The sequence below is a fragment of the Salmo trutta genome, chromosome 13 (genome assembly GCF_901001165.1).
Source record: "Salmo trutta chromosome 13, fSalTru1.1, whole genome shotgun sequence".
Lineage (NCBI taxonomy): Eukaryota > Metazoa > Chordata > Actinopteri > Salmoniformes > Salmonidae > Salmo > Salmo trutta.
The window spans coordinates 53,684,255-53,828,433 of record NC_042969.1 but is presented as its reverse complement, the minus strand read 5'-3'; the positions used below and the strand labels follow the sequence as shown (position 1 = coordinate 53,828,433).

The 144,179-nt window shown below is 43.6% G+C and overlaps 6 protein-coding genes and 1 long non-coding RNA gene across 13 annotated transcripts in view; 2 read left to right on the top strand and 5 right to left on the bottom strand.

Moving 5' to 3' along the window:
- LOC115206034 (ubiquitin carboxyl-terminal hydrolase 2) overlaps positions 1-19,389 on the bottom strand; it is a 34,719-nt gene extending 15,330 nt beyond the window's left edge. For 2 of the 3 annotated variants that reach the window (XM_029772569.1, XM_029772571.1), the window contains exons 1-3: positions 13,179-13,287; positions 12,138-12,255; positions 5,764-6,560 (exon numbers count right to left, since the gene is read on the bottom strand). In XM_029772569.1, coding sequence (XP_029628429.1) covers positions 5,764-6,516 — 753 coding nt within the window. In that variant the 5' untranslated portion in view covers positions 6,517-6,560; positions 12,138-12,255; positions 13,179-13,287. Of the gene's footprint in view, positions 1-5,763; positions 6,561-12,137; positions 12,256-13,178; positions 13,288-19,144 lie in introns of those variants that run through there. The other variant, XM_029772570.1, reaches the window with a different exon arrangement.
- A 3,402-nt stretch (positions 19,390-22,791) lies between these two features.
- LOC115206033 (tubulin-specific chaperone cofactor E-like protein) lies at positions 22,792-31,862 on the bottom strand. 2 transcript variants are annotated; one of them, XM_029772567.1, is made up of 10 exons: positions 31,773-31,862; positions 30,247-30,365; positions 29,723-29,787; positions 27,385-27,558; positions 27,052-27,191; positions 26,670-26,851; positions 26,138-26,394; positions 25,686-25,812; positions 24,807-24,923; positions 22,792-24,555 (listed from the first exon to the last, which is right to left on the bottom strand). In XM_029772567.1, exons 2-10 carry the CDS (start codon positions 30,249-30,251, stop codon positions 24,171-24,173), a joined length of 1,452 nt encoding a protein of 483 aa, XP_029628427.1. In that variant the 5' UTR covers positions 30,252-30,365; positions 31,773-31,862; the 3' UTR covers positions 22,792-24,170. The 2 variants fall into 2 exon arrangements, with proteins under 2 accessions (XP_029628427.1, XP_029628428.1); XM_029772568.1 differs by lacking the exons at positions 30,247-30,365; positions 31,773-31,862 and having other exon boundaries at positions 27,385-27,622; positions 29,723-29,774.
- Positions 31,863-41,961: 10,099 nt separating this feature from the next.
- Positions 41,962-75,070, bottom strand: exoc3l2b (exocyst complex component 3-like 2b). 3 transcript variants are annotated; one of them, XM_029772565.1, is made up of 13 exons: positions 74,937-75,070; positions 63,909-64,389; positions 63,532-63,758; positions 53,597-54,272; positions 53,104-53,218; positions 52,340-52,450; positions 51,638-51,738; positions 50,866-50,979; positions 48,741-48,876; positions 47,486-47,608; positions 47,099-47,254; positions 45,978-46,099; positions 41,962-43,276 (listed from the first exon to the last, which is right to left on the bottom strand). In XM_029772565.1, the coding sequence occupies exons 2-13, from the start codon at positions 64,367-64,369 to the stop codon at positions 42,994-42,996; spliced, it is 2,625 nt and encodes an 874-aa protein (XP_029628425.1). In that variant the 5' UTR covers positions 64,370-64,389; positions 74,937-75,070; the 3' UTR covers positions 41,962-42,993. The 3 variants fall into 3 exon arrangements, with proteins under 3 accessions (XP_029628425.1, XP_029628426.1, XP_029628424.1); XM_029772566.1 differs by lacking the exon at positions 74,937-75,070 and adding an exon at positions 68,748-69,028; XM_029772564.1 differs by lacking the exon at positions 74,937-75,070 and adding an exon at positions 68,669-69,027.
- Positions 75,071-82,611: 7,541 nt separating this feature from the next.
- Positions 82,612-95,399, bottom strand: LOC115206030 (protein phosphatase 1 regulatory subunit 14A-like). Its single transcript, XM_029772562.1, has 4 exons — positions 94,604-95,399; positions 84,366-84,446; positions 84,133-84,162; positions 82,612-83,116 (listed from the first exon to the last, which is right to left on the bottom strand). The coding sequence occupies exons 1-4, from the start codon at positions 94,799-94,801 to the stop codon at positions 82,982-82,984; spliced, it is 444 nt and encodes a 147-aa protein (XP_029628422.1). The 5' UTR covers positions 94,802-95,399; the 3' UTR covers positions 82,612-82,981.
- A 246-nt stretch (positions 95,400-95,645) lies between these two features.
- Positions 95,646-96,629, bottom strand: LOC115206031 (uncharacterized). The gene is made up of 2 exons (XR_003880728.1): positions 96,480-96,629; positions 95,646-96,153 (listed from the first exon to the last, which is right to left on the bottom strand). It is a non-coding gene; the product is annotated as an uncharacterized LOC115206031 (long non-coding RNA).
- A 394-nt stretch (positions 96,630-97,023) lies between these two features.
- spint2 (serine peptidase inhibitor, Kunitz type, 2) lies at positions 97,024-121,177 on the top strand. The gene is made up of 7 exons (XM_029772561.1): positions 97,024-97,719; positions 99,460-99,630; positions 107,548-107,613; positions 111,233-111,298; positions 116,419-116,589; positions 117,746-117,787; positions 120,113-121,177. The coding sequence occupies exons 1-7, from the start codon at positions 97,293-97,295 to the stop codon at positions 120,307-120,309; spliced, it is 1,140 nt and encodes a 379-aa protein (XP_029628421.1). The 5' UTR covers positions 97,024-97,292; the 3' UTR covers positions 120,310-121,177.
- Positions 121,178-140,333: 19,156 nt separating this feature from the next.
- The window catches only part of LOC115206027 (uncharacterized), a 58,974-nt gene continuing 55,128 nt past the window's right edge, over positions 140,334-144,179 (top strand). For both annotated transcript variants that reach the window (XM_029772557.1, XM_029772556.1), the window contains exon 1: positions 140,334-140,887. The gene's annotated coding sequence lies outside the window, so the exon portion shown is untranslated. The remainder of the gene's footprint in view (positions 140,888-144,179) is intronic.

Here is a 144,179-nt window from a genome sequence, read left to right as displayed (position 1 = left end):
TTGCCTGGCTGGATGACCTAAAATGGCATGACGTGAGATCAGGATGGCGTCACAAGAGCCTTCGTTTTAACTAACTGGGCATTTCCTTCACAATGTTTTCCCATGGTTCGTCGCTCAGTCAGCTTTGTGAGGCTGAACACAAATCCCATGCATTAGGCCTATGTGGATCGATTCCCAAGGACGCGCAGAATAATAGGCACTGAGGCCTATTTTACAATGCAGCTTGCTACAGTCACAGGCAGTGACACCCAATCACGTCATCCTACCCAGCTCTGATGAGCTTAATTAGGAACGGTTTCTATTGACGGAACTATCACAGTCGAACACATTAAGTTTACCTTTGAATCAGTATCTGTGAAGAACCTCGTTGTTACTCTCTGTGTCTGGACCCCGATCTCTCTTTTGACGAACGTATGAAAAATATTTCAAGACCAGCTTTTTTCCCCATCTTCGTAACATTGCAAAAATCAGAAACTTTATCCAAAAATGATGCAGAAAACCTAATCCATGCCTTTGCCACGTCAAGAATAGACTAACGCAATGCTCTACTATCCGGCTACCTAGATAAGGCACTAAATAAACTTCAGCTAGTGCAAAACACGGCTGTTAGAAACATACAATATTATTCCAGTGCTAGCCTCTCTACTGTCTTCCTGTTAAGGCTAGGGCTAATTTCAAGGTTTGACTGTTAACCTACAAAGCATTGCATGGACTTGCTTGTACTTATCTCTATGATTTGGTCGTGCCGTACATACCTACACGTATGCTACGGTCAATAAGATTCCTTATTGTTCCTAGAATTTCTAAGCAAACAGCTGGTGGCAGGGCTTTCTCCTTTAGAGCTCCTCTTTTATGGAATGGTCTGCCAATCCATGTGAGAGACGCAGTCTCAGTCTTTACTGAAGACTCATCTCATCAGTAGGTCTTATGATTGAGTATAGTCTGGCCCAGGGGAGCGAAGGTGAATGGCAAGGCATTGGAGTGACGAACCACCCTACTCTCCACTGGGATTCTCTGCCTCTGACCTTCTTATGGGGGCTGAGTCACTAGCTTGCTCTCCCATGCCATCCCTAGCAGAGCGCATCTCTTCATGATATCGCTCGTGCGGTGGGGGATATCTTTGTGGGCTATACTCAGTCTTGTCTCAGGGTAGTAAGTAAATGGTCTGTTGATATCCCTTAAAGGGAGACTGCACTTGGTGATTTTGCCTCCCATTTAGATGTGGTTCATTAGGAAATGCTGGTGGCTCTAACTGAATTCAAACGTGAATTTGTTTCGGGGTGTGGTTTGATGTGTGTGTTCGCAGGTGGGAAGAATTAGCCAAATTATTTAGCCAATTAGCTTCAGCTGGCTAGTGTGCGACCGTGGCAAAGTTGGTTTGATTTTGGATAGTCTATCTCCGGGCTAGTTAGGGACCACCAATAAATTACACAACGTAAATGAGACAATATTTTCAAGTTGCACACCTTTTATTTTTTTCATTAAATGCTTTTAATATTTCTATATGAATTTGTACAATGTAAAGTTGGTTTGAGGTTTTTAGGTAATTGAAATTTGGAACTATTGGAATTGTAACATATTGTCCCATGTATATTGTGTAATTTACCAATGGTCCTAATTAGCCCCATAGGCAGCTGCAGTCCGAATTGATGATTACTTGTGTGCTGCCAGCTGTGGGCAGATGGGCAGGATTGAAACAAACACAACCTTAATTTACGTTGTGATGCAGTCACGACCACAATCCTCACAAAACGATCAAAATTATCCTATTTTCACTTTGTAGTCAATTTTGACAGTAGAATAAATGTTTCTGACTCACATCGATGCCACATAGGCTGTTTTCTAAATGAGAAGTTGCTTTTTAGGGGCAGTTGCTCTTTAAGTGGTGTGGGGGCTGTGCTTTGGCAAAGTGGGTGGGGTTATATCTGCATGTTTTGCCCCATCCAGGGGTAACTTTGGACGGGGCCACAGTGTCCTCCGACCATTAGCACCCCTGTTTTCAATACTCTAGCACCCTCTTCCTTGCAAGGATAACGACACTGAGCCTTTTTCTAAAATGTTTTATGAGAATGAAAGAACACATTGGGAAGGATCTTAGACCATTCCTCCATACAGAATCTTTCCTGATCCTTGATATCCTTCGTCAGAGCTTATGGACTGCCCTCTTCAATTCAAACCACAGGTTTTCAATGGAGTTCAAGTCCGGAGACTGAGACGGCCATTGCAAAATGTCGATTTTGTGGTCTATACATTTTTGTTGTTGTGGATTTTGATGTGTGCTTGGGGTTATTGTCTTGCTGGAAGGTCCACTTGCGACCAAGTTTCAGCCTCCTGGAAGAGGCAACCAGGTTTTTGGCTAAAATGTCCTGGTACTGGGTAAAGTTCATGATGTTGTTGACCTTAACAAGGGAAAAGGACTTTAAAAAATACATTTGATTGATTGATTGGTATAATAGGCTTGGTTTCCATCTACTTGGCGACAGATTTTCATGTGAATATAAAACATTTTCCCACAAGAGACGTTTCCATCCAACTGTGCGTGATGACGTAGTGCACATGAAAATAACTTTTGCAGTTAAGCTCTCATGTACTAAATAAAAAATGCATTGCATTTTCAACTCTACCGATGGTGTGGGTAGGCTAGCCTACATGATGATGAGATTATCATGGATAAGAGCGAGATCATTTGTATTTGTCAAACAGCAGCCAAGCATCAATCATCATGTCACCAGAATAAAACTCTCGATATTTACTGGAAAGAAGCATCAGGCTCATCACCATTCACTTTCACCACCCTGTGAAGTTCATCAAAAAAGTTCATCTGTAGCCTAATAAACGGCATGATTTCCCAAATCGTAGTCGGAGGACCACACAACATGCCATCGCGTAACTCCAGGTTTACTTTGACATGGTGCTTATGTAACAGTATAGCTTCCGTCCCTCTCCTCGCCCCTACCTGGGCTCGAACCAGGGACCCTCTGCACACATCGACAACAGCCACCCTCGAAGCATCGTTACCCATCGCTCCACAAAAGCCACGGCTCTTGCAGAGCAAGGGGAACAACTACTTCAGCTCTCAGAGCGAGTGACGTCACCCGATTGAAATGCTATTAGCGCGCACCACCACTAACTAGCCATTTCACATCGGTTACACTTATTATATCAATATTTGCGCATAAAGGTGTGTCCACCTTCATTTCTCGCATAATTCATTTTACCAGACAAAAAGATCCCACCATGTCAGGAGAACAAATCGTTTATCGACAATTATGAAACTGTAGCGAAATGTCCTGTTTCCATCAGCACTGTCGTGACTTTTTCCATGCGTCAGGTAATTCATGGATGGAAACCTGGTTAAAGTAAGCAGCTACGCCAGTTGTCTTCTGGAGCTTGTGTCAAACACAACAGCTTGTTTATCAATGAGAGAGAGAGGTGAATAATCAGATGTCTTCGAGAGAAAAATCAGTCTTCCTAGAACAATCAAAACCGCAGTGTGCTTGACCTACACAAGCTCCCTTCTCCCATCCTGACCTCCCATCACTCAGCCTGGGAGAGAGCTGCTCTGATGAGAAGCTGCTGGTCCGACTGGTTTCTCCGAGGCATGACCCAACACGTTCCTCAAAACATGACTCCATAAAAACTCCTCTGGATCCATACCTGAGAACAAAGGCTTTCCTTGCACCCCGTGGAGTGGATGAGCTGACAAACCGTTGTGACTCAGCTCACAGGGATGCCTGACAGTCGGGACAAAGATTCAACACAGATATTTATTTATGCTAACCTTTATTTAACCAGGAAAGACCCTTGCGGTTAGAAACCTCTTTTGCAAGAGTAAGATTGAGTTGAGCCCCTATCTCCTAAATCAACCCCCCCCCCCCCCCCCCCCCCCCCCCCATACAGCGCAATCACAGTTCTCAGACAAAGTTGGCATACATGCACCCCTAGCCCTTACTTCACCTGCTCTGGACACCTGCCTACTCTCCTGTCATGGTAAGGGGATTTACTGTCTAAACTCCCTGCTCTAAACCGGTCCGGGTGGAACATTATAGGAATTAGGAAGGATCATTAAAATGACTTGATGAGAACATTTGAGCCCAGGGCTCAGGAAATTCTCTCGTGACATTAAGAGAAAAATCTCAACCTCTTGGCCCCAATAGGCAACCCAGTTCCACTGTTCCACGTACAGGAGAGTCATTCCCTCATTGATTGGTGACTGTTAATTACAGAGAACATTCCATACCACTTGCGAGTGGCTTCGGTAATTCAGAGATGGTGGCAAACAACGGTTAGCCTCGATGCATCCTTCACTGAAGAGTTTCATTACAGCGCATCAACAGCCTCTTTGCCTGCCTGACGCTAATTGTGATAGATGTTGCGAAAGCAGCTCCACACCAACAACAAAACAGCCTTGTCAAAGAGATCGGCTTGGCTGGTTGTGAAACAAATGTCCTCCTACTTCTCCTTCCCACAGTGGTCAGTAATCAGGGCTAATCCCGTAAGTGGGTTCATTCACACTCTGCTCTCTAAGGAGAGGGAGAGGAGGATAGCCAGGCCAGCTACTCCCCCAGATGTCATTACTCTCCATGCGTCACAGAGGGAACACAAGGAGTCTAGTCAATGGTACACCTGCCTCTCTGACAGTCAGTAAGCAGGTTTCCATTGACCCAGGTTTATTCGACAAAAGCAATGTCGGATTTGTTTTTTATTGCGACATGTTTAATGGAAACAGCAGATATAGGAGACATTTTCTAAATATCCACAACATTTTTATCCGTTCCACAGGAGTGTATTTTTCTTTTGTCTAACTTTCTTTATTTTCGACCCATTTTTCAGAATAAATGATGATTCCTGAATACTTTTGAAGGTACGCAGGGCATGTGATGTAATCACATTTCATTTTACATGCCTACTGTTTTCAAAATCGATTCTTTCAACAACAAAAATATGTTTCTTTGCAGGACAATGTTTGTCCTGACTTTCAAGGCCTGAATTGCTTTGCCTTGTTTTTCTGGTTGCCTGGCAAGTTTCAGATATACAGAAGCGCAAGTTTCACTATGGCACGGACCATGGCGATACATTGGCACATGAGAATTATTAGAATATGGCAAATATTTGTAAATTACTGCATTCTATCCACGCTGGCTTTCGCAGTCTACCTGAGACATGATAGGTGGGATGGCATACTGGCTGTCGCCAATTTATTAATGCGCAATTTGCATAAATGGGTAATTTGTGGTTGTTGGTGTGACATCATTACACAAGATAGTTAAATGGACACGCACCCTAGCAGGCAATTGTTGCATCTATTTTCTATGCCAACTTTCTAAATGTCGACAAAAAAAATATCCCTAGACAAGTTCATGGAAACATAGCTAGGGGCATGGAGATTTCTTTAAGCATGTTCTTGTTTCTGTAAGATGAATTTCCTTTTTTATGGAAAATAGACCTAATATAGATAGCTGACATGGCTGCATTTTATACATCAATACTGTATGAATGAATGAATACTGAAACAATTGTTTAAGACCTACTTTATACTATGTAGTGAGTGAGTGTTCCCATCATATGTGCCTATTGTTGCCCTAAGCCAGTGAGTGACTGTGTTCCTCAACACAGGACCTTAGTACTGTACAGTAACAGTGCAGAGCAGCTGTACTGACCATGAGCCCCACCACATGGTGGCAGCCTGTAATGTCAGTGGCCTGAGATCTAAATCTGAGAACACAGCAAAAAGTTAAGCAAACAGAAGAACATTGGTCTTACCGGGGAGTCCCTGGTGGGGGAGCTGGGTCGTCCGTTGCTGCTGCTGTCGCTCCTCTCATAGGAGGAGGTGAAGCGGCTACCACCACCGCTCTTCAGGCTGCTGCTGCTCAAGGCCTCCTGTGTGGCGCTGTGGGACAGGCCATAGCTGGAGCTCTGCAGGCTGCTGTTGTAGGAGTCGGCCACATCGCTGGCCCTGCTCCGGTAACCCCTCAGGGCGCTGGAGGAGGAGGAGGAAGGGGAGGTGGGCTCGTTGAGGCCCAGGGACGACAGGTCCCGCGTCAGGTCACTCTGACTCGACGACCTTCGGCGGCTGAGGGAGATGCTGGAGGCTCCAGGCGACGAGGAGAGGTAGCTGGAGCGGCTGGGCGTGGTGGAAGAGGAGTAGCTGCTGTAGCCAGCGTAACCGGAGCCGCCGCTCAGGCCCGACGAGCCATAGGTCTTCACCGGGGTGCGGCTCAGGCTCTCGCTGCGCCGGCTGCTGCTGCTCAGGAGGTCAGTGCGGGGGATGGGCCGGCCCCGGTCGAGCTCCAAGGAGGTGCTGTAGTTGCGGGCGCGGCTGGCGGCGCTGCTCAGGTAGCTGGAGGAGGAGTAGCCCGAGGAGGAGGCAGCGTTGCTCCTGTAGGAGGGCAGCCTGTCCCGGTCGGAGGTGTAGGAGCTGAGGGAGGAGGGCGTCAGGGAGGAGCCATAGGAGCTATAGGTACCGGTATAGGAGGAGCCGGTGTAGCGCTTGGCGGTGGTGGAGACGCGAGACATGCTGGATTCTCAGCCACGGGTGATGCGGTGAAAGACCGCATCGACTGCAAGACAAGAGAGAGAGCAGAAATCAGTGTTTTTCTATTTTCAGACTGTGAGTGGGAACAACTTGATTTCCAAAAATGAAAACTTATTTAGCAACATTTGAATCTTTATAACCACAAAATTAAATTCTATATTTTATATCAGATTGGCTCCATCTTAGTTTTATGGGTTAGTCTCATCTGATCACAAGAGAGGTAGGATGCCAAAGGTCACATATAGGAGCACTATTTATCAACAGGCTGAATATAGAATGGCTCATTGCTCGAGACTGAGGTTTTACTCGTGTACAGGATGCAGATATTTGACAAGCAACGTCATGTGACCCTCCTCGGAACACATTACACAATATCAGCTGTGTCATCAGTATTCAAACTGAAGTAGAACGCTGAAACACTGCTCACGCAACCAACTGGAAAGTCATGCTTGGTAATGTGATGTACTCTCGTAGCGATGGGTTGCACAGCACAACGTTGTGGCCGGCTGAACGCACCCCTGGGCATCCTGTAATGGGAGAGTCCCCGTCAACGAAGCACCGAATGTTTCTGGTGGCACAGTCTGTTCCCGAGGAGAGACAGGGCTCTTGTTCACAAGGCAGTGCAGCATCTGAATAAATAAAAGTATCTGGTGTTGTCGATCCGTGTTGGGTTCAGTGGGGGAGGCTCCTGTTTCTTTAATCTCTATCCCTCTCTCTCTCTCTCTCTCTCTCGCTCTCCTCTCTCTCATTCCAGGCCACAGGGGCATCAATAATTCAGCATATGGATCTGGAGTAGGCAGAGCACTGAAGCCAGGCAAAGACATATAGCTCTGTGCAGCTAGCTAGACCCAGCCGGGCTGCTCAGGCTCTGGAGCACTACTGCTAGGTTAGCTTAGCTAGGCCATGCCCAACCTAGCCTTGCTTAGGCTCTCACCAAAACCCCACAGTGGATATGTGGGTATAACTGGCCTACCATTTCGCCATGTATCCTGCGCAAAGATGGCTGGACTGTAAAAGGTACACAGCTGTAAACATGGGCCAGTACCTCAAGTCTGCATCACTATTGTTTTGTTCACCTCTTTTCATCCTCCTCCCCATCTCTAAATAAAACAGCAGTACTAGAACAAAGCCTAGGTCCTAGAGTAGGTTGACATACTGTACCTTGTTTGTGGTTCTCTGTTTTAAAGTCAACCTCTCTTAGTGTGTTGTTGAAATAGGCAACCCTGATCTAACGGATGTCCACGTGAGCAGACCTGGCATGTGGCAACAGGCCACCTACAGTCGGGTCAGAATCAACTTTGGCCACATAGAAATGTCTTCAAATACAAAGAGAACGGGTGACAACAAACATAGAGCACTACCTCCACCACACTACCAAATAACAGTGGCAGTGCCAATTTGCACTGCAAGGCAAATCTGGACATGTCTATTTGAATAATAACCAGAGAGAGTGATTGTACTTGAATCCCCTGACTGCTACTTCCACACATTCCTAATTGCCCTCCCTATAAACACACACAACATCATTTAGGCTACTGCAGGTGTCTCGTCCAATAAATGAGGGCCCCGACTGAGACAAGTTTAGGCGAGCCTGGCGGCCACTTAAAAAAAGAAACGCAAACAACATCAATCCATGGGGAGTACAGCCTAAATGGACATGGGATTTGTAAGATGACGGCAGCACAGCACTATTACGTTATTCACTTCTGAAACCAAAAAAACACACAAATCTGCTGGTTGCCCTGCATCTCAGCCTCCCCAAAGGCTCTACTAAACAGTGGTTTCCATGACTACATGGCAACAAGCATAATTTGACCGCCACACAATCTGTGTCAAAGCAGGTGTTGCACTGATCCCATTGACTTCCTGATTCCCTTGCCCTGCAGAAATATAAGGTCCATCTAGCTATAGCCTAGGGCCCAGTAGATGGGACTCTACTTGAGCATACAGAAAGGGCAGATAGTCTTTTTAATCTATAGGCCTAATCCAAGTTTATTGCCCAAAGACGATATATTCCTGTTACCATCTTTACCTGGAAAATCCAGTGATTCCCAAGCAGGTGTAGGCTATATAATTGAATAGGGCCTAAACTCTGAAACCTCACACTGAGCCACTCTTTCCCACATTCTGTCCATCCCCACTTCTCCCACTTATGACAGTGTAACTGTGTTATTCTGATCTCTCACCCTAACGGGGGTTATAGAATGTGTGATGATGCAGGAACGCTCTGTTACACCCAGCGTGACATTGCATGTTAGAATGTCGGATCAGCGTGGACTCTCTGTGGAGTGCTGGGAGGGGAGGCAGGTGACAAGTGTTGTGCTAACAAATTGTGGGTTCTGTGGACAGGGCAGTACCTAGCACTGCCTACCGCAGATCTGCAGAGGGTTTCAAAATGCTCATGCTCTCATAGCGAAGTAGATCGCCTGACACTTTCAAAACAGTCACAAGGCCTGCGCCTCAACTGAAACAAGTGAAAAAGTCCAGTAGCTGAGTCTGACAGAGAGGGATCAAGACAGGCCACCATAACAGGACAGTGTGGCACAGTAACTCAAACAAGCTAGCTAGCTAGCAATATAATGCTCCTCACCTACTAGCCTATATTATTATCTACCTTAGCTATGGCACGTCACCGATTTAGATACTGAAAGTCTACAGTGTGTTTTTTTACCTCCCAAAATGCACAATCCCTGTGTATCTGTGCCATAACAACATATAATCATATATAAACTCAGCAAAAAAAGAAACGTCCTCCCACTGTCAACTGTGTTTGTTTTTGGCAAACTTAACATGTGTAAATATTTGTATGAACATAACAAGATTCAACAACTGAGACATAAACTGAACGAGTTCCACAGACATGTGACTAACAGAAATGGAATAATGTGTCCCTGAACAAAAGGGGGGGGGGGTCAAAATCAAAAGTAACAGTCAGTATCTGGTGTGGCCACCAGCTGCATTAAGTACTGCAGTGCATCTCCTCCTCATGGACTGCACCAGATTTGCCAGTTCTTGCTGTGAGATGTTACCCCACTCTTCCACCAAGGCACCTGCAAGTTCCCGGACATTTCTGGGGGGAATGGCCCTAGCCCTCACCCTCCGATCCAACAGGTCCAATAATTGCTCAATGGGATTGAGATCCGGGCTCTTCGTTGTCCATGGCAGAACACTGACATTCCTGTCTTGCAGGAAATCACGCACAGAATGAGCAGTACGGCCCCATTTCTTCAGGGACACATTATTTTATTTCTGTTAGTCACATGTCTGTGGAACTTGTTCAGTTTATGTCTCAGTTGTTGAATCTTGTATGGTTAATACAAATATTTACACATGTTAAATTTGCTGAAAATAAACGCAGTTGACAGTGAGAAGACGTTTCTTTTTTTGCTGAGTTCATATAAGGTCATCTCCTTACAGATCCAAATTCTCATAGGAATACTGTTAGAAATCAGAGCACGTAATGTACCTTGTTGGTTGGATCTTAGGGGGAGCTATATTTACCCTGAAATGTGAGCAGATAAAGAGACTCGTGTCTGTGAGGACTGCACTGACGCCAAAGCCCTAACTCGGCCCAACGGCAATCGCACCAAACTGTCCATGCCAGCCTAGTCTACATCAGAACGCAACGCACAAAAAAAACTACATTGATTCAACGTACAATTGCAAGGCAACCAGTTGCAATAGGATTGTGAGTTTGCTCAACATTTGGGCATACAGCTGAACCAACATACATTCTGAATTTGAATTGTATGTACATTTTAGCTTGAGCAAACATACAATTCAACATAATATCCAACAATTGGAGCTTTTAATCACCTGCATTTAGAATGACTGCCAGGGTAGGGAAGACTGATTATTTAGACTACCTAAGTCAAATTACTGACAGATTCGATTAGTTTATAAAAATGTATGTTATTTATGTTTGTGTTGCATAAGATTATTCAACCAATCAATGTACATGCAAAAATACAGGTATTGAAATAAACAATTCTGAAAAGCAACCTGCAATAGAGCATGATGGGAAATATGATAATGATGGGCATGGCTTTGAGTGATTTTGAGAAAACATACATTTGTAATTTACTCAACAAGCTTGTTCAAATTCAGCTCACTTCAAGCTGAGTTTGTTGATTCGAAGTACAATTGCAAGGCAACCAGTTGCAATAGCATTGTGAGTTTGCTCAACATTTGGGCATATAGCTGAACCAACATACATTCCAAAGATGAATTTGGAATTTCACTCAACAAGTTTTTATACATTGAGCTCACTGTGAGCAAACTTTCACACATTAGCTCAATTTCCTGTCCTTCGGAAGTCTACCCAACTCACAGAATCATGCTGATTGAGCAAATTGGTTAAGTTGGCTTTTTTACAGTGTACCATACGCTTGTAAAGATTACTTAGTTTTATCACAATTAACAACAACCCTTTTCTTCTGTTTGTAACTCAGATGAGAGCCTCAGCTAAAAGTGACCCATCAAAAGGGCAGTATGTGTGCGTGATTGATGCTCCAATCTCTGCTGTAAGTGATTTCATTCCTTATTCATTTATTCATTGGCCTAAAGATTAGCTCAATTAGACATCATTACTATTTTAAACACCATCAATCTGTGCTCGGTGCCACTGTGTAAAATGTTGTTCTGTACTGAATACTTGTAGGAAAAGAGTCAACTTAAACGTTGTGTCTCCTTTAAAGCGGCAATCAGCAGTAGAAACAATAACTAAGTGTCTTCCCCACCCGTTTTGACAAAAAGCTGAGAAGTGGGGTTGGTTTATAGACAGAGCTATGGATGCAAGGTGCGACCACCGATAATATCAAAATTATAGTTTTAACCATGTTTTGAGGCTATATACTGTTTGTTTACATTTAATTTGTTTACAAACAAGCTTATATTTGGGGTCCTGATGAGGTACGACAGTTGAACTAAGCTCATGAGGCATTTAAATTATATTCTTCAGCTTCCCGAGTGGCGCAGCGGTTTAAAGCACTGCCTCGCAGTGCTTGAGACGTCACTACAGACCCAGGTTCGATCCCAGGCTGTGTCACAGCCAGCTGTGACCGGGAGACCCATGAGCCGGCACACAATTGGCCTGCGTTTTCCGGGTTATGGGAGAGTTTGGCTGGCTGAGATTTCCTTGTCCCATCGTGCTCTAGCGACTCCTTGTTGCGGGCCGGGCAGCTGCAAGCTGACTACGGTCGGCAGCTGGAGGTGTTTCCTCAGACAACTTGGTGTGTTTGGCTTCCGGGTTAAGCGAGCAGTGTGTCAAGAAGCAGTGTGGCTTGGCAGGCTCGTGTTTCGGAGGTCGAGAGCCATGCGTCCTTCGCCTCTCCTGAGTCCGTAAGGGAGTTGCCGCGATGGGACAATATAATAACAATCATTGGGTACATATCATTCATTTATAAGTCCAAAAATGGATGTAGCAACTGCTGATTGCCCCTTTAAGCCTTGTGTCTGTGTGAGTGTCGGAGCCACTGCATCCTTTGAACATGTTTTCAGTACCAATGTACCATCTAGTCCTTGAGAAAGTATTGCCTTTCATCGCATTTGTGAGATGCATGCTGATTGCTGACAGCGCGTGTATTTGTTCATTTATGATTACCTGCTGTGTATAGAGCGGTGTCTCTCAGTCCCCGCAGGCAGCGATAGAGTGGGGCCCACTCATCCTAATGTACCTCACAGACACATTCACAGTCACAGGGACTTCTCACTGATCAGACCTGTGGGGAGACAGAGACACAATCCAATGAGAGACACACATCACATAGCCATGCGGACATTACCATGGGCGAAAATGACTAAGGTAATGGATTTGCAGTCTAGCTAATGTGGACTTTGTTGGATACCACTGCAATGAGGCTAGCAGGTCGATATTGAGCCATTAGAACATGAATTTTACAACATTACTGATTTGATCATGTCCAATTATCTTCTTCAATTTACACAGAATTCAATGAATTGCATTAAAACAACACTGCTCTATGACTGCTTTATGGGAGGAGCAAACATCCCATAACAAAACAATCTACCGGTAGCCTAAAGTAGCCTAGGCTACACCTCCTCATCAACTGCATCACTTGACAGGCACAGAAATAGGTCCAAGTGATCATTCACCACAGGTCTCCAGTCAACAAGTTCTCAGTATTTTAGGTTCAGCTATAATACAAAAAAATGCATAATGACTGCAGACTATTCTTCAGTGCTTGTTGTCAGATCCACAAAAATGATCTTCCTTGAAAATATGGTTTCAGGAAAAAAGATTTTGCCTTCCTATTTAAAGTCCTGTTTCAGAAATTCTGTACTTGTTGAGTAGTTTAATAATCCAGCACTTGCATCCCAATATGGTCCAAACACACCATACCAAGAGACCCGTGTCCCCACAACACTGGCACAGCCAGAGTTCAATGAATAGGTCTAGCACAGCCAACAGAAAATTGCCAATGAATAAATAGGTCTCAAGAAGATTTTCGGAAAAACAATATCCCTTGTCTCTTCAACAAAACAAAAGATGGATAAGCAAAATGAACAAACAGTAGGCCTAGGCTACCAACAGCCAATACCACACAGAATGATTCTCAGGGAAAATAACAGAAAGGTACCCTTGTAAAAGGGAAACAAAGTGTAAATTGGTGAAGGGGCTCACCGGTGGCGTATCAAGCGGACAGGCAGGGTAGGGTGCTGCATAGGAGGCTGTGGCCCCAGAGTGAGAGGAGCCAGCGAGGGATTGTATGAGCACAGCGATCCAGAATGCCAGAGATCAAGTTACAGAGACGGTAAATATAGCAGTTGCCTATGACCTCCACAGGTCACTCAACACTCATTGGCATTCCAATTTGCTCTTAAAGGATTAGCATTAAGGTTTTTTTATAGGCCATGAATAGGCCACGCTGCGTAGGCCAGCAGAAACCACTGGGATGTGCTCTCTCTGTTATCTAAAGGTGTTTTCATTGTAAACCTACAAGGAATGGAAGTCAGTGAAATGTCCAGTTTCATCCAAAAGTGGAAAAATACTCATTTACATATTGATTATCAACAACTAACCATGGCTAGTTTATATTAAAAATATAAATTATATTTATATTATAACGGGTGTATGACACCATTTGGATACAAACAGGCAGCTATTGTCATAACTTGTGTTAGGACTGTTTAAAGAATGGGGGTAGTTCTTCCGCAATATTACACTGTCTGGTTTGAAATGCATATCACATAATGGATAGTTGAGTGATGAAAACTGAAACCCTGGGCTGATAGCTACTTTGAGTGCAGGGAAGTGTTACGGAGTCTAGTTGATAGGTAATCGACTAGCCGGACTGTTCCCCGGACTCCTCGTGTAGGGATTTGTACCATGCATGAACAAGGCTGTTGAACTTGACATTGGTGTCTGTCTTTATTACTTTATCCAACATATCATACTGAAACATGGTATCAGAAGTGGCTCGAAAACCACGTTTGTTATTTTTGTAGCTAAGTACAGTATAGGCGCAGTTACGTTCCATATGCGAACACTCGCCGTTTCCTACTCCTTGTCACAACACTGATCAACTCGTTGTTAGCTGGCTAGCTAGCATCACTACCTACCTCGATGACTGAAGGCAAAGAAATCTCCTATTTCATCGCTATGGCAGCGAACATTCCGCCACCAAATCCCATGGTTCTCACATGGGACTGGAATACTAATTGGGACAATTTCAGGGATGAATTCGAGGACTATGCGCTGGCGACTGGTCTACATGAGAAACCCAACGAGGTACAAGCGGCACCTCTGAGGAGTTGAATGGGCAGCGAATGCAGGCATATCTACCGGCACAATCTCACCCTCACAGCACGACAACAGTGTGATGCAAAGGCTATATTGGATGCATTGGAGAATTACTTCAAACTTCCGTTTGAGAGAAAAATCCGCCACTTGTGAATACGGGGGATTGAAAGATGAATTGATTCGTGACAAAATAATACTGGGAATTGCAAATGAGGATACGCGCCGGCGTCTACTGAGAAAGAGAGGCTTAACATTAGTAACTGCCATCGAAATGTGCCGCACTGCTGAAGTCACTGACATGAGAATGAGAGCAATGGAAATCGAAACCCCACGCTCCGACGTTGATACTGTTCACACTGTTGCTAGGCAGACATTCAGACAAAACCAATCAAGGCAGAGTAATTCACCACGAACGGTGAACACAGAGAGCCCCGTAGCATGGAAATACTGTGGGAATACACACACACACGTGGCAAAGAGCACTGCCCTGCCTATGGAAAACCATGCAGAGCTTGTGGAACTAATAATCACTTTGCAAAAGTGTGTCTCAAAAGCAAGAGAAGGGTGAGTGAGGGCAAGACTCACTGTGTTGATGATGTCACTCAATGCTCAGAGCTGAACAGTGAAAGTGACATTTACATGCATGAATCCATTGGGGCTGTACACTCAAGAGGGAAGAATGGTTTGTGACAACACGATTACACAACAAGCAACAACAATGTCAACTGGATTCCGGTGCTACATGCAACGTAATGAGCTACAAAGACAAAATCAATCTAGCACTTGACACACATCTATTGCCCAGCGATACTAGACTAAAGCTGTACTCAGGAGAGCTAATGAGCTCTATGGGCACCTTTGAGACCGAATGTGTTATTCGGGGACGCAAACACAAGCTGGAGTTTGAGATTGTGAAAACCAGTCAACATCCTCTCCTCTCAGGCTCTACATGCGAACGCCTGGGACTGATGCAGTTCACTGTACCAAATGACCTGCACATTGTGGATCATGTCCAGCATGGACCCCTGTCCAATGAACAACTACTCAGCAGATATGACAATGTATTCAACATGCCCGTTGAATCAGTGCCTGGGGAGGTACACTTTGAAGTGGATGAGAGCATCACTCCAGTCCAGTGTGCTCCTCGCAATGTGCCCATTGCAATGAAAGTGGCTGTGAAGGCCCAGCTGGACAAGTATGAGGCCGATGGCCACATGACATCTGTGACTAAACCAACTGACTGGATCAGCAATATGGTCATAGTGAAAAAAACAGAGAAGCTGAGGGTCTGCATCGACCCAAAGCATCTGAACCAAGCACTGAAACGATCCCACTACATCAAGCTGACACTAGAGGATGTCCTCTACAAGCTTACCAAGGCCAGGATTTTCACCTTGGTAGATGCCCGAGATGTATTTCTTCAATGCAAGCTGGACGAAGAAAGCAGCTTCATGACTACCTTCTGGACCCCCTGGGGTTGGAAACGCTGGCTCAAGCTCCCGTTTGGTGTCTCAGTGGCGCCTGAGGTATACCAATGCAAGCAGCACGAGTTACTGGCTGGGCTCAAGGGCATTGAACCCATCGCCGATGATGTCCTGATCGTAGGCTGTGGTGACACAGACGAAGAAGCAGAACGCGACCACGATGTGAAGCTCCTGGCACTGATGGAGCGCTGTCGATCAGTTAAGCTTCATCTTGGCCTGAAGAAGCTGCAGTTCAAGGTGAAAGACGTGCACTTCCATGGCCACATTCTCTCGGCAAAAGGCCTGAATCCGGGACCCAGACAAGGTCCGAGCGATCCTCGACATGCCAAACTCGTCTGATGCAAAAGGAGTACAGCGTCTCATCGGTTTTGCAGACTATCTTGTAAAGTTCATGCCACACCTATCAGCAGTCTGTGAGCCTCTGCACCGGTTGCTGGACAAAGACACACCATGGCACTGGCTACCCAAGCACGAGGCCGCGGTGCAGGAGATGAAATCTCTGGCTTCATCCATGCCAGTGTTGCGCTACTACGACGTCACGAAGCCTATCACAATCCAGAGCGACTCCAGCCAAAGGGGACTTGGATGCTGCCTTATGCAGGAAGGCCAGCCCGTTGCGTTTTCCTCGAGAGCACTCACCCCCACCGAACAAAACTATGCACAAATTGAGAAAGAGTGCCTCAGCATCGTCTTCTCCTGCCAGCGATTCCATCACTACTTATATGGTCGAGAGCTGGTCACCGCTGAAACTGACCACAAACCACTCATTGCCATATTCAGTAAACCTCTCCTCAACGCGCCCAAGAGGTTTCAAAGCATTGCCTGTCAGCGGCAGGCCATCTGTTCGCTACAGCAGGAACAACAAGATGTTCAACAGATCAATCAGGCAGACTACTTAAACATCACAGATCACCGCCTAGCCCAGATCAGGCAACACACTGACAAGGACGAACACATACAGTCACTGAAGTCCATGGCTCTCGCAGGTTGGCCATACCTGAAAGAGGAGACACCTTTCACAATGAGAGAATACTGGACCTTTCGAGATGAGATCAGCGTGCAAAATGGCGTCTTGTTCAGAGGTCAGAAGGTCATTATTCCCAAATCACTACGTCCAGAGATGCTTACCCACATACACTCCAGTCACGTTGGAGGTGACGCATGCTACCGCCAGGCTCGTGAAACATTATACTGGCCAAACATGCAAGCAGAAATGAAAGACTTTGTCAGCAACTGTACCACATGCAACGAGTACGCTCATGAACAGCAAAGGAAACCATGATGTCACACGAACTGCCCACAAGGGCCTGGCAAATTGTCAGCATGGACTTATTCAGCCACAGACAAAAGGACTATCTTCTCATTGTACTCTGACTTTTGGGAAATTGAACTGCTCCCTGACTTGTGTGCAAAGATGGTCATAAAGCGCTGCAAGGCGCAGTTTGCAAGGCAAGGTCAGCCTCACAAGGTAATCACGGACAATGGCCCACAATTCACTGCACAGTTCAAGCGTTTCGCCTCAGAATGGGAGTTTGACCACGTGACCTCCTCTCCAAGACACCCAAAAGCAAATGGCAAGGCAGAGTCAGCTGTCAAGATTGCAAAAAAAACTGTTAAGCAGGGCCTTGCGCGACAGCAACAACCCATGGAAAGCGATCTTTACAGTGGAGGAACACACCCACCGAAAACATGGACAGCAGCCCAGCACAACGCCTCCTGTCCAGACGTCTGAAGTCTACCATCCCCGTAGCTAACAAGCTACTTGAGCCCTGCGTCATGGTTGGCGTCACGGACAACTGCGTCACAGAAAGCAGCTCACTAAGTGCTTCTACGACCGGACTGCTCGAGACCTACCAGAGCTGGAGGTGGGTGAAACGATAAGGATGAAACCGCTGCCGGGAGACCACATAGGACTTTGGAGGCTGGACACGTGCCTACAGAGAGTTGCACCACGTTCTTACCTGGTGGATGTTGGTGGCTCCCTCTATCGTCGCAATCGGGTGGATCTGCGCGTAGCAGAGCAGACAAACCAGAACACGCCATACAGATGAGCTGGATCACAGTCCAGGCCTAAGGGTAAGGGGCGCAGAATTGAGACATGAACCAACTGAAGGTGAGGCTTCTACCCCACCAGGCTCTCCAGCTCGTGGTTCTAATCCTACCCCTGTCAGAGCCAATACTTATGTAACAGTGTAGGTTCCGTCCCTCTCTTCGCCCCAACCTTGGCTCGAACCAGGGACCCTTGCACACATCAACAACTGACACCCACGAAGCATCGTTACCCATCATGCCACAAAAGCCACGGCCCTTGCAACGCAAGGGGAACAACCACTTCAGGTCTCAGAGCGAGTGACGTCACTGATTGAAACGCTATTAGCGCGCACCACCGCTAACTAACTAGCCATTTCACATCGGTTACACTTACTCACCAGTGGGTCGGCTGTGCAAGCCACCGGACAGGCTTACTCTGTAAGCAAGAGACTGTGTTAACTTGTCCTCTGTTTATTTACATTTATATTTTACATTTAAGTCATTTATTTAAAAAAAAGGAAAAAAATGGAAGATGACAACTGAAGTAAAAAGAAAATGTCATGCTTTTTCAATTGTTATGACTTGACTGTTAAGAACTTAATGTTATGCAGTTATGTTTGCACTTTCTATTGAAAATGATGATGTTACGGAGTCTAGTTGATAGGTAATCGACTAGCCGGACTGTTCCCCGGACTCAGTCGTGTAGGGATTTGTACAATGCATGAACAAGGCTGTTGAACTTGACATTGGTGTCCGTCTTTATTCCTTATCCAACATATCATACTGAAACAGGAAGGGCGTGGGTGTACTGTACGGGGGCGAGGAATCAGTAACGTTACAGCTAACGTCAGCGCCAGATTCAATGATAGTTAGCCTCTATGATATCGACCTAAAAAGTCAGCCAGAAGTTTTTTAGGCTGATATCGCAATTGATAAATGATCTCGATTCACGGGTAATGAATTTGCACAGTTTATGGACTAACCGCAAATACACTAGGGGTTAGCAGCTCCCCGAGTTTCTATACGGCAGCAGTTGGCTAGAACCACATATCACTACCAGTCCCAGGGCAAGCAAGTTGGCTAGCTAACTTGTTAGCAGAGTGTGCGCGCGAACGAGTCAGAGCGCGGGCGTGTATTTTTTATATTTTTTATAAGGGACGGGTTTCTTTTTAGCTAAGCATCTGATTGTGACTCAAGACCACCAGTTTTAGCTTAGCTGCATTCACACTAAGAGATTGAAGCATACACATTTTAGATAAACTATCAGAGTGGCAAGAAATCAACTGTTCCAAGGTTTGCTTGCGGCCACTGGCCACTGCATTCTTCACTCACCCCCAGTCTGAGATCATCCCGTCTGTTGTCAGTCGGACTGGCAGAGCGTCCCCAAAGTGGCTTCTAGATGGCCTATCGGCGTCGTAGACCGCAGTTTTGAATATCGGTATGCTGAACCGATAACATTTTACATAAAATAGATAGACATAAAATATCACTGCCTTTGCATTTCAATAGTTTTTAGCTGACCAAGTAACAGACCTTTCTCTTTAACTGTGACGTTAGTTCAGCAAATAGCTGTCGTGGATTGGTTTAGTCCTGTCCACGAAGGTAATACCAGAGGACCGCCTCCCTCACGATCACCTTGGCGACGGATGTAAACAGCGCACAGAGGAAAAAGACCCCCACACTGACTCAGGTCCGCACACTCACGTTCACATCTAATCTGACATTGCCCACACAACTGCTTGCAAACAATTTTCTCTTTATCATAAATCCCCTTGCGTCCGTGGGGTTGTAGATCCCACTCTGACTCCCATTGCTTGCCTTTCCTTGATTGCTGTTTGTGGCCAAGACCACACACGGCTCGGGTAAAATAATCAAGATAAAACTCGACAATCCAGAAGAGGGCAGCGTTGTGTCATAATGAGCGCCTGTTACGTCACAACAAAGATGTTCTGCTGTCTCTCTGGTCACACAACCACAGAAATGTTCATAGATGTCATGGTTAACGATAAGCATAGTGGTTATGACATTTCAAAATGTTCTGTTTGGAATTCAGTAATACCACATAATATACACACACAACACCATTAAATATTGAATAAATGTTTAATGCAATGTTCAATGAGATAAATTGGGCTTGGGCACTGCATCTCAGTGCTAGAGGCATCACTACAGACACCCTGGTTCAAATCCAGGCTGTATCACAACCGGCTGTGACTAGGAATCCCATAGGGCGTCATTGCAAATAATAATTTGTTCTTAACTGACTTGCCTAGTTAAATAAAAGTAACATTTTTTTATACTTTTTTAAATTAAAAGGTGGTTATAAATCCTCAAGTTTGTTTCACAGCTACCAAAGCTGATAAGAATAATGTAGTTATTTGCAGTCTAGTTACTCACACTGCAGCGACCGATTGTCTTTTTTGGAATTTAGGAGGGGGACACAGATAACTGACATAATACAAATCATTAATATAAAATGATGTGTCATTGAACGCTTTATCACCTGCCCTGCCTCTTATGAAAAAAAAGGTTTAGAAGCCAACATAATCTTTAACATTATCATAGCAGCACCTCTATAAGTCCTATGCCCTAAAATTGCCACATTTATTTGGATTTACATTGTTGTAATGTATTTGAGTTGAATTTCTTTTGTAACTTCCATCAAGGCAATAGAAGGTAAGACAACTGGGACTGGCAACAATACCACAGACAACTTCATAATAAGCCAGCTGTACAAAAAAATAGACTGATAACAAATACTGCATAGGTCTTCAACATCTCACAGTCAAAGTAATAGTAGAATAATTGAATGCTACACTGTAGAAAGAAGACTACTATTTATTCTTGTATGCATCTTTTTCTACACAGGTGACTAATATGGAGTTCAGAGGAATTACATCAGTCTGCTCATCTGCCATTTAAATTGCATTCAATCATACAAACTCATACAGCCATCATTGAATGATACATGTTCCATACTTATATTTATGCCACACGTATATACCTTTCCTAAACATTTGCATGTACTGTGGTAAACACATTTGGACAGCATTGTTACATCCAGGAGGCAGACAATCAGAAAACAGTCTCTATACTGGTTGAACTCATGGAACACACACATATATCAGGTGTTTAGAATCATGCTAATTTCGATGTAGCTAGCTGCCCCGTTTACCTAGCCTGTAATGGCTGAAATTCTCTGATTCTTTTGCCACATTTAAACCGTTCCCTTCAAAACAACAGTAAGTGGTACATTACTTTAGTATCCCTTTCTTCTTCCCACATTTTACACAATGATGAGAATATACAAGGTTAGGTTGAATAAGCAGAAGGATTCATACCTACAACAGAACAGCAGGAGATATATGTACTGTACCTGATTATTGTGGAGCTGCATAATGGCTTTATAAATAATTTGCGGTTCAGGATAGGCACTAACCCACAACAGCGATAAATATTTGTACTACTCCGGAACAAATTACACATGAATTAACTATAAAGCACTGGCTATTAAACCCAGACTAGAGTAAGGTTGTGACCTGGAATAGATGCCAAACAGATCCTTTACACGAAAACATACTAATCTTGAAAATAACTAGTGCATCAATTCAGTGTGTGCTGACACTACTAGGGAAAGCATCACACAAAAATAAATATTATAAATTAAAATGATCAATAAAAAATAATTACACATTTCTGCACTTCAAACATGTCAAATTCTAGCAGATATAAGTTGATTCAGAATCCTTAAATGTGCTATGTTTATGATGATGAAACGGAAATAAATGGCATCACTACAGTATGAACTGGATGTACAAAGAGCAAAATCGTTACAGGCTCAGATGACGGACGCATACCATTAGCATATAGCGGATTCAATTTTCCTTTAATTACTGTACTGTGCCACTCTCAATTCTCACACATTGTTAGCAGTAGTGTCTACTGCCTACAATAAAACATTATTTCAGAAATCACGGGAAGCCATTACATCTAGGCCTATAACATTATTTAATGTACATGGAGCCATGGCTCCAGAATCAGATGAATGTTTTATTCCTTTATATTTGATTAAATCTTTATCCCTTTAGACAGTGCCACTCTCAATATTCACATTAATGCATTAGTGTGCCTGCCAGTGGGTGGGGTTATATCCTGCCTGGTTGGCTCTGTCCGGGGGTATAGTCGGACAGGGCCACAGTGTCTCCCGACCCCTCCTGTCTCAGCCTTCAGTAATTATGCTGCAATACTTTATGTGTCTGGGGGCTAGGGTCAGTCTGTTATATCTGGAGTATTTCTCCTGTCTTATCCGGTGCCCTGTGTGAATTTAAGTATGCTCACTCTAATTCTCTCTATTTTTCTCTCTCGGAGGACCTGAGCCTTAGGACCATGCCTCAGGACCATGCCTCCAGTCCACCTGGTTGTGCTGCTGCTACAGTTTCAACTGTTCTGCCTGCGGCTATAGAACCCTGACCTGTTCACCGGACGTGCTACCTTGTCCCGGACCTGCTGTTTTCGACCCCCTCTCTCTACCGCACCTGCTGTCTCTAACTCTGAATGATCGGCTATGAAAAGCCAACTGACATTTACTACTGAGGTGCTGACCTGTTGCACCCTCTACAACCACTGTGATTATTATTATTTGACCCTGCTGGTCATTTATGAATGAGGACTGGCCACCCCTCAGAACCTGGTCCCTCTCTAGGTTTCTTCCTAGGTCCATGCCTTTCTAGGGACCTAGCCACCGTGCTTCTACATCTGCATTGCTTGCTGTTTGGGGTTTTAGGCTGGGTTTCTGTATAGCACTTTGTGACATCGGCTGATGTAAAAAGGGCTTTATAAATACATTTGATTGATTGATTGATTGATTGCCAGTGCATACTGACTACATGAAAATATGGGTTCACTAACCAAGAGAATCTGTCTAGAGTAGACCAAGTAGCCATCTAAGCGACATAGAAAAAAATAACGGACCCTTACTGCTTATTACAATGTTGTAATGACTAAATAAATACAACAAGCGGTATGAAATATGTTGCTATTGTCTAATTTCCAATCTTTAGAGAGATCTAGCTATGCTTAAGTGCATCTTCCAATACTTTACTGTCTTCCAAATCAGACAATGACATAATACAACAAATTATGTAAATTAAGATACAACAGGGAAACTTACAGCCTGTAAATTGGGATTTAAAGTGGCGTTGTCCCTTAGCTGTGAAGTACCAAGCAATGCCTTAGTTCTACTGTCCCATACAACTGCACCTGACATAGTGACCTTTTCCCTCGCAATGACAAAAATAACACCAAGCATGAGCCTCTTTACACACAAGGAAAATGCATCAACAATGTAATGAACAGTACACAGAGTTCATACAAATCTTTGGTGAACACACAAAGCCTCTGTCTGCAATAGACCTGAAATACTTTGGCTCTGGCATAGAAGCAAACGTGTCAATAGGTGTTCAAACGTAATTTAGGCATAACATGTACGGACGGTCCCAGACAGTGGAAGGATCCACACAAACTACATAAAAACACACTTAGGAAAGAACAGTCTCATGCAGCACTCTGTGGTACATCAATGATTTCAGTCAGAGGCATCAATATCCTATGAACACTACGATACAACTGGCCAAAGAAAGACAATTTGAAAACTCAACACGATTTGAGTTTGAATATCAAGTATCCTCCAAAAATACTAATCTTACTGAACTAAACGTAGAAGAACTGAACCTAACTTAGAATAACCCATCAAAAACTATGGCTCCGTCTTGTGAGGAAGTGGAATAACACAGCGCGATGAAGACCTCCGTTAGCTACAGTACAATCAACCTAGTACACTCAAAACATAGTCTGTGGCACAGCAGTATACCATATCCTTTCATCAACATCCTCTGCATACCACAGGGTATGCAATGGGAGATTGTCTTAAAGATAAAAGATATAGTGGTTGTACTCCACAATATCTCCTGTGCTCCTCCCCCGAAAGATAGGCTTTTTAGGAGTCAAGGGCAGAGGCGTCACACCAAGACGAAGAGGGGACTCATTCACACAGAATATGCACACCTTTAGAGGGCAGCATACGAGACACATTTGTTCTGATTAATTGGTGTGTGTGCATGTGTGGTGCTGTGAGGTGAAACACAAGCCAGTCAGAATCAGAGTCAGAGTCGCTGTTATTCCTGATAGTGTGTCCCACACTGAATGTAAAACATAGGATGGGCGTAAGGAGGGGTGCAGGGAGTTCTTCAGACAAGATTAGGATGGGGAAGGGTATGAGCATAGAAATATAATTACTAGAACTGCATCCCCATTCAAGTCAATGTGCCATGATAGGTGGACCGTTCTAGTAATTCTATTTTTATGGCGGGGGAGTTAAGGTTTTGGAGTTAAGGTTTGATAGTGGTTTGGCAGTGGTGGTAGTCCCTCGGCCAGCCTTAGGCACCACCAGGAGTTCGTCCCCGTCCTGGATACTGTAGGAATGGAGGGCTCTGGTGTGGTACTTCATCTCCTCCGGCCCAAAGACACTCTCCTTGTCGATGTAGTAAAGACGCATCTGATTGGCCGACAGCTGCACCACTGTCCTCAGCTGTTTCTTCAGCTCGGCCACGGTCTGGTCCAGGCGGATACTCACCTCCTCCACTTTGTCCTCACAGTGCACCTCCACCTTGGCGTGGCAGCGGGGTCGAAGGTCGATCTCAGCCAAGGGTTCCAGCTTCCCGTATTTGGTCACCAGGCAGTGATACCTAGGACAGCAGGTATAGACGGGTTTAGCAACACACAAACACACTACATAGACCACAGTCATCTAGGCTAAGTTGTTTTACATTACGGTTAGGTGAGGTTATAGTAATTATTTTAATGAATGTGAAGATTAGATTTTTAATGTACACATTTTAATAGGCACCTGATACTACAATTAAGTATGTGCCAAATCCTTTTGAATGGATATGCAGTCTCACTGGATCAGTGAAAGGAGAAGCATAGTGTTGTATACCTGTAAGGTAGCTCCTCCTCTGGGTAGTCGACATGGTAACGGATGAAGAACCTCTCTGAGTCCTCTCTCTCCCCGTCCGTCACCACACTGCCATTGAGCGATGATACAGAGGGCAGGCTGCGAGGATGAAGGGTGAGCTTTTGACTATCTAGAGATATATATGGCACTGTTGAAATACTGTGTGTGTGTGTGTGTGTGTGTGTGTGTCTGTGTTAATGCAATGTCACAGTGAGTATGTTTACAGGCACAGTAATAATTTGATATTAAACTGATTATGGCAGTAGGAAGATTATGTAATAGTTGTGTAAACACCTCACTCTGCGTATCATAATCGGCGTACAGGCAAAATCGAAGTAAGCATACGCCGATTAAAACACCTGGTTTTCTGAATAATCTTTCAAATGATTAGGACATGTAAACACCTTAATGGGCGTTCCAGCGGTGTATTTGATCTGCGTATGTGCCAGCGCCAGCCCAGTGAGTCTCCCTCTTTAGCGCGAGGGAAGAAGTGAGTTCGGAACAACTGAATGTATCCGTCTTAGAAGTCGTTTTCACGGACAAACTTTATAATGTCCGAACTCAGAAAGAAAACTGCTTCCCAAAAATAACAAGGTCGCTGTGGTAGAATGTTAATTTTGATTGGCAAAACCAAAAAATCGCCATCAGGTAACCTGATTTCAGATGTGTCCTTGTAAACAGGGCTATTAGGGAAATTCTTCTTCTTGCAAAGCATGTAAACGTTTTAATCAAACTACTATATTAAATCGCATTATTGTGTGCATGCAAACCGCACTCAGTGAAAAATTAGATCTTTCAACTAATTTGTGTGCTGAGGTCTGTGTGGTTGCCTCACACACACTAGCTCCCAGAGAAACTTACTGTGCTACCATGAGGCTACGACGCTCTGTGTTGGTGTAGGTCTGCAGTAAGGGAATCCCCTGCAGCCTCACATCTTCCAGTTTAGGAAAATGGTTCAGCTTCTCTATGTCCTCCCATCGGTTAAGACCTGGCACACACAGAGACCCATAGCAGACCGCACACCCACACGCACACCTTATTAGTCAATGAGATTAAAACTCGTAACTTCTAAAAGAAGGATCTTTACATTTGTGCCCTGGCTCTGACACAAACGGTCGAGATAACTGATGGTCAAAGACGATAGTGGGAATGAGAGAAGAGGGGGATGGATGGATGGATAGATGGATAGATGGAGAAACCACAGATCAAGTAGAGGGGAGTGTTAGCGATAAGGATGTTGGGTGCACTTAAAATACCCAAGGACAGTTTCCAGTGAAGGACACAACCCCAATAGACTCTGCTCTGGTTGATACCTGAGTTGTGCAGATTGATGCTGCGTAGGTTGGGGAAGAGGCGCCGCAGCATGTCTTCTGAGTCCTGAATGGAGCTCAGGTTGCAGTTGGCCATGACCAGAGTTTCCAGGCCGGGGAACATGGGCCCAATCTTGCGCACCTCGGCCCAGTCCTGCAGGTTGTTGTCGGTGATGTGCAGCAGGCGCAGTGTGGGGCAGGGCACAGTAGAGGCTGACACAGTGGTGTACTCATTAAGGCACAGGAACAGCTCTTCCAGCCTGGAGGGCAGGGCAGGGAGCAACACAAGGCTCAGTATATAGACCATTAACTTTTCTTAATGCTTCTACTGTAAGGTACTGTTGACTGCCTGCAACCTGGACCTCATGACAGATAACCACTCACTACTCTCTCCAGTCCACAATACTCGAGAAATACACAAAATCCCTCTCACTGACTTAGGAAAACAACATTTTCCGTCTTCAGAAGTGAACAATCAGAGTTGCCTTTGATAAAAAGGTGTTTAAAAGCAGTGTAGCATTAAGGTTTGTCTTACTCAGGCATCTCCCGTGTTAGTACGAGCACCGTGTTCCAGGACACTTGAGTGTTGTTGAGAACCAGGCGTCGGACTCGGGCAAAGGCCTTAGCACCGCTAGGCTCCAAGACAACCTCACTTAGCGGGTTGGAGCTCAGGTTGAGGAAGTCCAGGTTGGGGATGTTTGACACAATCTTACTGATCTGAAAGGAGTGGCTTCAAACTTAGTGTGATGTCCTCAATATAATTATTCATACATGTAACTAGCTACAAGAATATGGGTGAGATTGCATACTGGTAGAGGAATTCATGTACAAAGTTACTATAAAATGCACCCAATTCTTATACTTAATGTACTTAATGTTTCCCATCTTGACAGAGTACCCTAGTTGAGCCCACCCACCTCATGCCAGTCCTGGAGCTTGTTGTGGGACAGGTCGAGCTCCATCACGTGGGCACAGAAGGCTGCGATCTCTCTCTGCTCTCCCGCATGGCTGATTCCACAGCCAGCCAGGACGAGCACACTGGGAAGGTTCAAACGATCTGGAGTGAGAGAGAGAGCAGAATGACTTGAGTAAACCCGGGCCTATCTCTACCACCGCCTAGACATCATAATCCTCATCTTCATCTTAACTGAGCTGCTGAAGAGGAAGGAACCTACTCAGGGATGCCAATGGCGTTTTTAAAACAGGGTTCAATGGGTAAAACTGTGGATGGATCATATTGAAGTCCTCACCTTTCATGGGCGAGCCCTGTGGGAGAGTTGGCACTACCACCACGCCCATGCCGGGCCATCGGCGGTACGGAAAGTTCTCCGGGCTGTACTTCTCGCTGAGAACCTGCATGAAGGTGCGGCCCTCCTCCTCAGGTTGATCCACGGCCCCACTGTCCCACATCCCCTCTGGGTCGGCTGGGACGCCGAAGTGGTAAAAGAGCCAAACACTCATAGAGGTTAGCCTGGCAGGGTCAGCTGGCTGAGACAATAGTGGAAGTCATTCACCTTCACACTCACGTCCAATCACTTGGAGGGGCTCGCCCATCACGGACACTAGCCTAACCTGTTTCACCTTCTATACAGCTGTGGTCATACAATACATACCAGTCTTCACTGAAAAGTATGCTATTCACATACGAGACATTCTATTTTCATCTACAGTATTTCAATCGGGCATGTTAACAGTTACTCTTTTACATGGTCATTCAGTTGATGCTGCTCGATATAAATACCTTGGAGACAAAACAGCCAGAGCATAATAATAGATTCAGTCGTCTGTCCTGAAGTCCTTATCAGTAAAACACAGTGAGACTTTCCCATTGAAACCTTAAAGCCGTCTGAACGCCTGATAAAAGAGCAGGTCTATATTGGTGATTCTAAAACTGTTTTTCTGGATTATGTTGTCGAAATATAGATTTATATTTATATTTTTATATTTTAGTCATTTAGCAGACGCTCTTATCCAGAGCGACTTACAGTAGAGAAAGCATACATTTCATACATTTTTTCCCCCCGTACTGGTCCCCCGTGGGAATCGAACCCACAACCCTGGCATTGCAAACACCATGCTCTACCAACTGAGCCACACGGGACCATCAAAAACAAATGAATTGAAAAAGTGGATAGACTTCTGCTCTTTGGACATAATATTTCATGTTTAACCAACTGAGGAAAAATGAAGAAACCTGCACACTGCTCTTGATAGTATCACTGATCTTCCTCAAATAAATGACATTATTACGTGCTCCACCACCTTTGTTATCTACAAGATTAAATGTCCATATGGGCTGTGCTATGTAGGTAAAACCTCTCATTCTGTCAAACAGAGAATCTGTGAACATAAAAGTTCAATCAGGAGAAACGACAGGGATTATCCAGTCGCAGTACATTTTGTGGCATAGAGAAAGTTAAGATATCAGACAGGGGAGGTGATATAAATAATACTCTGAGTAAAAGAGAATGATTTTGGATTTTCACCCTCCAGACATTTTTTCCTAAAGGACTTAATGATGAAATGCCTATGTATGTTATGTTGTAAATGTGAACATGAATTATGCCCCTATATCAGATTACTCTGACGTTTTTCTTGCGCTGTACCCAATGATTTATGAAAACTTGCTTGGTAGGTTGATGTCCCCCATTGTGGTTTTACAGACGTTTTATGTACACACTTTATTCTAATATTTATGAAATGCATATTCTTATATTTGGTAGCACTTATTTGTTTTCCCTCGACTTCAACCCCATTCGATGCGTGGAACGGATATGGGTGGGGCTAGGTCTACATAAGGGTGCTATTTTTTTTTTCAACGGACAAAAGCTCTGACGAAGGCCATGAGGCCGATACGTAAAGCTTGTTAAAGAGCAGTGATACTACCAAGTGCAGTTTGTGGGTTTCTTCTTTTTTCTCATTTCATTCAACTGTTACCATGCACCTGCAACAAAAGATAGTTCAGATGAGCGAGTGCCTTTTGAATGTTTAACCACCTGAACAGGCAAAGTTTGACACAATCCGGAAACACTGATGACATTATCTGGTGTGCATCATGTGATTTTAAACAACTATGAGCAGGCAAGCGTTAGTAGTGTTTGACAACAAAGCATAGAAACCCGTCATTTTCAAATATGTTGATATTGGGGTGGTGCTGGAGATGATGAATGATGTTGTTAAGTGGTGAAATTTCTCTTTCAATATTCCACTGTGAAAAAAACAAAACACATTTTTGAACGCCTCGCAGGTTGCCCTAGATAAACCACCATCTGCTGCTGGCTATATAAATAATGTAGAGGTTTTACTGAAATGAAAGTAATACTATCATATTAAAGTACTTCACCAGAACGTGTAGGTCACAGTAAACAGGGGAATTGGCCTATATTTGTTATATTACAACAACAATAAAAGGAAATGATACATTACAGTATCCATAATATCCTTATACTTATCATTGTACAAAACTGACACGTTACTATTAGGTTATTGACTAATATGAGCAAAATTATTTCATTAACATATATGAGTGTGAGGAAAATAATAGGTAATATAAAGTACAATGATACTACAGTAACAAGAGTGTCTTACCTCCAGCAATGTTCCTCTCCACCAGTCCACTATCACAGCTCATTGTGGGTTTCTGCAGAGAAGGTCTGTCAGAGGAACACAGTTTTTGGAATTGAGGGACATTCATGTGCTGGTGGGACGGATTTGCAAGTAACACCAGTATAAAAGGAAGTACAAATCTCTTCTTTGAACAGTGTGCAATAACTCAATTTGCCCTTGCACTCTTTGCAAACAATGCAATTTTTTTAATCTACAAAACTTAGTGCACTCTGTTCGCAGTAGATTGTAGTTTTGGGAACAGAAAACTGTATTGAGATCGGGCTTTTCATCGATGAGAAAAATCTGCAGAATGTCGGCCCAGTTCCATCTCACTCCATATTCTCCCACTGCCGGCCACTGGCCTTCCTCTCCTCACCATACTTGATTTATACATATGATGAAACATCTGGCTTCTTGTTCTATCTGTGATGGCACTGTCTGTGCGCTCACAGATGCCATAATGGGATATTTATAAAGATGATATCTCTATAATTCTCAATGCTTACTCCATAGTGGCTGGCTGAGCAGGAGCAGAGAGACTGAGCCCTCCTCCTTCAGACTTCTCTCCAGTGAGGGGCTGTTAGGTGAACAGGAGGGACACGCAGACACCACGTGTGAGTAGACCCTGGAATCAAAACAAACCATACGCAGTTATGCATGATATTCAAATTACATTAAAGAAATCTACATAAATATATGTGTATTGTTGACTTGTTAAAGCATAACTTTGAGGGGAGGGGAAAAGGCCTAGGCCTATTAGTTTGACTAGGTTATAGCCTAGTCCAGGGATCATCAACTAGATTCAGCCGTGGGCTGATTTTTTCTTGAGCGGAAGGTCAGCGGACTGTAACATCATTACAAATCATTTGTAGACTGCAAATTGACCGCAAGAACCCAAACAGATATAATATTTGACTAAAACATAATCATTTCAAACCTTGCTTACATTTTTTATGATCACTTATACTATATCTCTCTATTATGTGTGATAATACTTACTAATTAAAATCACTTGGCACTGATAATCTGGTGTTTTCAGTCTTTTATGTCCAACATTTAAAACATTTTTGGACATTTTTGCTCAGAAAACTTGGGGGGCCAAATAAAATCACCCGCAGCCCCAAATTGGGGAACCCTGGCTAAGTTATGTCCCTGACGTTGTATTATATTTTGTGAATAGCTTGGCTCTGATGAACATCCAGTGGCACATACACTGACCATAATATGGTGCTGTAACTTCAGAATTTAAGGAATAAAAGGACCAAATTACATGTTTTTTTCCCCCAGAGGTTCAAATATGGTCATGAGATTGTGAGAATAATTAGCCTTGTTCATATCTGTTTGTGCTATTGCCAATTAAATTTATGTCATTGTCAAGCCAAACATTGTTTGTGCAATCCATGCCAAATCCTTGTCACAGCTATCTAGCTAATTTACAGCTCAGTTATTGCTCAAATTAAGTATTTGATATACTAGTTTGTGCCACAGTACAGAAAATGTACATAATGAGTAATTTACTGCAGAGAACTAACGTTAGCTAAAAATATGGCAATCATATCAGGGACAATTACGTGCAGATCAAATCGAGCATGAAAAAGAACACAAAACAATAAAAACAGCGTACGGACAACACTAGATTAGAAAAACAAATATGTCAAGCATGAAACGTATTTTATAGGATAAAGGTCGAGGCTGATTACAACGTGATTTCATAAACATTACACGTAAACATTCTGTACAATTTGACTGTAGCGTTCAGCTGCTAGTTATCTGCATGATCAGTGATTTGCTAGCTTGCAATGTATTACGATTACACTAGTACGATTAGCTAGATAGCGTTACTGTATATTGCATATGCTCTTCTACGAATGGTCAGAGACTGGTCCAGACTCCAGTCAGCATCATTGAACGACCCATGCAAAGACAATGCATCAACATGACGCAACTACTATTGTCATAATACGATTGCATTAGTTAGATATAATCTAAAGTAATATACATACAATTCATATTTTCGCATTTCCAAACTCACCTTTATTGATCTGTTCTGTGTAAATGTCTTGTTGTTGATCAAGCTGTCATTGCGCCTCTATCATCCCGGAAATGACGTAGATTTATGAAACGTCTGCATATTTTCCCGATATCCTGCATGCGCAGCTTTGTATAGATATAATACAATAATTTGTAATAATAACCAATTTACAATCATATGTAATGCTACTATAGCTGACATGACTCGTAATAATGCGAACGGTTTGAAAATCAGTTTGCTGACTAAATATGTTGCACATCGATATCTCTGCTAAAACGTTTTCAGGGATATACTTCCTGCCCCTCTTGCTGTTGCATACAAATACAAATTATGAATTCAGTTTGATGACATTGACTGAAGGAGTGGTGGGAAAAACCGAGTACATCCACTTGTACATGACAAGTGTCACTGAAATTCCCATGACTGTACGTCACTTTATTACCATGTCCTGCAGCGTCCTCTCCTGGTAGAGAAGCTTGTTGTTTTGGTTCAATTTGAAGAGGTGCTGTCCCCGCTGGGAAACTACTGTCACTGTGCTGGCGCCCTCTACTGAACATCCCAGCCTGGTCTCATACTAAATCAAATCAAATTGTATTGGTCACATACACATGTTTAGCAGATGTTATTGCGGGTTTAGCGAAATTATTTTGTTTCTAGTTCTGACAGTGCAGTAAAATCTAACAAATAATATCTAACAAGTTCAAAACAATACACAAAAGTAAAGGAATGGAATTAAGAATATATAAATATTTGGACGAGCAATGTCGGAGTGGCATTGATTTAAATACAGTAGAATAGAATAGAATACAGTATGACATGAGATGAGATGAGTAATGCAAAATATGTAAACATTATTAAAGTGACTAGTGATCCCTTATTAAAGTGGCCAGTGATGTCAAGTCGATTTATATAGGGCAGCAGCCTCTAAGGTGCTAGTGATGGCTATTTAAGTCTGATGGCCTAGAGATAGAAGCTGTTTTTCAGTTTCTCGGTCCCAGCTTTGATGCGACTGCACTGATCTCGCCTTCTGGATGATAATGGGGTGAACAGGCAGTGGCTTGGGTGGTTGTTGTCCTTGATCATCTTTTTGGCCTTCCTGTGACATCAGGTGCTGTAGGTGTCAAGGAGGGCATGTCGTTTGCCCCCGGTGCGTTGGGCAGACCTCACTACCCTCTGGAGAGCCCTGCGGTTGTGGGTGGTGCAGTTTCCGTACCAAGCAGTGATACAGCCCGACAGGATGCTCTCAATTGTGATTTGTAAAAGTTTGTCAGGGTTTCAGGTGGCAAGCCACATTTCTTTAGCCTCCTGAAGCTGAAAAAGCGCTGTTGAGCCTTCTTCACCACACTGCCTGTGTGGGTTGACCATTTCAGTTTGTCAGTGATGTGTACGCAGAGGAACTTGAAGCTTTCCACCTTCTCCCCTGCGGTCCCGTCGATATGGATAGGGACGTAACATAGTAAACGTAAATCCGAGACACTCAAATTAGTATGTTACTTTTCATATAGTATGTTTCTTTTGGTATGGTTACATAAGACAAAAGTTTACTTAAGGCAGAAATGAAAGGAGGGTGGATGGTCAGGGTGTCAGGTAGCCTAGTGGTTAGAGCGTTGGACCTGTAACCGAAAGGGTTCTAGATCGAATCCCCGAGCTAACAAGGCAAAAATCTGTCGTTCTGCCCCTGAACAACACTGTTCCTAGGCTGTCATTGTAAATAAGAATGGGTTCTTAACTGACTTGCCTAGTTAAATAAAGGTTAAAATATATATATATATAATTTGAATGCCTAGCAACCCAAAGGTTGCATGTTCAAATCTCATCACAGACAATTTTAGCTAATTAGCAACTTTCAAATACTTACTACTTTTTAGTTACTTTGCAACTACTTAGTATGTTAGCCAACCCTTCCACTAACTCTAACCACAGATAGAATAATGAGATATACAGTTGAAGTCGGAAGTTTACATACACTTAGGTTGGAGTCATTAAAACGCATTCATCAACCACTCCACAAATGTCTTGTTAATAATCTATAGTTTTGCCAACTCGGTTAGGACATCTACTTTGTGCATAACAAGTAATTTTTCCAACAGTTGTTTACAGACAGATTAATTCATTTATAATTCACTGTATCACAATTCCAGTGGGTCAGAAGTTTACACACACTAAGTTGACTGTGCCTTTAAATAGCTTGGAAAACTCCAGAAAATGATGTCATGGCTTTAGAAGCTTCTGATAGGTTAATTGACATAATTTGAGTCAATTGGAGGTTTACATGTGGATGTATTTCAAGGCCTACCTTCAAACTCAGTGCCTCTTTGCTTGACATCATGGGAAAATCAAAAGAAATCAGCGAAGACCTCAGAAAATAAACTGTCGACCTCCATAAGTCTGGTTCATCCTTGGGAGCAATTTCCAAATGCCTGAAGGTACCACATTCATCTGTACAAACAATAGTACGCAAGTATAAACACCATGGGATCACGCAGCCGTCATACCGCTCAGGAAGGAGATGCGTTCTGTCTCCTAGAGATGAACGTACTTTGGTGCGAAAAGTGCAAATCAATCCCAGAACAACAGCAAAGGACCTTGTGAAGATGCTGGAGGAAACGGGTACAAAAGTATTGTAACGTATCCACAGTAAAACGAGTCCTATATCGACATAACTTGAAAGGCCACTCAGCAAGGAAGAAGCCACTGCTCCAAAACCGCCATAAAAAAAGGTTTGCTAAGGTTTGCAACTGCACATGGGGACAAAGATCGTACTTTTTGGAGAAATGTCCTTAGGTCTGATGAAACAAAAATATAACTGTTTGGCCATAATCATCATTATCTTTACATTTACATTTACGTCATTTAGCAGACGCTCTTATCCAGAGCGACTTACAAACTGGTGCATTCACCTTATGATATCCAGTGGAACAACCACTTTACCATAGTACATCTATATCTTTTTTGGGGGGGAGGGTAGGGGGGAGGGTAGAAGGATTACTTAATCCTATCCCAGGTATTCCTTAAAGAGGTGGGGTTTCAGGTGTCTCCGGAAGGTGGTGATTGACTCCGCTGTCCTGGCGTCGTGAGGGAGCTTGTTCCACCATTGGTGTGCCAGAGCAGCGAACAGTTTTGACTGGGCTGAGCGGGAACTGTGCTTCCTCAGAAGTAGGGAGGCGAGCAGGCCTGAGGTGGATGAACGCAGTGCCCTTCTTTGGGTGTAGGGACTGATCAGCGCCTGAAGGTACAGAGGTGCCGTTCCCCTCACATCTCCGTAGGCAAGCACCATGGTCTTGTAGCAGATGCGAGCTTCAACTGGAAGCCAGTGGAGTGTGCGGAGGAGCGGGGTGACGTGAGAGAACTATTACATTTATATTTACATCTTTTCTTCGCATATCTTTTTATATTTTTTTTCTCTAAAAACTCAACTTCAAAGCGCTCTCCTGCAACCTGCCTCACCAATTATTTTTTTATTTATTATTTACCTCAAATCTGAAATCCACAACAGAAGCTAGCCAGAAGTTAGCCAGAAGTTAGCCAGTTCACTAGCTAACGTTAGAATTCAGCTAACCACGGTTGACGGTCATCAGCTACCGTTTAGCTTGAAAAGCTATTGCCAGTTTTGTACAACACAACTCAGACCAGAGCATACCGGACCTATTTTCTCTTCATATCCCCGGATTTCTACCGCAGGCTCTGGACATTTACACCTGGATCTTGCAGCTAGCTGGCTGCTATCCGAGTGACTATTGGCTAACGTCGGTCCCGGAGCTACCATCAATTATTCCGGAGCTAGCCAGCTGAAGAGTTCCATCAGCCACTCCTTGGCTACAATCACCTATCCGGACCCGTTTTACTGCCGATGCGGAGCCCCATCAGGCCTTCATGACTGGACTACCGACGTTATCTGCCCGAGGGAGTTATCCAACTGGCCCCTCCGTCGCAACGTAACCTGAACGCCCATCTGTGGCCAGCTAATCGTTAGCTGTCTTATCGGCTGCTATCTGAATAGGTCTATCGGCCAATTTTCTTGGGCCACTATAACTATAACTATTTTTGCCAATTGGATTGGTCCCCTCTACCACATGGAACCCCACTAATCTACCGATGGAAACGCACGAGGTGGCTAAAAACAGATCATCTTCTACCAACTTGCTACCCATGGCTCGGCTAGCTGTCTGAATCGCCGTGACCGCAACCGACCTCACAACTCACTGGACCCTTTTGATCACTTGGCTAAGCATGCCACTCCTTAATGTCAATATGCCTTGTCCATTGCTGTTCTGGTTAGTGTTTATTGGCTTATTTCACTGTAGAGCCTCTTGCCCTGCTCATTATACCTTATCCAACCTCTCAGTTCCACCACCCACACATGCGATGACATCACCTGGTTTCAATTATGTTTCTAGAGACAATATCTCTCTCATCACTCAATGCCTAGGTTTAACTCCACTGTATTCACATCCTACCATACCTTTGTCTATACATTATACCTTGAAGCTATTTTATCGCCCCCAGAAACCTGCTCCTTTTACTCTCTGTTCCGGATGTCCTAGATGACCAATTCTCATAGCTTTTAGCCGTACCCTTATCCTACTCCTCCTCTGTTCCTCTGGCAATGTAGAGGTGAATCCAGGCCTTGCAGTGCCTAGCTCCACTCCTATTCCCCAGGTGCTCTCTTTTGATGACTTCTGTAACCGTAATAGCCTTGGTTTCATGCATGTTAACATTAGAAGCCTCCTCCCTAAGTTTGTTTTATTCACTGCTTTAGCACACTCTGCCAACCCGGATGTCCTAGCCGTGTCTGAATCCTGGCTTAGGAAGACCACAAAAAACTCTGAAATCTCCATCCCTAACTACAACATTTTCAGACAAGGTAGAACGGCCAAAGGGGGTGGTGTTGCAATCTACTGCAGAGATAGCCTGCAGAGTTCTGTCCTACTATCCAGGTCTGGACCCAAACAATTTGAACTTCTACTTTTAAAAATCCACCTCTCTAAAAACAAGTCTCTCACCGTTGCCGCCTGCTATAGACCACCCTCTGCCCCCAGCTGTGCTCTGGACACCATATGTGAACTGATTGCCCCACATCTATCTTCAGAGCTCGTGCTGCTAGGTGACCTAAACTGGGACATGCTAAACACCCCAACCATCCTACAATCTAAGCTTGATGCCCTCAATCTCACACAAATCATCAATGAACCTACCAGGTACCACCCCAAAGCCGTAAAAACACGGGCACCCTCATAGATATCATCCTAACCAACTTGCCTTCTAAATACACCTCTGCTGTTTTCAACCAAGATCTCAGCGATCACTGCCTCATTGCCTGCATCCGTAATGGGTCAGCGGTCAAACGACCTCCACTCATCACTGTCAAACGCTCCCTGAAACACTTCAGCGAGCAGGCCTTTCTAATCGACCTGGCCCGGGTATCCTGGAAGGATATTGACCTCATCCCTTCAGTAGAGGATGCCTGTTTTTTTTAAATGCCTTCCTCACCATCTTAAATAAGCATGCCCCATTCAAGAAATTTAGAACCAGCAACAGATATAGCCCTTGATTCACTCCAGACCTGACTGCCCTTAACCAACACAAAAACATCCTGTGGCGTTCTGCATTAGCATTGAACAGCCCCCGTGATATGCAACTTTTCAGGGAAGTTAGAAACCAATATACACAGGCAGTTAGAAAAGCCAAGGCTAGCTTTCTCAAGCAGAAATGTACTTCCTGCAACACAAACTCAAAAAAGTTCTGGGACACTGTAAAGTCCTTGGAGAATAAGAGCACCTCCTCCCAGCTGCCCATTGCACTGAGGATAGGAAACTCTGTCCCCACCGACAAATCCACTATAATTAAGAATTTCAATAAGCATTTTTCTAAGGCTGGCCATGCTTTCCACCTGGCTACCACTACCCCGGTCAACAGCACTGCACCCCCCACAGCAACTCACCCAAGCCTTCCCCATTTCTCCTTCTCCCAAATCCAGTCAGCTGATGTTCTGAAAGATCTGCAAAATCTGGACCCCTACAAATCAGCCGGGCTAGACAATCTGGACCCTTTCTTTCTACAATTATCTGCCGAAATTATTGCAACCCCTATTACTAGCCTGTTCAACCTTTCTTTTGTGTCATCTGAGATTCCCAAAGATTGGAAAGCAGCTGCGGTCATCCCCCTCTTCAAAGGGGGGGACACTCTTGACCCAAACTGCTACAAACCTATATCTATCCTACCCTGCCTTTCTAAAGTCTTCGAAAGCCAAGTCAACAAACAGATTACCGACCATTTCGAATCCCACCGCACCTTCTCCGCTATGCAGTCTGGTTTCAGAGCTGGTGCACCTCAGCCACGCTCAAGGTCCAAAACGATATCTTAACCGCCATCGATAGGAAACAATATTGTGCAGCCGTATTCATTGACCTGGCCAAGGCTTTCGACTCTGTCAATCACCACATCCTCATCGGCAGACTCAATAGCCTTGGTTTCTCAAATGATTGCCTCGCCTGGTTCACCAACTACTTCTCTGATAGAGTTCAGTGTGTCAAATCGGATGGCCTGTTGTCCGGGCCTCCAACTGCTCTTAAATACAAGTAAAACTAAATGCATGCTCTTTAACCGATCGCTGCCTGCACCTGCCCGCCCGTCCAGCATCATTACTCTGGACGGTTCTGACTTAGAATATGTGGACAACTACAAATACCTAGGTGTCTGGTTAGACTGTAAACTCTCCTTCCAGACTCACATCAAACATCTCCAATCCAAAGTTAAATCTAGAATCGGCTTCCAAATTCGCAACAAAGCATCTTTCACTCATGCTGCCAAACATACCCTCGTAAAACTGACCATCCTACCGATCCTCGACTTCGGCGATGTAATTTACAAAATAGCCTCCAATACCCTACGCAATAAATTGGATGCAGTCTATCACAGTGCCATCCATTTTGTCTCCAAAGCTCCATATACTACCCACCACTGCGACCTGTATGCTCTCGTTGGCTGGCTCTGGCTTCATACTCGTCGCCAAACCCACTGGCTCCAGGTCATCGACAAGACCCTGCTAGGTAAAGTTCCCTTATCTCAGCTCGCTGGTCAACATAGCAGCACCCACCTGTCGCACACGCTCCAGCAGGTATATCTCTCTGGTCACCCCCAAAGCCAACTCCTCCTTCGGCCGCCTCTCCTTCCAGTTCTCTGCTGCCAATGACTGGAACGATCTACAAAAATCTCTAAAACTGGAAACACTTATCTCTCTCACAAGCTTTAAGCACCAGCTGTCAGAGCAGCTCAGAGATTACTGCACCTGTACATAGCCCATCTATAATTTAGCCAAAACAACTACCTCTTCCCCTACTGTATTTATTTATTTATTTATTTTGCTCCTTTGCACCCCATTATTTCTATTTCTACTTTGTACTTTCTTCCACTGCAAATCTACTTTTCCAGTGTTTTACTTGCTATATTGTATTTACTTCGCCAACATGGCCTTTTTTGCCTTTACCTCCCTTATCTCACCTCATTTGCTCACTTTGTATATAGACTTATTTTTCTACCATATTATTGACTGTATGTTTGTTTTACTCCATGTGTAACTCTGTGTTGTTGTATGTGTCAAACTGCTTTGCTTTATGTTGGCTAGGGTGCAATTGTAAATGAAAATTTGTTCTCAACTTGCCTACCTGATTAAATAAAGGTGAAATAAAAATTATGTTTGGAGGAAAAAGGGGGAGGCTTGCAAGCCGAAGAGCACCATCCCAACCGTGAAGCACGGGGGTAGCAGCATCATGCTGTGGGGGTGCTTTGCTGCAGGAGGGACTGGTGCACTTCACAAAATAGATGGCATCATGAGGCAGGAAAATTAATTGGATATATTGAAGCAACATCTCAAGACATCAGTCAGGAAATTAAAGCTTGGTCGCAAATGGGTCTTCCAAATAGACAATGACCCCAAGCATACTTCCAAAGTTTTGTCAAAATGGCTTAAGGACAACAAAGTCAAGGTATTGGAGTGGCCATCACAAAGCCCTGACCTCAATCCTATAGAAAATTTGTGGGCAGAAATGAAAAAGCGTGTGCGAGCAAGGAGGCCTACAAACCTGACTCAGTTACTCCAGCTCTGTCAGGAGGAATGGACCAAAATTAACCCAACTTATTGTGGGAAGCTTGTGGGTGGCTACCTGAAACATTTGACCCAAGTTAAACAATTTAAAGGCAATGCTACCAAATACTAATTGAGTGTATGTAAACTTCTGACCCACTGGGAATGTTGATGAAAGAAATCAAGCTGAAATAAATCATTCTCTCAACTATTATTCTGACATTTCAGATTCTTAAAATAAAGTGGTGATCCTAACTGACCTAAAACAGGGGATTTTTACTAGAATTATATGTCAGGAATTGTGAAAAACTGAGTTTAAATGTATTTGGCTAAGGTTTATGTAAACTTCCGACTTCAACTGTATACTCTACCATTCAAAAGTTTGGGGTGACTTAGAATCGTCCTTGTTTTTGAAAGAAAAGCACATTTTTTGTCCATTTAAAATAACATAAAATTGATCAGTAATACAGTGTAGACATTGTTAATGTTGTAAATTAATATTGTAGCTGATTTTTAATGGAATATCTACATAGGTGTACAGAGGCCCATTATCAGCAACCATCACCCCTGTCTTCCAATGGCACGTTGTGTTAGCTAATCCAAGTTTATAATTTTAAAAGGCTAATTGATCATTAGAAAACCCTTTTGCAATTGTGTTAGCACAGCTGAAAACTGTTGTTATAATTAAAGAAGCAATTAAACTGTCCTCCTTTAGACTAGTTGAGTATCTGAGCATCAGCATTTGTGGGTATGATTACAGGCTCAAAATGGCCAGAAACAAAGAACTTTCTTCTGAAACCTGTCAGTCTATTCTTGTTCTGAGAAATGAAGGCTATTCCATGCGAGAAATTGTCAAGAAACTGAAGATAGAAGGCCAGCATCCCGGAGTCGCCTCTTCACTGTTGACATTGAGGCGGGTGCTTTGTGGGTACTACTTAATGAAGCTGCCAGTTGAGGACTTGTGAGGCGTCTGCTTCTCAAACTAGACACTCTAATGTACTTGTCTTCTTGCTCAGTTGTGCACTGGGGCCTCCCACTCCTCTTCCCATTCTGGTTAGAGACAGTTTGCGCTGTTCTGTGAAGGCAGTAGTACACAGCATTGTACGAGATCTTCAATTTCTTGGCAATTTCTCACATGGAATAGCCTTCATTTCTCAGACACTGCGGACTCTTATGGTTGTTTTTGTTGTTGTGGTAAATTACTGTTGTTACATGAAAGTGTAAAAGAAAAGATTATTGGGAAAAAACGACTACAGGAAGTTTCTTCCCACTGAGTGGTGTAAATTTGTCTCAACTTAACATTAGTTATCAACCTAGTTGGACAACAGCAAAACTCTGTTTGTGGGAAAAATAAGCTTCTCTGTAAGCATCATTAGAAGTCCTATATAACTGACCAACCACTTTTTCCACATTGCCCAAATACACAACCTACCCCCATGCACCCGCCCTGCTGTTTTCCTTCAGAAACCAAGCTTGAGTCTCGTCTCTCTAACATCCCTGTGTAATGAGAGAGGGACTCTTTGCCAAGACGCATTGGGTGGATGGGTGGAAAACAAAACAGAAAGAAATAGCATTGTAAAACACAAATAGATGTAGACCTACACACAACAGTTGTGCTGTAGCGTTGTGACCCTGTAGTTAGGGGCCAGAAAACAGCCATGCCAGATTACTCCATCCAGACAGCGATCTGTTTGCAAACCTTGTTTTCCATTCAGGTTGGTTACCCTGGAGTTGTCAGCTCAGCTCTGTCAAGGAAAACGTTACATGATTGGTTTAACCCTCTCTCATCAATTAATTAAAGGAAAGTTAACAACAGGCCCTTCAAAACACAGAGATGATTTGGGAGCGAGGTCCCATCAATATCCCATCGTTAATGGTCATTTTAAACAAAGCCAAAATATTGGATCTCTGTTGTCGTTAATTCTCATTTAATTAGATGATTTATGTACGATTTCAAAGCAGATAGATTATTACATCCAGCTGTTCAATTATGGAACATCAGGTGAACAGATGAAACGTTTTAAATCAGTGTGTGACCAAAGAACAGTTGGAGAAGTCTCAGTCCAAAATGTCTGCTTGTTGATTTAAAAAAAAAAAAAATTAGGCTGATTTTTTTATTTTTTATTAAAAGGTGCAAGTATCAGCCTAATTATCTGAGGATTAGAATATCTATGTTGTCAACAATCATGAAGAATAGTAATTATTCATTGTTTAATTTACATAGGTAAAAGTACACAGCTGAAAATAATCTTTATCTTAATCTTCAATGATGGCTGTCGGATTATTTTAGTCAGGGTCTCAGCATTTGAGAAAACCCGGAGAAAAAACAAGCTTGGAAAGATCATACATTAATTTGACATTTACAGTTTGACATTGATTACAAGACACTCAAACCACACTACAATAAATAAGTTCATTGGTTGGTACATAAATAGGCAGTTATGATTTCATCCATTCACACAGGCTTCAATCATCTCTTGAGTTGCTCAACATACATTACCCCATATACTGTATATCACAAAATGAAAATAAACTATGAATCATTATTTTAAATACAATGAAAATCACCACAGAGATGACAGATAATAAAAATGGTGTAGTACCTTAAGATTGAGCTTTTATCATGTGCAACTACAAAACAGACTCCAACCTTACCCATATCAATGTCAGCACGTTATGGGATTGTATGTGACATTTTGATTTATTCCAAAGAGTGCTCTTGATCAGTGGAACTGATTTAAACCATAGTTCCTATCTAACCCTCATAGTCACCTAGGTGCAGTATTAAGAATCTTCTCCAATAGGTTGCTTGTGCCTCTTTCCATTGCCATTTGTCAAAAGGAATCAATGCCAACAACCCACAGGGATTCAAGTCCCTTTCCCAGTCTTGCAAGGGTGCCTGACTGGCATATCGCTCACAATGGAAACAGTCATTACACTTTCTTTATCAAGGTGGCTGTGAAAGATGAAAGGTCACAACGTGGCTATTCTTTCCATGTGTTGTTCCACTTCCTCAATGTGTTGTGCTGTCCGCCCCTGGTATCGCCACCATGTGCAGAACTTGACAACAAGCTCCATTGTGACTTGCTGTTGAACTGCTGTCTGTCTGCTTGAGTCATCAGAATGTTTCCAGAGCAGTTAGAGCATGTCGTCGTATGCCTCTCTGACCGGGCCTCGCTTGGTACGCCGCCGTCTCAGGCTGGAGAAGCAGGAGGTGGCGGTGAGGGCGATACGGCTCAGGCCCAAGTTCAGGCAGTGCACCTCGGATGTGACGGGCACCTCGGAGAAGAGGGCGCGGTCGCGGGACAGCCGCGTCAGGGTGTCACTGTTCTCAATGTCCTTCACGATGTTCAGGATCTCCTGGCGCTCCGTCTGCCGAGTCATCCCGCGGATGTTCAAGATGGCCGACACATGTTTCTTCCTGCAAACAGAGGAGGAGAGAGAGGGCTCAGTCTAGTTCATACTAATAAAAATTGACATGCAACAAAGATGTCATATAGGCCACATCTAGCCAATAAAGCCTTGATTGAGTTTATTTTGAAAAGAGTGTATCTTGCGTCACTGCAGTGACAGAGTCAACCATCACAAGGACATGATATGGGTAGGAATAAAGAGAATCCTCAAAATATTGTGAAGGCAGTCAGCCCTGAGGCAAGTCACTAAGGAACATGGAAAGTTGGACAAAATAGTTAGCAAAATACAGTTAGTTAGAGAACATTCCCAAATGGTTCTGTCACACACTTATATACAAACACACACACAAAATGGGTAAAACATCTGTCCCTGTTTGAGGGTGCCTGACTGGCCTTCGATTCGACACCTTGGCCTCTGGAAATCTCCCTGCGGGCAAGTAGGAGCGGCTCTGAAGCCACTTCCTCTCTGTGGCGACATGGGCTGAGCAGCAGCACGAGGCTGAATGACAACCAGCCATAAACACTAACAGCAGCCCTAGCCCTAGGATAGTAGTAACTCCACCTTACCTGACACCCTAGACCCACACCAATTTACATACCGCCCCAACAGATCCATGGATGACGCAGTTGCCATTGTATTAAACACTGACCTATCCTATCTGGACAAGAGGAATACCTATGTAAGAATGCTGTTCATTAACTACAGCTCAGCCTTCAACACCATAGCATCTAAGCTCAACACTAAGCTTGGGGCCCTGGGTCTGAACCCCGCCCTGTGCAACTGGATCCTGGACTTCCTGACGGGCCAACCCCAGGTGGTGAAGGTAGGCAACAACACCTCCGCTACGCCGATCCTCAACACGGGGGCCCCACAAGGGTGAATGCTCAGCCCTTCCTGTACTCCCTGTTCACCCATGACTGCGTGGCCATGCACATCTCCAAGTCAACCATCAAGTTTGCAGACGACACAAAAGTGGTGAGCCTGATTGCCAACAACGACGAGACAGCCTACAGGGAGGAGGTGAGGGTCCTGGCGGTGTGATGCCAGGAAAATAACCCTTCCCTCAACATCAACAAAACAAAGAAGCTAATTGTGGACACCGTCCGCAACCACAGGGTTCTCCAGAGGGTGGCACGGTCAGCCCAACTCATCACTGGGGGCACACTGCCTGCCTTCCAGGACATCTACAACACCAGGTGTCACAGGAAGGCCAAGAAGATCAACAAGGACCTCAGCCACCCGAGTTACGGCCTGTTCACCCCCATCTAGAAAGCGGAGACAGTACAGGTGCTTCAAAGCTGGGACCGAGAGACAGAAAAACAGCTTCTATCTCCAGGCCATCAGACTGTTAAATAGTCACCACTAGCCAGCCTCTGTCCAGTACCCTGCCCTGAACTTTAGTCACAGTTACTAGCCGGCTACCACCCGGTACTCAACCCTGCACCTTAGAGACTGCTGCCCTATGGACACAGTCTTTGAACGCTGGTCACTTTAATAATGTTTACATACTGTTTTACCCACTTCATATGTATATACTGTTTCTAGTCAAGGCTCATCCTATATAACTACTGCTGTACACACCTTTTCTATTCATATACTGTCCATAATGTCTACAAACACTATCATATACATATATATTTATATTCCGGACTCCGACACTGCTCGTTCTAATATTTATGAATTCCTTTCTTTAAAAAAAAGTGATTTGCGTGTTTTGTTTTTAATTGTTAGGTATTACTGCACTGCTGAAGCTGGGAACATAAGCATTTCTCTACACCCGCGAGAGCATCTGCAAAATATGTGTATGTGACCAATAACATTGAATTGATTTTGATGATGGAGCCCAAACTCACTTCCCACCACAACCAGCGATTACCACCAAAAATAATACATAAAGTGGTGGGCAGCTTGGCTTCCGAGAAACTTGACTTGTTTTGAATTTGAACCTTATTTTTCTGTTAGCTACTCCCAGAGGATTAACTAGCAGTTACATGCAACCAGTTGATTGCAATTGGTATTTGGAGCAAATTATGTCATAAAACCAATGAGGGTATTATTCTACATTGTGTATAGGATAGTACGAGGCTCTGAAGGGTCAATGCCTGGCACAGTTGCAAGCATCAGGTGTGTACTTCACAGAGGGATTTGTCATACTTGATGCAATTAGGATTGTACGGTATAGTTTCTGTCAACGGTTAGCATTCTCCAGATCCAAGTCAAGATTCCAAACAATACATGTGAGTCTGTTATGAGTTAAGGATGGAGACAAATCTTAATTTAGAGAAAAGATTCCATTGAGGACTGCCTCCTCACGCATGTGTGTTCCTATGGGACACGTAACCTGCCCACGCCAGGTTATGCTGCACAGCCACCATGTCCCGCCTGAGCAGGAAGTCCGTGTTTTTGCTTTGTTTTTGCCCAGGACCCCGAGACGGACAAACGGACAACCCCCCCCCCCCCCTTAATGTGTGCCAGCGACGGCCAAAAAGCTCCCCATAAAAATAAGGAAGCGACTCAGCTCTTGTTTGCTTTTAACAAGTCCCCCATTTGCCATCCACAATCAATGCAGAGCAGTAGCCATGTTTGCTTTTGGGGTGTTTCAGTCCACCTAAGCTTTTGGAAATGTTGACGCTCATGTGGCTCGATGGAAGTTCTGAAAATATGGCTATCATTCTGCATAGATGATCGCTGCCTCTCGTGCTCCTTACCGAATGTCTGGGAACTCCCTCACCAGGACCCCCACCTCCATTTGGATGGAGGGGATGTCTTCCAGGAGGATGATCTCAGAGAGGTGTGGGATAGCACTGTCCAGCCAGGAGGAGGGAGATTCCTAAAGGGGAGAGAGAGAAAGAGAGAGAAAGAGAGAGAGAGAGAGAGAGAGAGAGAGAGAGAGAGAGAGAGAGAGCGAGAGAGGTGTGATCAGAACAGATCCTCTAAACAGCACAAATGAGGATACAACAGTCTAAACAGGGTTATTCATGTTCAAATAGTTCTGCTGCTCATGACAGGTCAACAGGCTATTTTCCGACTCAATGCCTTTGAGTCTACTACCTTGGCAATGGCTCAAACCCAGAACTAGATTAAGTGATTTCAAGCCTTAACGGTTACAACTAGATTGATGATGTTCACGCATTTGTTTGACCGGAGGGAACCATCAGATAACATAGACCCAAAACACCAAGGTTAGAAGTACAGCGACAGTATTGAGCATGCAAACTCAATTACCTGAGCATCAAAGTGACCCTGTTATTCTGAGAGGACTAAACCGTGTGGTCGACCAGAGGTTCATTCTGGTCCTCCACTCGACCCCAAAGGCTTGTCAGGGCTTCTAAAGCCCAGGGCAGGATGCCAGACCACTCGTCTGTAAACAACGCTATCCTGTTGTCCAGAGAGGTGACAAATGGATGTTTTATCTGGAGAAAGGGGCGGACGCCACAGAGGGAAGGATAGGGAGTGGGCTGGGGTGAAGGGTGAGGTGATTGCCCCCTTGTGCAAACGGCCTGCATGGTCATACATCTCTACCTAGGCTACAGTAGCCATTCTTTCTTCTCTTTTTTTAAACCCTCTCCCGAGGACAAATACCTTTTTTTTTCTCTTTTTTTTTACGTCTCCTTTGTTTGAACTCATCCAGAGTTGTTTCAGTAACTCTCACAGACAGGCCACATACCAGTCAAACTTGATTAATGAGCACACACTCATGAGTGCAAACAAACACACACACATGCACACATGCACACGCCACACACCGTTCGTTGCGTCATGTCACATGCAGCACTGTTGATCCGACTACGGTTCTCTAGTATACCATAGTTGTTCTAGAATGACTCACCAGATCTTTGAAGAGCACTTTGACCTGCTTGCCCTCGTCGCGCAGTCGTCCAGCCATCCTCTTCCTCATTCTGAGGGACGTGCAGATGATCCTCCCCCTCATGAGGGAGCGCAGGTATTCCATCAAAACCCGTCTATGCACCTCTCCCACCAGGACCTGGGAGAACAAGGGAAAGACAGAATCAATCAATCAACCAGCCGATCATCCATTCAGTCCATCAATAAAAAAACAGTTTTCTCCTGAACATTCACTGCTTTTTTCATTGCTTAGAATTAAAACCAGTCAAATATCTTTGAGTTATTAGTGCACATTGTGACATTGTGCCTGAGGACCTTAGCGCCTCCCCATGTTTACATGGCTCATACTTGCTTTGTCTCTGCCATGTACCTGATAGGGTGGGCTGTCCACCCTGCGGAACTTCTTGAAGTGTTCCTTAATGTGGGACTCGATTTGCTCATAGGTCTCTGTGTTGTTCAGCCACTTCCTCTTCACCAGCTTCTCAAAGAAGGGCTAAATATGGCCAGGAGAGGGAAAATGTGAGTGAGCGAGAGAGAGAGACAGGAAAATGGTGAGAGAATGAAGAAGACAAGGAAGGGAGGGAGACAGAGAGATGTGGGTGTGGAGACGTCCATGTCACCTGAGTCAGATCCGTGTTTTATCGCTAACTGAATCACCCGACTGAGTTTATGTCTTCCTATGAGGATGTGTGGGCCGTTTAGACCAATAATTTCACAGATTGTGACTTCCTACCCAACGACAACAGCATAAAAAGCCCCAGCTCGGTCAAGAGGATGCGACATGCGGCTCTGTGCCCCTGGACGACTGGCAATGCCCGTCTCTATGGCGGCTACTGAAGAGGAGCGGAACTGCACAGCCTGCCAGTAACTATGTGGCATGCCGCCAATCTAATCTTATTTAACCATGTTTGTCACATTGGAGCGGCTATTTTAGGGCCTCAGTTCTTCAGCACATCCCTGAGAACTTTGAGGGCAAGCCATGTGGAGACCAGTGATAAGATGTACTTTATATTCTGGGACACATGGCAGACAGAGGGACGCTTGAGGGCGCGTGTGTGTGTGTGTGTGTGTGTGTGTGTGTGTGTGTGTGTGTGTGTGCGCGCGCGTGCGTGCGTGTGTGTGTATAAACGTTTTACTATACTTGTGAGTACCAGAAGTGATCATCAGAATAGTAAACCAACTAAAATTCAGAGAAGTGAGTACAGTCCTCACCTGTAAAAAAGGCTATTTTAGGTTTAGGGGTTAGGTTTAGGGGTTAGGGTAAGAATTAGGGTTAGGGTAAGAATTGGGGTTAGGGGTTAGGTTTAGGGGTTAGGTTTAGGGTTAGGGTAAGAATTAGGGTTAGGGTAAGAATTGGGGTTAGGGGTTAGGTTTAGGGTATAGGGTTAGGGGTTAAAGTTAGGGTTAGGGTAAGGGTTAGGTTTATGGGGTTAGGGAAAATAAGATTTTGAATGGGAATCAATTGTTGGTCCCCAAAAAGTACTCACAAGTATAATAAGACATAGCAGTGTGTGTGTGTGTGTGAGGTTGTTTACATGTTGTGTTAGAAAGCTGAGACCATGGGTGTGTTTAGGAATCCTATGTGTGTGAGTTTACATGGGTGTGTGTGTGTTAAGAACACTCACCCTTATGTGCTCATACAGTCTGTCACTCAGCACCTTCACTCCCTGGTTGACTATTCTGTCCAGGGAAGTGTTTGCTCGCCTGGCTGAGTCCTCATTGATGGCAGGGTCGCACTGCACACAGCGCTGGACAAAACCCCTGCACACACACAGTCACAGCAGACTAATGAATACATTGTACACTTTCAGTGAGGGAAAAAATGATTTGATCCCCTGCTGATTTTGTACGTTTGCCCACTTCCAAAGAAATTATCAGTCTATAATTTTAATGGTAGTTTTATTTGAACAGTGAGAGACAGAATAACAACAAAAAAATGTGTCAAAAATGTTATAAATTGATTTGCATTTTAATGAGGGAAATAAGTATTTGACCCCTCTGCAAAACATGACTTAGTACTTGGTGGCAAAACCCTTGTTGGCAATCACAGAGGTCAGACGTTTCTTGTAGTTGGCCACCAGGTTTGCACACATCTCAGGAGGGATTTTATCCCACTCCTCTTTGCAGATCTTCACCAAGTCATTAATGTTTTGAGGCTGACGTTTGGCAACTCGAACCTTCAGCTCCCTCCACAGATTGTCTATGGGATTAAGGTCTGGAGACTGGCTAGGCCACTCCAGGACCTTAATGTGCTTTTTCTTGAGCCACTCCTTTGTTGCCTTGGCCGTGTGTTTTGGATCATTGTCATGCTGGAATACCCATCCACGACCCATTTTCAATGCCCTGGCTGAGGGAAGGAGGTTCTCACCCAAGATTTGACGGTACATGGCCCCGTCCATCGTCCCTTTGATGCGGGGAAGTTGTCCTGTTCCCTTAGCAGAAAAACACCCCCAAAGCATAATGTTTCCACCTCCATGTTTGACGGTAGGGATGGTGTTTTTGGGGTCATAGGCAGCATTCCTCCTCCTCCAAACACGGCGAGTTGAGTTGATGCAAAGAGTTCCATTTTGGTCTCATCTGACCACAACACTTTCACCCAGTTGTCCTCTGAATCATTCAGATGTTCATTGGCAAACTTCAGACGGGCATGTATATGTGCTTTCTTGAGCAGGGGGACCTTGCGGGCGCTGCAGGATTTCAGTCCTTCACGGCGTAGTGTGTTACCAATTGTTTTCTTGGTGACTATGGTCCCAGCTGCCTTGAGATCATTGACAAGATCCTCCCGTGTAGTTCTGGGCTGATTCCTCACCATTCTCATGATCATTGCAACTCCACGAGGTGAGATCTTGCATGGAGCCCCAGGCCGAGGGAGATTGACAGTTCTTTTGTTTCTTCCATTTGCGAATAATCGCACCAACTGTTGTCACCTTCTCACCAAGCTGCTTGGCGATGGTCTTGTAGCCCATTCCAGCCTTGTGTAGGTCTACAATCTTGTCCCTGACATCCTTGGAGAGCTTGGCCATGGTGGAGAGTTTGGAATCTGATTAATTGATTGCGTCTGTGGACAGGTGTCTTTTTTACAGGTAACAAGCTGCGGTTAGGAGCACTCCCTTTAAGAGTGTGCTCCTAATCTCAGCTCGTTACCTGTATAAAAGACACTTGGGAGCCAGAAATCTTTCTGATTGAGAGGGGGTCAAATACTTATTTCCCTCATTAAAATGCAAATAAATTTATAACATTTTTGACATGCGTTTTTCTGGATTTTTTTGTTGTTATTCTGTCCCTCACTGTTCAAAAAAACCTAACATTTAAATTATAGACTGATCATTTCTTTGTCAGTGGGCAAACATACAATATCAGCAGGGGATCAAATACTTTTTTTCCTCACTGTACATGATTTATGCATGTTTTAAGGAATATTATGAAAACACATCAAGGCAGTTTTTGCTCTGTACTTGAAAACTTGAATGCTGACATGTACCATTTTGGGGAATTGTTTTTGAGTATAGTATTTAAAGGAAAACTCGACCCAAAAACAATATTTTGGTATTAATTTCATTAGTCCATTGTTGTCCTAAAATGTTTTGAATGTCAGCAATCATGTCTTGAAGATATATAACTTTAAAAATACAGAAAAACAAATACCAAAATATATTTTTGGGGGTGGAATTTCCATTTAAGGCATTATTGGGGAAATGGACCGACTGTAACACAATGCAGGCTAGCCTACTCCTGCTACAACAGTCCTACCTGAAAGGAGGACAGCAGTTGACCAGGGCAATGGTCTTGGAGACATATCCATCCTCGTTATCCCCAACCATGTTGACCAGACCCTCGTGGAACATCTCCACTTTCCTTTGGAAGCTGAAAGTTTAGCAATATTAACAGTATTAGAATGTCTTATAGAGATGTGCCTTTCAATATTCCAGTTAAACTGGTTGATTCCAGTTGATATATTCATTATTGCATTATTATTATAGCATTATTGCAAAATAAAATGTAGCGGGCAGTGAGAAAACTATAGGTTTGGCATAGTGTAATAATCTTTTCATTCTAACAATGATGACAGTGACTTTGTTCTAGGCCTTATTATGTAATAAATAATGAGACAGTGTGTTCTAGGCCTTATTTTGTAATTTGTAATGAGACAGTGTGTTCCAGGCCTTATTTTGTAATATGTAATGAGACAGTGTGTTCTAGGCCTTATTATGTAATATGTAATGAGACAGTGTGTTCCAGGCCTTATTTTGTAATATGTAATGAGACAGTGTGTTCTAGGCCTTATTATGTAATATGTAATGATACAGTGTGTTTTTGGCCTTATTATGTAATATGTAATGAGACAGTGTGTTCTAGGCCTTATTATGTAATATGTAATGAGACAGTGTGTTCTAGGCCTTATTATGTAATATGTAATGAGACAGTGTGTTCCAGGCCTTATTATGTAATATGTAATGAGACAGTGTGTTCTAGGACTACTACAGTGTGTAACATATCATTCTGCAGTGTGTGGTCCTCTCACCTGTACAGGAAGTTGGCCAGACCATTCAGACTGCACTGAGCCACAAGGGAACCCAGGTTTCTGTTGATGGCAGCTGACTGCTCAAGATCTACCTGCAGCCTCTACACACACACACATACACACACACACACACACACACACACACACACACACACACACACACACACACACACACACACACACACACACACACACACACACACACACACACACACACACACACACACACACACACACACGCGCACACACACACACACACACACACACACACACACACACACACACACACACATAATGTTGGCAAATGTGTATTATGTGTGAAGTGCTAACAGACGCTTTCTTTCTTTCTTTTACGGCATCTGTGTAGAAAGTGCTGGTACCAATCAAGGCCACTAGAGGCCAGTGAAGTGACTCTAAAACAGTGAGCTGTGATGGAATTCTAAGGGAAGTGTCTGTATTGACTTTGGCTGCTGCTTGAGGAATGTTTTCTCTGCTCCACCAGATGGATGAGCTTATCCTCAAAGTACGAAGTGACCACATTTAGCATGCAATACAAAACCATCATGACCAGCCTCATCAAAATCAGGAGAAGAAATCAATTACTTCCGTAAGCTCCTGATATCTATCCCTGTGTGTGTGTGTGTGTGTGTGTGTGTGTGTGTGTGTGTGTGTGTGTGTGTGTGTGTGTGTGTGTGTGTGTACCTGGATGACGGTGCGAGCCAGCGTGATCTGATACTCCTCAATGTGCAGCGTCTCCATCCAACGCTTCTCCTCCTCGTCCAGCACCCGAGACAGCTCTGTGGTCACCATCTCCTGGAACGCAACCAGACCTCGCGGTCAGACACAACTCAACCATGCACTGAACCACTGGGAGCTCTGCAGCCACAAAGCATTAAAATATTCCCAGCTGATGCTGTCAAGACATCAAGATGGAAAAAGACGTAGAATCACAGATAATACTGTAAATCTGGCTTCATTTGTTCTGATCTATAGCCCCTTTGTAAACATCCCCTTATATTTCAAGTTTCCTCCCATTGGTGGGTGACCCCGCAGGGGCATGATTGATTGCCAGCCCACAGGCCATGCTGCCAATAGCCCCAGTGCTCTTTTTCCTCTGCAGGATTTACTTGTGGACTACTATTATGTCTACATACATGGACCCTGGGCCCTGGATCTCCAACAGTGAACAGAGTACCACGCACACAACAGTGCTCTAGCCTACCTGGACTTGACTCGCAAGTGAGTTGCGTAATGACCTGAGCTAAATGGCCTGTTGTCTGGCTTCCATTGTGTGGTGTCCGTCGTAGACAGGAAAACCCCCGAGCTGACCCTGAGACGGTGCACACTGATTGGCTACGCTGGTCGGAGTGATATCCCTCCCTTTAGGTGGACAGGAAGGACCATAGGAGCACCCTTTCGGGGCGCACCAAATGAGGAGGGGTGAGGGGTGGATGGTCGGCCCTTACCCTGACAGAGTTGAGACAGTCCATCTCCAGTTTGTCCACAGTCTCCGAGGGCAACAAAGGTCCCAGCTGGGACCTGTTGAAGGGCGTCGTCATGCTGACTGTTCCAAGGACGTCCCTGGAGCGATTACAGTAGGAGGACAGAGTCAGTGGCATACTCATACAATAACACTTAACTAATAAACTATTGTTTATGTACAGTATAATCAACAGTATTTATGCACAGTATTATGTACAATAACATCACACCACCTTCTAACATGCTTTACCGTGAAAGCATAAAGTGAAAATGAAATGAAACATTTCTGAGAAGTTTGTGGTTTATGCAAGTTTGTTACAACCTGACATTTAGCTATATACTTTTGCTCATTCCTTTTTTTATGCAGTTCTGCTACTTCCAAAATCTGATATGTGTAAAATCACAAGCTGCAATACACAATTATTGAATGAACTTTTCAATAGTCTACACTCAGTGGCCTTTAAGATGGACACCCACTTGTTATAGATGTTGTAGAGCCAGTCCAGCAGAGAGTAGATATCTGTGACCAGCAGCTGGTCGTCAGTGATGCTCTGCAGTCTGCGGGCCACAGCCTGGTGGTAGCTCTGTAGGTACACCTGGAAGGGTTCATACTCCTCTGGGTACACTGGCACCACGTTCCTCTTGGCCGCCCCCAGGTCCTCCACCACCCGGGTCCGCACCCTGTCCAGGTAGTCCGCCAGCTCCCCGCCCTGGGCCTCGTTCCTCTGGGGCAGGCTCCCGTTTGCTGCCTCCGCCACCGCCTCCTTCCACCGCTGCTTCAGCTGCCTGGGTCTGGGGCCTCCGGGCAGCGCCCCCTCACCCTGCGCCCAGTCCCGGTCCGCCTGCTCCTCCTGCTGCAGCACCTGCACCACCAGCCCCAGGTTGGGCCCCGCCGTGGGGGAGCGCAGTGACTCACGCACCACCGCCCACAGCTCCTTTTGCAGGGCTTCGTACAGCAGCTCCACGTCTTTGGCTTTGCGCCTGCCGCCGTCTTTGCTGCCGGGGCTGGTGAGGTCCTCTGGGACAGCACCACCTGCTGGTGATGAGGGCAGGGTCGCTGCAGCCGCCTCGTTACACTCCTGCTCCAGCTCCAGGATGTGTGTGTCAGCCAGGAACAGGTCTCTCTTAGTCACCAGCTGCAGAATTTCTAGAACTAAAGTAGAGAGGAGGAAAATGCATGATACAACTCCACATAACACATGATAAATCATCTATAGGCAATACAGCAGTATTAAGTCAGAAGGCAGAATGGAGACACTATCCTAATGGCAAGATCTGTGCTCTTGCACCCTCACCTGTCTATCTGTTATGCCACACAACACATGACCTGGTCAATTGGATCAAGTCCTATGTAAATCCAAGACCGACTCAAGTAAACATGACTATTCTTTGCTTTGAACGTGTTTACTAGCTATGTTTGTTTTCGCGTCAAGCTAAAGGCTAAGCCAGGTTGTCACCTACACAGGTTCCCACATCAGGTCCTATCCATATCAGAGGCTCCAGGCCTGAGACACAGATGTTGTTTGTCCCCTTTGGCTTGTTGTTTTTGGGCAGATTGGACACGGTTAGACCGATCTCTCTGGAGGTGGGTTAGTTTCATCTCTACTTCAGTTGCACACTTCAAAAGATCCCATTAGGGACATGTGGGTGCCAAACATAAAGCATCCTAGATTCCCACAGAATGTCCACTCACTGTCCTCTCCTTAGACACTTCTCTATCAGGTTGAGGTCTTTTATTCGGCTAGTATAGCTATGGAATAGTATATAATAAAAGTTCATATTGCTTTGCATTAAAGTGGAGATATTGTATTTCCGGTGGAACTTCACTTTGGCTTCAGAAAGTTCCCATAAGTGCATATAGACTTTTAGAGCCCAGCCTCACCCATTGAGGTGATCTCATCATCTCTTACTCTGATGTGGTCTGAGAGAAAGTTTTTAAATTAGTACTAAAACCAGTGATGAAGTCGGCCATTTCCTATTGAAGTCACCAGACACTCCTCTCTGACATCACCCCTCACCCTCTGGGAGGAGCAACACAGCCCGTCAAAATCAATGAAGTCTGTTTGTCAACTACAGGATAAGACCAAGTAAAGGCATGTCCGCCCTCAGATTTGTCAATTTTTTTCATTTTTCAGACATTAAATTAATGACTAAACTTCATTTTGAAGCCCACATTTGATAAAAAAATTATTATCATAAAGATCTGTCAGCAGTATTTTGCCGGAGGGGGGGGCGCACTGACTGACCAGGCAAAGAGTCTCCCCCCACACCGCCTATTCTCCCTAGTAAGTGGTTCCTTAAAAGGTGCACCACAGAGCAATGATTGATTCCTACTTCATGAATAAATAAAATGCTAATGTTTTGACGTTTCTCGGTAATACTAGCCACCAAGCAATTTTATGAAGTTCACATTGGACTCCTGAGTGGGGCAGCGGTCTAAGGCACTGCATCTCAGTGCTTGAGGCGTCACTACAGACCCTGGTTTGATTCCAGGCTGTATCACAACCGGCTGTGATTGGGAGTCCCATAGGGCGGCGCACAATTGGCCCAGCGTCGTCCGGGTTAGCGTTTGGCTGGGGTAAGCCTTCATTGTAGAGCAATTTACAGTCAGTGCATTCATCTTAAGATAGCTTGGTGAGACCACATATAACAGTGGTAGTAAGTACATTTTTCTCTATTGCAGGGTGATTTTCAGAATTGCTTGTTTTAGTATCTGTGTTTTTGCATATACATTGATTGGTTGGATCATTTTATGCTACACAAAGATAAACAGGCTAAACTAATCCAAACGGTTAGTAGTTGGGCTTATTGCACCCGTTACTGAGATGGTTGTTCCAGTTTAGATGATTGAGGTAGTCTCAGTATTCAATCTTCCCTACCCTGGCAGTCATTCTGAATGCAGGTTGCGGATGGTTAAAAGTTAACATTGTTGGATATTCTAACTCTGGCTGGATTCCGATAGGAATTACACATCACTTTGCAAGCCAGCTTAATTTGCAGGCATGATGTGGCCTGTAAACCAGGAGTGTCCTGACACAGCTGTGTTAGGTTATAACTAGGCCATCAAAGAAAGGCCTTATGATATATGCAAAGGGTTCTACCTAGCACCAAAATGGGTTCCCCTATCGGGACAAACCCAAGAACCCTTTATGGTTCTACTTAGCATGTTTTTTGTAGTGAGAGTACGTGGTGGAGACACAGATCCTCTCCACGCCACCTGGTAGGAGCAGCCTGCCAGGTAGGATGCAATCCAAGAGTTTGCAGAGCCTGAGACGCCCAGCCCTGAGAGGGTGGAGAGGAGGATCTGATGGTTCACGTTGTGGAAGGCAGCGGATAGATCTAGGAGGATGAGAACAGAGGAGAGAGAGTCAGCAGTGTGGAGAGCCTCTGTGACACAGAGGGAAGCGGTCTCAGTTGGGTGACCAGTCTTGAAGCCTGACTGGTTAGGGGTCAAGAAGATAGTTCGGTGAGTGATAGTGAGAGAGTTGGTCAGAGACAGCAGGCGCATGTGTTTTGGAAAGAAGAAAAAAGAAAGGGAAAGGCGGATATCTAGTCAGTTGCGCAACTGAATACATTCAACCCGAAATGTGTGTTCCGCATTTAACCCAACCCCTCTGAATCAGAGAGGTGCGGGGGTATAATGGTCTGTAGTTTTCGACGTCAGAGGGGTCGAGCGTTGGTTTCTTGAGGACTCTGAAAAATGCTAAATTCTCCACCCCTCCATCCTCACGTACTTCGTGACACCTCTAAAATAATGGGTGCACGACGCCCCTGAGACCAAGCCCTACTTCATGTCTTTGACTCAGTCCCTGGTTTTGCTGCCCTAATGTAATTGGCTAACATACTGTAAGGCTCCTTGAGTCCTTCTCACATGACCTCACTGAAAGCAAATGCGAAATGGAACAGACTCATTTGCATAGCTCATTCCAATGAACAGTCTTATGTGCTAAACAAAACCATCATTTTACAGGAATACACCCCTTCAGGTGTTGATGGTTTTTCTAGAGCAGAGAGCTTTGAAATGCTCTTCATGCTTGGGCCCCATGGTGGCATTTCAGACCAAAGTTCAGTCAGCTTTTATCTGATGGCAAAGTACACGTGTTGATTAACTTATTGTGGTTATGGGAGTTGGCTGGCAAAAGTGCCTCTCTCCGCATGGTGGGATCTGGTGGGTAACAAAAGCATAGCAGAAGTTCAAGAGAACATTAGGACAAATGGGGAACGGTCTCACATTCTAAGTTGCTCATTAACTGACCAATCCATAGATCAGCCATCAACAGTGTTCCCAGTACCTGAAAGTGTTCCCAGTACCTGAAAGTGTTCCCAGTACCTGAAACGGAATGGTGGATGGAGGAAGCTTTCCAATCACACCTGCAAAGCAATAAAGCTAGCAGTATGCATATTTCAATACAGACATATTTAAAGTTGCTAAGCTCTATACGTCAAGGAACACGTCAAAGTATATATTACCAGGTTTTACCGCAACAACAAACCACTCAGTTTTATGAAGGTGAGCTAGTTGTGGGCCCAAGCTAACGGAGTACGTTACAACTACACCTTTATAAAGCCAGCCCTTACACTCAAAGCAGCTAACTACAGATTGACAAAAAACATACATGCATTGAATGCTTGCTTGTGTAACATGCATGGAGCGCTACTGTGTAACAATAGTTTACTCAAAAGAAAACTTAAAGAGCTGTTTACACATTCTGTGTGATAAGTGCAAGAGAGTAGGTAGGGTTTTTACAGTAATCACACAATGTGATTAGAGGGGTCAGTGTAGTGAATCATTGTGTACTAAAGCGTTTGGAGATCCTTGTCTCTGCATACCGCCCAGCCCAAGTGAGGTGACTGGGGCATGAGCACAGCACTGGGAGGAGAAGGAAGCTGTCTGATGAGAAGCAGGAGGAGTCAGTCATGTCTGTTTACTGTATGCTAGTGAATGGGCTGCTGTGTGTCTCAGCATCAGGTGTCAAACTCAATAAGGCTCCCGATCTGCTTGCATAAGTCATTTGTGTCTCTGGACAGCCGGATAGCAATTCACATGCTGTTGTCCTGCACAGCCCAGCAGCATGGCAGGAAATGATGTAATTTCCTCCTCCTACATTTAATTGGCGTGGTGACTGAACACAACGACCCCAGGAAAAGGGGCAGGGAAGTGTGGGGCTGGGGCGGTGACATGACACCACTTTGGGGACTCTCTCTTATAGGCCTACGAAGCACATTGCACCACTGCTATGGTGCGTCACAGATCAGCTGTGTAAATAACCGTCACTTTTGCTCTGTTCGGGCACCTCACGGCTTCCACCGCAGTGCTGAGTTGCCCGTTTTTTCTCCCCGTTCCCATAAATGAACTAGAGGATGCGGGGGCGCGGCGCTGCCGGCCTGCCGCCTTGCTCATCCTTCCCTGTCCCGCTTGAGGAAGAGAAGTAGCGCTCAGCAATGCCATGGCACCGTCCATACCCGCCCCCCCAACATCACTCCATCATTTCCAAAGTTCCCTGCCAACGCAGCGGAAGGACATCTAAATATAAAACACAATACAGCCAGGCACATCTCCCTTAAAGAGAGCGGGAGGTGGAAAATGACTGTTCCTCTTCCCTTATGATAGGAAGACACCACGTCTACCACATGATGGTTGTCTGCCCACAGACAGAGCTCTGGCATGGTGCGGCTGGTGGCGACGCGTCACAGAGAGGGTGTAACCGTCCGCCGTGGCTCGGCCTGCTCACAATCACCACGTTAAGGTGAGAAGTCAGTGGCCCTCACTTTTAGTAGAGATGTTGTTTTTTTGTTGAGGTCCTATAACGTGTCCCCTTGAAATAACACCAGCACTGGATCGCCAGATGTTTGAGGGCTTTGCACAGATTTGACGGCCTATTCGGGGATCATTAAAAGCACAGATTGGCCTGGAATGGGCAGTACCACAGACGCTTAGCTAAGCTAAACAGTACATGGGAACACTGGTCTTTTGTTCCAAGGCACTTGCCCCCTAAGCCTGTCATACGGAACATACCCAGATAATGTACAGCAGTGGAACCACCCTTCCTCAGTGCAAACCACAAAAGTTTTAATGCTGCGAGGGCCGCCTATGGGATCTCTATGAAGGCTGCGGCTATGGCAGATATTATGTAACTTTACCTTGAGGAATTTAAGGGGAAATGTTGGGCTTTGTTATTCCCAAAAGGAGTAAAATCAATATGTAGTGATATGTAGTGTACTCTCTATTCAAATGATGCAGGGTAAGAACACCCCTGTAGAACTGCCATCGAGACACTCTCCAGTCATGCTGCTCAGAGCCTAGCAGCACTATATTGTCCAGGGGTGCCAAGCAAGTAAAATATGAGCCTCCTTCCTGGACTCCAAAACCACAGTTCTCTCTCCAGTGAATTCAAAGCAGCATCACATGTTTCCTTTAAACTGTATCTTTGCCTCTCTTGAGTCTGTAGAGGAGTTGCAGAGATGGAACAAGACTGTAACTACCAATTGGATATCACGGAATTGGGGAGAAAAGGGGCAAAAGTTAAAAATGAATAAATAAAAAAGAAATGTCTGTATCTCTAAAATCTATGACCAGCATCTACACGGCCTCCTCAGTCCTCTGCAGGCTTTCTATGGGTACTGTATGTGGACACCTGAGCTATAGAACCTCAACCTCTCCCATTCTCTGGTACCCATTCAGCCTTTATCTAAACAGAAGCAGCCTAGCCTGGTCCCAGATCTGTTAGTGCTTTAGTAGAGCCAACTGCTATGGTCGTTGTCAATGCTAAACAGATCTGGGACCAGGCTAGAGGCAGCCTGCCTGTCTTCACATCTCAGCATGTGCGAGGCAGATAAATATTTTCCTCCAAAAGCTAAAAATCTAATAAGCAGAGGAGCATCCAACAACCTCCCCACAGCTCCACCAAACTCCACCATATTCCTGCAGGCACAGCTGGGTCAAATCTGCTCCGCCCTTCCCTTCCCACCCTCTCATTCCATCCCTTTCTCCACAATCCCAAGCTCAGCCACAACAAAGCGAGCCAGGCCCTGTCCTAGCCCTGTCCTGAGAAAGCCTTTGGTCCCAGGCCAGCCCTCCAGGCCTTGGTTGTCCCTCTGGATGGAGAGTGACATGGCGTCTATGCTAAGTGAGCGGAGGCCCAGAGACAGAGAGGCCTCCTCCCCAGCCACTCCCTCCCGTCAGCACACATCCCAGCAGGGCGGGGACTGATCACATTAACTCATCCTGGGAGTCAGTATTACACTGCACTCAGATCCCCCTTTCTCCTCATTGCTCTGGACATTCGACCGACAGTAACAAAACAAACACTAATTACATTATAGGAAAAGTTCACTCCCTGGGTTGTCACTCTGGCAGAGTTTTTTATTTCCCTAACTGATTGCTTGTTATACTGCATTTCTATTTGCCACAGTGAGGTATGAAAACACCTACTTTTGGCACACGGACACTTTAAACTGACAGTGTTACAACTGCTGTGTTTCAAGGTCATATATTGAATATGAGAGGAAGCAGCATGCATTTCATCATGGCTAATATAGCCATTAGTTGCTAGGATCCCGACACAGTTTTCATAGCAGCTATTGCAGGACATGAGCCAGCGCTAGCTATGGTTTTATGGTCCAGGGGCCTTGGGGTTGTCATTTGGCAAGGCCTGGAAATCATTCACGAGGCAGTGGCCTGCACCTCCTATATGGCCCTGTTATCAAGGAGCTCTTGGATGCTATGAACTCAATCCAATGTGGATCCACCCAGCCAATCAGAGGGGTATGACGCATTGAGATCATGGCTACCATGTTAGCTGGTTCACCAGCTAGGGCTGACGATGATGGGGGAGCTGGGTTGGGACAGGGGGCTGTGGGCTGAGGGCTTGGTCAGAATATGTTGTAATCCGACCCTAGCTTTCTGAATACCTGAGGCCAGGTTGGTTGCCACACTCATCTGATTGGACGAAGACTGAAGGGAAAATCCCATGTGGAGGTACAGGGAGAAGTGTTGAGGTTGCTTTAGCTTTGTGCTCTTTCAGACTATTCAGATTGAACTGCTTTACTTTCAAGGCACGGATGGGTTGCAAGATGTACTGCGGTTTCGCATATGAATACATGTTTCCTTAGTTTCAATATAGTTCATGTCTGTATTCTCTTGTCTATATTCTGTCTTGAATCATTGAATCACTGCATATTTGGTTGGCGGATCATGAACACTTTTCTTTCAATATGTCTGAAACAGTTGGCAAATAGTCTAAATGGTCACTCACTCTCCATTACTGAGGTATTTCCTGACACTTGAGCACAGCCACACAGTCTACTTAGCCGAGCACATACTGGTTTCTTCTTGTAATGAACGCCACAACACCGATGTCCACAAACATAAACTGTCCGTCCTGTTTTCCTTAGCTCCTGGCTCTTTTTTTAAAGGACCAGTCCAGAAACAAACAGCCTTAAGGAACAAAGGCTTTTCCATGTTGAAGGAGGGCCCATCTCTTTACAGAGGGATGGCCTGGTGAGAATGTTACTGCTACTGCTATTTTCTTAATAAGAAAATGATGGTGTCAAATATTCACCAGCCTCAACATAACCCTGAAAAGATCTTTAAAATAGGAGAAGTTTCAGTTTTGTGGCATGAGGAAATGAATGAAAGAAACCTACAGTTCCCTACTGGTCATGTCTTTGTGATTGTTTGTGCCTACAGCTGAGAGAACAATGCCAGAAAGTGCTGTGTTTTCCCCTAACAAACACAGTCAAATATACAAAAAAAGGCCTCTTCGCTGTGCGTCAGCTGGAAGAAGGGGGGGGGGGGGGTTCACCCAAGAAATAACACACATGGTTAAAAAGCAGAGTGGAGCACGCATCCCATTCCTCCTCTGTGGATCCCTCTTTCATCCCTCTCTCCGTACGGCACTCATGCATGGATCCCCGGGGCGAGGTGTAATGGTGTAAAGCTTTGATATGACAGCCTGTATGGCTGAATTTCTAAGGCGATAAAGCCATTCTGTCCTGCTTCACTAGTCTCAGATACGTCATGGGGCCCAGTGGCGCAGGTAAAATGGCATGAACACGGAGAAGCAGGATCTTTATAAAGCCTCCGAATGCGTGACGTGTCCTCTGGGTCTTAGCAATGGAGGCATGAAGTCAACAGCCTGTAAACAACACATCTCAGTGATATTTTGAGCGTGATAAGATGGTGTTTGGACCGCTTGCTTACTGAAAGACCAGGACAAAGACTGAACATGTCTGATCCTGAGCTCTCAGAAGTTTCTGTGCTCTTTGTAAAGCTGGTTAACTGGCCCTCTGCATTCTTTATAATAAAAAAAACCCCGGGTCTGTTGCTGCCACCATAAGCCTTATCTTTACTCCACACACAGAGAGACAGGTACAACCTGTTGGTGTTAAACATGAACGCTGATCTCTAGCAGAGCTGACATGGGGGAATACCATTACTGAGTGCCCACACACAATCCCGACCATTAAGCTCTGGATTGTTAAGTTCAGACTCACGGAATCAAGTTCTGTGCTTTACAAATATTTAACAGACCTATCATTAGACAATGATTAGTGTATAATAAGTATTCAATAAAACCTTTTTTCCCCCCCAACATTGGTTATTCTAAGCATAATGGAGTAGCTTTTCAAGCAACCCCATAGTATGGTTTGTGTGTTAATTATACTCTTTCATACCGGAGACGTCATTTAATGAACAAAGGTGGGTAACGGAACAGCACATATTTAACGGTGAGGAAGGCCAGCGTAATAGTGAATAAAGTCCCAACAGCACCACAACACCACCCTACATCAAACATTTCTGTGGGAAATCCTTTGGTTGGTCCTCCTGCATAGGAATGACCGCATCTCTCAGCAGTGGCCCAGTTGGACCTGGTCTCCTCTATCCCAGCGACCTCTTTCTCCCATTGTTTCCAAAGTGTCCAAAAATAGCCCAGACATCGAGACATTGATAACATCATCTCTGTTGTGAAAATAGTAACGTAGTGCAGGGATTATGGCGGGAATGATTGTTTACTGGAAAAGGGGCTGACACTGTTTCATCATAGACCTGTGACACATGGAACACCCAGCTGAAGTGAAGCAAACCTTGGCCATAACTATCAACTAACTTTGCGCATAGAGTGCTTCTCTGTCTGTTGTGGTTTTACTCATTGGTTAAAATGTGATTTAGTGATATATTCCAAGGCAAAATATCAGTTCAAATGTTTGGGTTACTATCAGCCACGATCTCCATTAATTTGACCAGTATCTTAACTCCTCAAATGTAATGGTGAGCTAGCATAACCTTACTATTACCAATCAACAGTCATTGACAGCCATCATGTGACCCCCATTGGAATCCTTCAGAGTGGATCACAGTGCACCCTGGCTGACCCTTAGTAACCCAGCGCTCCACAGAGAGCTGTCCTTACCTGAGAGGGGCTCCCTTGGCTTCACCTCCTCCACCACTTCCTCCTCCACCACCTCTTCTTCATGAGACGAGTGGTCGGCCATGGACCCCCTATTCAGCTTGCCCAGGCCCACCATCTTCATGAAGGAGAGCCGGCGGCTGGAAGAGTCGCCCCCCTCGCTCTCTGAGCACAGCTCCCCGTTGGGCAGGCTTTCCTTGCGAAGGCTCTCCCTGCACTTCCCTGCAAATCTGTGCGGAGAAGAGGGGAGTTAAGGGTTCATTTTTTATTTTATTTAACCTTTATTTATCTTAAGGGGGTTAGGTTATAGGAGATGTGGGCTGAGCTCAACATCCTCTACTAAACCACTCCTCAACAGCTTTTCTCTACACCTCTTGTACCTGAGTAAGCTTCCCTCTGAGCTCCGTCGGCCCTTCTTCTTCTTCTCTGAGGTGGGGGTGCTTGCAACGGACCCCTGAGGGGAAGGGGTGGCAGTGCCCTTACTGCGTCCTGACATACGGAGCCCCTTGCCCAGCTTGCCCAGAGTCTTTAGTGGGGAGACGCCTCGGATCCGGTCCAGGGTGCCCTTGAACGAACTCCTCCCTGAGCCGCCACGTCTCTCCTCGTTCGCCTCATTCTCATCCTCCTCGTCCTCGAAGGGGTTACGGTCTCGTGGTGTGCCCCCGTCCAGGAGTGAGTGCGCCTGAGCCCATTCCTCATTGTCACTGGGCTCCTCAAAGGGGCTGGATTTCAGCTTCAGGCTCATCTTGCGAAGGATCAGCTCGCCACGCGTGTTCTCCAACTCTCTGTTCACCCTGCTGCCTCCCTTCAGCCGCGCTGGGAGGTTCTTGAGGATGGGCATGCTTCCACTTGGGGGTTAAACTAAGGAACAGAGAGAGAGAGAGAGAGAAGAGAGAGAGAGAGAGAGAGAGAGAGAGAGAGAGAGAGAGAGAGAGAGAGAGAGAGAGAGAGAGAGAGAGAGAGAGAGAGAGAGAGAGAGAGAGAGAGAGAGGAGAGAGAGAGAGAGAGAGAGAGAGAGAGAGAGAGAGAGAGAGAGAGAGAGAGAGAGAGAGAGAGAGAGAGAGAGAGAGAGAGAGAGAGAGAGAGAGAGAGAGAGAGAGAGAGAGAGATGTGGAATGATTACAGGGTACCTTTTCCAAGAGATGCTTCCATAAAATTTGGCCTGAATGAAACTGATAATACAATGTCACACATCTTTCTTTGTTCATTATACTATAATAAGATTTCTTCTGACACAGCTAATAAAGACAATTACTTAAGTAACTCAGATATAGAGTTTAAGATAAGTCATCTGTTCACCCAATGTTACTGCCCCACTCTTGTGTGGGGTAACAGGAGAGTTCATATACTGGATGGTTAACAGCAATCTTTCTCTGTAAAGAGTCTATCTGATAAAACATTAACAGGTAACCTTCCGCCTTACCACCCAAACAGGAATCACCATGGAAACCCTAACCCTGCTTCCATTTGGGTGGGAAGGCGGTTGTGAATAGATGTGCTATGTTATAATGGTCATGTGGCTGAGATCCAGGATCTGGGGCTATTTTATTAGGTTTCAGATCCTTGTTCTACTTGTTTATGCGCTATAGTCTTTGATGCCCTTTGACCCTTTTGAAGAAAACACATTTGTTCCTCTCTATGGGCTTCCTGCCACACCGAGAGCCCTGCGATATTTACGGCTGGTGACAAGGAGAAGGTACAACGCTGAATCACTTCCTCTGTGTGTGTGTTCAAAAACTTTAGGATAATGATGGAGGCCACTTGTTCCGTGCCCTTATTTGGGGAAATTGAAAGTGGCATTTGAGAACATTTAAGTGGGAAGTCCTGAATTTATCAATTGAAAATCCTAAGACCTCTTACGCTCACCAATTTACAATGTTCTCCTACCTACTCCTACTTGATACAAACATAAAAAGTATTGATTTTGTTCTAACCAATGAAAATTCCTTGATGAATTCCTTGACCTTCCCTGTAGCTCAGTTGGTAGAGCATGGTGTTTGCAACACCAGGGTTGTGGGTTTGATTCCCACAGGGGGCCAGCACAGAAAAAAAAAAAGTATGATATGTATGAAATTGTATGAAATGTATGCATTCACTACTGTAAGTCGCTCTGGATAAGAGCGTCTGCTAAATGACTAAAATGTAAATGTAATGAATTCTGGGTAAAGTAAAAACTAAGTCAAACATTATGAATGATAAGCTTGGATATAACATATTCTAAAACACATTCCATATCAGATTAAAAAAAGACTTGATTCATGATGTTTCACAATAACGTGAATAGCTTTACACAAATTATTATGGTCAGAGCGTTTTAAATTCCTAAAAAGGACCTATTGTTTTCTGGCTTCCCTAAGTGTTTTAGAATGACAATGCGGCTGGATGCTTTTTCCATGTGGGTGGCTAAGCATTCAAGGTTTCCCTGTGCAATTAGAGAGCCAACCTCCAGGGGAACCACACTGAGAATATTGTGATACCGTATAAGAGTGTTATACACAGCTGTACTTATTTAGACCAGGTCGCCAGCTTGGAAAAAGACCCACCTGTCTAGGGAGGGGATGTTAACCATGGGGCAAAGGAAACTGCTACGACTGAGACATACAACTGATGACCGGTTTGTGGAAAGGGATATTAAATAATAGTGAACCATTTCATTTTTCTTTACACAACATGGACTTAGCCTATACAAGGGCTATATAAGTGATGTTACAGAATAGGCCTGCATATGACTCTGGTTATAAATGTGTTATTACACACTCTTACTAATGAAGTTATATTTTACCCATTTGGTTCAATGTCATGACTTGCAGAAAACGCATATGAGCAAACAACAGGAAGCAAGCCCAACTAGCGGCATGACAACAAGGAAACTAAAAAGATACTGAATAGTTCTGCAAAGCAAATGATAGGCCTATCTTTGACTTTGGGTAGAAAACACAGAGCCTCATGAACAATGGCTTGCTAAATGCACAGATATTCACGGAGGGACATCAACATGAAGCATGATGTTGACAAACCGAGTTATGTACGCATGTGGCATTGGCGATAGTTGGTGACACTAGTAACAGAGATGTCTGATAAGCTTTTTTGAGAGGGGCTGTAACAAGTGGTCCCGTGGACAGCCCTCCTTGTTGTCCATCCCGCTCTCCCACACCTCCTCATCTACTTAGCTACTAAAGCTACACTGTAATTCCTGCTCTAATTATAACCTAATCAGAGCAGCCATTATGAAAGCAGCAGTTAGATCACTGGGGGAGATACGGGGACCACGTTCCAGACAAACTCGACTTCCTGTCTCGTCCAGGACCAAGTAGCAGACAAAAGGGACAGGTCCCCCTTGGTCCCCTCCCCTCCACCTCTGTAACGGGCCAATGGCACAACTCACCAGCCAGGCCAGGCATTTCTGTTTTGTTTACACACACTATCGAGGGTCTCATCTCTCTTGACACAGATTAACTTCAAAAGCTTGTACACCATGTCCTTCTGGATTGGCTGGATATGTATGACGCCAATGTGTTGTTTATTAGCCATATCAACAAACAACCCTCTTTAATCTCATGTCTTGAATAGGCCTACACTCAGGCTTGACCTCCAGCTATTTAACATTTTAGAGACTAAGAAAAAGGCCTAGAATAAGTTTGAACTGTTGAACTGAACACAATAGTGTGTAATTAAAGACTTCACTGGGTCCAAAGTCCCCTCTCTGAAGACAAAGTCCCCTCTCTTCTATGAAGGACAGAAGGGAGAGAGCGGGCATCAAGCTACTGCAGAGAGGCCAGGCCTGCCGTCAAGATGTGGCAGATATGAGGGGCTCCTCTCTGTCTCCATCCTGGCCTAAGGCCACTCAATGAAGGCAGAGGTTAGAGGAGAGGCCCGATAATGTTGGAAGGGCCCCAGAAAATACAGTTTTGTGTAACTTTCCTTGAGGACAGAAACTGTCCTGAGAGCGATGGTGTTATGGAGACTGGCGACATGGGTATGTGAATCCAATAAAACATATTAGCAGCATAGGAAATACCTGTACGAGTAAGTACAATTACTTTGGAAAGGCAGTTTTTTCCCTCAATTATTTCCTCATCTACGAGGAAAAATGAATCAACGGGTGATTTCGCCCTTCAGTGTCCTTGATGGGCCAGATTTCATCTCAATCAAGGCTTCCAATCTCAGTGTTGGCTTTGAACAATGAGCTCTAATACCTTATCTGTCATCAGGATCATATTAAGGGATGAAGCAAAGCAGCTCACTATCACATCAGCATTGCTCAGTAGTTGCAACAGCTAACACAATGGCTATGTGAGTCCTATAAGACTTCTGCAAATAATATGTTTTTTTTCCATGACAAGTCCCTTATTTCAACATATTTAGGGCATTAAACTGTTAACTGTTCTCTGGTAGACCCATGTCTAAATACACAGTGCTGGCTGTGAGCAGATATAAAGGAGGGGGAGGGGGACCCCCCCCAAAAAAGAAGTGAACTTTCTGGATTTTCTTCTGCAGGAAGAAAATATGTCACAGTCAGCTCATTTCGAGTTAAATTCTCCTGAGAGTGCAGAGGAATACATCATGAATCTCTTGAAAATGCGTGAGTTTATAAAGAGAGTCAAGCTCAGCATTAGAGACTTTTCTGATCAATAGTTATTCTACAAAAGCTGTCTCAGGCCCAACTTTTGTAGAATAAATATTATTTATGAACTAATCAAATTAGTCTCTAATGCAGAACTCTGAGCTTGACTCTTTAAAAACGCAATAATTTTCAAGAGATTCGGGAATCTCAAACTGGCTACAGATTGTAACACCAGATAATCTGATTGAACATTTTTTGGGGTTAAATTGTCTAGTATTACAAACGGTAGTTTGTCATAGTTTACTGCCACCAAAATATAACACAAAAACTGAAAATCGGAGATGATCTCTGCAAATACCTTTCAATTAAAATATAGCACTTTGTTTCATCATACACAAAAACACAGAAAAATAATGAATACAATAACAACGTGTAAATGTACCACATTTCCCTAGACACTACTGTTTGTAGGTTAATGCCATTTGTCAATGTCATCAGTGTCAGTCCATTAGTGACAAAATCAAAATGAATATCCAATAACAGTCAGAGAAACACACAACAGATCAATCTACTTACATGACTCATGATTGCTCGCTTATTAAAAACATGCACCAAAAACACTAATAAAAGTGAAATCCTAGAACTAGTCACAAACCAAGATACCGTTGTCTCGTCAGGTGAGAGACTGCTGCGCTCAGCGCGCTGCTTAAAGTTCCGTAAAGCGTCCACCCTTTATTTTCTGTGGGCTGGCTTCTGGACCAGGAGCCTATCGCGGTGACGCAGAGCAGCAACCCCGGCATCGCGCAAAGGCATTGACAGCAGTGCGACTGAGGTCTCTAGAGTTGCTGTCAGAATTAAGTGAATAAGTTCTCTCTTACAGACGTGTATTTCCACGCTGTCTTTTCCGCACGTTTCCAGTAAAACAGTATGCTTCCGCTTAATGGAAGAAAAAAACTTAGACGGAATTCCCCTGGAATTTCCAGTCAGGTTTACAGTGCTACGCTAGGCTACCTCACCTGTCACATTATGACCCAGAATCAGCCAATGGCTTGAGCTTCTGGCAGTCATCCCGACTAATGATTTATTAGGAATGTAGACAGTTTATTCACAAAACAGATGCGTGACGAAATGTTATGTGTTATGCATCGCATTATTGTGTTATGCAAGCCTACATTTGTCTGTTATGTGAGAGTGACACCCTCTGCAGTCTACATAAATAGGATGCTATCATAATGAACACTGATGGCAATATTCCATGATGGGATATTGTGGGGTAGGTGGTGCTATAGAGTTATAATTGAATCCTAACAGGCTCCCTACACATATTTTGCCAAAAGAAAATGTCCATTAAGATTGAACTCAAACGTTCACCTTGTGCCTTGTGAACGAATGGAGCGTGTCCCTCAAAAGGTCAATGTCCTGTCTCTGCCCTTCTCTCTGGCCTCACTGGCCTGTAAGTTGTCCAGAACAAACGGCCTCAGCACGCGCTGAAAGGAAGTGACTCAAATACATATCAGTTCACTCTCAAAAAGACAATAGGAGTTGTGTACGAGTGCGTCATGGTGGGGTACATTTCATTTGTGGCAGCCAATAAGGACGCCATTGTTTGGAGCCGTGTTGTACGAAGCACCCCAGACTACACAAACTCCAGTTTTCCTCTCAATTCTGGCACTCAGTAAAACATTGAGAAATCAGTTTGAGCCTGGGAGGCTGAGAGTACAGTAAACAATTGGGAAAAGCTTAGCCGCTGATGTATTGATGTATAAACAAAGGATGGTCCCGAGAGTGCCCTTTCAGCCTGGCTGACCTCGAAAACCATCTTAAAGTTCTACAAGGTTAAGTCATGGGGGCAAGTAAAAGAGTCTAATACACATGCATTATAAATATTTACGCTCCGTAGTTGGTGGACACTTTAGAATAGCAATAGTTTCTCGTAAGTGTTTTTTTTTGCACAACACTCACCAAACAAGCATCAAGCTTTTAGTGATTTTGACTTTCAAAATGGATGGTGATACTGATTAACCTGGGCTGCTGCCGGACACAGACTCTGAACCGGAATAGTGAGTGGCCACCACCAGTCACCTTGGCTAACGCAGTTGGCCTGCAGTTCTTTAAGGACAGTTGTGTACTCAGTTACCCCACCTCACATAGTGCTAAGTCATGCTGGAATGCCAGAACTTATTTGTCAGGGACAATGAGTTGCATGAAGATACACTACACCAGGGGTGTCAAACTTATTCAATGAAGCCATACACAACCAGGTGAGGGGAGTTCCTTACTAATTAGTGTCCTTAATTCACCAATCAAGTACAAGGGAGGAGCGAAAAACCTGCAGCCACTCAGACCTCAGTGGAATGAGTTTGACACTTGTGCACCACAGCAAGGATTTACCCTCGCTGAGATCATTTGAGAATGTCACTAAATGGATTGCACACCATATATGGCAGGTAGCCTAGTGGTTAAGCGTGTTGGGCTAGTAACCAAAATATTGCTGGTTTGAATCCCAGAGTCAACTAGGTGAAAAGTCTGCCAATGTGCCCTTGACCAAGGCACTTAATCCTAATTGCTTATGTCGTTCTGGATCGTCGTTCTGGATAAGAGTGCCTGCTAACTGACTTAAAATGTCAACGTAATACAGTTCTGAATAGTCTCCCTGGCCAGAATCAGGGTGCTCTGCATGCTCCAGTGTCGGAAGTAGAGACTAAGTACTGCATGGATATGAGTGTTGGAATGAACTTTGCCACCTTTCAGCATTCCGTTGAGTGAGTCCTCCAATGTCCTGTCCCAAACAGCCAAACAAATGAATTACAGAGCAGTGATTGGATCTGTCTGAGTGGAAACACTTTGAGCACACCACTAGTCGGGTCTGTTCCTGTTGATTGGCATGTGGGTGGTGAGAGGGACAGGAAACATAGCCACTGGCAGCACATCTAATGCGAGCTGTGAATACAGAGTGGCTATTTGTGTGCCTTGGCTTCTATATAGAGGAGCCCGCAATTGGAGTGTATTTCAGGCTTTAGGGAACAGGAAATAGCACTGCATAAGATTGCCTTCTTCATTGTTAAGTACAACATTTTCTCTCTGTCCCTCTATCCTTTTCCCCAAGCTGTCACTACAGTCCACCTTGGCAGTGTTTCAGCGGTTTCGTAACGGCCCCCAAGTATTATTTTGGTTTTAGATAGTGAGTTATCTTTAGGTCATCTTCATGACTGTGGAATGGATTCCATATCTCTATCATCTCAGCGTCTTTCACTCTAGGATTGAAAAGATAGGCAAAAGAATGAGGGTCGTTCTAGTAGCTCAATATTTCTTGTTGTAGAAGCTCTACCACTGAGGTTCTGGAATTCCTAAACGAACAAGATTGTATGCTATTAGAAAAGGGTTACATCTCCTGCGTTAACTTTCACATGCTCAACCCATGCATATTTTGCAGTGGGATCTGCATTCACATGTTTGACAAATGGGCAGGTAACATTTTTCTTCAGGATAAGCTAAAAGATACTAAAAACAAATCTTTATAAACCACTCTGTCCACACAACCCCTCTCTGTGTGTGTTTCTCCAAAACCACAGACCGCTGGTATGGCCCTGGAACCACTACCAAGGCTGGATGACAGTAGGCGCAGACGTTAGTTCAATTTCTAGTTTTGATTTACATTTTTTGTTAAGTTGTCAACTAACATGAATTTCATGTGAATTCAACAAAAATATTCATCATGTCACCCTCTGGCCAATCAGGACATTTTCCTTGTTTGTTGTCATGGTTATGTAACCTTCCACAAGGTAGCACCTGTGTGTGGGAACAACGGGGGGGGGGGCTCCAATCATAGCCTGCCTGCATCCTGCACTGATCGCCCCACACAGGCCTCGGGAAGCCCTCTCGGAGCACCTCTACCAACCCACACTGAGTGAAGGGCCCCTATTGAATGCCCTCTCGGTTCACCAGTCTCAGCGCATCAATCTGTCTCCTGTCCCACTCAAACACACGCAGCCAACAGCACATGAGGAATTACGGGTTATCCTTTATTCGCGCTGACCGCAGTAGATAGCATCCTGGTGCCTTCACCATTCACCCATCTGGGGAGCGGATAGACGTCAAACTCGTTCCCTGACCTGAAGAGGTTCAGAGCGTTCTAATTCAATGCTAATTCAGGTGGACGGCAGAGGGATGTAGCTAGCTCATCACTCAGCAGTCGAGTCAATTGTAATGTAGACTGTAGGAAAGAGAGGATAAAAAAGGATCCCACAGAACCATTTTGGTTATCAAAGGGTGTGCTGTAATGGCTTGGTGACAAATGTAATTATGTACAGTATACTCCCACACATCCCATGTTTCTCTCTCGGTCTCTGTCTCTCTCTGCCTCAGCTTTCCTTCCTGAGTTAAACTCTTTTGCAATCATGGCATTGGTACCGCTGACCTTGGCAACATGACCACGATGTCCTCAGTTTGGCAGACAGTTCTGTCCCTGATGTTGAGAATGAAGTTGTTCTTTTTTTGTTGTCAAGTTTTGTATTGCTTGCTGTTGTTTACTGGATATATGACACTGTAAAAATAGAACGTCTCAAATCGCCATGATTGTGTAATGAAACCATGAAAAGTATTGCACCTAAGCTGAGATCTGGTGTTTGGAGGGTGTTTGAATGTAAACCCAATGTCAGTGTTCTGATACACTGAATGGGTTTTAAAAATGAAAAGAAGTACTCTGAAACAGCCAAAGTGATTCTTCAATCTGAATATTGGGGTTTTTAAGAGTGTTGTGAAAACGCTTTTTTGTTGTTTCAGTGCAAGTAAGAGGCAGCATCAAAACACATTGGAATTCTATTTGAATTTTACACACCCAACCACACAGTAAAATAATATTCAGAGGCGAATGTTATTTTACCCAAACATTTAAGAATAAATCCAACTTAATATGTTGCTCAAAATGTAAGTGTCTTTTTTGAGGATAACCAAAGATAGAGAAAATTGAGTGATTGAACTCATTGGAAGTCTCTGGTTTAATCTCCTTGCACTTCCTATCTTGCAACGTGGCTCTGTTTTTAGAGGATTGTGGGTAATACATTTCTTATATACACAATGTTGTATGCATGTTTGAAAAAATAAATCTGTATTTCTTTATTAGTATTAATAAGCAGCTTGTTGTGCCAGGAGGTGTAATGAATCATGATGAATGGATATCAGAACCAGCAGACAAGTTGACGTTCAATAACGAGAGAATCCATTCCCACGTGTCCAACTTCAAATGGTGGAGGCAAATACAGTATCCTGCAATACTCCCTATAAAACCTCTAGTTACTGCTAGTGGTTTGAATACTGTACTGCCAAAAAGGAATATAATGGCAAATTATCAAATATACAAAACTATATCAAACATTAAGACATGTCAGAAAAAGTATCTAATTCTGCAATAGACAGGATTCAAAACGTCATCAGGATTGTGTGTTTCAATACACCATCAAAGTTAAAGTTTCATTTCCTTCACGTTGGTGGCAGCTCAGTTGTCACTAGTTTTGTTGTTGCAAAGCACACATTTTTAACAGTGTAGTTATCCACTTAATACAATGTTTTCAGGCTCTAAAGTGTGTTATCTCTCATAAGGTACCGTGACTGCTATGACTACTATAGTATATTATATCACACCATGTAGCATCATTAAGGCCAGACAGAAACTCTTACATTATACATTTTGAAGTACTGGTCAGATCGTTCAACATTGAAATCCCTACTGGGAACAGGTCTTGTTCCCTTGAACTGTCCTAACTTGAATTTCCTAGGTGTACCTGTGCCCACAGTTGTATTAAGGAGTGAATAATAGTTACATAGTGCCTCACTGCAAGACATCTCACAAGAAGGCTTATTTTGGCCACTTGAAAAAGAGACTCTGGGTCTCAATGGGCGTTTCCTGGTTAAATAAAGGTTACATTTAAATAAAAAATAGGACTGTAGGCCTATATTAAACTACTGTTCATACGATTCATCTTTAGACTTTGTCATTGTTGCTCTAATGTTTCTAGAAAAAGTGACTTTGATTTTCCCGTGACTGTGCATGAGTCACAAACACGCTGTAACAAACAGTGCAGACGACAACAGAGATTCCCTGATGGACTCTCAGATAACCATCAATGAATCATCAGACGGCTGCTCCCTCAACACTGGACATGTGGTCAGCGGTCAGTGTAGTTCAAATTTACTACACCGCATCAAACAAGGCATTCAAACCATTGAAACATTGGTTAAAACGGCACCAAAGTGGGGAATTCAGTTCCATTGTTTTACTTTGCCAATGTACTCTTCACTTTTCATCCAGAGAAAACATGAAACATCCAACAGATGAACAGCTGTGGGTAGTCCACTATGTGGGATGTTTCTAGATGGACTAAACGTTAAGAAAATCTGATCTGTATGTATATTCATGTAGTTATCTATGCATGGCTTTTCCTGATCCACAAGGCTTTGGAGCCCTGTACGTATTATCAAGTGCTGAAATACATGCTAACAAAATACTGATCTTGGAGGAAGTTGTATTTAAATGATGTTATTCCATAGACTATAGTAGAGACACAACAACAGATGCATAAACATACCATACAGACTATACATGAAACAACAGTGACATACTGTATGACTCTTAAGAAAGCATCCACTGAATACCGACGCTCACTGGTCTCTCATTGGTCTCCGCTCTGACCAATACGGAGCCCTGCTCTCTATGAGTGGGTGAGGACACATGCCTCCGAGGGGAGCTCTGACTGGAGCCCAGCCAGACCAGGGGCACCCCGGACAACATGAAACTGAGATGAAAAGTCTAATATGGTTTCACCCGGGCCCAGAGTCCAGCTCTTACCTTGTTATGCTGTTAAGAAGAGGATCCCTGTGGTTCTCACAGCAGTGGCATCCCTGGGCCACACGGGCAATGTAACTGGTTGAAGTGTGTGTGTGAGTTGCTGTGTCCTCGTAGGTCCGACAGCTCAGAAGTAATGCCTGCTTCTCTGTTCCAGAGGCTCGTCTGGACTCCAGGGCTGGCGTTGGCCATTTCCTGGCTATAGCGCAAGATGCTTTTTCCTGAGGAAGCGGGCCATCCCATTTTTGCCCCCCACCGCCTCCTCCTCCACAGCGAGATACAGGCCCCTCAGGGAGAGAGGCTGATTATACTAATTGCCTTTGGTTATTGTGGCTAGACTTTCATTTAGTATATTAATTTGTTTGTTTGTTTTAGACCCATATGTATGTTGAAACACCCCTTTCATAGAGATGATCTATTTTAAGTCACTAACCTTAGGCTACCCCCTAAGCCCTATCCCCCTAAGCCCTATCCGCTGGCCATCAGGATGGAAGCAAGCCCACATGGAGCTGAAACAGATCTGTTTTGGAGTATTCTCCCGTTAACTCGTTGTCTTGCACTTTGTTTATGAACTTATTCTGCAATGAACACACCTACACACGGATGTGGTCATAGAGTTCATGTGTACGCTCTTTGTTTGAGGCCCATGTTTGTTTATGTACTTTGAGCATCTGTGAGACTTTAGGATGTATTGATGCTGTGGAACAATGCACTTGGAATTCTAACCCTTTACTGTATATTGTTTGTCCAGCCTACATAATAGCCTCAGTCTTTAGGAGCATGAACCGTCAACCAATAACTCATTGATCCTTGGTTCATGATACAGTTGAAGTCGGAAGTTCACAATTCCTGACATTTAATCCTAGTAAAAATTCCCTGTTTTAGGTCAGTTAGGATCACCACTTTATTTTAAGAATGTGAAATGTCAGAATAATAGTAGAGAGAACGATTTATTTCAGCTTTTATTTCTTTCATCACATTCCCAGTGGGTCAGAGGTTTATATACACTCAAATAGTATTTGGTATCACTGCCTATAAATTGTTTAACTTGGGTCAAACATTTCAGGTAGCCTTCCACAAGCTTTCCACGATAAGTTGGGGGAATTTTGGCCCATTCCTCCTGACAGAGCTGGTGTAACTGAGTCAGGTTTGTAGGCCTCCTTGCTAGTACATGCCTTTTCAGTTCTGCCCACAAATGTTCTATAGTACTGAGGTCAGCGCTTTGTGAGGGCCACTCCAATACCTTGACTTTGTTGTCCTTAAGCCATTTTGCCACAAATTTGGAAGTATGCTTGGGGTCATTGTACATTTCGAAGATCCATTTGCGACCAAGCTTTAACTTCCTGACTGATGTCTTGAGCTGTTGCTTCAATGTATCCACATAATTTTCCATCCTCACGATGCCATCTATTTTGTGAAGTGCACCAGTCCCTCCTGCAGCAAAGCACAACATGATGCTGCCACCCCGTGCTTCACGGTTGGGATGGTGATCCTCGGCTTGCAAGCCTCCCCCTTTTTCCTCCAAACATAACGATGGTCATTATGGCCAAAAAGTTATATTTTTGTTTCATCAGACCAGATGACATTTCTCCAAAAAGTACGATCTTTGTCCCCATGTGCAGTTGAAAACCGTAGTCCGGCTTTTTTATGGCGGTTTTGGAGCAGCGGCTTCTTCCTTGCTGAGTGGCCTTTCAGGTTATGTCGATATAGGACTCTTTTTACTGTGGATATAGATACTTTTGTACCTGTTTCCTCCAGCATCTTCACAAGGTCCTTTGCTGTTGTTCTGGGATTGATTTGCACTTTTCGCACCAAAGTACGTTCATCTCTAGGAGACCGAACGCGTCTCCTTCCTGAGCGGTATGACGGCTGCGTGGTCCCATGGTGTATATACTTGCGTACAAATGTTTGTACAGATGAACGTGGTACCTTCAAGGGTTTGGAAATTGCTCCCAAGGATGAACCTGACTTGTGGAGGCCTACACATTTTTTTCTGAGGTCTTGGCTGACTTCTTTTGATTTTCCCATGATGTCAAGCAAAGAGACACTGAGTTTGAAGGTAGGCCTTGAAATACATCCACATGTACACCTCCAATTGACTCAAATGATGTCAATTAACCTTTCAGAAGCTTCTAAAGCCATGACATCATTTTCTGGAATTTTCCAAGCTGTTTAAAGGCACAGTCAACTTAGTGTATGTACACTTCTGACCCACTGGAATTGTGATACAGTGAATTATAAGTGAAATAATCTGTCTGTAAACAATTGTTGGAAAAATTACTTGTCATGCACAAAGTAGATGTCCTAACCGACTTGCCAAACTATAGTTTGTTAACAAGACATTTGTGGAGTGGTTGAAAAACTAGTTTTAATGACTACAACCTAAGTGTTTGTAAACTTCCGACTTCAACTGTACAATGGTTTATCAGTTGTTCCACCAATTGGGTGCCTTTTGAGTAGTCACCTATTTTTAACATTCTGTCATAAAGAGCACAGAAAAAAATGTTTCCCCATTTCAAGAGGTAAAAAAAAAAAAGACTATATTAAGTGCCTATTAAGTAACAGGATTGATTATTTCATCTTAAAACAGATGTAAATTCCCTTGTGATGGGGGGAATGGAAGTTCGTTGTGGGCAACAGGACTGACATGTTATGTTACATTTATAGCCTGTCTAACTATGGGTAACAGGTCTGACATGTTATGTTACATTTATAGCCTGTCTAACTATGGGTAACAGGTCTGACATGTTATGTTACATTTATAGCCTGTCTAACTATGGGTAACAGGTCTGACATGTTATGTTACATTTATAGCCTGTCTAACTATGGGTAACAGGGCTGACATGTTAAGTTACATTTATAGCCTGTCTATCTATGGGTAACAGGTCTGACATGTTATGTTACATTTATAGCCTGTCTAACTATGGGTAACAGGGCTGACATGTTATGTTACATTTATAGCCTGTCTAACTATGGGTAACAGGTCTGACATGTTATGTTACATTTATAGCCTGTCTAACTATGGGTAACAGGGCTGACATGTTATGTTACATTTATAGCCTGTCTAACTATGGGTAACAGGGCTGACATGTTATGTTACATTTATAGCCTGTCTAACTATGGGTAACAGGGCTGACATGTTAAGTTACATTTATAGCCTGTCTAACTATGGGTAACAGGGCTGACATGTTAAGTTACATTTATAGCCTGTCTAACTATGGGTAACAGGGCTGACATGTTAAGTTACATTTATAGCCTGTTTAACTATGGGTAACAGGGCTGACATGTTAAGTTACATTTATAGCCTGTTTAACTATGGGTAACAGGGCTGAAATGTTAAGTTACATTTATAGCCTGTCTAACTATGGGTAACAGGTCTGACGTTATGTTACATTTATAGCCTGTCTAACTATGGGTAACAGGGCTGACATGTTAAGTTACATTTATAGCCTGTCTATCTATGGGTAACAGGGCTGACATGTTAAGTTACATTTATAGCCTGTCTAACTATGGGTAACAGGTCTGACATGTTATGTTACATTTATAGCCTGTTTAACTATGGGCAACAGGGCTGACATGTTATGTTACATTTATAGCCTGTCTAACTATGGGTAACAGGGCTGACATGTTATGTTACATTTATAGCCTGTCTAACTATGGTAACAGGTCTGACATGTTATGTTACATTTATAGCCTGTCTAACTATGGGCAACAGGGCTGACATGTTATGTTACATGTATAGCCTGTCTAACTATGGGTAACAGGGCTGACATGTGAAGTTACATTTATAGCCTGTCTAACTATGGGCAACAGGGCTGACATGTTATGTTCGACCTGCTCATTTTTTCGCCACAAAACACCAGAAAATGGCCAAAAAGAGTAGAACCAGCTCACCTGTTTTTACACTATGGTTTGACTATTAGATGTTCAATGTTGATTTTGAAAAAATATATTTGAAAAGGAATAGTTTCACTACATTAAAACGAGAGTTCAGTTCACCTAACAGGGTTGACTTTAAAATGAGGGACAGACATAAATGAATCACTAATCACATTAAATAAATTAGAATTTTCAGAACTGACTTTGTCAAAGCAACAAAATAACTAGGGTTTTACAAGGATGGTGAAAACTTAAAGAGAAATGTGGGGATTATGTGGGTTCCTAGATGTCACAGAGGGTGTCAAAATGCTGAATTTTGGCACTTTAGTTAGTCTTTATTTGTATTTAAAATCAGATGTATTGAATTATCTATGTGGTCTATATTAAAGGGCACATTTATTCATATAACCAGCTTTTAAAATTCAATATTGCCACACAATTTCTACTTAAAATAGCAAAGGGACGCAAAAGGCACTCATTTCGTGGAACGACCCTTATACCAAACCATCATGACTGTCAAGGGGGAAGTTCACTTCACAAGTTCATCTGATTCCATGATCATGACACATGACGACATTTCTAAATATGCACCTTACAGACCAGAAGTCCTTAATTCCAGGTGGAATTTGTCATGTTTACACGACAAATATAGTCAAAGGTGTGTTGACAGCACACACACACACACACACAACTGTGAAGGTGACGAGGAGCCTGGTTGGTCTGTGACTGGTGGATCAGACAAGCTTCAGCAACAAACAGGCATATACATACACAGAGCGTTTTTGAGCAATGCAAAATTCCACCGTAAATTGTGAAATTGAGGCTAATGACGGTAGCATGATGCTGAGCTAAAAGGAGGTGTAACATGATGTACTACAGTACCCATAATGCTCTGTAAGCATATCTGGTTTTTATCTTACTAAAGTCGTTCCTGAAGCTGACTCGATGGTGTCCCGTCTCCTCGTTAATACAATGAGAAAGAAAATGTTGACTTGTGTTCTCCTGCCATCTACAGGTTATTCCAATGAACCATGACAGTCTGTCAGATTAGATAGTATTGGACTGGATTGAGTAAGAGTTCATACTGTAGGATTGCTGTGATAAAGTTATGGGTGCTTGAAAAATCTGACCCGTCTCTGATATTACATGCGTCATTGCACTGACACTTCACTTAGCATCATAGGCTACTATCTGTCTACCCTCAGTCACACCCTAGCAATCTATTTACAATGATGGTAAATGGGTTGACCCCTATGGGATTAATTAAACACCCTGCTTCCAAAAGGTGTGCAGAGTAGACTGTCATGCCGAAATGTAATATTGTTGTAAATTACTGCTCAGTACATTTAGCCAGGAGAGGACGCTGTTAATCCATAAATCATATCTAAAAATAAAACAATTAAATAAAAAAACACATTGGCCAACACTATGTTGCAGTAATATGTAAATACAGCCTCTAACCTATAAAACACTATACTGTATGAATCCTAAAAATGTAAAGTTACTCTTGGAAAAGCTGAATTTAAAATGTATTCAAACCAATATACAAGCAATTACAACCAGCCAGAGAACTACACATTTACAAACCGTGTTGAAAATGATGCAAAACAAAACATTAGGAAACATTGTGTACCTGGTGGGCACAGTAAAGCACTTGGGGTACTATCCTTTAGCTGACTGAAAATCCTCAGCACTACATCTATAGATATACAAACACTTTGGTAAGAAATAAATTACCTGGTTTTGCTGACAGATTAAATGTTACCTTACAAAACGTAATAGCTAGCCTAAACACACTTTGTGAGTGACAGTTGACAACCTACCAAGCAATACTGCTTGGTCTTCATGAAAATATATCCTTTGTAGCTTTATGTACAGTGAGGGAAAAAAGTATTTGATCCCTTGCTGATTTTGTACATTTGCCCACTGACAAAGAAATGATCAGTCTATAATTTTAAATGGTAGGTTTATTTGAACAGTGAGAGACAGAATAACAACAAAAAAATCCAGAAAAACCCATGTCAAAAATGTTATAAATTGATTTGCATTTTAATGAGGGAAATAAGTATTTGACCCCCTCTCAATCGGAAAGATTTCTGGCTCCCAGGTGTCTTTTATACAGGCAGTGAGCTGAGATTAGGAGCACACTCTTAAAGGGAGTGCTCCTAATCTCAGTTTGTAACCTGTATAAAAGACACCTTTCCACAGAAGCAATCAATCAATCAGACTCCAAACTCTCCACCATGGCCAAGACCAAAGAGCTCTCCAAGGATGTCAGGGACAAGATTGTAGACCTACACAAGGCTGGAATGGGCTACAAGACCATCGCCAAGCAGCTTGGTGAGAAGGTGACAACAGTTGGTGCAATTATTCGCAAATGGAAGAAACACAAAAGAACTGTCAATCTCCCTCGGCCTGGGGCTCCATGCAAGATCTCACCTTGTTGAGTTGCAATGATCATGAGAACTGTGAGGAATCAGCCCAGAACTACACGGGAGGATCGTGTCAATGATCTCAAGGCAGCTGGGACCATAGCCACCAAGAAAACAATTGGTGGACTGAAATCCTGCAGCGCCCGCAAGGTCCCCCTGCTCAAGAAAGCACATATACATGCCCGTCTGAAGTTTGCCAATGAACATCTGAATGATTCAGAGGACAACTGGGTGAAAGTGTTGTCAGAAGAGACCAAAATGGAGCTCTTTGGCATCAACTCAACTCGCCGTGTTTGGAGGAGGAGGAATGCTGCCTATGACCCCAAGAACACCATCCCCACCGTCAAACATGAAGGTGGAAACATTATGCTTTGGGGGTGTTTTTCTGTTAAGGGGACAGGACAACTTCACCGCATCAAAGGGACGATGGACGGGGCCATGTACCGTCAAATCTTGGGTGAGAACCTCCTTCCCTCAACCAGGGCATTGAAAATGGGTGGATGGCTATTCCAGCATGACAATGACCCAAAACACACGGCCAAGGCAACAAAGGAGTGGCTCAAGAAGAAGCACATTAAGGTCCTGGAGTGGCCTTGCCAGTCTCCAGACCTTAATCCCATAGAAAATCTGTGGAGGGAGCTGAAGGTTCAAGTTGCCAAACGTCAGCCTCGAAACCTTAATGACTTGGAGAAGATCTGCAAAGAGGAGTGGGACAAAATCCCTCCTGAGATGTGTGCAAACCTGGTGGCCAACTACAAGAAACATCTGACCTCTGTGATTGCCAACAAGGGTTTTGCCACCAAGTACTAAGTCATGTTTTGCAGAGGGGTCAAATACTTATTTCCCTCATTAAAATGCAAATCAATTTATAACATTTTTGACATGGGTTTTTCTGGATTGTTTTGTTGTTATTCTGTCTCTCACTGTTCAAATAAACCTACCATTAAAATTATAGACTGATCATTTCTTTGTCAGTGTACAAACGTACAAAATCAGCAAGGGATCAAATACTTTTTTCCCTCACTATATATGGTCATTAAAATCATTGGGAATATCACAACACAATATTTCTCCCCCTTTTAATATATATATATATATATATATATATATAGAGAGAGAGAGAGAGATTTTTTCTTCCACTTGACCACATTAACTTTTGTCTCATGTTGATTGATACAGTTTGAAAAGATGGTAGGCCTGTTTGTAGCTAGGTACCATCGACTAACCCATTGGGATATATGAAAGCTCAGTGGTCTTTCTTACCTTCAGACTGACACTGGTATCTACAGTATGTTGCTGGACTCTTCGACTATGGTTTATGAGCTAAACAGAATCAGAGGTGCATCTCCCAACATAAGACACAGACCAACAGTTGATACCTTCATGGGGTTTCCAATAAAAGCATTATACAATGTACTGGAAAAAAAGAGAGAACAGCAGAACAATTCGAGGAAACACAGAACACAAGTAGCAGTAGCGACCCAACAGAGAAGCATCCTGTTTCACACAATTCGGACACTTTATAAGTGAACAAAAATAAAACATAATTCATATGACATTGTACAGGTCCAAATGTTGCGTGGATTGCCTGTGCATTGTGGTGTGTGTGTGGACAGATAAGGTGTCTGCAATGTTTCTAATAATGCATGTTTTCTAATATGCATGTTTTCAGATAAGGTCCATGACATCGGGCTAGGGAATGGGGTGCTGGGTTTGAAGGGTAACATAACAAGGCCTTCAGATCACCTCTCGGTCTGGAGAGTCTTGCCGGTTGGGGAAGATATGTAGCTCGGGTTGTTCGATGCCATCGTTGTGGAGGTCCTCCTGTTTCTGCAGACCGTGGAGTTTCAACACCAGCTCCTTGATGAAAACCTGTGTTAGCAGGGAAGAAGGGCAATCAGTCATCATATGAAACATGCTCAGAATGGATACAGTCAGAGACAGTGATACACAGTGTTGGTAATGTTGAGCAATTCACAGTGAAACAACAAGGGAACATGTTTCAGAGATAGCACTTCATTCATTTTGTGTGTATGATATCAATATGTGTGTGTGTGTGGGGGGGGGGGGTCTGTCAACACATAATGGACAGGCTGAGTAATGCTGATCACAAAGCATACAGGGACAGTGTGAAAGAGAGACAAGACTAGCATTGTCAGCTAATATATGCGGAGTCATCATTAGTTACTTATTTGACTGAAAGAAAGAGCAAGGAGGTGACAGAGAGAGGGAGGAAGGCAGTGTTGTAGTATTGGAGTTTAGGACTTGGACTTGGCTCAAGTCACACTTTTTATGACTTGGGTGGGACTCAACCCAGACTTGATCAGTGGTGATTTGTCCTTTTATAATGACATCATCATAACCCTGTTCTCTGACTGGTCCCTTCATCATAACATTGTCATAACCTGCCATCTTATTAGTCATTTTGCAACCTTAATAATGGCATAGTCATAACCCTGTTCTCTGATTGGTCCCTTCACATTGACTAATCAGATAGCAGGTTATGATTTTATAATCATTGTAAGGGACCAGTGTCACAAAATCCCGGGAACTTTCAATAAATTCCCTGGTTTCCCCCCGAAATTCCAGGGTGGAGGATTCCTGAAATCAGGAGGGAATAAGCAGGAACAATCCAGAATCCTCCAACCAGGACTTCTGGAAAACCAGGAAATTTCTTGAAATGTTGATACCTTAATAATGACATCATCACAAACCTGTTCTCTGATTGGTCCATTATAATGACATTGTAACCCTATTCTCTGATTGGTCCCTTCACCGTAACAGTCTATATACTCAGTCTCGGGAACATTAATGGCATAAAATACTATCCAAAACAATCTTAAAAATATTGTTAGATATTACTATTGTTTATAGACTTCCTCACTTACCTCTGTGTTATTGCAGGTGTGAAACATTTCCTGGAAAAAATCCCCAGACCAAATAAGATTTTAGTTCAACTGGCCAGCCTACTGCTGAAACAATATATTTTCAACAGTAACCAAATCGACAGCTATTACTGTTAGTCCCACAATCAAAAACAGTACAACTTGTTCACACCGTTTTTAAATTGATCAAATGATAATGTCTTCAGATGATTTCACTAGTGAGTAGTACAGTATACCTGGAGCCTGTGCGTTCTCTCCTCGTCACTCTTCAAGTCTAACAGCTCGTCAATGTTCACCTCCTCTGGCATCTCTTCCTCCTGGGGACACAAGGTGACTGTCACGTCCTGACCAGCAGAGGGCGTAATTGTATTAGTTTTGGTCAGGACGTGGCAGAGTTTTTGTGTTGTGTTAGTTAATTGGGGTTGGACTCCCAATTGAAGGCAGGTGTGTTGAGTTGCCTTTGATTGGGAGTCCTATATAGTAGTGTGTTTTTCCTTGTGGTTGTGGGTAATTGTTCTTGTCATTGTGTTTGCACCTGACAGGACTGTGTTGGCTGTCAGTTATTCTTGTTTGTTACATTGTATAGTGTTCCGTTTGATTAAATATGACGAACACTAACTCCGCTGCGTTTTGGTCCACTTCTTCCGAAGACAGCTGTTACAGTGACAGAGCGTCAGTCAAACTGTCCACCCATCCACCACTACATCCTGTAGCTGCATGTTAGGATACTGTCCTGGGCATCCTCCGCTAAACTCTGCCCAGGGGCAGTATACTAACATACGGCTATCACATACACCATTATATGTAAAGGACAGGCTCAGATACAAGCATATAATATATAGGTCACTCACTAAAGGACAAAAATACAGGTCTTGCCTTGAGTTCTGAGTTGCGTGGGTCTTACAGACACAGAGGAAAAGCTGTGCGTGTTTTTAGAGTGCAACACCCTGAGATATTCACAGACCCTGAAGCACTGCAGTGTGTGTGCGTCCCGTCCATGTCGGCTGTTGAGTCATCATATGCATGATGCAGAATGCTTGACGCGTGGGCTGGCAGTTAAGAGCTAAGGATGATTTGGGAAAAAATATGTATTAATTAGATGGCTGCGCTGCTGTTGGAAATCGGTCATCAAAGTGCCTCCATAAATAGTAGGATTTAGTTTCAGTAGGAAGACTGCATGTGAGGATATGCCTTTGAGGAGAAGAGCGAAAGGGAGAGACAGAAGAGACAGAGAGAGTGGGGGAGGGAGAAGAGAGCGAGAGAGAACGAACCTCCACCCTGGCTACTACTAGTCTAGGTATGCTGTAGGGACGGAAGCCACCACCATCAAGGCCAGACATTCTCCATCACAGATAGCATCCATTACGCTTTCTCACGGCCTCCTAAATTGGTCATACTCAAACAGTGCATTCAGCCCCCCCCCCCCCCCCCAAAGTCTCAGAGGAAAGCAGAGACTATTTGTATAAATGTCTATGCACTTAATTCCTTTGGGACATTTTCACAGATCATTAACTACACTGAACAAAAATTTAAAAAACGCAACATGGAACAATTTCAAAGACTTTACTGAGTTACAGTTCATATAAGGAAATCAGTAGATTGAAAATCAGTTCATTAGGCCCTAATCTATGGATTTCACATGACTGGGAATACAGCTATGCACCTGTTGGTAAAAGTTACCTTTAAAAAAAAAAAAAGGTGGCTCAGAAAACCAGTCAGTATCTGGTGTGGAAGAACTGAGACATTTTCAGCTTCCAGGAATTGTGTACAGATCCTTGCAACATGGGGCCGTGCATCATCATGCTGAAACATAAGGTGATGGCAGCGGATGAATGGCACGACAATGGGCCTCACGATCTAGTCACGGTGTCTCTGTGCATTCAAATTGCCAATGATAAAATGCAGTTGTGTTCATTGTCCGTAAATTATGCCTGCCCATACCATAACCCCACCACCACCATGGGGCACTGTTCCCAACGTTGACATCAGCAAACCTCTCGCCCACACAACACCATACAAGCCATCTGCCCGGTACAGTTGAAACCGTGATTCCTCCGTGAAGAGCACACTTCTCCAGCGTGCCATCGAAGGTGAGCATTTACCCACTGAAGTTGGTTACGACGCCGAACTGCAGTCAGGCCAAGACCCTGGTGAGGACGAGGAGCTTGCAGATTATCTTTCCTGACACGGTTTCTGACAGTTTCTACCGAAATTCTTCGGGTTGTGTAAACCCACAGTTACATAAGCTGTCTGGGTGGCTGGTCTCAGAAGATCCTGCAGGTTAAGCTGGATGTGGAGGTCCTGGGCTAGCGTGGAAACATGTGGTCTGTGGTTGTGAGGACGGTTGGACGTACTGCCAAATTCTCTAAAATGACGTTGGAGGCGGCTTATGGTAGAGAAATGTACATTAAATTCTCTGGCAACAGCTCTGGTGGATCTTCCTGCAGTCAGCATGCCAATTGTGTTGTGTGAAAAACTGCACAATTTAGAGAGGCCTTTTACTGTCCCCAGCACAAGGTGCACCTTTGTAATGATCATGCCGTTTAATCAGCTTCTGGATATGCCACACCTGTCAGGTGGATGGATTATTTTGGCCAATTAGAAATGCTCACTATTAGGGATGTAAACAAAATTGTGCACAACATTTTAGAGAAATAAGCTTGTTGTGCGTATAGAACATTTCTGGGATCTTTCATTTCAGTTCATGAAACATAGGACCAACACTCTACATGTTGTTTGTATTTTTGTTCAGTATAAAATGCTGTCGTCACCAACACACCCCTAATCTAAACTACTTATCTCATGCTGAACAGCATTCCAAAGTGATTTCTAGCCAAACACTGACCAAGAGTTGCATGGTGAGATTCCATCTTATTTATTTTTCCCTTGGGGCAAGTCTGCTCATTGGCACAAACAGCACATTCAAAGGGCATTATTCATGATGTGCTGCTATCAACATACTGAGCCAAAAATGAACCCCGATCGGTTTTTATTGCCCTTTTTGGTAAGGCAGAGATTCTTTGAATAACAAAATATGGAAATTGATGAAGACGACTGCAAATATCACTGTAGACTAGATGGAAGGCTGTCTTCAGAACCTAGTCCAAACATCAACCGCAGTACACAACAAAGACAACATGGGTGTGGTGTGTGACGTGTTGACTAGTGACACTCACACAACAGGCCAATAGAGAGTTCAGTCTGACCTGAATGCTCAGCAGTAAGGTTAACCAGCCCCACTGGGGTCTGTCTGTGGGTGTCGTGGGGGCGGACGACTTAGCGATTCTGATTCCAGTAGTGTAAAGGTCCGTCCAGGAAGATCCAAGCAGTCCCTTCCTACCCAGGCATCCCTGACCTTTCTTTCAACTCCAAATGCCAATGAAATACTGTCTCATATTGCCCCCCCACACACACACACACAGACACAGGCATAGAGAAACACAGCCACGTGAGCAAGTCCACAAACAGTCTCATACACGTACCACACAGACACAACAAGGTGTGTAATACATGGTATTGTAATATACATGTAGTAAAACGACACATTGTGGACATCAGCAGATCTATTCTGTAAAAGCATCTTAATTCATACCATAACATCCAAAATAATGATTGTAATGCTCAATTATACATGCTGTATATTTACCAATTAAGCAAACCCATAGCTCATTTTCCACCCCTCTCATCTCATCCTATCTGGCAGCCGCTAGAACTAGTGCTAGTAATGCTGGGGTTAATGAGCAGCTAAAAATCCCATTCCTGGAAGTGTTGAGTAAACACAGCCTCCATGTGGGACCAACATGATGTGTCAGGCCTGTCAGGATGAGTTAGTCACTTTAGGCTGATGCAATGCTTTTATCGGGATTCGACTGCTTTCATTGTCCAAGTCTGGATTGCACATTATCCTTAGGTCACATTCAAATGTTCTGTGAGGGGGATGTGTGATGTCGGGTGGGCTAATGTGTCCTATAATTGTATTTCCTTGAGTTCTATCTTACTTGTGCAGGAGGCTAATTGTAAAGATGAGGAGGCAGGTGTACAGATAGGAGGGCTCTATGAAAATAATGCCCTTTTTAGTCTATTTTCTCGTGTAACTTTAAATGCAATGAATTGCCCATCAAAGTAGATCATTTCTCAAAAATGTGTGAATCTTGAGTCCCATCCCTGCCCTCTCTTCCTGCATACATGAGTTTCAAATGAATACCACCAGTAGTAGGTTCCAAGCCAAATCTAGTTAGCTTGTTTTGACAGCGTAGCCTAGTTAACTGCTTCATGTATCTAAACTCAGCAAAAAAAGAAACGTCCTCTCACTGTCAACTGCGTTTATTTTCAGCAAACTTAACATGTGTAAATATTTCTATGAACATCACAAGATTCCACAACTGAGACATAAACTGAACAAGTTCCACAGACATGTGACTAACATGGTGGGGGGGTCAAAATCAAAAGCAACAGTCAATGCAGCTGGTGGCCACACCAGATACTAAGTACTACAATGCATCTCCTCCTCATGGACTACACCAGATTTGCCAGTTCTTGCTGTGAGATTTTACCCCGCTCTTCCAACAAGGCACCTGCAAGTTCCCGGACATTTCTGGGGGGAATGGCCCTAGCCCTCACCCTCCGATCCAACAGGTCCCAGACGTGCTCAATGGGATTGAGATCCGGGCTCGTCGCTGGCCATGGCAGAACACTGACATTCCTGTCTTGCAGGAAAACACGCACAGAACGAGCAGTATGGCTGGTGGCATTGTCATGCTGGAGGGTCATGTCAGGATGAGCCTGCAGGAAGGGCACCACGTCTTCCCTGTAATGCACAGCGTTGAGATTGCCTGCAATGACAACAAGCTCAGTTCGATAATGCTGTGGCACACCGCCCCAGACCATGATGGACCCTCCACCTCCAAATCGATCCCCCTCCAAATCGATCCCCCTCCAGAGTACAGGCCTCGGTGTAACGCTCATTCCTTCGACAATAAACGCGAATCTGACCATCACCCCTGGTGAGACAAAACCGCAACTCGTCAGTGAAGAGCACTTTTTGTCAGTCCTGTCTGGTCCAGCGGCGGTGGGTTTGTGCCCATAGGCGACGTTGTTGCCAGTGATGTCTGGTGAGGACCTGCCTTACAACAGGCCTACAAGCCCTCAGTCCAGCCTCTCTCAGCCTATTGCGGACAGTCTGAGCACTGATGGAGGGATTGTGCATTCCTGGTGTAACTCGGGCAGTTGTTGTTGCCATCCTGTACCTGTCATGCAGGTGTGATGTTCGGATGTACCGATCCTGTGCAGTTGTTGTTACACGTGGTCTGCCCCTGCGAGGACGATCAGCTGTCCGTCCTGTCTCCCTGTAGCGCTGTCTGAGGCATCTCACAGTACGGACATTGCAATTTATTGCTCTGGCCACATCTGCAGTCCTCATGCCTCCTTGCAGCATGCCTAAGGCACGTTCACGCAGATGAGCAGGGACCCTGGCCATCTTTCTTTTGGTGTTTTTCAGAGTCAGTAGAAAGGCCTCTTTAGTGTCCTAAGTTTTCATAACTGTAACCTTAATTGCCTACCGTCTGTAAGCTGTTAGTCTCTTAACAACCGTTCCACAGGTGCATGTTCATTAATTGTTTATGGTTCATTGAACAAGCACAGGAAACAGTGTTTAAACCCTTTACAATGAAGATATACGAAGTTATTTGGATTTTTACAAATTATCTTTGAAAGACAGGGTCCTGAAAAAGGGATGTTTCTTTTTTTGCTGAGGTTAGTTAGCTAGGCTATGCTGTCAAAACAAACTAAGTAGCTAGCTGATTCATGTAGCCTACATTCGCGACGATCAGAAGATATAGCCCACCCCCGTATTTCTAGCAATGATACTTTTAACAAACTCCCTTTCATCTGTGGTTCTAGTTTAGCCAGCAGTGTGTTTTAACAGACACACACACACAGAGATGGACACACAGAGAGAGACACAGAGAGAGAGAGAGAGAGAGAGAGAGACACACACACAGAGAGAGACACACACACACAGAGAGAGAGAGACACACACACACAAAGAGAGAGAGACACACACAGAAAGACACACACACACACACACACACACCAGAGAGAGAGACACAGAGAGAGAGTGACACAGAGAGAGAGAGAGAGAGAAAGAGAGCGACATTACACCCAGTTCAGCATCAGTCGAGGCAGCAATTTAGTCCACATCACTTCCAGGCCAGTGGGTTGAGGGTAATGTTTTTTTTTGTTTGCTTGGGTACTCTGGGTGGTAATGTAGTCCACTGGTCCCTGTGTCCAGCTGTGCACCTGTGTTCATTTCTGTGTAATGTTTTCCATAGCCAACACCCTGATACAGTAAGTGGCCTGTCCCAGTCTGGCGCAATAGAAATCCGGGTCAAAATACCATGTCAGGTTTATCTGAAGACTGACGGAAAGTAAATGCATTTACAAGTGAAGCGACCACACTTTAAATGTACACACATTTCCAAAATTGCCATAAGCCATTGAGGTGGAAGGACATAAACAATAAAATAACTCAAACGAATCGATACACACATGAACCATTCAGCCTCAATACAGTATACTTCACCGATAATGAGCCCCTACATTGCACTGACACAAAATATTATAATTTCTCATCATTAAAGTCATTGTTGTGGGTCGGTTTGTGCACATCGTGTTATGACCCTCAGCTGTTGGGTTTACTCCAGAGCCTGCAGTACCGACAGACGCTTATCTGGCTTTACTCAATTTTCCACACCACCATTCCCTCTCCCTTCCATTGCATATCCTGCAACAGGCAAACTTCTAAATGCAGAACCACTACAGTCTCTATCTACCCCTGATATACTACATTAACTTGTACATTCCCAGATTCACGATCTGTCTACTTGCTCGTCTGTCCCACTCACTTCTCTCCCACTCTCTAACTTTCACATCCTCTTTACTGCCTGTATGACATACTACTACACATCTCCTCTCTCTCTCTCTCTCTCTCTCTCTCTCTCCTACCCTTTCTCACCGTCTCACACCTCGTCTCCCCAGACCAGAATATGTCAACCTCTATCCCTTTTTCCATCAGGGCAGACGGCCATCCCCTGCTGTCACTTTCTAACAAGTCATTACTATTCAAAACATGGTGACTAGTTTTCGCCCGATGCATTCCCACAGTTACTCGCTGCTACAGCACATAAACATAATAATAATCAGGTACAGGGGTGTCAAACTCATTTTAGTTTTTCCCCTTTAACTTAAGACCTAGACAACTCGGAGACGGGAGTTCCTTACTAATTAGTGACCTTAACTTCAGCAAATCAAGTGCAAGGGAGGAGCGAAACCCTGCAGACACCCGGGCCTCTGTGGAATGAGTTTGACACGTGCTCTACTATTAATTCCAACATTATTAGCACATCTGGTCTGAACACGACCAAAATGTCTCATTGTCAAGAATGTAAGGGAAAAATATGGGTTTAGTGCTGTCAGTGAAATCATGGTTATTGATTGTGTTGTTATTGACTTCATATCAAATGATTGAGATATGACCGGACACAGCGAGATTTCCAATAGAGGTTCTCTCTACACCAGGAAATGGGCCTGGTCATCAGTTGATTGATGGCTGTTTATCTCATCTACATATGCATGCAAATTAAACGCATTTCATTAGGTTATTCATTCATCAACTAAATTGTGGGCAAACGCTCTGGTTCAAGATAAACGCAATTATGTCATGTTATTTGAGTCTTATGAAATTCATTTCCATGTCTTTGACAAATTGCATTTGTTGGGGAACCAGTTGTTATAGATCAGTTACAATAGATATTTCACATCCATTAGATATTGATTGTTGCTACAAAAATAAACAATTGCACTCTAAAATCCTTACCTCTCTGATGTTTTTCTCTCCCAGTTTGCAGTGGTAAATTGCATAACAACTGGCTGTCACATCTGTGTGGCTTAGTGGGCCGTGACGACTCAATAGAATGGTAATAATGACTGGGTGTAGTGGTGGGACGGGATTAAAAAGTGAAAAGACTCCGAGCCTGGGAGACAATCACGCAGACAGCAGAACACTGCGGGGGTCTTAATCTGGGCCTCCGATTGAGCGTTGATACAAGACTAATGGCCCTTAATAATGGGCCAAGCGATGCGCTATATTCAATGCTTCAACAACAGGCTCAGTGATGGGGGGGGGGGGAGTTAGGGGGGAGCTGGGGGGGGGATTCTCTTTGTGCTCTTTGGTGACATATGGGACCTTCACTTCCCCTAAACCACCATCCCCCCCATTCATAAGAATCATCCCAGAAAACAAAGATGTCATCAATCAATAACTGGGATAGTTAGCGTCCGTTCAGGCCTGGTCAGGGGGTTTTCACGTTGCAGGGCCAGCCAGGGTGGGCTTTGGTGTAGCAGGAAATGAGTATGGGGGAGATCTGATTACACTGTCATTACACATGCTTGCTCCACTATCAGCAAAGCAATGAACTAATTAACATAGATATAAAGAAAGCTGTGGCCATGTGTGTGTTTATGAGAGAGCAAGACAATGAGTGTGTTTACTGTATCCACCCACGAGAAACAGAATGGTACAGAAGATCAAACTGTCATGATCAAATGCAATATTTCTATATTCTCTATTCTTTAAGTGTATGTGGAGAGACGCTATAATATATATATATATATATATATATATATATATATATATATATATATATATATATATATATATATATATATATATATATATGATGGCTCACTGATGCAGTTTTTACTGTCATTGTGGTTGTATAATGGTCACTACAGAGACATCCCCCTGTGACAGCATTGCTTTAGCTCCTGCTATTAGGTAGCATCTGTCAGGTGGTGGTCTTTGCAGTAGACACTTTGAGTTTTTACTACCATGTTTTATTACTGTGTTACGAATTGGATGCAGAAAGTAGATGCTGAACAACAGACTGCTAATTGCTCTGCAGAAGAAAAAAAGAGACCCACCCAGAAGGCTTTAGACTCAAATAGGTCAACACGAGGCGTCCAGGTTTCTATAGCATTCTAGTTAAATACACTCTGAGCAGGAGATGGTTGTGTCTGATGGAGAGATTATTGGTATGGAATAATCCTAACATCTGTACCATAGCACCGACCCCATCCTTACATCAACCATCGTCCCCGACCCTGCCTACTCACACAGCCACCACCATGCAGTGCCTTGGCCCAATGCCCACCAACATCCTCTGGTGACCCTACCCTCACTGGTGATGCCACACACCACACCAGGTCCCCCAGGGTCCTCCTGTTTTGTCAGCCAGAAGCCCATAAACCCTCAAGGCTGTCCATGTAAAGCAGCAAAGACTAAGCGACCTGGGCAGCCTGCCACAGACCTGTTATATTTCTGGAAGCACTTTCTGATCTTTCCCATGTCACCCCTGGCAGCGAGACAGCTTTTCCCACTCACCTGGAGTATAATGTCCTCCAATGACCATCCATCCCCTTACATACAACAGGAAGAGAACAACATGAAGGGAATCTACCATATCTACTTTTGTATTTTGCATTGGATGTCAAGTCTATTTTTTGTGCTATGAAGTGTGATAATATTTGTTCAGCTAATAAAATTCACAGACAATACCCGCATTTCCTTAATGAATGTAGAGAAGGATCACGTGCAAAGAACATTGACATAGGGTCATAGGCTAAAAAGGGTGTAAAGGAAAACAAAGCGTGACATGGTTAACCTTATTGTCCTGTGCATGTGCTCCATGGCCATGCTAATGGCTTTGTAGTTTATTCTAATCCCATTTTCTTCTGGTGACTCAGAAATGTTTGCTTGTAGTATTAGCTAAGAGGACAAGTGTCCAGTTAATAGTGTCTGATAAGAAAACACATGCACAATACTATCATTCTGATTCGATGAGACCACGAATTTACCATTATGGCAGGCAGTGTTTTGACTAGACAGTCATTTGGCCCTATGCCTAGAAGGCATCTATCTACACATCCTTGATTCATCGAATGTCAAGCAGACAGGGCGCAAGGAGACAAGGCAGGCAACCCCCCACGTAAAATGGATTAACGTCGTAGCCACATCCCAGACCGCAAGGGACACTAGGCAGTACAATCTCTGAAAAACCGACTCCAGTCACATTTTGTGAATAGTTTTACTTACATATCTTGAGGAGACTGAACATATGCCATCGCTGCGTAACCGCTGTACCCAAATACGCCAAACCGATATATTCATTATAGTGATTTAAGTCCCACTGAAGAGTGATGTGCAGCGCTACAGTGGATTGCGTACCCCGAAGCTGCTGCCAAAATCGCTTTATTTCATTCAGTGGACACTGATGCTAAACTGAATAATTGTTATTGCGTAAAACCCTTTTTGGATTCTTACAATAAGTCAAATAAATGTTTCCCATTGTCTAGGTAGGTGACTGTATGCGTAGCCTATCAATAGAAATCCGTTTAATTTCAAATAGATGGGACTCACCCTGCCCACATAGAGCTCGTCCAGACTACAGTCAATCCACTTCTCCACATCCATGCGTCTTTGGAGCTCCTTCCTGTTGTACTTTACCGTGACCCGTGCTTGCCTCTTCTGCACGCTAAGCCCAGGGTCCCTACCTGGACCCCTACTCGGGGAATGGACTTTGTTGTTACATCTCCTCCCGACCCGGTTCGCAGCCATATCCACTTCAGATGACAGACACGTGCAGACTATGGACCAAGGGAGTTAAAGAAGTGCACTATCATTGGCAATAGTAACGCACTGGTGGAGAAATCGGCTATGGGTCCTAGTGCCACACTCATACAGACCCGGGTAACTGTTGTGCGCCAAGAGCAATGTGATGACTGTTTAATTGATTGAGATTAGCTCTAAGGAAGTTCTACACTTTCTGAATTGTGTGACAAGAATTCGCCAGATATGTGAGTGACTGAGTATTCTGGGGAAATTACAAAGACTCACCATCATAGTCACCACTATTTATATTTATTTAGCCTACAAATAGGGAAGTCTAAAAGTTCAAGGCCTATTACCATGGGAAGCAACATTGAAGGCTTTCACCATTGTAATGTAGTCAACTGGGTCAGACTTCCCACTTCATTGGCTGATCTCTCCAGCTGATCAGCCAATCAAAGAAAGAAGAAAATGAACTACTTCATATTGGAGATGCCTCTATGGGGATGCCAATGCTGTCACAGACGCTATGATGGCACAGATACAAAGATGAATCCTCTATGTATCTCAATGAGGCCTAGTGCATGGGGTATTCAAATCTTACCCATGAGGTCCGGAGCCTGCTGGTTTTCTGTTCTACCTGATAATTAATTGCATCCTCCTGGTGTTCCAGGTCTAAATCAGTCCCTGATTAGAGGGGAATGATGGGGGAAAAAAGCAGTGGAACTGGTATCATGGTCTAGATTTGATTTTGAGGGGCCTAGTGCTTCTCTCTGGATATACTTTCTATTTTCAATGGTTATTTATATCCAGAAAGCCTGCACCCCCATAAATCATGAACACAGCAGAGGAGAATATTTGGTAATTTTAAGGTTATTCTTAAACTGTTAAACTGTCATACCTCAATGACAATGATATAGTTAAATGCAACACACCCCTAGAGGTTAATAGAGAGGTGGGCCAGCAACTAGAGCAGGGGTTTCCAACCCTGTTCCTGGAGAGCAACCCTCCTGTAGGTTTTCACTTCAACCCCAGGTGTTACTAACCTGATTCATCTTATCAAACAGCTAATTATTAGAGTCAGGTGTTCTAGATTAGGGTTGGAGCAAAAACCTACAGGACAGCAGCTCTCCAGGAACAGGGTTGGAAAACCCTGAACTAGATGGTTGCAGATTCAAAACCAATGTCCGAAGGGAAGAAACAATATTTGGTCCAGCAACGGGAGGGTTACTGGCATCAGTGTCCTAAATGCCATCTCCTGCCGTTGTGCCCTTGAGCAAGGCACCTAAAACTGTGCAGGTGCTCCACTGTGGCTGTCCTCTGCTCCAACCTTTGAGTGTTTCTGTCTTCTTTTCTGAAAACTAAGGCAAATGGATCAATAAAGTTGTCTTCTTCTACTACATCCATCCCCCTGTGCTCAAAAGCCCTGCCTTCATTATAAACACAGCTGCCTGTAGTAGATATGATAATAATGACTATTACTGATGTACTAAGCCATTTGGTTTTAGGTTATACTCAGTGTTGCACCATGCAATAAACCCTGTTTGCAGCCTACTGACTTATTTACTCATGTCTGTTAGTTTGCCCTTGCTGTAAGCACTGGACTTTGACTCATATCTGCACACCCCCATTCACACACTCCTAAACAGCAAATTTTTTAACATAACTAATAGGACATTGTACCTACTACTAGAGGATGCTTGCAGCTGGTATTGTCCGCTCACCTTTCCAATCACCAAACACTGGAAGGCATGAACAATGTTATTTCACACCCTTTTATAGTAGACTTTTGACATTTATCCAAAATAAGAATTCAAATCAACTTGGCCAGTCTGGTATTTCTCGTACTTTTTGTTGCTCTTGCCTGCGCTCTAATGGGTTGACTTACCATGTACACTGGATATCTTTATGGCAGGAGGGTAATGGTGCCATCTTGTGATATCAAAATAAAACGGATTCACTTTTCTGAGAAGGTAATGAAGACAACCCGTGTACTCAGGTACAGCGTCTGTGTTAGTCTACGACAACAACAGCATAACTAAATGAGTGATTAGATTGAACGAATCCGAAGGCCTAACAAAGTAAATATCTGATACATCTGAATGTCATGAAAATGAGCACAGAAGATGGAACTTTTGAAAAAAGTTGAACCTAACTTCACACCCGAAAGGCAGCTTGGTGCGCCTCAGCCGGACGGAAAGTTCAGATATACATATGATATGAGGAACTCATTGGCTCTCTTCACGACATTTCTCCATCTGCAACGTTCGAAAACGTTTGGAAACTGAACATGGCCTCGCATTATCTCGTGGGCGGGGTAAAGAGCACCTGTCGCTAACTACTAAATATTCAAGACAAGAAAAGGAGGTTGTTTCAACAGGCAAGTAGTTTCGCTTACAACATCTAATAAGCTAAGACGAATTTGCTACTTCGATCGAGAAAATATTATTTGGAAGACTTATTTACTTTGACGAAGGCTTTCACGGAAAAAACAACAACAATGAAACAGGTGTGGAGTGGTGGTGTATTGTTCGTACTGCTCGCCGTACTGGTTTGCGGTCAGTTGGACGAAGAGAAACAAGGATGCGCTTGGGATGTCGACACCGACATCGACCAAGGTCTTGACCCAAAATCCCTCGACGCTGGAGCCAGCTATTTGGCTCACCTGCAGGAGATATCAGACAGCAAGGGGTGTCAGGACTCTTGCTGCGGCTACCAGGACTGCCAGCTCGCTTTGGTTGGAACCCCAGCGAATGGAACTTCGGAGTGTTTTCTCGTCAACTGCATGAAAGATGGAAAAGACGTCTGCGTTTTACAGTCCGATACACAGTTCATGGTCTACCGCAAAAAGACGCATCCAAAGACTACGAAAGTCGAAGTTAACGATATTAGTGAAGCTGGTGTGCCCAGGGAAGTCAACTCGACAGGTAGGCATATTGGTTTTTAGGACAATGACAATTCAGGGGCGTCATTGGCACTAATTGGGACTGCTTTAGTTAAGTAGGCTAGGCTATATCAGCACTTTGTCAATTAATATGCCAATAGCCCATTTTTTTGGGGGGGGGGGGCGTCAATATGGCTTACAAATTTGGGACATGTGGCAGATTACCATTCCCCAGCTCTGTCCTTGTTTTGCAATGTATTTTTTAGCTAAGGAGATATAGTGCAGGTTAAGCACTCATAGAAATTCGATTTGATCTGGACTTTAAACTGACTGAAAGGCTAAAGTGAGAAAATTACTTATGGACCACCACTCACGTTTATACAGTATTCTCTTTATTTGCTTCTTCCTATGCACATTAACTCAGTGGCGACCAGCGCTCATTCTTTTGGATTTCATTCACATTATCTCTAGATCAATCAATGGTGCTGTGCTGTGTTTGCCATACGCCATCCACTATTTTGCACACCGTCATACATGTTGGTCATACATTCGTAACCAAGTCAGGTGAGGTTTATGATGTGGGCAAATTAGGAAAGTGGTTTATCTGTGCCAGGGCTATTGACTCCTTTTCTGGAGTACACAGGATGTTTCTTGTTTGTCAACTTCACCTAAGTTATTCCAGTGGTGTAAAAATACTTGCAAGTACTACTTAAGTAATTTTTTGGAGTATCTGTACTTTACTTTAGTATTCATAGTTCACAACTTTTACATCACAATTTTGTTTCGGAACGTAAATGTACTTCTTACTCGATACATTTTCCCTGACACCCCAAAGTACTGGTTACATTTTGAATGCTTAACAGGACAGGAAAATGGTCCAATTCACCAGTTATCAAGAGAACTTCTCTGGTCATCCCTACTGCCTCTGATCTGGCGGACTAAACACAAATGCTTCATTTGTAAACGATGTCTGAGTGTTGGCGAGAAAATTGTGCCGTTTGGATTGCCTAGTAGAAGTGATTTATACTTTTATTTGTTACTTAAGTATATTTTGGCAATTAGATTTACTTTTGATACTTAAGTATATTTAAAACGAAGTACTTTTGCGCAAGTATTACGACATCAGTGATCTTCAGGTTGGAAGTCAGAGTTCGAGAAAGAGGCCCGAGTTCCCGACTTGGATTCCGAGTAAGATGTCCTTTTAAAATATTCCCCCCAGTTGGCGCTCGTTTTTTCCAAGTTCCCAGCTGTCTTGAACGCACTGAAGTCGGAAGTCAGATGTCCGACTTCGCTTTTCTCAGTTGTTTTGAACGCGGCAAGAGACTGGGCCAACAAGTCAGCCAAGTTTGCATGTGCAAGATAAGATTGATTGGTGTAATGGGTGTGGTGGAGAAACTCAGGTCTGCTCTTTTGTCATGTTTTGTTTACCCATTCCAGCTCTCATGGTTTCACTCAGCATGTAAATCATTGGGCAATAAAGGCCGGAGAGAGCTACAGTAGGACTTTTAACTCTCCTCCTAGAAAGGTGCTTATCTTTGACAACTAGGCCCTCATCATACATTTATTTGCACTTATACTATTTTGTATTGGTGTTAATCATATTTTCATCTTGACTGATGTAGTTCCCGATTGCTACTCTAAGTATAAAAAATGGCCGCTTTTAACACTTTTTTTATTTTTATTTTATTTTTTAACCCGACAACAGATAGGTTTCCTTGTGAATTGAGCTTATCGTGACCCGCTTCAGTGTTAACCTCTCGTCTGCCCTTTCCTCTTCCCACAGATAAGTGCCGCATGCCCATGGTAGTGGGTTCCTGCCGCGCTGCCTTCCCCAAATACTACTATGACGTCACCAACCAGACCTGCAAACTGTTCATCTATGGCGGCTGCAACGGCAACAGCAACAACTTTTACAGTCAGGAGGAATGTGAGGGGGCTTGTAGTGGGGTGACAGGTAAGATATTGTTCTACCTAGGTGATTTTCCATTTTGGGGGGAAATACTTGTGGATCTGTGGTTTCTGTTGGCCCAGCCATGGCGTCACTGCCGAGGTGTTGTCAGTGGAATGCGGCTGTGTCCTTAAAACCTCTCTGGGGTATGTGGGACGCTAGCGGGACACACTATTCAACAGCCAGTGAAATAGCAGGGCGGCAAATTCAAAACAACAAAAATCTCATAATTCAAATTTCTCAAACATACAACTATTATGCCATTTTAAAGATACACTTCTTGTTAATCCAACCACATTGTCCAATTTCAAAAAGGCTTTACGGCGAAAGCATAACATTAGATTATGTTAGGACAGCGCCGAGACAAGAAGAACCACACAGCCATTTTCCAAGCAAGGAGAGGCGTCACAAAAAAACTGAAATACAGCTAAAATTAATCACTAACCTTTGATCTTCATCAGATGGCACTCATAGGACTTGTTACACAATACATGTATGTTTTGCTCGATAAAGTTCATATTTATATCCAAAAACCCCATTTTTACATTGGCGTGTAAATGTTCAGAAATGTTTTGCCTCAAACCTCTGGTGAATGAGCACATCAATTTACAGAAATACTCATAAACGTTGATAAAATATTCAACAGTTATTCAAAGAATTATAGATACACTTCTCCATAATGCAACCGCTGTGTCAGATTTCAAAAAAGCTTTAAGGCGAAAGCAAATTTTGCAATAATCTGAGTACAACGCTCAGATATCAAAACAAGCCATACAGATACCCGCCATTTTGGTGTCAACAGAAATGACAAAAATTACATTATAAATATTCACTTACCTTTGATCTTCATCAGAATGCACTCCCAGGGTTCCCAGTTCCACAAATGTTTTTTTTTGTTCGATAAAGTCCATCATTTATGTCCAAATACCTCCTTTTTGTTAGCGTGTTTAGTCCACTACTCCAAATGCAGGAAGCGAGCGCAAAATGTTACGACAAAGTCAAAAAAAGTTATATTTACATTCATAGAAACATGTCAAACAATGTATAGCATCAATCTTTAGGATGTTTTTATCATAAATCTTCAGTAATATTCCAACCGGACAATTCCAATGTCTTCAAAAAAGAAAAGGAACACGGCTAACTCTCACGTGAGCGCATGCCACTGAGCTCATGTCATTTTCTCACTCATCTACTTCCAGGAGCTCTTATTCTCTACTTATTCACAGTAGAAGCATGAAACAATGTTCTAAAGACTGTTGACATCTAGTGGAAGCCTTCAGAAGTGCAAAATGAACCCTAAGTCACTGTATACTGTATAGGCAATCCACTTGAAAAACTACAAACCTCAGATTTCCACACTTCCTAGTTGGATTTTTCTCAGGTTTATACCTGCCAATGAGTTTTGTTATACTCAGACATCATTCAAACAGTTTTAGAAACTTCAGTGTCTATCCAACTTCAGTTTCTATCCAAATCTACTAATAATATGCATATCCTACTTTCTGAGCCTGAGTAGCAGGCAGTTTACTACGGGCATGCCTTTCATCTGGAAGTCAAAATACTGCCCCCTACCCTAGAGAAGTTAAGTCGACACTGGCAGTCTGAGGGGGTGGGACAGAGCCAGCTGTAGGAAGTGACCTTGTGTAAACTAAGTAACAGCGAGGGGGGGACGTCTCATGTTACTAACAACCTTCAGCAGGGACTGCTGGGGGGCAATTCCATGGTAATAGAATTACGCAAATACTTTTTTAACTTTAAAATGCATACATTTTACAAAAGCATATTTACAGGAAGAACTGTGCACATACTAAGTTTAACAGAAAAAAACAAGGGAGATTTTACTGTAATTCTTTGCGTCTGCAGTTCTTCAAGTGAATATCTCAGCAAAAAAAGAAACGTCCCTTTTTCAGGACCCTGTATTTAAAAAATAATTCATAAAAATTCAAATAGCTTCACAGATCTTCATTGTAAAGGGAAAACACAGTTTCCCATGCTTGTTCAATGAACCATAAACAATTAATGAACATGCACCTGTGGAACGGTTAAGACACTAACAGCTTACAGACGGTAGGCAATTAAGGTCACAGTTATGAAAACTTAGGACACTAAAGAGTCCTTTCTACGGACTCTGAAAAAGACAAAAAGAAAGATGGGCAGGGTCCCTGCTCATCTGTGTGAACGTGCCTTAGGCATGCTGCAAGAAGGCATGAGTACTGCAGATGTGGCCAGGGCAATAATTGCAATGTCCGTACTGTGAGACGCTTAAGACAGCGCTACAGGGAGACAGGACGGACAGCTGATCGTCCTCGCAGTGGCAGACCACGTGTAACAACACCTGCACAGGATTGGTACATCCAAACATCACACCTGCAGTACAGGATGACAACAACTGCCCGAGTTACACCAGGAACGCACAATCCCTCCATCAGTGCTCACTTTCCGCGATGGGCTGAGAGAGGCTGGACTCTCTTACAACAGGGCTTGTAGGCCTGTTGTAAGGCAGGTCCTCAGCAGACATCACCGGCAACAACTTTGCCTATGGGCACAAACCCACTGTCGCTGGACTAGACAGGACTGGCAAAAAGTGCTCTTCACTGACGAGTCACGGTTTTGTCTCACCAGGGGTGATGGTTGGATTCGCGTTTATTGTCGAAGGAATAAGCGTTACACCGAGGCCTGTACTCTGGAGCGGGATCGATTTGGAGGTGGTGGGTCCATCATGGTCTGGGGCGGTATGTGACAGCATCATCAGACTGAGCTTGTCATTGCAGGCGAGCTCAACGCTGTGCGTTACAGGGAAGTAGAGGTCGACCGATTAATCGGAATGGCCGATTTAATTAGGGCAGATTTCAAATTTCAAATTTTCATAACAATCGGTATTTTTGGGGACTGATTTTGCCTTTTTCTTTTTTTTTTTACACCTTTATTTAACTAGGCAAGTCAGTTAAGAACACATTCTTATTTTCAATGACGGCCTAGGAACGGTGGGTTAACTGCCTTGTTCAGGGGCAGAACGACAGATTATTATTATTTTTTTACCTTGTCAGCTCGGGGATTCAATCTTGCAACCTTACGGTTAATTAGTCCAACGCTCTAGCCACCTGCTTTACGTTGCACTCCACGAGGAACCTGCCTGTTAAGCGAATGCAGTAAGAAGCCAAGTTAAGTTACTAGCTAGCATTAAACTTATCTTATAAAAAACAATCAATCAATCATAATCACTAGTTAACTACACATGGTTGATATTACTAGTTTATCTAGCCTGTCTTGCGTTGCATATAAATCGATGTCGTGCGCATTCGTGAAAAAGGACTCATTGCTCCAACATGTACCTAACCATAAACATCAATGTCGTTCTTAAAATCAATACACAAGTATATATTTTTAAACCTGCATATTTAGCTAAAAGAAATCCAGGTTAGCAGGCAATATTAACCAAGTGAAATTGTCACTTCTCTTGCGTTCATTGCATGCAGAGTCAGGGTATATGCAACAGTTTGGGCCGTCTGGCTCGTTGTGAACTAATTTGCCAGAATTTTACGTAATTATGACATAACATTGAAGGTTGTGCAATGTAACAGGAATATTTAGACTTAGTGATGCCACCCGTTAGATAAAATACGGAACGGTTCCGTATTTCACTGAAAGAAAAAATGTTTTGTTTTTGAGATTATAGTTTCCGGATTCGACCATGTTAATGACCTAAGGCTCGTATTTCTGTGTGTTTATTATATGATAATTTAAGTATGATTTGATAGAGCAGTCTGACTGAGCGGTGGTAGGCACCAGCTGGCTCGTAAGCATTCATTCAAACAGCACTTTTGTGTGTTTTGCCAGCAGCTCTTCGCAATGCTTCAAGCATTGCACTGTTTATGACTTCAAGCCTATCAACTCCCAAGATTAGGCTGGTGTAACCGATGTGAAATGGCTAGCTAGTTAGTCGGGTGCGCGTTAATAGCGTTTCAAACATCACTCGCTCTGAGACTTGGAGTAGTTGTTCCCCTTGCTCTGCATGGGTAACGCTGCTTCGAGGGTGGCTGTTGTCGATGTGTTCCTGGTTCGAGCCCAGGTAGGAGCGAGGAGAGGGGCGGAAGCTATACTGTTACTGGCAATACTAAAGTGCCTATAAGAACATCCAATAGTCAAAGGTATATGAAATACAAATCGTATAGAGAAATATTTCTATAACTACAACCTAAAACTTCTTACCTGGGAATATTGAAGACTCATGTTAAAAGGAACCACCAGCTTTCATATGTTCTCATGTTCTGAGCAAGGCACTTAAACGTTAGCTTTCTTACATGGCACATATTGCACTTTTACTTTCTTCTCCAACACTTTGTTTTTGCATTATTTAAACCAAATTGAACATGTTTCATTATTTATTTGAGGCTAAATTTTGATGTATTATATTAAGTTAAAATAAGTGTTCATTCAGTATTGTTGTAATTGTCATTATTACAAATACATTTTAAAAATCGGCTGATTAATTGGTGTCGGCTTTTTTTGGTCCTCCAATAATCGGTATCGGCGTTATCTGAGTCTTCAGCGTAATTCTGTTACTGTGGAAATGCCCTGGGCTAAGATGTGTTGAGGATAATTATTATTTATTTTTTTTCTCAGTAAGTGTTTTTTTGCTCAACGTCTTACATTTCCCCCTACCCCGGCTTGTGTGTTGATCATTATTTCATCTCCTAAACTGGATTGGGCAGTCCAGCAGTTTTGTCTTGACTAAAACTGCCAAAACACAGAACAATTGTGTCAACACCACCTTTTCAGCAGGCTTAACCATCTCTCTTGTGTGTCTTGGTCCACACCCCAATGTTATTTAGGTTTTTCAAAGCAATCCGTACCGGTTCTATTGTTTCTTTGCTGTAGGGATGGGCAACTTTGGTGGGGGCCACAAAAAATCGGAACTCATCGGCTAAATGAGTGACTGACATAACTACAGAAACACTGATGCACAACCTAATTTCGACATGGCGCCTTGTGTATTCTACACTGAACAAAAATGTAAAGAGTTGGTTACATGAGCTGACATAATATCCCAGAACTGTTCCATATGCACAAGAAGTGTGTTTCGCTCAAATTTTGGGCACTATTTTATTTATTTTTACATCCCTGTTAGTGAGCATTTCTACCATGCCAAGATAATCCATCCACCACAGAAAATATAATTATACTTAACAAAGTAAATTTAACTCAAACAGGTCATTTTAAAGGCTATTGGAACCATGACCATTTTAATGTGAGTCTGTACTACTAAGCTAGTTAGTTTTACATCATCCCTTTGAGGTGTAGTGTTTGTCATGGGTGTGTCGTGTGCATAGATGGTGTTATTGTTTCAGCTTACCCAATGCCAAACCGGTTAAGTGACCTCCGTACGATGAGGTTTGGCCTGAGCCATGCACCAGTCTCGCATCCATTCCATAATAATAAACTGTTCATGGTCAGGCTCTTGCGATTGGAGCTAACGTATACAGTACCAGTCAAATGTTTGGACACCTACTCATTCTAGGGTTTTTCTTTATTTTTACGTATTCTACATTGTAGAATAATAGTGAAGACCGCTATAAATAACACATGTAACCATGTAGTATATTTTTTAATCTTCAAAGTAGACCCCCTTTGCCAACAGTGTGCAAAGCTGTCAAGGCATTCTCTCAACCAGCTTCACCTGGAATGCTTTTCTAACAGTCTTGAAGGAGTTCACACATGCTGAGTACTTATTGGCTGTTTATCCTTCACTCTTCAGTCCAACTCATCTCAATTGGGTTGGGGGATTGTGGAGGCCAGGTCATCTGATGCAGAACGCCATCTCTCCTTCTTGGTCAAAAAGCCCTTACACAGCCTTGAGGTGTGTTGGGTAATTGTCCTGTTGAAAAACAAATTGTAGTCCCACTAAGTGCAAACCAGATAGTTGAAGTTTACATGCACCTTAGCCAAATGCATTTAAACTCAGTTTTTCACAATTCCTGACATTTAATCCTAGTAAAAATTCCCTGTTTTAGGTCAGTTAGGATCACCACTTTATTTTAAGAATGTGAAATGTCAGAATAATAGTCGAGTAATTGTTTTTTTTTTTTTTTTTTTTTCATCACATTCCCAGTGGGTCAGAAGTTTACATGCACTCAATTATTATTTGGTAGCATTGCCTTTAAGTTGTTTAACTTGGGTCAGATGTTTCAGATAGCTTCCCACAATAAGTTGGGTGAATTTTGGCCCATTCCTCCTGGCAGAGCTGGAGTAACTGAGTCAGGTTTGTAGGCCTACTTGCTCGCACACGCTTTTTTCCGTTCTGCCCACAAATGTTCTATAGGATTGAGGTCAGGGCTTTGTGATGGCCACTCCAATACCTTGATTTTTTTTGTCCTTAAACCACTTTGCCACAACTTTGGAAGTATGCTGGGGGTCATTGTCCATTTGGAAGACCCATTTGCGACCAGGCTTTAACTTCCTGACTGATGTCTTGATACGTTGCTTTGATATATCCACACAATTTTCCTGCTTCATGATGCCATCTATTTTGTGAACTGCAGCAAAGCACCCCCACAACATGATGTTGCCACCCCTGTGCTTCACAGTTGGTGTTCTTCGGGGTGCAAGCCTCCCCCTTTTTCCTCCAAACATAAATGGTCATTATGGCCAAACGGTTCTATTTTTGCTTCTTCAGACCAGAGGACATTTCTCCAAAAAGTACGATCTTTGTCCCCATGTGCAGTTGCAAACCATAGTCTGTCTTTTTTTATGTCGGTTTTGGATCAGTTACTTTTTTTCCCTTGCTGAGCGGCCTTTCAGGTTATGTCTATAGGACTCGTTTTACTGTGGATATAGATACTTTTGTACCTGTTTCTACCAGCATCTTCAAGGTTCTTTGCTGTTGTTCTGGGATTGATTTGCACTTTTTGCACCATAGTACGTTCATCTCTAGGAGACAGAACACGTCTCCTTCTTGAGCGGTATGACGGCTGCGTGGTCCCATGGTGTTTATACTTGCATGCTATTGTTTGTACAGATGAACGTGTTACCTTCAGGCGTTTGGAAATTGCTCCCAAGGATCATCCAGACTTGTGGAGGTCTTGGCTGACTTTTGATTTTCCCATGATGTCAAGTAAAGAGGCACTGAGTTTGAAGGCAGGCCTTGAAATGCATCCACAGGTACACCTACAATAGGCCAATTGACATCATTTGAGTCAATCGAAGCTTCTAAAGCCATGACTTAATTTTCTCGAATTTTCCATGCTGTTTAAAGGCACAGTCAACTTAGTGTATTTAAACTTCTAGCCCACTGGAATTGTGATACAGTGAAATAATCTGTCTGAACAATTGTTGGAAAAGTGACTTGTCTTGCACAAAGTGGTTGTCCTAACCGACTTGCCAAAACTATAGTTTGTTAACAAGAAATTTGGGGAGAGGTTGAAACACAAGTTTTAATGACTCCAACCTAAGTTTATGTAAACTTCTGACTTTGTGTGTGTGTGTGACACTTAGCTTTCATTTGACATGCTCCTATAAACTGCACATGTTGGTTCTCATGGGTCATTTTACATGGAAGTGCCCAACAAGAAAGTCCACATTCTTCCATGTAAAGAGTCAGTAAGTCTGAATTATTGCTGGCTGCTTGTTTAGACAGGAAATTGCTGTAATTCAGGATTTATTTTTTTAAAGAATACAAATTGCACACTAATCCACTATCGCTCTTTAAACAAATAAAAAATAATTATGGGTTGTAATATGTTTCATGAACAGCTGTTTGCTAATATTAACAGTAAGAAGCCACAGCTGTTGAAAGGAAACCTTGCTTTTCCCATGTATTAATCACTTCATTATCAATCGATACACTGTTTTACAGTAAGGCTAAACCGTGAGTCAACGTGCTTTTGTTCCGTTAATGGCTTTCATGGACCATCACTTTCTCAACAGGTACTGTGCTGTTGTCCAAGGACTCGCCCATGCAGAGAAGAATGGCTATGACTGCCGACGATCAAGGTAACACATACGTAGTACTATTTACCATCACCTATTTTAAAAGCTTTCTTTAGCTGTAGTAAAACTGGTATCTCTTGGATGGTGTCTGCTTTTAAAAGGCAAAATGTCACGATCCTCAACATTAAAACACAACTTGACTGATGTTTATAATGTCAGCTACTTGTGAGACCTGAGGGGGTTCTAGATAAATCCTTGAACAGTTCCTCAGTCCTTCCGTAATGTGTACAGCTCCGCTTATCTGCGTTTGTCTAGCAAACTTCAGGTCATACGTCATGTTAGGAATCCTCATACAGTGCAGTCGGGGAAAGTATTCAGAACCCTTGACTTTTTCCAAGTTTTGTTACATTACAGCCTTATTCTAAAATTGATTTAATCAAACTTTTCCTCATCAATCTACACACTACCCCACAATGACAAAGTGAACAAAAGGTTAAAACAAACATATACCTTAATTACCGAAGTATTCAGACCCTTTGCTATGAGACTTGAAATTGAGCTCCGGTGAATCCTGTTTCCATTGATCATCCTTGATGTTTCTACAACTTGATTGGAGTCCACCTGTGGTAAATTCAATTGACTGGACAGGATTTGGAAAGGCACACTGCTGTCTAAGGTCCCACAGTTAGTAGTGCATGTCAGAGCAAAAACCAAGCCATGAGGTCGAAGGAATTGTCCGTAGAGCTCAGACAGGATTGTGTCGGCACAGATCTGGGGAATGGTACCAAAACAAACATTTCTGCAGCATTGAAGATCCCCAAGATCAGTGGCCTCCATCATTCCTAAATGGAAGACGTTTGGAGCCATCAAGACTCTTCCTAGAGCTGGCCGATTGGTGGAGGGCTGCCTGATTGGTGGAGGGCTGCAGAGATGGTTGTCCTCCTGCATGGTTCTCCCATCTCCAAAGAGGATGCCCTTCCCCCCAATTGGGGGGGGGGGGGGGCATCCTCTTTGGAGATGGGAGAACCATACAGGAGGACAACCATCTCTGCAGCCCTCCACCAATCAGGCCTTTATGGTAGCGTGGCCAGACTGAAGCCACTCCTCAGTAAAAGGCATCTGACTGCCCGCTTGGAGTTTGCCAAAAGGCACCTAAAGGACTCTATGAGAAACAAGATTCTCTGGGCTGAAATCAAGATTGACACTTGGCCTGAATGCCAAGCGTCACCTCTGGAGGAAAACTAGCACCATCCCTACGGTGAAGCATGGTGGTGGCAGCATCATGCTGTAGGGATGTTTTTCAGTGACAAGGAGACTAGTCAGGATTGAGGCAAAGATGAACAGGGCAAAATGGAGATCCTTGATGACAACCTGCTCAGGACCGCCGACTGGTTCACCTTCCATCAGGACAACGAACGCAAGAGTGGCTTCGGGACAAGTCTCTGACTGTCCTTGAGTGGCCCAGCCAGAGCCCGGACTTGAACACGATCTAATAAAATAACTGCAGCGACGCTCCCCATCCAACCTGACAGGGCCTGAGAGGATCTCCAGAGAAGAATGGGAGAAAATCCCAAAATACAGATGTGCCATGCTTGTAGCGTCATACTCGAGGCTGTAACTGCTGCCAAAGGTGCTTCAACAAAGTACTGAGTAAAGAGTCTGAATTATTTCCTTTATTTTAAATCGGACAACGGAGTTTGATTACCAAGATTCTAATCTTTTGAAGGGTTTATGACACTTGTATTTTCAAAAATGTTTAATGTCATATTTCGCTGGATGTTGTCAAAGAATCCCGGTAACGGGATTGATATATCGAAGGGGTCCTCAACAGGTTAATACATTTGCAAAAATGTCTAAACCAGTTTTTTTGCTTTGTCCATTATGCGGTTGTGTGGATTTTTTTTTTCTCCCTCAATGTAATACATTTTAGAATAAGGCTGTAACTTAACAATGTGGAACAAGTTAAGGGGTCTGAATCTTTTTCGGAAAGTATTCATACGCCTTCTTCCACATTTTGTTACGTTACAGCCTGAATTCAAAATGGGAAGGAAAAACAAACGTCTACACACAATACCCCATAATGACTTCTTCCTTTTTAATGTTTGCTAATTTTTTAGAAAATGAAATACAGAAATCTAATTTACCTAAATATTCACACCCCTGAGTCAATACTTTGTAGATGCACCTTTTGGCAGTGATCACAACTAAGTCTCAAGCCCTGTTCACATTGGCAGTTTGAAGTGACTCCAATCCTATTTATTTGCATATTCGAGTGTTCATTTTCCTGCAGCCAAAAAGCACATGGAATCGGATATTTCAAGCCACGTTTCAAACCACCTTCGTAGGTGCTTCGAAATCAGATACAAATCCTGGCCATGTGACTTGTCTGAACGGTCAAATCTGATTTTATTTGCCCTTAAGTGGTTTTTATTCTGCATATCGTGTTACTTGCTAGCTACTCTGACAGTAACAAGAATGTGTTAGCTAACTACCTTGTTATTTACAAACGGCTAGCTAGTTGACTGCTGTGGCTAGCCAAAAAGGACTTGTTTTTTGAAATTGGATCATCTTGAGGCTGTGTTCTTACCCTATGATTTTTAACAGTGCAAGCAACTGAGAATCATCCATGCCAGGCATTGTCACCTTTAGCTTCCTACATAACTTTTAAGTGATGTGGAATCACATGCACCACCACAAATTGGCCTACGTCACTGCACACACACCATCATTAATATAACGTCTAGCGTAGCCTTGTCAGACAATGATTGTTGTCTGAACAACACACATCCGATTTGGTCACTTAACTTGCTGTTTGGACAGTCAGTAGTCCAACACCACTAATTGAGCATTAAGGCCTGCAGTGTGAACAAAGCTGAAGAGGTTTCCACACCTGCAATGCGCAACTTTCAGGGCTTGTGAAATTATACCCAGGCTAAATTATAAGCCTTCCACAACCATAAGACCCACTAATTTTATTTGATCTAAATCGTTTAACCTGCTTTCCCCCCAATAATCACTGATCTGGCTTTCAAGTCTCTATGGAAAAAATAGCATTTTAGTAAAAACAAAAAACCACCAGAACCATGCATAATGCACACTCACTACTTGGCGCAGGAAAAAAATGAACACTGGTCTCATAAACTCAAGCAAAAGCCCACGTGATAGTCAGGTAGCGAGCTAATCTTTAGATTTAAATATTAGCTAGCTAACAAGGCAGAACAGTTGACTTGTTATGGACAGAAGGGTGTGTTCATCTCCAACTGTTTGAACAGCATGCTAGCCTGTCCACTTTGTTCAGATGTTGAAATCAAGTGGCCTACCTTATTGTGTTTTAATGCTTATTGCACATTGTTAAACTAGGTGTCAAGTCTGTTTTATAAAGTCTTTGGTTAACATGTATGGAGCAATGTCATTGCCAACAGATTATATTTTAATCCCATGTTTTATTTTCTAATGCACACATTTAATCATTTGAATTCATAAATTGTAATTGTTTTTCTTAAATTAACTTGGTTGAATATTGCCTTCAGTTTAACTTCAGTTTCCATTTGATAGATATCTCTCACCTACTGATTCCCACTCGCTCACCTTCTCCCATTGTTAACTGACACTTCTCACCTCCAACAAACCCCATCAGGCCTCCCCACCCAGCAACCCCTCTTACATTTACTTGTCTTTCCAGTGACCATCATCGCTGGCTCTAAGGGAAGGAAAGGATCTGATGATGACAAGAACATTGAATATAAAGGTAACTGGATAGTCACTACTTTTTTTGGCTAGCTCCTTAATGTTGCGGATTTATGTAAACCATTCTCCCTGCATGGTGTAGTTGGCTGTTCTGGGATCAGTCTCAAATGACCTTCCAGATGTGATAGCCTTTTTCACAAATTGATGCCTGCTGGTTTGAGATCAGTTATTTTATTTTAAAGGATTTCCTTTTGCACTTTAGTACAAAAGCACACAAATAACAAACATATTAAATTATTTATTGCTTAAGCAAGACCTGGGACAAGAATCAAGCAACAATGACTTACAACTAAGCGTTCCTAGTCAGTATTCACAATCAGACTGACACCACATCCTGAGAAATCTGCTGGAGGAGTTAGTCCTGGGGGGGGGGGGGAACAAATATTTTCGAAGTTAATGGTGTTAATCATTTATGCTAGTCTGCTACGGAAGCATGGGGGGGTTGGTGACTTCCATTCTGTGAGGAATTTTTTTTTTTTGCAACCACCATTCCAAACATCAGAGCCTGTTCCTCAGGATAATCTTAGAACAGACGCTGCGCAGCCAAAGAGAGCAAGTTCTGTGTCAGGTTCAATAGCCCTCTCCTATACCTTTTTGAATAGCAATCAAACATGTTCCTCCAAAAATTAAGTAGGCGGCAGAGCCAAAAAATGATGTGTTAATGAACCCTCTGAGGCTTTACATTTGTCACACAGTGGGGAGAATTTACCCCCAGGTATCTCATTTGGTTTTGGAGTAATGAAGTCTATGCAAAACTTTATCAATTGATATCTGGCATTCATGGAACAGGAGTGAATTCTAGACAGGGCTTCTCCTCATAGATTTGAGATCTCAATATTTGAGAGCCACGCATCCGAAACACGACCCTGCCAAGCTGCACTGCTTCTTGACTCCCTGCTCGCTTAACCCGGTAGCAAGCTGCACCAATGTGTCGGAGGAAATGACACTGTACAACTGGTCAGTGTGCATGCACCCGGCCTGCTACAGCGCGATGCGACAAGGACATCCCGGCTGGTCAAACCCTCCCCTAACCTGTACGATGCTGGCCCAATTGTGCTTTGCCTCGTGTCTCCCGGTCGCGGCTGGCTGCGACACAGCCCGGGATGGAACCCAGATCTCTAGCGATGACGCAAGCACTGCAATGTAGTGCCTTAGACTGCTGCGCCACTCGGGAGGCCTTTGAATGTATTCTTTAATTGGCTGAATGATGCTAATTGCTTTTCTATGTATACGTTTTCAATAGTCCTTTCTCCTTCCATTCAACAACCAACTTATTGGCCGATATCCGATATTTTCCATGCCAAAAAAAAACGATACCCATTTTATTTTTTGCAGCCTTCAAAGCATTCTAGTACTGTTAAATAGTTGAAACACACACTGACCAAAAAGTTTTTGTTGGCATTTGCTTATGTCATCCCTATTTCTTTCACTTGCTGTGCTGTTTTGTTGAGTCTCAACCAGGATTTCATCATACATGCGACGTTTCAAGTCTGGCCTCTCTTCCTCGGTGCGCACTGTCAGTGTCCGTTTCTCTTGTCCAGTTTAACATTTAACGTAAACCCTTTTTTTTTTTTTTTTTTTTTTTTGTCTGCATCGAAGTAGCGATCCTTGTACCTAGCATGGTGGCAACACTGAATTGCTTGTTCACAGCCTCTTGAGTACTTGTGCAAGTTTTAACCCCATGGTATGTGTGGGCAGTTTTGTTGATCGGTCGTTTCAATGCCATGACAGAGGGTATCATGTCTGCTGCAGACAGTTGCGCTTATTTCTTGAGTCAGTAGTTCGAATGGAGCTAGGAGTGTGTTCGTGTTTCAAACATGTTCTCAAATGCCATTGAAATGGCAGCAGTGGTATGAGAACCAGCACGTTCTTGAGCATGCAATATGGCTTCCCTCAGTAAGAAATCCTCGTCGACCCACTGTGCTGTCACTCGGCATGCTCATGGGGCTGACATCGCTGGTCCAAATGTCAGTCATGACGCTAATAGCAGTGACGCCCATAGCAAGTAGTTCATAGATGTGCATTTCAACAATACTTTAACTCCGGAAGGGCAACATCTGAGAAATAGCGCCTACTTGGTAGCGTGTACCGGTGCTCGACCAGTCGGTGAAGGCCAACATCATCCACGACAGAACGGTTGATTGTCAAGGGCAATTCCATTATCTTGGTGTTAATGGATTTCACTGTCTCGCTGAAAGTTTTACTCTTTCAAATGACTGCCCGACTTCAACTTGTTTTAGTTGGATATTAGGATGATTCCTTATTTGTATAGCCAGGGGTTCAAGGGTGACAGCGGACCGCTAAGTGGGCAACCCTGCTGGACAGATCTATGTAGTTCAAAGGTCCTGGATTTGTCGTTGTTGGGCAGGCAGAGCATTTTGACCCAGGCGATTAAATGAGTCGCCAAATCCAAACCTAGTGAGCGCTTCGAGCGTGTATGACAATTCTATTTGGTCGAACGCTTTTTGAGCATCTAGCGATATAATAGCCACCTTGGCGCTATTCCCATGATTTGCATATAGAATGTTAAGCAGCCTGCGCACATTAAAAATAACCTGCCGGGGATAAACCCCGTCTGATCTGGATGAATAATGGTTACATGTTTGTTTAACCTATTAGCAAGTACTTTGATACGTTTAAAAAAAATAATTATATATAATTGATCAATCAATGCTATGGGTTTAAAATTTGTGGGATCTGTTACCACTGCCTTTTTTTTCTTTAACAAGGCAAATATTGGCTTCTTACAATGATTTCGGCAAAATGTAATTTTCTGTCGAATTGGTAAACACCCTGTGTAAGAGGGGAGCGAGAGCGTCACTGAATGTTTTATCAAATTCACAGCCGAAACCATCAGGGTCTGCAGCCTTTCCAGGTGGGAGCTTTTATTGCCTCAATTATTTCTTCTATTGTGATATTTGAGTTGAATTATGTTTTGGCAGGCTGACGCATCGGATCTGGACGAATATAACTGAGTAAAACTGCTTCAAAGAATTTCTCTTTAGGATCTGTCATCAAGGTGCCCGCCTTAGACTGGATTTTATGGATTGCTCGATTTGCCTGTGCACCCTTTAGTTGTCTAGCGAGCAACCTTTCTGGTTTGTCCACTAGTTCAAATTGTTTTTCTCAGCTTTACTAGGAGATTACTGACCTGAGAACCAATAATAGAATTGTATTCATATTTTAATATCAAAATATTGTTGTAGTCAACCTGAGTGAAGCTCTGGTTGTCACCAAAGCTGGGAGTTATTTTTCTATCTCATCCAGTCGCATGCTGTTTTCGTCACTCATATGAAATCATGACCTCATAACCACTTAACGTTTCCTATAGTGTAGAATCAGATACCACTCCTGAGTTAAGTTGAATGAGTTCCTCAGACTAATGACAGTCATGCAGTCAATGAATGCTTGGTCTGTGAGCAAGGAGGGGTTAAAACGCCGACTGTAATTCTGTTTCGGTAAAGAGAGGGACAACGTAATTGGACTGTGGTCACTTAAGAATCTCTCTGGTATTTTGAATTGAGCACTTTGGGTATCAATTTGGAGTCGATTCTAGAATAAGACACACTACTCATTCTACTGTCTGTGGGATGTTGCCGTCTCCAGATGGCCACTAGATTCCTGGATTTGTTTAGATTATTTAGTACCTGGACATGGGTGACATTTTGTAGAGTCTGTGTGACAGTCTGTCACCATTGGGATCAAGGTAACAATTAAAATCTCCTCCGATTAGTGGGACTAACATCTGGGAGGAAATCGAAAACATTAAAGAAATGTGGGTCATCAATATTTGGGCCATAGACATTCAATAGGGTGACAGGGAAAGAGTTAATGTTCCCTGATACTATGCTGTGTTGGTCTGTGGACGAGTTGAAAAGAGGTGTTACGAAAGAGAATGGCAACACCTCATGCCTTGGAAGAGAAGGGTGACTAAACTTGAGAAATCCAGTTGGAGCTGATGCTGCTGTCTGGCAGCAGAAAACAATGACAGACCCCAGAGAAACCCACCCTCCCCACTACTTCTCCAAATGAAGCATTGTTCTTCCCATCTCACGTAAAATGAGGACTGCTGTGCATGGTGGCTAGAACAGACCAATACTACGCTAGCAACAGTCACACTTAACAGCCCTCTCCATGGTTGTTGGAAAACTAATTTATACTTTGCTGTTTTTATGAACAAACAAAATCCACTGTTTGCTCAGGCAATATTCCAGAAAATTGTGGCCAGGGGATTTGCTGTACTTTTGACACGTAGCATGCAGCATTTTCGGACTTGGTGAAGACTCCTGTCATGCCGATGTGATAAATGCAGGCTGTATTTCACCTCCGCCTCTCATGGTCTGCATCACATCTCAGAATGCGCACAGTTCCTCCACCTCCATGGTGTAGTTGGGGAAGATGAGAACCTTTTGGCCTCTGTATCCCATTGCTCCCTGTTGTCCAAGTCATATAATGAGCTCCTTTTCCTGAAAGTGATGTACCTTTGCAATTATGGTGCGTGGCTTGGCACCCGATAACCAGTCTTGTAAAAATAGTTTAAAGTACTGCTTAAGTAGTTTTGGGGGGATTTGTACTTTACTCTTTACTTTACTCTTTACTCCATTTTCCCTGATACCCAAAAGTACTCGTTACATTTTGAATGCTTAGCAGGACAGGAAATGGTCTAATTCATGCATTTTAAAGAAAATCCCTGGTCATAACTACTGCATCTGATCTGGCGGACTCACTAAACACATGCTTTGCTTGTAAAATATGTTTGAGTATTGTGTGCCCCAGGCGATCTGTAAATTAAAAAAAAAAAAATTGTGTGGCAGAATCTTGTTGCTGGGTATCTGGAGTTGTATTCAGTACTCAATGGCGCTAGCTTCTGCTTGCTGGGCCTTTGTCAACTTTGTTTTAGCTGGTCTGTTGGGTTTTCATTGCAATATTTCACTGCTAGTTGTGCCTCAAGAATATACTAAACAATATGTATTTTTTGGAGGGGTGAACTTGTATAACGGTAAATTAAGATTTCGAAATTTGTGGCGAAGAAATCTGAAGGAACGCTTCTACTTCATGCGTGCTAGTGCCCCCGATTTGAGATCAGTTCTGATTGTCCTCTGGTCTTCCTGTCTTCCACAGCTGCTTGCATGTTACCCTCGGACTCAGGCCCTTGCCGCGCTGCCTTCAATATGTTCTACTTTGACCCCAGCACTAGCTCCTGCCAGTCTTTCATCTACGGTGGCTGCCAGGGAAACGGCAACCGCTACGTCACACTGGACGAATGCATGGCCCGGTGCACTGGAGAGGAAGGTAAGAATTGTTTTCCATTGTTGAGTTAGTGGGATTAAAATGGATTTAGTTTTGTCATTGATCAACACAATGCTCCATAGTCAGTGAAAAGAAAATTCTGCAAATGTAAACAAATAAAGTACTTGCAATAATATATGTATTTTAGGCAAGCCTAAATTAAGGGTTAAATATGGCTTAGCAAATCACAAGTTACATGGACTCTGTGTGAAATAATAAATACTTTTTTTAATGACTACCCCTTCCTTTGTCCCCCATACATAGGTCCCTCAGTAAAATATTTAATTTCAAGCACAGATTCAACTTCATTAAGAAGAGTAGTGATTGGTAGCTGGGTAACGATAACAAATCAGACATTGAATATCTCTTTTTTAATTTGACCATGCTTAATCATTAGGGTGTGGATTATGTATTAAATCACCCAGACAGTCATACTACTTAACTGAGCTGCCGGACAGGAAGGAAATGTCACCATGAGGCCATTAGTGGATTTTAAAACGCTACAGAGTTCAATGGCTGAAGTGAGAACTGAGGTGGATCAATAACATTGTTACACCACAATGACCTAAATGACAGCATGAAAAGAATTAATAAATATTCCAAGATAAGGCACTACAATAATACTGCAAAACAACTTTGCAAAGGAATACACTTTTTGGCCTAAATGCAAAACCTTATGTTTGGGTCAAATCCAACACAGTAACTGCTGCCTAATTTTGAAGCATGACTGGGGATTTTTTTTTCAGGATAAAAACAGCTAAGCACAGGGAAAATCTGCTTTACACCAGACACTGGGAGAGTAGTTAACCTTTCAGCAGGACAATAACCTACAACACAAGACCAAATCTACACTGGATTTGTGTACCAAGAAGACAGTGAATGTTGCCAAGTTTCTGTTTTAATTTTTTTTTTTAAATCTGCTTAAATCTGACACTACTTTAATTGCTGTCTAGCCATCATCCCAAACATCTTGACAGAGCTTGAAGGATTTTGAAAAGAATAATTGGCAAGTATTGCACAATCCAGGTGTGCAAAGCTCTTAGATTTACCCAAGAAGACTCATAGCCGTAATCGTTGCTGCCAGAGGTGTTTGTAACGTGTTGACTTTCATTTCATTTTATAGTGATTTTTCTCTTTTCTGATTCTGTAATTTTCACAGGTGAGCAAGGGCAACACAATGGCCATAACCGTATGACACCAGGTAAGCTAACCTACCTTAGGTTCTAGGCTAGCTGTGAGGTTTAAAGGGTCATGTTCCAGTGGGTGTGATATGACAAAACTTAACAGTTCTGAATACAGCTTCAGAAGAGTTGAGGTTTTGATTTAAAGTTTGTTTGTTTATATGAACTTGGCTTGTGTGAACCGGAACGGCTTGCACAAGGAGCAGGATCCAGAGGCAGCTTGGGGTACAAACTAACCTGCTATCCAGGGGGTGTACTTATCACATGGCATTACTGCCGATAGATCTCCTTAATCCTGAGTGATAAGCAGAGACGCATCGGGTGCCATTTTTACAGTCTTTGGTATGACTTGTCTGGGGATCAAACTCCTAACATTTGAATCTGAGTGCACAAGCCACTGCATTGATCTCATTGATAAATGAGACTGTTAAAGGTAACATGATGTGAAACCAAAGAGTCATGAACAACAAAGATTCACTGAGACTGTACACTGAGTGTACAAAACATTTGGAACACGAACGCTTTCCTAATTGAGTTGCTCCCCCCTTCGCCCTCTGAACAGCCTTAATTTGCCAGGGCATGGACTCTACAAGGTGTCGAAAGTGTTCCACAGGGATGCTGGCCCATGTTGACTCCAATGCTTCCCACAGTTAAGTTGGCTGGATGTCCTTTGGGTGGTGGACCATTCTAGATGCACATGAGAAACTGTTGCGTGTGAAAAACCCTGCAGCGTTGCAATTCTTGACACAAACTGGTGCCTCTGAATGGCACACACACAATCCATGTCTCAAGGTTAAAAATCCATATTTAACCTGTCGCCTCCCCTTTATCTACACTGATTGATTGAAGTGGATTTAACATCAAAAAGGGATCAAGGCTTTTACCTGGATTCACCTGGTCAGATTGTCACGGAAAGAGCAGTTCTTCCTAATGATTTGTACACCTTATGTATTTATTTGGACAGTGAAGCTACAACTTTTAATTTGGCTCTGTATGCCAGCATTTTGGATTTGAGATCCAATGTTTCAGTGACAGTACAGACAGTATCTCACCATTTTATGAGGAAGTTTTACTGTTTAGAAATGAAAGCACTATCTCCCCCCCTCCCTTTTTGAAGGTGTCATAAGTAGTTCGACCAATTCCCTTGTGTATTAAAGTAGTCAAGTGTAGTATTTGGTCCCGTTATTCCTAGCATTCAATGACTACATAACTTGTGACTCGACTTGTCTGCATTTGAACAATTCCAAGGTAAGAGTGATGCTAAGACTCCTATTTCACTTTAAAATGTATGTCAAACAAAAAACAATGATAGTTTAACTTTGCAAACTACTCACTTCTATGCACTTGGACTAGTTTGAACAATTTCCACTGACACTGTTACAAACAAATTTACTTGAACAGTGCAGATGCAAAGTTTTGTAACACAATGATGGCACAAACTGTCATTCTCAGCAAAAAGCTGTATACAAGTAACCGATTTCAAAGTTAGAATCGCAATTCAATCTTAAACGGTGGAAGACTGGTTACGACCGGAATTTTTCCCATTCAAGTCTATGGCCATTGAGATGCATTGGGATTTATGCAATTATGGTTGTAGTGTGCAAAGTATTAGTGGTATCAAAAAGTTTGTCAAGCTACCTGACCGGTGGCAGTCTGAACATTGTTTTGGTGTTTAGCTTTTACGGTTTTGGTGCTACAGCGGAATAAAAAAAGTTTATCGTTATCAACAGTTTCTAAAGTTGTGCTTTGCTTTCAGGAAGCACACCTATGTATGTTTCTGAAAACTAACGTTATTGTATGCTACCATAATTGTGAATAATGATGAAAAACTTAAAGGCACAAAGACCATACCCCCAAGATTACCAATAACAGGGGAGGTTAGCACTTTTGGGGCTATGATCTTTGTGCCTTTGTAAGTTTCTAATTATTCATGATTCATTCATAATTCTGTAGTTATTGTAGCATCCACAAATGAAGCAGTGTTTAGTAACATTTTCTTACTTGCAGTACGTGACTCATCTCCAACACAACCCCAAAAAACTGCAAGTTTGTAGAGTCAATATGGGACCAAATACTACACTTTTGATTACTTTAATACGCATATAATTCAATTTGTCAATACTTACAGCACCTTCAAATGGGGGGGGGGGGATGCGCTGATATTTCTAAACAGTACAACATATTTGTGAAAATACCCTCAAATAAAAGTAATGTACTATTGTCTCATGAAACATTTTGCTCTCAAATGCAGGAGTATAGAGCCAAATTTAAGCTTTAACTTTCCTGTCCAAATAAATACGTAGGGGAGTGTACTTAAAGTAAATGCATCCATTCTTCCCCTCTAGGGCTCTTCCTGGTGGCCACGCTGGCAGTGATTTCAGCTCTGATCCTGATGGGTCTGATCGGCATCACCATCCGGCGCTCCAAGCTACACCGTGGCCACCGCCACCTCGGTGACAAGGAGGACCTGCTGCCCTACGAGCAGCTGTTTGAGGAGCAGCTGCCCGAGGAAGCGCTCCCAAAAGTGGGCACTGCACCATGAGGGAGCCTGCTCCTGTGTGGCTCCATGGAGCCACAGTCACCTTACTCCACTGTCACTTTCCATTCCACAAATATCACTGCCCCGGAATGCCTGCATCTGTTGGTTGTCGAGATGTATTCAAATATGATGGGAAGTTGTTTAATTGTGTTTTTTTGTCCAAATAGCCACTGTACTAATTACGTAGATACAGTGATGCGTGCATTGCTAGTACATGCACACCTGAGCGGTGTTTAGGTTTGGGGTTTAGTGAGTGATTTTTAGACCTATGCTTGACATTTTCAGATCATAGTGAATTTCTGCTGCTGTCATTTACTTTTTGTTTATTTAAAAGGCTGAAACTTTGACGCGCTGTCTCCCGGACACAGATTAAGCCTAATCTTGGAGTTAAACTCAATTGAGAATCTCCATTTTAAAATGCTTTTCAGACCAGGGCTAGGCACATCAATGGGTCCGGGGAACCTCGCCTGAATGTGGTTTTAAAACCCTTTTTGTAAACTTAAGTTAATGAATGAACTGCTATACTATGTTTACTGTGAATTTTGTACACCCTATATTCAGTGGCAAGATTGCCTTTTAAAATATAATGTAGTCAATTTAATGAACCAATAACATATTTCATGTAACATTTTACTTCCACTTTAAGAGGTGCACATCATTTCCATCTTAAACATGACATAACTGTTATTTTCATGACTTACACTAATACGAACACTATCTCCTCCATATAGAATGTAAATGTTCAGTAGCTTGTGGGATTTCCTGTTCTACCTGTAACTCTGCAGCAGTGAGCTGGATGACGTCAACACTGCGTCCTCTATATTAACTACTGACTGTTTAATAAAGTACTGGTACTTTATTGATTGCTGAATATCTCTTATGTAGCACATTTTGTACAGTGCAACTTGAGTCACTTAAAATAATTAAAGGAGAAGAATACATTTATAAGTAGTAAGTGGATACATTTTAGGATGGTAAAAGTGGACAACTGAAAGCGCCCTCTGTAAAGTAGGTTCATCTTTTTCTTAAATGTCCAGTTGGTCAACTCACTCCCATCTGCATTTGTATTGCTACAAATTGGAGAGGACAAGGCTGGATGGTTTGTTTTTACCTCTAGAGGGCAGAAGTGACCATGATGCATACTCAGTATCTTCCTGGTGAAGAGACTGATTTGTGGGCACTCCTTAAACTGATCTTATTAGTACAGTTTCTGCATAGTGTAGAACTCAAATGTTTTCTTCACTTGTTGAAATTCCATAACTACTGTTGAAGTTTTAATCTACATCGAAACATCCTATTCAAAATGATCACAGTAATGATGCAATTTGTTTCACTGTCAATTTAATACTTTGCACATTTCATCGCCATGCAAAAAGACTCAAGATAATCTAAGAGTTTCTTATCTTGATGTGGTGGGTCGTTTTGTAATAAAATGTTGGAATTAGCTAAACATTTTCATCCCTCACCAATTCTAAAATGACCTAGCTAATTGAGCAAACTTAATTCCCTATTAATTGGTTCCAGGCCTGGGAAATGGTTAGCGATAAAGTAGGTAGCAAGCTGTCTACAGAGGCTGTGGAGTGGGTGTGGTCATGCAGGGTTCTGTGTTGTGTTCTTGACTCCTCGATTCATTTTTCTCGATTCCTTGCACCCTCTCACCACAAAATCCATTGGAGAACAAGGTGCAAGGGGAGGGACTTTGGCCCTTCCCGAATACGGTTGAAAAGGAGGCGAGGCGATAGGATGCGCGGAACCACAAAGACAAATTGAGAGAGAGCCCCAGTGTAACGTTCACCTTCCTCTCCCGTTCCTTTCTGCTGAAGAGACTCAATACGAAGCAGCTGGCCTCCTTGTCGTTGTGTCCTTGGGTACTAAAGTCCTCTGCTTTCGCTGAGCTCTAAAATGAGGCCCTAAAGACCAAATGATTAGCTCATTTCCCAACCATGTAAATCCTCGCGCGCGCACACACACACACACACACACACTAGTCAATGACATTCAAACTCATTTCCATAAACAGTCAAACAGAATGATCATTCTAGTTGTGCCCTGGCTCTGACACAAAACGTTGAGGTAACTGATGGACAAAGAGGATGGTAAGAATGGGATAGATTAAGTACAGGGGAGGGTTCGCGATAAGGATGTTGGGTGGACCAGAGAGACTTCAAGAGCAGAACTCCAACAGCGCAGCATAGGGGATAATGTTTATAGAGAGCCTGTAACCCTCAGTCACTGTCTGAAAGCAGATACACTGGACACTGCCCACCCCTATAACTGTCACTGACTGTCCATGGTAAGTCCATAGGACATTGTCAGCCCTGCTCCTAAAGTCTAATCCTTCTCTTCTCTCCACAGCGTGCTCCCATGCCCAAAACCCATAACTCTCCTCCTGCAGTTCCAGTAGTGTGCACTATGTGGGGCTTTGTTTGGCCCAATGTGTACCCTGGCCTTGGTAACCTATCTCTGTGTTGTTGTCAGTGCCTGTGGTCATCTGTTTTCAATCCAGTGTTGGTGTAATTGTGCTTGTTTAGCATGACACCCCCTCACCCCCCTAAACCTCCCCCCACACCTCCTGTACACCTCCACCCCTCACCAGCTGCCTGACAGATTTGAGGGATGCTCTGCATTCCTGGGGGCATGAGTGGGAGTGTGATCCCTCCCTTTTCCCCTTCTCCAACACACATTGAGACGTGTGTGTCGGGGTTTGTGTGTCAGGAAGTTATAGATGGTGGGTTTGAATGCGTGAAGGAGGGTGTTTGTCTGTTTGGTATTATGTCAAGTAAAAGTGAGTCTGTTTGTGTGTGTGCGTGTGTCTGTGTGTAAGCTCTTCATGCCCAGGGACACCTCAGTCTGTCCTCACACTCCTTCTGATAGAGCACCCCCCCCAGCAGGGTAGGACCTCTAACCAGTTTATCTCCCTAAGGAGAGTGTCCCACACCTCGAGTACTTCCCCTCCCCTCCAGCCCTCTCCCACCCATCACCAGGTCTTTAGCAGGCTGATAACAGAGCCAACCACAAGAACTGACCCCAAATCAGCCATGCCAGAGAGGAGTAACAGAGGAGAGAAAGAGAGAGGGGCAAAAAGGAGGAAAGACAGAGAGAACGAGAGGAAAAGCAAGAGAAAGAAAGTAGTGAGGTGAAAGCTAGGAAAGAATACTTCTCCACTAAGTATGATGTCATGACTTTGGCTCTCTAGAGCATGGAGGGAAGGTCCTAAAGGGGAGTTGATATCTTGGCAGAAAAGGGGACTGAAATCCGAGTGACCCCGACTAAAATTGAAAGCGGTTGCGAATCCTCTAGAGGGCCGAAGTTTTTGCGATCCAGACTCCGCTCCCAGTTCCCACGACACCAACCGACCTCCAATTCTCTTTTTTTATCCACTTCCCCTCTATTTTCTCTTTCTTTCTCTCATTCTTTCGTTGGTCCCCGTGCCTATAAATGGGAAGTCTGGTGGCATTTTGGACCGCCGGCCATGACCAGTCACACTTAAAAAGGTCAAATGAAGAGGGGGTTGGTTTCACTGGGTTGGAGTAGAAGATGCTTATAAAAAGCAGCCTTGAGAATGCTAAAATGGCCATGAAATGGAAAATACTTTTGGCGGATGATTTAGGAGATGGTGAGGTGGCTAGACTACACCATGTCCTTTGACCCCTCTTTTCTTCCAAACACTTCCTGGTATGTGGCTCTATTTCACTGATGATTTGTTTTTGTGAAAGTGTGAGAGAAAAACCGAGAGCAGTATGATGATGAAGGGAATGTGTGGAGAAGGGAAAGTGTTGTCAAAGAAATATGTTGGGCAAAGTGTTGATGGGTTTATACATGTTTATAAATCGTTTATCAGTCGTTCATCCCTCTGAGGCCATGAGAACCTCTCAAGCATAAAACAAGATTGACAACATATAAGATATGTAAGGTCAATATAATAATAACAATATATGCCATTTAGCAGAAGCTTTTATCCAAAAGTGACTTAGTCATGCATGCATACATTTTACGAATGGGCACCGGGAATCAAACCCACAATCCTGGCGTTGCAAGTGCCATGCTCTAACGAGTCCATGACGGTAAAGTGTTGCGAATGGGTATTCAGTGTATTTAACAGTATCCAATGAAATATGTGGCTATGCCTACACGAAGAGGTACAGTACGTTGTGTATGTTCTCCCAACCTCTTCATTTGGCACGCCCACTCTACGATAGAGTGCCATAACACATTTTGATCTGTCTTTTAATGCAGACTGTATGCTAAATGCCTCCAGACTCCGTGTTACATCAGGGATAAGTTTATAACCTACTGTTACCTTGAGATGAAGACCAAATGGTCCTTGAAGGCTGTACATCTCCCTTGCCAGGACAACAGACCAATCAGGGCCTTGTATATACTGCGAGTTAAAGCCAGGTGAAATCTGTGTGGTATTCCTCGTGGTAGCCAAGTCGATGTGTGTGGTAAACTTTACAGGCAATTAACTGTATTTATGACATTAGAGGAATGGGAGAGAGGTGTTCTCTCGAGCGAGCAGCAATTCACCTCCAAGGTAGGACTCTTCAGTTTGATGTCAAACCTGAGGGAAGTTGACCTGTTTTAAGGTCATTTCAGTTGTGGTGAAACTGAACGACTTGGTCTTTTGGCAGAAAGACCCTGTGTGTTACTGCGAGATACAATCGTCAGTGTAGAGGAATGTTTTGGTGGCGATTCAAATATGTAATTAACCGTTAGGTAAACAACGTTGTGCATAGAGACTCAGAAAAAAGCTGAAGACATGCACATTTTTACTACAGTCAGTATTTCATTCTTATGGTTTCACCGGTAATGTGGAAACTGTGGTAATACTTTTAATGTAATGACATGATGAGGTGAAATTAGGCCTATGAAACGCTGGCACCCTCTACCCATAATGCTTCTCCTCCTCCACTCTTGACGTCTTCTCCCAAACACATGTCAGTTGCACCACTTAGACATAAACAAGGAAACACTCTGGAGCGAGGCATGAGTGGGGTAGACACTTTGTCATTTGCCAGCTATGATTACAAACCACGTCGAGCTATTTCGTTTGAGCCAATGAAAACAGAGATACCTGGGAGTTTACCTGGGAGGCGTGAGAAGCAACTTTACTCTCTCATTACCATCAGAGAAATGTCCATGGTGATCCTGCCTCAGGGAACAGATGCGTAATAGATAATGGTGCAGACATAATGGATGATTCATATAATGGATGATTCATTGCAGGCAAGACAACAAAGTTGACACTGGCACGGTCGTGAGGCTACATACATTGAGCAACTCGAAGATAATTTTTTGTCTGTCTCATATGAATAATCAATGTTTACTGTTCAAAGTTAGTGCCGCTGGTTTGAACGTGACTATCTCTCTGTATGGATATGACCATGTTAGGTAACTGAAGTCGTCTAAGGGCTGGCTTTTATTTCCCTACACCTGGAGGGATGCAGCTTCGTCTGACACTTTTATTTGGCTGAATCATTTTGTGGTTTGAGCTGTCAGGGCCCACTGAAACCAGATGAGTCTCCCCAGGCCAGAGGCTCGGAGTGGGTCATTCACCATGGCTGTGGAGGTAGAGAGAGGATCCAACGCAGGGAGAACGACGAGAGGCCTTTAAAGGTGTGCTGACAAAGGTATTATGAACAGGAAGTGTATTGTAACACACTATTCTCTCTCTGTCTCTTTCTGTCTCCCCCTCGGTTGGTAGGTCTGTTTGTCTGTCTGTCTCTCTCTCTCTCAGACACTCATGAAGTACACACATTCCAGACTAATGACACATCCTAGTAGACTACAGAGATATTTACAGAAATAGCTTCCCAGACACATAATCATAAACAGTATTATAAACAGCCACTCAGACACACACACATCCTAACCAACTCATAACCAACTCACAACCAACTCATACCCTACTATATCCCCGGTGAGAACAGGAGCTGTGCTTATGCAGCAAATGCCACTTGACTTGTTCCAGACACACACACAGACAGAGAGACAGAAACACACACACAGAGACATAGCCGCGGGAAGTAGAGGTGCTGTAGCTTCCCCTGAAAAATCGGGATCAAATTATACAAAATGATAAGAGAGAAACACAGACCCACATAATGTATGCCAGTGCCAGTACAGAGGGTGACAAACAGTTAGGGAATGTCTGCCACGTAGGGGGGCTTGAATCGAGGGCCCGCCTCCCATTAGTGGAGCCTGCTGTATTCAATTAGTGTGTATTCACCACATCATGAAAATAAATCTCCCTTTTCCTGACCTCTCGGTCTTCTAGCCCTATCTCTATCATGATGTAGTTAGTCACACATGTTGTCCTCTGTGGTAGAGCATGGCGCTTGCAATGCCACGATCGTGGGTTTGATTCTCGCTGTGGGCCACCCAACCGAGTAATGTTCGCATGCATGCAACTTTGGATATAAGTGTCTGCTACATGGTATATTATATAATACTTCTCCTTTAGGGGCTCTCCTATTGCCTGATGGGTTATTGCTGTCTCAGCGATTAGCAACCACGACTGCAGACCGTCTTGATCTCCAGGACTCCAACATCTGTCACGAGTTTCTATCTCTCTGTCGGTCTCCCTTTCTCTCTCTCTGTTTCTTCATCCCAATGTTCCCATATCTGGTGAGATGGAGACAGGATCCCTGCATAGTGAGAGTAGTAATCAGCGCATTGGGTTCTTACTCGTCCTCGTATGACATCAGAGGGTGATGTCATCTGCCCAATTAGACACACAGTTTGAATTGTCTACCACAGCCCTCTCTTTTCCCCAAAGAGACCCTATAAAGTACACCACTTAATGTTCATTTTAATCATACGGTGTGTGTGCCATTGGCAGGAAGGTGTGTGTGAGTGTGTGGGCGTCAGAAGTTGCATGTACTGTATAACTAATAATTCAGTACTTCTGATGTACTTTCCTATTGAGTTTCTATACCTTGGAACTGAGAGACGAAGGACAGAGATGATGTGCATAATAGTTTGGAGACACAGTTAAGCCATCTTGATAAGCTCAGCCTTCACTAATCTGTCTGTCGCTATCTTTCCATCTCTCCCTCTTTCGCTTATTTTCTCAGTCTTTCTCCCCCCTCTCTCAAATCTGTTCACTCCTTCTCAATCGCTCTCCCCCAATTCCTTCCCTTCTTCCCCCTCTCCCTTCCTCTCTCCAGTCCCACACTAGAGAGGACGTGACAGTGTGAGAGGGATGGAGGCTGTTCATCTCTTCCCCCTAACCTTTCCCAGATTCATCCTTTCCTTTTGCTGACTGCAGCAGACCACTGTCCCCCCCCCCCTACAGTGTGTCAGTGTAGTGTGTTGAGGCCCCGTTGCTAATGTGTAGATTTATCCTCCTTGAGGTTTGGATCCCATGTGGGATGATCCCCTATGGCTCACCTCAACTCCAACATTTTCAGACACCGTTTAAGAGTGTGAGGGTCTTGAGGATGTGGAGAGAGGGGGGTTTAAGGATAGGGGGGGCAAACACTGTAACCGACACCAGCTGTGGCAATAGAACACAATTGGCTAAGCACTTCCTATACCCCTGTTGTCATAGCAACGGGTGAAAGGGAGGGCAAAGGTGTGATTTTGCTGACCTTGGGGGTCCTTGGCAACACACTGCTGGACGGTAAGCGTCGTCTTCTAGTCGCAAGATGCACGGGGCAGGGAGTTGGGGGACTGTTTTCTAGGCCAAAGGCTACGACCATTTCCTGTTGTTGGTCTGGTCACTGCCTTCTCAGGCCTGGGGTCGATGGGCCCTGTGTTGGTTACTCTGCTCACTGTCAAAATACAGTGTTACCACTACAGTATGAGTCGCACAGAAGCTGAAACTGTTTGGGAAAGCCCATGTGTGCATTACACTCTTAGAAATAAAGGTGCAAGTTGGGAACAAATAAGATTCTTGAGAGCAATGCCATAGGGAACCATTTTAGGGTCTCTGAAGAACCATACACGTGACGGTTCTTTGAAGAACTGTCATGTATACTCCCTCTCCGGCGCTCTAGGTCACTAGGCTGCTCATGATGGCGCATACCTGTCACCATCGTTACGCGCACAAGCGCGTCATCAGACTCACCTGGACTCCATCAGCTCCTTGATTACCTTCTCTATGTATGTCACTCCCTTTGGTTCCTTCCCCAGGGGTTATTGTTTCTGTATCTGTTTCATGTCGGTGCGCTGTTTGTGTTTCTTGTCTGGTTCATGTTCGTTTATTTATTAAATGTATTCACTCCCTGAACTTGCTTCCCGACTCTCTGCGTACATCATTACAAGAGCCCTACAAAAATCCAGAATGAGACATTTTTATGCTCTTCAGGACCGGAATTGAATAGGGGGTTTTAAACCTTATTTGCATACATCCCAGGGTGCATTTTGAATGAATTTTCGAGTTAACAGTACCACCTATGACTGTGTTTGCTAGTGACAGAGACATGGTTGTTGCATTCATTCATTTTCAGTTCTGTGGCTTTCACCAAGTGAGATCCTAAGTGAATGAGGGTGTCATTAAAATGTAATTATTAAGACAATACAATACATACTTCAAAAGGCCTTTTTTGAGTGTCTGGTTTAAGCCTAACACAGTGGACTGAAACTCATAGTTTACAGGCCACATCAGGCCTGCAAGACACATTATGTTGGCTCGCAAAGTGATGTGTAATTCCTATTCAGCCAAAGTGGGGATATCCAGCATTTAGAATTTTTATTCCACAGCAACCTGCATTCAGAATGACTGCCAGGTTCGGGAAGACTAAGATATGAGACTGCCTTAAACATCTAAACTGGAACAACCATTTCTGTAACAGGTGCAATAAGTCCAAGTAACAGATTGGAATAGTTTTGAAAATTGTAGAAGATTAATTAGTCCATCAATGTAAAAAACATATATATTGAAACAAACTATTCTAAAAATCAACCTGCAATAGCACATGCTGGGAAATATGATAATGATGGACAAGGTTTTGGTTCAACTCTGGTTATTATCACCAACACTGAGCTTCTTTTGCACGACTGCATTTTGAATCATCATGATGATGTGGCCGTTGACACTTTGCTTCTTCAAAGTCCAATATCTTGAAAACTTGAATGCTGACATGCAAAACATTTTGGGACTGTACTAACAGTCAACTAATGAAATAAATACCAACATGTTGTTTTTGAAAGGAGTTTTCCTTTCCAGGTAAGAGTTCTCCAAGGAACCTTATGAGCTGAGGAAGAGCCATTTAAGAATGTTTATTTTTTTCTGTGTAGGGAAAGGGGATGGTAATGGTAAAAATGCTTCCAAGACCCAGAATTCTCTCTGAATGAAATCATTACCGATTGTTCTTATCTGCTCTCGAGATTCTAATGTATAACACGACACTAATTATTTTAGGTGCTTGGAAAGCTAGTTTTTGAAGGAATGTTCTCCTAGATAGTTTTTTTCAGTATCTTCTGATGCAATGAATGTTATCAGCCTTTCAACTTCCATCTTGAGGAAGAAGTGGTTCATAAGGAAAGGAATTTGGACACCAATGATGTTAAGTAACAAGATCAGCCACAGCTGGATTGTTGCGTCACTTGTTCTTGAAATGGCAAACAGCAGAGTACCAAATTACATAGCCGCTTCTACTGACACTGTTCCCTCATACTTCTCAAAATATCTGCCTAACTACAGCCTCTGTCGGAGTCCTGTAATATTCTTGTCACGTCCTGACCAGTTTAAGGGGTTATTTGTTATTGTAGTTTGGTCAGGACGTGGCAGGGGTGTGTTTGTTTTGTGTTGTCGGGGTTTTTGGGTAGTGTTCTATGTTTTGTATTTCTATGTTCTATTTTCTAGTTTTTCTATTTCTATTTCTATGTCTAGTTTATTGTTTTGACCTTCAATTGGAGGCAGCTGTTCCTCGTTGCCTCTAATTGAAGGTCCTATTTAGTAGGGGTGTTTTTCATGGGGGTTTTGTGGGTAGTTGTTTCTTGTTTAGTTGTGTGCCTGACAAGGCTGTTTTCGTTGTTCTTTTTGTTCAATGTTCATTTTATATAATAAAGAAGATAATGAGCATTCACGTACCCGCTGCATTTTGGTCTAATTCCTACGACGCCCGTGACAGAACTACCCACCACCAACGGACCAAGCAGCGCAGGAAGGAGCAGCAGCAGAGCTATAAGGAGTTTTGGACTTGGGAGCAGATACTAGCGGGAGAAGGACCATGGAGGAAGGCTGGAGAGGACAGAGAACGCTATGCTGGGACACGGCTAGCAAGGAAGAGGCACCCCCAATCATTTTTTTGGCGGGGTACACGGGTGAGCCCTAAGCCAACTCCCCGTGCTTATTATGGGGAGCGTGTGGAGAGGAGAGCGCCGGTGTATGCGGAAGTGCGCACGATCTTGCCCATGCACACGCACAGTCCGGTGCGAGCGATCCCAGCCCCTCGCAAGTGCCGTGCTAGAGTGGGCATCCAGCCTGGAAGGAGGATGCCTGCGCAGCACATCTGGCCACCAGTGCGCCTTTTAGGCCCAGGCTACCCTACGCCTGCTCTACACATGGCAGCCATCAGGCCTCTGCATGGCCCAGTTCGCCCTGTGCCAGCACTTCGCTCGTGCAGGGCTACAATTACCATCCAGCCAGGACGGGTTGTGCAGGAGGTGCGCTCCAGACCTCCAGTGCCTACTCATGGCCCGGTGTATCCAGTTCCTGCTCCTCGCACTAGCCCTGAGGTGTGTGTCTCTAGTCTGGCGCTTCCAAAGCCAGCACCACGCACCAGGCCTCCCGTGCATCAGCCCAGTCTAGTACGTCCTGTTCCCGCTCCTCGCACTAGCCTTGGGGTGCGTGTCTCCAGTCTGGTACCTCCAGTACCAGCCCCACGCACCAGGCCTCCAGTGCGTCAGCCCAGTCCAGCTCGTCCTGCTCCTGCTCCTCGCACTGGCCCTGTAGTGCGTTTCCCTAGTCTGGCGCCTCCTAAGCCAGCCCCACGCATCAGGCCTTCAGTGCGCAGTCCCCGTCCAGAGCTTCCGGCGACAGTGCCCCGTCCAGAGTGTCCGGCGACAGTGCCCCGTCCAGAGTGTCCGGCGACAGTGCCCCGTCCAGAGCTTCCCGACGACAGTGCCCCGTCTAGAGATGGCCCACAGTTCGGAGCCTGCAGAGACGTCCCACAGTCCGGAGCCAGCAGAGACGGCCCACAGTCCGGAGCCAGCAGAGACGGCCCACAGTCCGGAACCGACAGAGACGGCCCACAGTCCGGAACCGACAGAGACGGCCCACAGTACGGAACCGACAGAGACGGCCCACAGTCCGGAACCGACAGAGTCGGCCCACAGTCCGGAACCGGCGCAGCCAGAGTCGCCCTCCAGTCCGGAACCGGCGCAGCCAGAGTCGCCCTCCAGTCCGGAACCAGCGCAGCCAGAGTCGCCCTCCAGTCCGGAGCTCCCAGAGTCGCCCTCCAGTCCGGAACCAGCGCAGCCAGAGTCGCCCTCCAGTCCGGAGCTCCCAGAGTCGCCCTCCAGTCCGGAGCTCCCAGAGTCGCCCTCCAGTCCGAGGTCTCCAGCGACGCGCATCAGCCCGAGGTCTTCAGCGATGCGCCTTAGTCCAGAGACTTCGGGAGGGGTAAAATATAATAAACAGTTAGCGGGGGTGGACAGGTTAGGTTGGGGAGTAAGGCCGGAGCCTGAGCCACCTCCGTAGTAGGAGGTTGGGGAGTGTAGCACAAGAACCGTCGGTGACGGTGGCCACCCTCCCTTCCCTCCCTTTAGTTTGGGAATATTTTTGTTTTGTGTTTATTTTGTGTTTTTGTTTAAGGTGCATCCGGGGTCTGCACCTTTGGGGGGGTACTGTCACGTCCTGACCAGTTTAAGGGGTTATTTGTTATTGTAGTTTGGTCAGGACGTGGCAGGGGTGTGTTTGTTTTGTGTTGTCGGGGTTTTAGGGTAGTGTTCTATGTTTTGTATTTCTATGTTCTATTTTCTAGTTTTTCTATTTCTATGTCTAGTTTATTGTTTTGACCTTCAATTGGAGGCAGCTGTTCCTCGTTGCCTCTAATTGAAGGTCCTATTTAGTAGGGGTGTTTTCTATGGGGTTTTTGTGGGTAGTTGTTTCTTGTTTAGCTGTGTGCCTGACAAGACTGTTTTCGTCGTTCTTTTTGTTCAGTGTTCATTTTATTTAATAAAGAAGACAATGAGCATTCACGTACCCGCTGCATTTTGGTCTAATTCCTACGACGCCCGTGACAATTCTCCGCTGAAACAGGCCTAGAATTAGTGACTGGCAGCTGTGTGTGTTCCCTAGCACGTGCTCTGACTCATCCAGGTGACCTACGCAATCCTGCTCCCTCCTCAGGGATGTTCAGCTGCCATTTTAAAATCCAAAAACCCTTCCAGCACCTCACTCACTCACCTAATTAGTCCAGGCAATCTGTCACAGCTCGGCTGTTGCTACAAGTCTGGTGTGACGACTGGTTGCCCACGGCAGGTGTCTGACAGGGTGATTAGTCAAAGGGCCAATCCCTGGCTTCCCAGGGTGAGAGGTGACCTGTACTGGGAAGCAGGTGTGTCTGTGTAAATCACTGGGTACAGTAGTCCCCTGAGGGCTGTCACTCATCATAGTGGGGAGGGAGCTCTGGGCAGTTAAACAGCTATGGGTCAATGCCAATGGCCAGACAAGGGTAATTAAGAGTAACATGAGCCTGCGCTCCTCGTCCATTTGCGGTCTCCTCTCCTCCGAGCCGGACAGTGCTAGCTGCTAGCGGTAACGAGGCTCATAGGGCCAGGCAGGGGCCAGAAATCACCGCAGCGTATATGTAGGTCATCGGGATGCGTGTGGCTTTGGCTGGGATCCGGCCTAATCCAAGGGCTTGCTCCAGTCAACCACTTTCATCTGTGTTGGAGACGGAGCGTGTGTTTTTAGCCCTCCACTCTGCGGCTGGTGGTTTAGGTTTAGCAAGGCTGGCTGCAGAGACGTTGGCTATAGTCCTGTGATATTTCAACCAAGTGGAATGAATGATATTCTAACTCCGGGGGCCAGAGATTCCTCTCTTTAATCACCATTCCTGCTGTTCCTTTAGATTTCAATCTGTACTTTGAGGTGCATATTAAAAAGCTATATCTAAGACCATATGGACCTGTTCTAGTAGTATTGTTGCATAGTGAAATATGTAGCCTTTCCTCTCCTTCAACGCCTGTCCTGTACAATTCTCCTACCCTCTTTCCTCCTTGATAAATGATTCAGCAGCTTCAGCGCGAGCAGGCCAGTCGTTGAAACAATGAAAAACTATCTTAGGACTTCTGTTTGGCTTCCCTCCCCTGGCCTAGAATGGGACGCAGGATTCTCTGGAAAGTTTGACTGTTGGGTTTGAAAGCCTCTGCATGGCTAAAATGCCAGTCGCCCATCAAGACATCTGCAGACCCCCTCTGGCCCAGCTTCCTGCTATCTTTCTGTTTCTGCCCAAGATGCACTGGAGTGGAGCATCATGGGATGGCATTATGTTCAGCTGTATCTGAACTCCAGAATGATCTGTAGAATCACTTAGAGTTTTTAGCTGTCTGCTGCAAATTCCGTCTGGTCGTCAGAGTCAGACCGGGTTGGATGCGTCAATGTGACCTGCTGGGCCTTCAACAATAATGATATGGGAATGTGTGATTATTATCAATGAAAAAGTATATGATTCTTGATATAGCAATAGTAAATCAAAGACGGGATTTGATGACGTAACAGATCAAGGAGCATAGAATATGGTCATCATGTGGAACTAAAGTAGTCAGTGCTGTGCTTCATTTATTGACGAAGCATGGTGACCCTTTGACATTCTGTGACCCCCAGCATGGGTATCCACTCCACTGTGTTTGCTGGCTCCTGGTTTGAATGGATTGTTAGCAGAGAAAATGGGACTCAAGAATTTCTCACTGTGGCACAAAAGACTCACATGAACGGCGCAAACATGACATTTCTGTTTATCTTCCCAAAATAAACCTTGTGCCCATGCAGACTGGAAAACACCTGGTCACTCTGCTCCTTTTGAAAGCAGGGATGGTGTTTGTTTGTGTCAGGGTCATATGTGCCTTTGGAATGTCTCATGCTTCCCCTCTTCTACTCTTTCTCCCCACACTCTCGTTATGCGCTTAGTGGGTCTCTGGGCATTGCATGTGTTTGTGTTCAGTTGTGTGTGACTGAATGTGCATGTTGGGCTTGAGCGTCTAAGCACATACAGTGTTCACTACGACAGAGTGTGCACTTTTGTTTGACAACAGCCTATTAAAGTGCAAATATGGACCTCAAAAATGTGGGTCTTTAGTATCACAATGTTTCGTTGGAGATCCGTAAAGAAGTCCAATGAGCGTGTAGTTCTGTGCATGTGCATACACAACAACAGTGGCTTGGCTCTGGATGTCAAAACAACTTATGTCTCAGAGTGCATGGTTTCTGTACCCTTCATCAGCACTGCTAGAGCAGACCCCAGGTCTGGGAATGAATATTTGTAGTACAATACAAATGTGGGTTGTGCTGCTAAACTGCACGCTATTGATTGAAATAAATCATGGCAATTTAGGAATATGAGGCAATTTAGTCTATGGGGGAATTTCAGATGTGTTCAAATTCTCATGTAGAATAAAAAGCTCATATGATAGACAATTCATTTTCAGATTTTCTTTTTTTTACACAGCTGTTTATTGGTCACTACTTTATTATATAGGAGTAAAGACAAGTACAGTAAAATGACAAAGTACTGTAAGTCAATACAAAACAGTGACTGCTGTTAGTACTGTGTAAGTACGGGTAGGCTATAAGAACAACTTAATGTCAAGTGCTCCTATAATGACAGAAGTCAAATGAATTCAAAGGAATAAATTATACTGTTTTTATAGGCCATGCCCCACTATACATTTTTATTGTATCCATATCATGTGTACTAGGTGAACACCCAAATGGTTTCCTGACGTGTCCAAGACAACCTTCTGTGTTGTTGGTAATGAAATACCTGTGCAGATGTCGGAGTACATCAGTTGACTATGGGAGCCCCAGTCTATGAGGACTCACATCGTTTCACCTAGTTTATGTTGCTATGTCTGACTCACACCAAATTAGGAGGATTTCGCAACTATAGGCTTTCTTGTGTTTCAGGGGAAGATTAAAAAAAATATATCAGGATTTTTTATTTTACATACTGTATATAAAGTAGACACTGAAATAATTTTAAGCATAATATTTCAGCTTTAAATTTGGATTTAGTGTTCATTTTGTAAAGCATATAATGCCTGTAACGGGCGTCGTATAAAGGGGACCAAGGCGCAGCGTGTGAAGTGCTCATATTTTACTTTAATGAAAACACTAAATCAAAACAACAAAAACGACCGTCAACAGGTCCGTCAGGTTACAAGGAACAAAACAGAAAACAACTACCCACAAAACCCAAAGGAAAAACAGGCTGCCTAAGTATGGTTCCTAATCAGAGACAACGATAGACAGCTGCCTCTGGTTAGGAACCATACTCGGCCCAACACAAAGAAATACAACACATGGAATGCCCACCCCACCCCACACCCTGACCTAACCACATAGAGAAACAAACCCTCTCTCTCAGGTCAGGGCGTGACAGTACCCCCCCCCCCCCCCCCCCCCCCCCCCAAAGGTGTGGACTCCCGGCTGCAAACCTGAAACCTATAGGGGAGGGTCCGGGTGGGCATCTATACTAGGCGGCGGCTCTGGTTCGGGGCATAGCCCCCACACCGCCTGCTGATCCCCCCGCTTCTGTGTTGCCGGAGGAACCCGACCGTGGATCAGCGCCGGAGGCTCTAAACTGCCGACCGCCGCTGAAGACTCCGGGCTGCAGACCGCCGCTGAAGACTCCGGGCTGCGGACCGCCGCTGGAGGCTCCGGGCTGCGGACCGCCGCTGGAGGCTCCGGGCTGCGGACCGCCGCTGGAGGCTCCGAGCTGCGGACCGCCGCTGGAGTCTCCGGACTGGGGAGTGTCGCTGGAGGCTCCGGACTGGGGAGCGTTGCTGGAGTCTCCGGGCTGAGGAGCGTCGCTGGAGGCTCCGGGCTGAGGAGCGTCGCTGGAGGCTCCCGGCTAAGGAGCGTCGCTGGAGGCTCTGGACTGGAGAGCGTCTCTGTAGGTTCCGGACTGGGGACCTTCGCTGCAGGCTCCGTGCCATGGATTATCACTACTGGTTCCGCGCCATGGATCATCACTGGAGGCTTTGTGCCATGGATCATCACTGGAGGCTCCGGGCCATGGATTATCACGGGAGGCTTCGTGCCATGGATCATCCCTACAGGCTCCGGGCCATGGATCATCACTGGAGGCTTCGTGCCATGGCTTATCACTGGAGGCTTCCTACGGGGAGCTGGAACCGGTCTCACCGGACTGGGGAGACACACTGAGGACCGAGTGCTCAAAGCAGGCACCGGCCTTACTGGGCTATTGAGGCGTACCGGAGAGAGAGTGCGAGAGGCAGGCACATGCTCACCACAATAAGCACGGGGAGTTGGCTCAGGGCTCACCCTTGGCCCAGCCAAACTACCCGTGTGCCCACCCCAAAAAATTTGGGGGCTGCCTCTCGTTCTTCCCCAGTAGGCTCCGATATCTGTCAATGACTTGCCCCCAAGTCCAGTTTCTCCTCTCCATCCATTCCATGTGTGACCAGGTGTCCATCTCTGCCTGGGCACGCCACTTGATCCAGTCATGGTGGGTAGTTCTGTAACGAGGGTCGTACTCGGGTCGTACTTAGGAACCATACTCGGCTCAACACAAAGAAATACAAAACATAGAAACTGAACATAGAAATACAAAAACAGACAAACACCCCCTGTCACGCCCTGACCTACTCTACCATAGAAAATAACAATTTACTAAGGTCAGGACGTGACAGTGCCTGCATTTCAATGTTTTTGCCTTGTCTCACAACTAGACTTTTAATATTCTGTTATATATTACACTTAGAAAAATTCTGATAATTTGAAAATATGTAATGCACCTGTTTACAAAAATACTATATAAATATTTGATGTGCATAAGGCGTTTGTTACTTTCTTTTAAAAAATTACTGTCATCTCACAGTATTGCGTCATGACCATCACTCTGAACAAAATGATTAATTCAAACACAAACTGGTAAGTGATTGAGGAGAACAAGGACATGACAAGGAGAGTGTATGATATTATATTTCCACCTATCAAATGACAGCTGATCATGTTAACCAAGTAAACCTTACTACCTGGCAGTCAAATCCCAAAATGGTGCAAATTGTCATTACAAACACTCATTACTAAAACAAAATGTGTCTGTTACGACAATTTCCAGGTTATTGCCATCAGAAAGTAGCAACTTTTTGTATAACTTTTGTATAAAATGGGTATACCCCTGCTCAATACTGCTTATCCAATGATACAGTATTTTACTGTCTTTATAGCAATCAATGATATTGTAGATGTCACGTCCTGACCATAGAGATCTCTTATTTTCTATGGTAGAGTAGATCAGGGCGTGACTGGGGGGGTTTATCTAGTTTATTTAGTTCTATGTTGTTTTGGTTCTAGTTTATTTTTTCTATGTTGGGATTTTTGTATGATCCCCAATTAGAGGCAGCTGGTCATCGTTGTCTCTAATTGGGGATCATATTTAAGTAGTTGTTTTTCCCACCTGTGTTTGTGGGAGATTATTTGGAGTTAGTGCATGTTGCACCTCTTTCGTCACGGTTTGTGTTTTGTTTGTAGTTTATTGTTTGTTTTGCAAAGTTTCACATTAAATTAAAAGATGTGGAACGATACCCACGCTGCGCTTTGGTCTCCTTCCTACGACGAACGTGACAGTAGATATCCATTTCCACCCACTAATGCAATTTAACATTACCCTGTTATTACCGCCACACAGTCCTTACCACCCAGGGCCGGCAGGGGGCCCCCAACCCAAAATATGCAATGAAATACACTGTACCTTAATAACAAATGTGCCTCACAATGGGCCTCCGGATCTCGTCATGATATTTCTGTGCATTCAAATTGCCATTGATGAAATTTAAAAGTGTTCGTTGTCCGTAGCTCATGCCTGCCCATACCATAACCCCACCGCCACCATGGGGCAGTCTGTTCACAACGTTGACATCAGCAAACCGCTCACCCACACAATGGCGTATACATGGTCGGTGGTTGTGAGGCCGGGTTGGACGTACTGCCAAATTCTCTAAAATGGCTTATGGTAGAGAAATTAACATAAAATTATCTGGTAACAGCTCTGGTGGACATTCCTGCAGTCAGCATGCCAATTGTACGCTCCCTGAAACCTTGAGACATCTGTGACATCTGTGGCACAAGGTGCACCTGTGTAATGATCATGTGATCATGCCACACCTGCCAGGTGGATGGATTATCTTGGCAAAGCGGAAATCCTCACTCAAAGGGATGTAAACAAATTGAGAGAAATCAGCTTTTTGTGCTTATGGAACATTTCTGGGATCTTTAATTTCAGCTCATGAAATATGGGACCAACAGTTTACATGTTGCATTTATATTTTTGTGTATCTGTGACCAACAGATGCATATCTGTATTCCCAGTCATGTGAAATCTATAGATTAGGGCCTAATTTATTTATTTCAATTGACTGATTTCCTCATATGAACTGTAACTCAGTAATATATATATATATATATATATATATATACAGTTTATAGAAAGAAATTGAACTCAGTCGGGGTCTCAACTTACTATTGAGAGTAGAAATATTACAATAGACCATGTGCAATTTCAAAATTTGGTTGTGCATCAGCAGTTTTTCTCTGGTTATGTCAGGAGTGTTGGTGCAAATGCCAGCTTGTCACAGGCCGGCGGCCCTGCTGTGCTGATTTCTGCAATGTGAATAGATAGAAATTGCCAGTGTTGGGAAGTAGTGAACTACATGTAGTTCAGCTAGTAATTTAACAACATTTTGCAGTACTTTGGTGGTAGTTGAACTCAATTCAAATCTTGGTAGTGGTTTCAGTAGTTAAGTAATTTTTTTGCTATGTAGCAGTGGTAGTTAACTACTGGAACTTATTCAAGCCCATTCCCGCCACCCCAATAATTTTTAAATGTCAATACTATCTCAACATTTTGGACACTATCTCTGAATTTTTAGATACTAAGTCAAAATTTAGAGATACTAACTTGAAAATTTGAGATACAAACTTGAAATTTCCAAAATAATTTTGAGATAGTAGAACGTACAGGATATGTTTCTTCGTTTGTTGTAGCATTATGTGTCGATTTTCATCTATCCACGTTGCAGAGATACGCACAGCAGGTAAACGTGTGGCGAACTGCCATTTGCCTCAACACTTTTGATCAGATGGCAGTTGATCATACTGAAGCACATATTAATTGTGCACAAGTTGCAAATCAGCCTAAACAACAGTACTTTGTCCCTATTTTCAATGCTTTTGCATCAATATTTTGTATTAAACCTAATTAAAAGTGTTGGGGCATATGCCAGCTCGCCAGCCCCCACATAACGCTACAAATAAAGAAACATGTCCTATATGTATGTTATGTACTCTATTATGTTATATGTATGTCATACCCTTCAACTAGGGCCCAGAGTTTTACCTGGTTCGGTTAGCCTACAAGATCAGGAAAATCTCTTGGCCCCAGAAAAACACTCCTCCATCCCCTCCACCACTCTGGGATGCCACCTCTGAAACCACCACATAATGTTACAAATTAAGAAACATGTGTGATCTACTGTCGAACATTTTACATACTATCTCAAAATGCTGACGTAGTACCTAAACATTTAGACTTATGTATCTCGAAATTTCGACTTAGTAATTAAAAATGTTGTCTTGCGTATCTCAAAAAAAAAATTACAAACGTAAAAAAATTGATGCTGAATGTTTTTCTAATTTAGTGGGGATTTTGTTTTTGTTATATTCATTATTTTTGTAATGTGATGTATCAGGGGGTGCTGCAGCACCCTCAGCACCCCTAATTCCCGCGGCTATGCACACAGGGCTACCATTAGTCACTTACTATAATACTATGTGTTTCTGTAATGTAGTTTTGGCAATTAGAGACGTTCGCGACGCCTTTTCAAGGAGGAACGAAAGGAAAACCATATATGTGCTTGAGTTTTCAGAGACGGTGGGAAATCGGACTTTTCCTCGGCTCGGTGTACTTTGATCATGCCCCTTCACTTTCACTAGTGCTGGGTGATATATGTTGAGGAGACCTTGAGCTACATTGATGTGCCACATTTTCCCGGGGTTGTCATACAATTGATGTGAAACCGTTACTTTGTGGGGATGATCCATCAGGTGAAGCAGTGATTCAAGCCAAAGGGGATGGTTCTTGGCATCAAGCAGCAAGCGAGGCATGTGCCAAGAAGGGGGAAGACCAAGAATTGAAAGTTTAATTTCTCGTTTTTTGGAGCTCTTGTGTGCGGAAGACACCGAAATAAAACTGTTTTCCTTCAGGGAAACGCGTTATCCACCCCAAAGCGTCCGGACTGTGTGATAAATCAACAACATAGCGGAGTGACAAAGTACAGGTTCAGTCAAAGGAGTTTATCGGACCGCGGTGGGAAGAGGAACACTGATCAAGACAGCAGCACAGCGGCATAGGTTTTCATGTCTCCTCTCCACACACCTGTAAAGGTAGGTTTATGCTCTCTATAATAATGCATTATTAGATGATAATGCCAAGTGATTTATTTAGTTTCACCACTGGATGACAACATCGCATGTTTAACGCCGCTGGACAAACCTTTGATAAAAATATGTTTATGTTTTTTGTTTCTCTGTTTTATGTATTTATGTATTTATGTATGTTATTAGTAGCTATCCCCTCAATCTACATACATTAGGCTATAAAATGCCTATTGTTTCATGTTATTAATGCCACGTGTTTGTCTGCCTCAAAGTGAATTAGGATAGCCTTTGTATAGCAGATAAGACACAGACAGTACAGTATAGGGTGTTACTGATCATATATATGATTTACTGGTGTAATAATAACAAACTGTCTGAGCATGTCAAACAAAACTAATTCATGTGACTGAATACCGGGCATTGAGTCATTGGTAGCATATTCTAATTAGTGCGCAGAGACGTGATCAAAAACCCACAGTTTAATAAAAAATACTTTTTTTTTGGCCACAGTAACATTTCTGTAGCTGTTCACCATAATCTTCACCACAATTTCAAGTGTTTAATTGAGTCTTTCTTTGCCGGTTTTGATTGCCTGCCCCCCGCCCTTTTGCCAAAACCGCACTTTAGCCTAGAGTACTGCAAGCAGGAAAATGTCCAAGATCTCACTCAGAGATGCTGAAACAATGTTCTCATTGCGGACTTTTTGGTCTGGTTTCCTGGACAGAGATTAAGCCTATAGTCCTGGACTAAAAATAACTTTAAATGGAAATGATCCTTAAAGTCGCTCAGGAGGTGCCTTCTTGCTCAACCAACATGAAGTTCTCCAGCAAATCAACTGGAATGTCATCTATCCAGAGTGGACAAATGAAACATCTCATGATCCCTTACGATCTTAATTAAAGCCATGAAGACTCTATTAGATTACTAGAGGGGCTATGTCATAATCCCTCAAAATGCCATAATGGGGCAAAAATGGCAGCCATCTAATTGCAAATGAATTGCAGTAGAGGCATAGGTGATGCATTTCCTGCTTTTACTTATGCAGGAATATAAAAGTAAGGCATGTGATGTATCAGAATTGGTGTAATAGAATTATAGTCAATCCAAAATATTGTCACATACAGTTGAAGTCGGAAGTTTACATACACTTACATTGGAGTCATTAAAATTCGTTTTTCAACCACTCAACAAATTTCTTGTTAACAAACTATAGTTTTGGCAAGTCGGTTAGGACATCTACTTTGTGCATGACACAAGTCATTTTTCCAACAATTGTTTACAGACAGATCATTTCACTTATAATTTACTGTATCACAATTCCAGTGGGTCAGAAGTTTACATACACTAAGTTGACTGTGCTTTTAAACAGCTTGAGAAACTCCAGAAAATGATGTCATGGCTTTAGAGGTTTCTGATAGGCTAATTGACATAATTTGAGGTGTACCTGTGGATGTATTTCAAGGCCTACCTTCAAACTCAGTGCCTTTGCTTGACATCATGGGGAAATCAAAAGAAATCAGCCAAGACCTCAGAAGAAAATGGTAGACCTCCACCTGTCTGGTTCATCTTTGGGAGCAATTTCCAAACCCCTGAAGGTACCACATTCATCTGTACAAACAATAGTACGCAAGTATAAACACCATGGGACCACGCAGCCATCATACCGCTCAGGAAGGAGACGGGTTCTGTCTCCTAGAGATGAACCTACTTTGGTGCCAAAAGTGCAAATAAATCCCAGAACAACAGCAAAGGACCTTGTGATGATGCTGGAGAAACAGTTACAAAGTATCTATATCCACAGTAAAACGAGTCCTATATCGACATAACCTGAAAGGCCGCTCAGCAAGGAAGAAGCCACTGCTCAAAAACTGCCATAAAAAAAGCCAGACTACGGTTTGCAACTGCACATGGGGACAAAGATTGTACTTTTTGGAGAAATATCCTCTGGTCTGATGAAACAAAAATATAACTGTTTGGCCATAATGACCATGGTTATGGTTGGAGGAAAAAGGGGGAGGCTTGCAAGCAGAATATCAACATCCCAACCATGAAGCACGGGGGTGGCAGCATCATGTTGTGGGGGTGCTTTGCTGCAGGAGGGACTGGTGCACTTCACAAAATAGATGGCATCAGGAGGAGGGAAAATGATGTGGATATATTGAAGCAACATCTCAAGACATCAGTCAGGAAGTTGAAGCTTGGTCGGAAATGCGTCTTGGAAATGGATAATGACCCCAAGCATACTTCCAAAGTTGTGGCAAAATGGCTTAAGGACACAAAGTCAAGGTATTGGAGTGGCTATCACAAAGCCCTGACCTCAATCCCATAGAACATTTATGGCAGAACTGAAAAAGCATTTGCGAGCAAGGAGGCCTACAAACCTGACTCAGTTTCACCAGCTCTGTCAGGAGGAATGGGACAAAATTCACCCAACTTATTGTGGGAAGCTTGTGGAAGGCTACCCGAAACGTTTGGCCCAAGTTCAACAATTTAAAAGCAATGCTACCAAATACTAATTGAGTGTATGTAAAGTTCTGACCCACTGTGATGAATGAAATAAAAGCTGAAATAAATCATTCTCTCTACTATTATTCTGACATTTCTCATTCTTAAAATAAAGTGGTGATCCTAACTGACCTAAAACAGGGAATTTTTACTAGGATTAAATGTCAGGAATTGTGAAAAACTGAGTTTAAATGTATTTGGCTAAGGTGTATGTAAACTTCTGACTTCAACTGTAATTATAAATAAAATGTATACAGTTGTTTTTTTTAAAACACATTTTCTGTATAAATAGCCTCTACAATATATTTATAGTATGGCATTGTGGGTACTTGTTTCTGATTGAATTCAATGGCTTTAGTTCATTCCTATTGTAAATGTTCTTTGTTTGAGCTGCTTTTAAAAACATTATTGGCATTGTTGTATTTTCATAATAGTGAACTAGGACAGATAGTTTGGTTAGCTAAACATGCATGTCTGTTTGTTTGGTTACCAAGGCAACTACTTTAGCTATCTAGTAAACTTGCTATCTACTTCAGTGGATGTTGAACACATTTCTACCAGCAAATGAACACATTTCTAGCATTGACATGTGTTCAATTATAGCAATGGTTTAAAAGGGATAATCAACTTGGCGCTCTATCCGTTCTCTGGAAAATAATGCAACTCCTTGGAAGATTAGTTCCAAATCCGCTAGCAAGTTGTTGAACACACCTTCCATGTAGTTCATAATTTTGCATAGAGTGCATGGCCGCCAGTTGATTATCCCTTACGTAAACAGACCATAAATGTCTCA

Excerpts from the sequence above, each read along its gene's own strand:
- exoc3l2b (XM_029772565.1), bottom strand. The coding sequence starts at position 64,369 with ATGCCCATCCTCAAGAACCTCCCAGCGCGGCTGAAGGGAGGCAGCAGG. Across the intron at positions 63,759-63,908 it reads TCAGAGGGAAGCTTACTCAG|ATTTGCAGGGAAGTGCAGGG; the intron begins GTACAAGAGGTG and ends TTCTCCGCACAG. Across the intron at positions 53,219-53,596 it reads CTCTACAACATCTATAACAA|GGACGTCCTTGGAACAGTCA; the intron begins GTGGGTGTCCAT and ends TAATCGCTCCAG.
- LOC115206030 (XM_029772562.1), bottom strand. The coding sequence starts at position 94,801 with ATGGCTGCGAACCGGGTCGGGAGGAGATGTAACAACAAAGTCCATTCC. Across the intron at positions 84,447-94,603 it reads ACGAGCTCTATGTGGGCAGG|GAGGAAGAGATGCCAGAGGA; the intron begins GTGAGTCCCATC and ends TTGTGTCCCCAG. Across the intron at positions 83,117-84,132 it reads ACACCTGCAATAACACAGAG|GTTTTCATCAAGGAGCTGGT; the intron begins GTAAGTGAGGAA and ends CTGCTAACACAG.
- LOC115206033 (XM_029772567.1), bottom strand. Across the intron at positions 27,559-29,722 it reads GGAGAGGAACATTGCTGGAG|CCGACCCAGAGGGGATGTGG; the intron begins GTAAGACACTCT and ends TCGGCGTCCCAG. Across the intron at positions 24,556-24,806 it reads GAGGAGGAGCTACCTTACAG|GTATCACTGCCTGGTGACCA; the intron begins GTATACAACACT and ends CTGCTGTCCTAG.
- spint2 (XM_029772561.1), top strand. The coding sequence starts at position 97,293 with ATGAAACAGGTGTGGAGTGGTGGTGTATTGTTCGTACTGCTCGCCGTA. Across the intron at positions 97,720-99,459 it reads CAGGGAAGTCAACTCGACAG|ATAAGTGCCGCATGCCCATG; the intron begins GTAGGCATATTG and ends CTCTTCCCACAG. Across the intron at positions 116,590-117,745 it reads CCGGTGCACTGGAGAGGAAG|GTGAGCAAGGGCAACACAAT; the intron begins GTAAGAATTGTT and ends TAATTTTCACAG.